At 42.8% G+C, this 144179-nt stretch overlaps 1 protein-coding gene, 1 long non-coding RNA gene and 1 other non-coding gene across 3 annotated transcripts; 2 read left to right on the top strand and 1 right to left on the bottom strand.

The window, feature by feature from the left end:
• Nucleotides 1-1134: 1134 nt before the first annotated feature.
• LOC144504977 (U2 spliceosomal RNA) lies at nucleotides 1135-1330 on the top strand. Its single transcript, XR_013499747.1, has one exon. It is a non-coding gene; the product is annotated as a U2 spliceosomal RNA (small nuclear RNA).
• Nucleotides 1331-28271: 26941 nt separating this feature from the next.
• LOC144504730 (NADPH oxidase 3-like) lies at nucleotides 28272-88855 on the bottom strand. The gene is made up of 12 exons (XM_078230476.1): nucleotides 88751-88855; nucleotides 88549-88659; nucleotides 82257-82341; nucleotides 77304-77449; nucleotides 76110-76291; nucleotides 69845-69974; nucleotides 61171-61263; nucleotides 59552-59805; nucleotides 56059-56221; nucleotides 52318-52464; nucleotides 40716-40840; nucleotides 28272-28398 (listed from the first exon to the last, which is right to left on the bottom strand). The coding sequence occupies exons 1-12, from the start codon at nucleotides 88853-88855 to the stop codon at nucleotides 28272-28274; spliced, it is 1668 nt and encodes a 555-aa protein (XP_078086602.1).
• Nucleotides 88856-111486: 22631 nt separating this feature from the next.
• On the top strand, nucleotides 111487-113259 carry LOC144504828 (uncharacterized). The gene is made up of 2 exons (XR_013499705.1): nucleotides 111487-112357; nucleotides 112410-113259. It is a non-coding gene; the product is annotated as an uncharacterized LOC144504828 (long non-coding RNA).
• The last annotated feature ends 30920 nt before the right edge of the window (nucleotides 113260-144179 follow it).

The raw sequence follows: 144179 nt of genomic DNA on the forward strand, positions 1-144179 counted from the left end.
CTGAAGTACACTGACCCAGAGAGGCAGTGGTGTAGTGGTAATGGACTTTACGTAATAGCCATCCAGAGGCAAGGTGGAATTCAAATTCAATTAATAAATCTAAAATTAACAAAGCTAGGCTCAGTAATAATGGCTATGACACCATGTCAATTGTTATAAAAATCCATCTGGTTCACTAATGCCCAATTGGATAGGAAATTTTCCATCCTTACCTGGACATATTTGATTTATTATTGTCACATTTATTGGGATACAGTGTATTGTTTCTTGCGTGCTATACAGACAAAGCATACCATTCATAGAGTACATAGGGGAGAAGGAAAGGAGAAGGTGCAGAATATTGTGTTACAGTCATAGCTAGGGATGGAGAGAAAGATCTACCTAGTAATATAAGGTACGTCCATTCAAAAGTCTTATAGCAGCAGGATGAAGCTGTTCTTGAGTTGGTTGATACGTGATCTCAGACTTCTATAGCTTTTTCCTGACGGACAAAGAAGGACGAGAGTATGCCCGTGGGATCCTTGATTATGCTGGCTGCTTTTCCGAGGCAGCAGGAAATGTAGACAGAGTCAATGGTTGGGAGGCTGGTTTGTGTGATGGATTGGGCTACGTTCATAACCCTTTGTAGTTTCTTGTGGTGTTGGACAGAACAGGAGCCACACCAAACTGTGATACATCCAGAAATGATGCTTTCTATAGTGTTTCTGTAAAAATTGGTAGCAGACATGCCGTATTTCCTTAGCCTTCTGAGAAAGTAGAGATGTTGGTGGGGTACCCGAGGTGACCAGTACTGCCTAAACTTCAGACAATACACATTCTCATATGCTGGAGGAGCGTTTGGTAATAAAGACATCTCTTTGTCCATTTGGATTGATGCGACTGCTGCTGCACCCCCCATGGACTTTGCGGCGAACGAACAGCAGCATTGAAACATTTGCAAAATTACAATAAACATTAAGATTCCCTTTAAGAACACTATCCCTTGCATTATGTTTGATCTCAGAGAACCCATCCAGCCAGTTGCCTAGTTCCACAAAGAAAAGGATGCTGGTTGTTTAAGTTTCTCGACCTCCTTTCAAATGTATGTGACCAAATTGGTTGTTCTCTGAAGTGTCAGGTATAGATGTGCAACACATCGCTTCTCGGCCTTTTGGCTAAGATCAAGTGTAGTATGGAGAGGATGCTGCACTTGGTTGAGGTCATTAGGTTACATTGAAGCTTCATATGTTTCATATGAAGCAATTTTTTAAAGCGGCATCTCGGCCTTTTGGCTAAGATGCAAATGAGCCCAAGTCTTGGAGGAGGAACCTCCCCCTTCTCCAATCAGCTTGGCTCATGTAGATCGGGCCCAGGACAGGGTGGTTTGGTCGCTTGCCCTGTCTTGTCAGCCTGGATCGGAAATGTCTCAACTTGTTGAGACTCTGAATTGGATTTGATTTGATTGAATTGGAAAAGCATTAAAAAAAAAGATGTACAACACTTTGATCCAATCAAAGCACATGTTCCACCCTTAGCTGCCAAAATGAAGTCCAGTGCCACAACAGTGCGCATTGCGACCATCTCATCACTGATCACAATGGGAGAGTAGCAGTATCATTGGCAACTATTCCAAAATTGAGAAAATGGCTTCAATCTCAATTGCCAACCTTGCCAAGGAAGTTGTCTATTCCCACAAGAGCATGTCGATTTCTCCCAGATGGAAGCTGGTAAGAATGATAAATATATGGGACTACATATCCAAGGTAACACAACCCCTTCCATTCAATTGATGGCCATGGATATGCCTTGCTTCCACAAGTCCAATATGTGCCATTAAGAGTTGGATATGTCTGTTTCCCCTTGAAACAATATGGAATATTGCAAGATCGATCATTACTGAATAGATTCATACACATCCAGCTGGTTAAATCTACTGAGTGTTGACACTTGCTTGTGCCCAAGTCTCCTCCAGGACCTTTTTTATTCTCAACACACAATATCCCTTTCGGTTTCGATTCTGCTTCATTTAAAATATGGCTGGGTGCTGGTCTGGATGTGTTGAAAATAGGTGAATATCTATTCATGTGGTCTGGCCCACCTGTACATGATCTACTTCTATAAAATTCTACTCTATCACAAGCTCTAGGAAAATCCGATGCTGCTGTCTTATGATCTCTAAAAGACTGAGTAAGCTGATCCCACACAATTAAATCTGACCATGACAAAGGCAGTGGATGCAAGGTATTCTCTCTCAGCATGTATACGAACGTGGGAGCAAACCCAACATTTAGATAAATTGGCAGTTCTAGCATAGGTGTATGCCATATACAGATAATCATTAGTATGCGATTCCCGATGGACTGTCTGTATCAAACATAGTAAATTCAACAATAAAAGAACAGAAAAGTTTATAATCATTTTGATAATTATCAACTGACAGTCTCAATATTCTCTTTTATACCTCCCAGCTGCGGTCAATATTAAGAAAGATAAAAATTCATTCACCACGCCACAATTATGATGTCTTAAGTTTCGAGCTTGACAGTCTGTCTTGGGACTTGATTCTTGGTTCTTATGTTCTGTTGACCGCGAAGGTATCTGGCGCAATTTCTGTAACAAACAAAGCGCCCTAAGGCACTTGAGTTAGTATCACATTAACTAATTCATTTCTATTTCTTCTACCCCAATATTACCCTGATTTCCCAGTGCCATAATCTGACCTAATCTAATAACTCATCTGCAAATCCAAATTCACCCTGTTATCAGTAATGCAGCTGCAATAACCATGATGATCCCCTGTTCTACTGGATCATCCACCCACCTGTACATTTTTGTTATTACTGGATTGTTCATTAGAATATGGTTTCAGTTACGTCCAGTGTCACCATCATGGCCTGTACTTCTCATCAATTACGGCACATGTTTGTCCTGTGACAACCACATTAAAAGGCTCCTCCCATCGGACCCCGAGCCCTTTTTTATCTGTCATGAGTTTCACCATCACCTTATGCCCTGGTGCAAGTAATTTACGAGTGTTCTCCTCTGCCAATTTCATCCATTTCTGTGCTGCTGTTGAATGATCACTTGCTTTTTGAGAGAATGTAAACAGTCTACTAAATCTCTCATACACTGAAACACCGCTTCTCAGCCAACTTCAAGTTCTCCTGCCCTGTTATTACATCCTCTGGGAGGCGCATTGCCATACCAATCATCAGTTCAAAAGGAGTTAATCCTGTCCCTCGGAATGGAGTAGCTCTCTGTCATTGCAAATTTGCAGGCAAGGCTTGTACCCAGTTGTTTCCTTCTTTTAAAATGGCCTTGGCTAAATTATCCCTTAGTGTTCAATTCATTCATTCTACCATTCCTGAGCTCTGTGGGTGGTTTGGTATGTGAAACCTTTGTTTTATCCCTAGCATTCAGCTGACTTCTCTTAAAACTTTTCTTGTGAAATGAGTTCCTTGGTCTGAGTCTAACTGAAGAGGCATTCCCCACCTAGGTATTATTCATTTGCCAATATCAAAGCCAGAGTGTGGTAGTGGAGGATTGCTTCTCTGAGTGGAGGCCTGTGACTAGTGGGGTGCCACAGGGATCAGTGCTGGGTCCATTGTTGTTTGTCATCTATATCAATGATCTGGATGATAATGTGGTAAATTGGATCAGCAAATTTGCTGATGATACAAAGATTGGAGGTGTAATGGACAGTGAGGAAGGTTTTCAAAGCTTGCAGAGGGATTTGGACCAGCTAGAAAAATGGGCTGAAAAATGGCAGATGGAGTTTAATGCAGACAAGTGTGAGGTATTGCACTTTGGAAGGACAAACCAAGGTAGAACATACAAGGTAAATGATAGGACACTGAAGAGTGCAGTAGAACAGAGGGATCTGGGAATACAGATACATAATTCCCTAAAAGTGGCGTCACAGATAGATAGGGTCGTAAAGAGTGCTTTTGGTACATTGGCCTTTATAAATCAAAGTATTGAGTATAAGAGTTGGAATGTTATGGTGAGGTTGTATAAGACATTGGTGAGGCCAAATTTAGAGTATTGTGTGCAGTTTTGGTCACCTAATTACAGGAAGGATATTAATGAGGTTGAAAGAGTGCAGAGAAGGTTTACAAGGATTTTGCCGGGACTTGAGAAACTGAGTTACAGAGAGAGATTGAATAGGTTGGGACTTTATTCCCTGGAGCGTAGAAGAATGAGGGGAGATTTGGTAGAGAAGTATAAAATTAAGATGGGTATAGATAGAGTGAATGCAAGCAGGCTTTTTCCACTGAGGCTAGGGGAGAAAAAAGCTAGAGGACATGGGTTAAGGGTGAAGGGGGAAAAGTTTAAAGGGAATATTAGGGGGGGCTTCTTCACACAGAGAGTGGTGGGAGTGTGGAATGCGCTGCCAGATGAAGTGGTGAATGCGGGCTCACTTTTAACATTTAAGAAAAACTTGGACAGGTACAAGGATGAGAGGGGTGTGGAGGGATATGGTCCAGGTGTAGGTCAGTGGGACTAGGCAGAAAAATGGTTCGGCACAGACAAGAAGGGCCAAAAGGCCTGTTTCTGTGCTGTTATGTTCTATGTTCTAAAGCTACAGTTTTGGCTGTGGCACCTTTTACATGGTTTACATCGAGTAAACTGATCAATAATTACTAAATAATAGGCTATTCCTTTTGCTTTAGGTAGTGGTCCTGTGAAATCCATCTGCAAATATTCCCATGGTCCTTTGGGTCTCGGCTGGTTCCCCATCTTAACCCTGCAGTGACGGCCTGATTCCACTAGAGCACACTGTAAGCTGACAGAATTTTTCTATCATTTCCCCCATGCCTTTCCAGCACCAACAATTTCCAACTAAATTGACTATCTTATCTCTGCTTGTATGAGCTAATCCATGGTACACCTTTAACAAAGTTTGCTGTACTGCTTCTGGTGCTATTATTTCCCCTTCTCTTCTCCATACGCCATCTTGACCCTTTTGCCCCCCCTTGTTTTCCCACTTCTGCTTCTCTTCCTCTGGCGCTTGTTCCTGTATTTGCTTCACATTTATGTCTGTGATATCACTAACTTGTAATGTTGCCACAGCTGCTGTTTGTGTCCCTTCACAATTTTGTTCTAACAAATCTTTCGCTGCCTTGTCAACTTGACTGTTTCCTTTCTGAGCTTGACTCTTGATTTTCTCTTGTGTCTGCACTTTGATTACAACTGTTTCTAAAGGATTACGTTATGCTTGGATTAGATCTTTGACCAACTTTTCATGCTGTACATGTCCACTCATGTCCTGAGGCAATGAAACCTTGTCTGTGCCAAGCTGTCATATAGTCATGAATTACCCCAAAGACAAATTGACTACCTGTATAGATAGTCAATCTAACTGTTTTCGTGTTCCCCATTTTAAAGCTTTAATTAAAGCGAACAACTCTGCTACTTGTGCTGAATTACTCCCTGGGCTTTGTCCTCCTACAATCACTGTTCCCTCATCATTTACCACTGCCCATGTAGTGCGGAGTTTGCCATTAACATATTTTCTAGCCCCATCTACAATTAGGCTAATCACCCCTTCACCTGTGAGTGGTTCTTCTGTTAAACCTTCACTTACTCCCTCATTCACTTCTGCAGCACATTCGTGCTCTATTCCTTGCACAGTCAATCCTGCAAGATTTTCCTTACATCTCTCCTGATTTCTATATGTCCATCTCCTGGCAAAAGATTTGCTTCCCATTTTGGACGTCTTCCATCAAAACCTCCTTTTAATCTCCCTGCTTCTAAAAGCTGGACGATTGTGCATGTGCTATAGAGAATTATTTTTCCATTCAGGGTGAGTGGTGCTGAAACACTTACTGCCCACGAGGCACATACTAGTGCCCTCACATATCAATGCATACTTCTGGCAACTGAATCTAGTTGGGCAGTCTTAATCTGTCTCCATGTTGTTGAGTTATCACTGCGGCTTGCATTCCATTATTTTCCTGACAACAAATGTGAAACGGTTTAGTGAGATCTGGTAATCCTAATGCAGGAGCTTTTACCATAGCTTGCTTTAAATCAGAGAAAGCCTATGTTTCTTTCTCTCCCCATTCTATTCTTTTGCTGTTTGTCCTTCCTCCTTTAATCAAATCCTGTAAGGGTTTTGCAAACACTGCATAATCTTCCACAAAATTCCCGCAATAGTTAAAAAACTCCAATACTTGTCTTACCCCTTTTTTGGTGACAAACCTTTGTACATAATGCATAACCTTCTTCTGATCCTCTGGAATTTCTTTTTTACTGAATTCTATAACATAATAACATGTTTGAAACAGAAATCAAACCTTTCAATTTGATTCCAGGCAGTAACTTATTCTGATTGCTCATTATCTTAAATAGCATTATTTTGTTAAGGTAACATTTTCTTATGTCAGAATTCTCCTAAATTCAGAAAACAGTGTTGTGGACTTTCAAATGTCCATTAGTGTCTATTTTATCTCTTCCTTTTAAAAAAATATTTTTCCCTCCATCCATAGCTATCACTTAAACTATATTTTACTTTTTCGAATCCCTTTAAATGTCGCTTTTTATCACCATCGTCATTCTCTGTATCCATCAAATGAATCCTGCCTTTAGTTCTGTCCTACTCTGTTCACTATCAGCTCTTCTATAATGTCTCTTTTACTACCCTGTTCACTTCCCCATATCTCATCTGTACATTGCATACCTGTTCCTCTCCTCTGGTGTTCATTTATTCCACTGAATTATTTCCCTCATCTCTAACTATAACAGTCTGTTTGTTTAGTGGTAGGAGTGGGCTTTCCCTTTGAGGCCGTCTGGCATCTAATACTGTTTTCAACCTTCCCATCTTCAAACATTTGCAACAGGGTGTGCTTTGTGTTCTGAATTACTTCTCCCAGTCTTGTGATTGATTCACTAACTTTGAACATCTAATCCTCACAGTCCAACTAAAATGCTGTTGGATCACTATCATTGTCGAACAGCCCTAAGTTGACCGGTGCTGTTACCACAAGTTATCCAATAGGGGCGGATTTAAACTTTGCACTCCCCCCACCCATTCTATCTTTTGTAACTCCTCACTGTCCCCATTTCTGCTATATTTTGATTTAAGCTAACAATTTCTACTATATTGAAAATCTGCAAATAAATGATTGAATGTCTTAAAGCTACTGCAAATCTTAAAACACACAGATCCATCCTGTCTGGGACAGAACGGGTTAATCCTCTGCTGGTTTCAGAAGGTTTCAGTACTTCTCAAATGGATGTCATTACATCATCACTTTTTCTTGGCAAGCATTCAAAAACCCCAGACTAATTGTCTTCTCAGAATCTAAATCTAAATTTATAATTTCGTTGCCAATTGTAGGACTTTCACACTTATTATCAGATCCCTCTGGCCTAAACTTTAAAATTTGCACGTTTAATTATTTCTACAATTCTGTTTCCATAAACTGATGCAGGCAACACGTCTTGGAACGATACAGAATCGAACCAACTGTTTGTTGAAATAGTTAACTCCCCTTACAATTATTCAGATGTAACGTATTGCCATTTTGGGATTGATGCAATTTATAAGTTTTCTTTTCCAAAATGGCAGAGCTCAAATCTCTGTCGAATTCCTATCCTTGAAAATGACCATGGCCATTGATAATTCTCAAGATTAAGGAATTTCAAGAATTTATATTCATTCCAATCTCTATTTGATTTTAATTCTGCATAAATCCCACTATTGTTAAAAACCTTTTGTTTTTCAAATTCTCTGATGCCATACTTTACAAGACCCACATGATGGCAGTGTAGACTATACAGTTACACTCTCTTTTTATTACCGGCTTCCTCTGTCCTGCTCGCCCACTCGCTCTCTCTGTCTGATTTATATCTGTTGTTACTACAATCTGCTCGCACTTTGCCTGTTTAACTTTTGAGTTTTAAAGTTCTCCCCCCTCCCGGGAATCATTATTTCGAAGCCCTCAGCCCCTGCTGAGAACAACTACCCCATAACCCTAACACTTCTTTACTGGGGACTTCTGGAATTTTCCTTTTTAAAATAACTCAAAAATGCCTCACTCTCTCGCCGCCCCCACAGGGCCTTCTAACGCCTAGGCTGACCATCGCCCCTTCCAATTGGTTCTAACCTCTTAGGCTACTGGTGCATGGCCTTCTTGGCTCCACTAAGTGAACAGTATCAGGAGTCTGTCTTTCGGATTAAGCACATCCACCAATTATTTTACATCTTATCTTACCGCTTTCTCTCAGCTCCGTTAAATTCCGTTATTACCCCCTTTAAGCACGTTTCTTTACTCAGCGACACTGCCTTCGTGGCCCCAAATGCTCATTCGGATAAGTCAATTTATGGATCCGACGACTTAACGCGTTACTCCTCAAACTTGGGTGGTAAAATAAAGATACTCACCCTCAGGAGGCACATCCTGCCATCAGACTCTGATGACTATCCAGTCACTTGTTTCCAAAAAGACTGAAGGGAGAGTATCCGAGATGACCAGTACTGCCTAAACTTCAGACAGTACAATACTCACAAAACCAGTGTCTCTATTTAAAGACGTAACTTTATGTAACCAGCAGCTGCTAGGAGACCATCAAAGGGTCAAGACAGCTCTCAGCTAGACCTCTCCAATGAAAATCTGATGTATACAATTCAAATCAGAGCTTGTTTTCTTATCAATTATTCCTGCCTATCATTAGCATAAAATCAATCATCTTCAATATACCCAATCAACAATAATACCTGTCATAAATCTTAGCCAACTGCACCTTACCCCCTGACATAATGGCATTTTATTAGTCCGTAAAATCTGGAAGCTATCTCCTGTCTTGGCTGGCACCACTTCCCGTGTTGCCTAGTAATCTCAGACGCTAGCCCAAAGTTCAAATGAATGTTCCCACAAGTTCCACTAACAGATTAACACATGACTCCATGTCTGGGCAATGAGTAAACCCATGTGCAATGTGGTTAAATGTTCTGAGTGTTCTTTTCATCCAAAACTTTACTGATAAATCTTGCATATTTCCAAGCTTTAAACATTCTCTTGGAATATGACTTTGCCCTAATGTCTTTTACCAAGATGCTTCGCAGCAAACTGGTGTTGACTAAAGTGAACAATGTACCTTAAAAATACATTGATATGTTCAAAAGATCAGCATATATGTTTTAAAATCATAATCACTTGTTTAAATCTCTTACTGCGTCTCATAGGTATAAACTGCTTTCTTGTTAGCTCATAAGCTTGTTTTAAAATTCATTTAACTTAATGCTGGTAGTTCTTAACTATTTAACTTCAAGTTTTTAGATGTCCGGATCACCAATAACCTGTCCTGGTCCCTCCATGTGAACATTATAGTTAAGAAAGCCCACCACTGCCTCTACTTTCTTATAAGACTAAGGAATTTTGGCATGTCTACTACAACTCTTCACCAACTTCTACAGATGCACCATAGAAATAATTCTTTCCGGTTGTATCACAGCTTGGTATGGCTCCTGGTCTGTCCAAGACAGCAAGAAACTATAAAGGATTGCGAATGAAGCCCAGTCCATCACTCGAACCAGCCTCCCATCCATTGACACTGTCGATACATCCCACTGCCTTGGAACAGCAGCCAGCATAATCAAAGACCCCATACTCTCTTCCATTTTCTTCCGTCGGGAGAAAGATATGTGTCTGAGGACACGTACCAACCGACTCAAGAACAACTTCTTCCCTGCTGCCATCAAATTTTCGAATGGACCTATCTCGCATTAAGTTGATCTCTCTCTACACCCTAGCTATGACTGTAACACTACATTCTGCACTCTCTCCTTTCCTTCTCTATGTACGGTCTACTTTGTCTGAATAGCGCGCAAGAAACAATACTTTTCACGGTATACTAATACATGTGACAATAATAAATCAAATCAAATCTATTAACATATGACTCCAGATCCACACCATTGTGTGACCGACTGTTAAATGTCCTAGGTAATGACCCTGCATCAATTCAGTTGTATCCATCTGCTATAGAAATGTCAAAAAGGAAATCAGATGGATCACCTGACGTCAACCTAGTCATCAAAAATGACACATACATCTAGCTCTGTCTGCAAAGGCCCCCTTACTAGCGTCTGGGGGCTTACGCCAAACTTGGGAGAGCTGTCAACAGATTACTCAAACAATAGCCTGACATAGTGATGCTCACAGAATCATACTTGACGGATGATGTCCCAAACACGATCATCCTCACTCCCTGGGTATATCCTGTCTAATAGGCAAGGCAAACCAGCAGAGGTGGGAGTGAGTCAGGAGGGAGGACCCTGTGTGTCTTCAACATTGATTCTGGACCCAACAGATGTTGGCAAGGAAACCTGCTAATGACCACCACAACCCCTCAGCTGATGAATCAGTTTTCTCAATGTTGAACACCCCTTGGAATAAGCAGTGAGGGTGGCAAGAGCACAGAGTGTATTCCGGGTGGGATTTTCTGTCTTCACCAAGAGTGGCTTGGTAGCATCACTATATGACTGAGCTGGACAAAGCCTAATGGGCATAGCTGCAACACTGGGTCTGTGGCAGCTGGTGAGTGGAATCAACATGAGGGAAAAACCTACTTGACTTCATTCTCATCAATCTACTTGTTGCAGAAGCATTGTTCCACGGCAGTGTTAGTAGGACTGACCACTGCACAGTACTTGTGGAAACAAAGTCCTGGGTCAGATTGAGGATACGTTCTATCCTGTATGTGTAGCACTATCACCGTGCTAAATGGGAGCGATTTCAAACAGATTTAGCAACTCATAACTGAGCATCCATGAAGTGCTGTGGGCCATCAGCAGCAACAGAATTGTATTCAGCCACAAAACCTCATGACCTGACATACTCTCCACTGTACTATTAGCATCAAGCTGGAGAATCCTCCCTGGTTTAATGAAGAGTGCAGGAGGGTATGCTGGGAGTAGCACCAGGCATAGGTAAACATTATGAGTCAACCTGGTGAAGCTAAAACACAGACTACTTGCATGACAGCAGAAGGAGCATGCAATAGACAAAGGTAAGCAACTAACTTACATGCCAGTACTGTGCCTTTAAGAAATGTATTTTTTTAATCATATTTTCTGCAGTTTATAAGCAAGCCTTTTGTTTTTGTTATGGCACTGGTTGCCTGATTAGATGTCCTTTTATTGCTGCCAAAATGGTTTAAATGAGGTTTTGTTTATTTTTAATCTGGGCCTAATAACTTTCTGGGAGTTTACAATCTTTTGAATTGCTGTGGGAAGAATGATTGACAGGTCAGATGGGACAGTTTTCTTCCTCTCCCAAGAGTTCTTTCACTTTCGGCTGGTTAGAAACTGTGTGGAATCCAGACTGACAAGTATGTTTCTTGCCTCTCTGGCATGAAAATTCTGCTGTCGGTGGTTTGCTAGCTTGTAACCAGAGGCAAGGATTGCCTCTGTCTTTTGCAGTGGTTTGCTGGCTAAAAACTAGAGGCCGGCCAGCAGTGGCATTATCTCTACCTCGAGGTCTGCTGGAAGTTACAAGGCTGGGAAGTCAGAGTTTCAATTCTCCAACTGAAGAACTAAGTTCCAAAATCGCATGAACATTCTTATTTTCTGTGCTGAACCTGTGGCAGGTGTATGTTTATAAGGAGGTTTGTTGTATTGGAACAATGCATTTAGTAGTTAAGGTGTATATAATATCATGGTTGTTTTTTTTCTTGTTTGTAATTGGTAAAAGTTATTGTTAATTTTCGTTCCATGTGTTAACTATTCTTAAGTTTTGTTTGATAAAAGCTTCCTGGTGGGTCATTTGAATCATACATGAGGTAAGCATGAGATGAAGTGAAACATCTCATGCTTACCCTAACCAAATTTAAGTGCAAAACATATGGTCTAGGTTGACTTCATAAAATACCTCGGAGTTTCTGAACTACGCACTACATTCCTACCACATCCAGTCTTGAATGGTGGTAGACAATTAACTAACTGGAGGAAGAGGCTCCACTAATATCCCTATCCTCAATAATAGAGGAGCCCAACACATCAGTGCTGCATTTACATCCATCTTCAGTTCTTCTTCGCTTATCTTCAGCGGTTATTTTGTTTGCTACAAAGAAGTAGATTCATAGAATCCCTTCGATACAGAAGAAGGCCATTAAGCCCATCGAATCTGCATCAACTCTCCGAAAGAGCATCTTACCCAGGCCCAACCCCCCCCCCACCCCACCCCACCGTATCCAAACAAGCCCACACCTTTAACATGGCTAATCCCCTTAAATTACAAATCAAACCTACAAAGTAATGTAGACTTATATATTGTCCCCAGTTGTCTACTTTGTGGTCAAATAGCTCAATTTTTCCAATTGTAGGTATTGTACTAAATAAACGTGCCTTACTTCCTACTTCTTTGCATATTTGACGCTCAAGTCTCTTCCCCTCTAGTTCGACACTGCGATCCCCACGACTTTGTTGTTTTGCCTCATTGCCAATGTAATAAATGGAGGGTGACTCAATATGGTTTTATTAATAAAAAGCTTTATTGTCAACAGCAGAAATAATTATATACAACACGGTCTAACTATATTACAAATGAGACAGCTCTGTTTGACTCCCTGGCTCCAACTGTGAGTCGTGCCTCGACCCATGATATGCGCCTTCCTGTCAATTGGCTCTATTTCCCACAGGGTCCTCACCAGTCACATGGGCCCTCAAGAAACGCCCACCCCTTCAAGGGTCACATTCCTATACTGGGGCACTGTGGGCCTGAGTATCTTACAGCAATTGGGAGATAAGATCATTGTGTGATTCAAGGAGGAATAATATTCAATTTGAGGTGGAGGTGGAGCAAGTCAAGGTACATCAGCCAAGGACATGCATGATAGGTGAATGTCATGGTACAGATAGAATATAGGCAGCAAAGGTTTGGGAAAGTTGACATTTAAAATGGGTAAAGAAGTGGAATGGATGTGTGAAGGAGACAAAGACTTGTAGCTTGGGGCAGCAGACGGGCTGAATATGGACAGTGACAGATGATGTCACAATCAGCAGCCTTTATGACAACAGTTTAAGGATATAAACTCAGGGTCACATAATTCGCAAACAATCTGCTTCAGAGCACGTGTGGCCAGGAAAGATAGAGTTGGTGGAAAGCGTACAAGTGCTAAAGATGATGGTTTCAGTCCAAATGTTTAACTGGAGAAAATTGGGATGCTTCAAGATTAAATGCCAGACAAGCATCTGAAAGTACAGAAACAGTGGAAGGATCATGAAAGATAATGGAGAAGCCGCACCCATCGCATGTATGCGGATGATGTCAGCGAGTGTTAGCATGTAAATGAGGGAGAGAGCAGAGGATGGACTTCAGGAACTCCCAAAGTAACCGTTGGGTTGTGAAGAGAAACCTAGAGATGCTCAAACTGCAATCAGATAAGTAACATGCACTCAAACTAGGATAGGGCCATTCCAACTGGGGATTGGGCTATTTCAGATTTAGTATTATGTGATGAGAATGGCCTAATTAATAACTTTGCTGCAAAGGAACCTTTAGGAAATAGTGTGCATAATGTGGTAGAATTTTACGTTACATTGAAAGCAATATAGTTCATTCTGAAATTAGGGTCTTAAATCTGAACAAAGAAAACTATGAAGGTAAGAAGAGCAAGTTGGCTAGAGTGGATTGGGAATGTACACATTAAAAAAATTGATGATGGGTAGGCAGTGGCTAGTATTTAAAGAGGTATCACATGGCTACAACAAATATAATTCCTCTTTGACACAAAATCCCAAGAATAGTAACTCAATCAATAGCTGGCCAAAGAAGTTAAATATTGTATTAGATAAAAGGAAATGGTTTATAAGGGTACCAAAAATGTGGTAAGCCCAAGGACTGGAAGCAATTTGAATCCAGCAAAAGAGGACCAAGAAATGATAAAGAATGGGGAAACAGAATATGGATGCAAGCTAGTGAGAAAAATAAATGTGGACTGTAAAAGCTTCTTTAGGTATGTGAAAAGAAAGAGATTAGCAAGGACAAATGTGGGTTCATTGCAGATGGAGACAGGAGAATTTATAATAAAAATAGGGAAATGGGCAGAAACTAAACAATTACTTTGTGTCAAGAGCTTCAAGTTTCTCGGTGTCCAGATCACCAACAACCTGTCTTGGTCCCTCCATGCTGATGTTATAGTTAAGAATGCCCACCAACGCCTCTACTTTCTCAGGAGGCTAAGGAAATTTGGCATGTCCACTACGACTCTTACCAACTTTTACTAACCATAGAAAAAATTCTTTCTGGTTGTATCACAGCTTGGCATGGCTCCTGCTCTGTCCAAGACTGCAAAAACTACAAAGGGTCGTGAACGAAGCCCAGTCTATCACTCAAACCAACCTCTCATCCATTGACGCTGTCTACACTTCCAGCTGCTTCGGAAAATCTGCCAGCATAATCAAGGATCACACGCACCCCGTACATACTCTCTTCCACCTTCTTCTGTCAGGAAAAAGATACAAAAGTCTGTGGACACATACCAACCGACTCAAGAACAGCTTCTTCCCTGCTGCCATCAGACTTTTGAATGGATCTGCTTTATATTCAGTTGATCTTTCTCTACACCCTACCTATGACTGTAACACTACATTCTGCACTCTGTCCTTCCCTTCTGTATATACAGTATGCTTTATCTGTATAGCTTGCAAGAAACAATACTTTTCGCTATATACTAATACATGTTTCTATAAGTGCAGGTCAGTGGGACTAGGCAAAAAATGGTTCAGCACAGACAAGATGGGCCAAAAGACCTGTTTCTGAGCTGTAATTTTCTATGATTTCTATGGTTTCTATGTGACAATAATAAATCAAAAATCAAATCAAACACATAAATCTCCCAGAAATACCAGGGAACCAAGGGACTTGTGAAAATGAGGAACTGAAACAAATTAATAAAGAGGCAGTATTCAAAAACATAATTAGGGAGGTGATGGATATGACATTGAAAGAAATGATGGTTGGAATGCATCGCTCACATCCTGATTTGAAACCATATGTGTCAGGAAAGCTTGAGTTGACCGTTCAAGCTGGCTGTCTATTGTGGGGAATCCAAATGATCATTCCTTCTAGTCTGGAAGAGTTCTTGAACAACTACATAAAGAACATCCTGGTTCGGATGAAGGAGTTAGCATTTAGTTATTTTTGGTGGCTGGGACTGAATGCTCAGATTGAAAAAAAAATGGGACAATGTCAATCCTATATATGAATAAGAAATACACCACCGCTGTCTCCTTTACATCCTTGGGAGTGGTCTAAAATGCCATGGCAATGATTGCATGTAGATTTTGCTGGTCTATTTGAGGGTTACATGTTTTTGGTCATAATTAATGCACACTCAAAGTGGCCAGAGGTTGTTATCATGAGATCTACTACAACTGAACAAACCATTGAAAAGTTGCTAAATGTTTTGCAAGATTTGGTAAATCAGAACAGATTGTTAGCAATAATGGTTCACTGTTTACTTCACAAGAGTTTGAGGATTATCTCAGAATAAATGGTATTCATATAAAATCTGCACCTTACTCTCCATTAACCAATGGATAGCTGAAAGATTCATAATCCTTGAAACATTCTTAAAGAGTCGCAGAAGAGCAAAGTTCATTCTCACATCATGTGAATAGCTTTTTGGCATCTTATAGAAACAACTACTCATGTGACTACCCAAAGGTCACCTGCATTAATACTCTAAAAGAGAGAGTTGAGAACTAGATTTGATTTGTTATTAACTCCAAAAACTTCAGAGATAGTAAAGCGTCAACAACAATCTCAAGTTGCTAGGTGAGAAGTCTAGAGGGCAAAACAACACATTTCAACAAGGAGATTGAGTATTATCATGTAATTATGTCACGAGTGAGAAATGGATATCAGTCATAGTTTCAGCAAAAACAGGTCCAATTTCCTGCACAGTTCAAACTGAAAATGAACTAGTTTGGCAATGCCATGCTGACCAATTCTTGTCATCTCGAAATGATTCCTCAGAATCATCACCAGAAGTACCAATTTCTTTCGTCCCTGGTGTTGTGAATACTACTACAGCAGACTTAGTTAAATCTGAGTTACCTGATGAATGTCTGAGTTACTATGTTGCACAAAAATGATGCAGCATTAGTTCCAAAAGAAGAAATGTCTACCAAAGTTCCAAATCATACTTCTAGGGTCACGGACAGCCAAATTCCAGAATGTTCTACACAACCTAAGAGGAATAAATGCCCCCCTGATCAATGTTCTTGTTGACTGTGCTCAATGATTGATAGTGCATAGTACTGTGAATAGAATATTATTGATCCTATGTATAGCATCGTAATAATTTTTTGTCACAACCATAGAAGTAAATGGGGGGTGGGGTTATATATTTAAGTAGTTGCATGATTGCTTTAAGAGCAAGTCACATGATTTGATGGAGATATCATTGTGCTTCAGAGGCTCCTGCTTTTAGCTTAAGATTGTACAGCAGCAGAATTGTACTCAATCACAATCTGTAACCTCATGGCCTGTCATATCCCCCACTCTACCATTACCCCAGTAGATAGTGGAATTTCAACTCAAGAAAACATCTGAATTAAAAGTCTAATGATGACAATTGTTGATTGTTGTAAAAATCCAACTGGTTCACTAATGGCCTTTAGGGAAGGAGATCTGTTGTCTTTATTTGGTCTGTCCTACATGAAACTCCACAGAAATGTGGTTGACTCTTAAATGTCCTGTGAAATGGCTTAGCAAGCCACTCAGTTGTATTCAACCATGACTAGGAAAACAAAAAGGAATGAAACTGGACAGACCACCTGGCATTCACATGGGCACCAGACAATGGCAAACCCAGCTCTGTCGACCCTGCAACGTCCTCCTTACTAACATCTGGGGGTTTGTCTGCCAAAATTGGGAGAGCTGTCTCACAGACTAGTTGTAAAACAGCCTGATGTAGTCATACTCATGGAATCATACCTTATAGCTAATGTCCTAGACACCACTATCACTATTCCTTGCTATGTCCTGCCCACTGGCAGGACAGACCCAAGCTGAGGTGGTAGCACAGTGGTAATCCACCAGGAGGGAGTTGCTTATGAGTCCTAAACATCAACTCTAGACCCCACGGAGTCTCATGGCACCAGGTCAAACATGGACAAAGAAACCTCCTGCTGATTACCACATACCATCGCCACTCGCCACTCAGGGCGGCACGGTAGCACAGTGGTTAGCACTGCTGCTTCACAGCTCCAGGGACCTGGGTTCGATTCCCGCTTGGGTCACTGTCTGTGTGGAGTTTGCACATTCTCCTCGTGTCTGCGTGGGTTTCCTCCGGGTGCTCCGGTTTCCTCCCACAGTCCAAAGATGTGTGGGTTAGGTTGATTGGCCATGCTTAAATTGCCCCTTAGTGTCCTGGGATGTGTAGATTAGAGGGATGAGCAGGTAGGATATGGGGGTAGGGCCTGGGTGTGATTGTGGTCGGTGCAGACTCGATGGGCCGAATGGCCTCTTTCTGTACTGTAGGGTTTCTATGAATCAGTACCATGTTGAAAACCATTTGGAGGAAGCACTGAGGGTGGTAAAGGATCAGAATGTATTCTGGGTGGGGGACCTAAGTGTCCACCACCAAGTGTGGCTTGATAATACCACCACAGATAAAGCTAGCCACGTTCTAAAGGATATAACAACTAGATTGGGGCTGCGGCAGGTGAAGGGAACCAACAGAGGGAAAACCATACTTGACCTCATCTTCACCAACCTGCCTGGATAGATGCATCTATCCATGACAGTGTTGGTAGGAGTGACCACCACAAAGTACTTGTGAAGATGAAATCCCATCTTCGCATTGAGGATACTCTCCCTCGTGTTGTGTGGCACCAAAGGCAAAATTGCCATGCATGCAGTGCAGCTGTGGCTAGTCAAGAGGAGGATGGAAGTACCTTGACCTCACTCCAAGTTTCTGCTCATGGAGTCAGGGAGGTGATATTGAGCACCCACAAGAGGAAGGAGTACCTGGTAGACAACCTGGGGACTTCATCGCAGCACACTCCAAGAGCGCCCTACTGCTTAACTCCCCCTATGCCAGTGACCACATTGTCTCCAGCAGGTCAGGTGCACTTGAACAGGAGACCATTAGCAGGCCAAGCCTCTCATGACCTCAGGACACCATAGGCCAAAGTCCTCACATTCAACAAAGTATATCATTCAGCAAGTCAGCATCTCAGCTATGGATATCGGTGCTTCAGCAACAGGTAGTAGTCGGAAAAGCAAGATAAAAAAATCTTAACGGCACACACACAGGTGGCAGTGGTGTACAATCATTGTATATAGTTTTGGCACTTGTAAATATAGGTTTCCTTGCAATATTTGGAAGTGTCCTGAATTCTCATCTTTTTGATTTGATTTGATTTATTATTGTCACATGTATTAGTATACAGTGAAAAGTATTGTTTCTTGTGCACTATACAGACAAAGCATATGTTTATAGAGATGGAAATGAGAGAGTGCAGAATGTAGTGTTACAGTCATAGCTAGGGTGTAGAGAAAGATCAACTTAGTGCGAGGTAGGTCCACTCAAAAGTCTGATGGCAGCAGGAAAGAAGAGTCGGTTTGTATGTGACCTCAGACTTTTGTATCTTTTCCCGACAGAAGAAGGTGGAAGGGAGAATGACTGACGTGCGTGGGGTTCGTTATTATGCTGACTGCTTTGCCAAGGCAGCGGGAAGTGTAGACAGAGTCAATGGATGGGATGCTGGTTTGTGTGATGGATTGGGCTACATTCTGGTCACGGGCATTTAGGGGTGTGTAATTTGAACCCCATCAGGGTCCAATAATGAACTCCTTTAGATTCACTTCTCTCAAGTTATCAACATATTGATTTTGCAATAATCCCACATGTACATACTTAAGCAACACATTGGTAATGAGTGTGTGGCCTAGGCACACATCATACGATCCGCCACTTGCAGCTCACCATGTTTTGAGTTCTGAAAATGATGTGCGTACAGTGTTCAGTGAGGTCATTGCTACTGTTGCCCTGATGTGAGCTGTGGATGATGCAAAGATTGCTCAAGGAGATTTAAACAGCTTACGTGAGAGGAAAGGAACACTGTAGATGCAGTTTTAGTGTTGAAAGAGTGAAGCTATACACAGTGTTCTTAACAGTAGAAAAGCAGAGGCTTCCCTACATGTTTGGAAAATGCTATTGTGGGCACGTTCAATCATAGAATCCCTGCAGTGCAGAAAGAGGCCTTCGGCCCATTGAGTCTGCAGCGACAACAATCCCACCCTATCCCCGTAATCCCAGGTATTTACCCTGATATTAAGGGGCAATGTTTTTAGGGCCAATCAGCTTAAACCGCACATCTTTGGAGTGTGGGAGGAAACCCACACAGACTCTGAGAGATGGTGCAAACTCCACACAGACAGTCAACCAAGGCTGGAATTGAACCTGGGTCCCTGGCGTTGTGAGACCGCAGTGATAACCACTGTGCCAGCATGCTGCCCACAATTGTTCTTGGTGCATTATAATTTTGAGCTAACATGCAGGTGAAGGCTGCAAGTATGGAGGCAGTGGGCAAGTTTGCCTTGACTGCAAGAGGGATTGAGTGTAGGATTAAAGTGGTGTGTATGTAGTTGATCGTTGCATTTGATGACCTCACATGGAGATTTATTTTGCCTGCTCGTCTCTTATCAAGGATTGCAATAGACTTTGCAGAAAGGAATTACAAACAAAGTGCACCAATGTGAAGGACTGGCACATTATTCCATGAGGTGAGAGGCGAAAGGCACTGGTGAGGCCGCAGCTGGAGTACTGTGTGCAGTTTTGGTCCCCTTATTTGTGAAAGGATATATTGGCCTTGGAGGGAGTGCAGAGAAGGTTCACCAGGTTGATACTGGAGATGAGGGGTGTAGCTTATGAGGAGAGATTGAACAGATTGGGCCTGTACTCGTTGGAGTTTAGAAGGCTGAGGGGTGATCTTATAAAGGCATATAAGATAATGAAGGGGCTGGATAGGGTAGAGGTAGAGAGATTCTTTCCACTTAGAAGGAAAACCAGAACTAGAGGACACAGCCTCAAAATAAGTGGGGGCCGGTTCAGAACAGAGTTGAGGGGGAACTTCTTCTCTCAGAGGGTAGTGAATCTCTGGAATTCTCTGCCCATTGAAGTGGTGGAGGCTACCTCGTTGAATATGTTTAAATCACGGGTAGATAGATTTCTGATCGATAAGGGAATTAAGGGATATGGGGAGCAGGCGGGTAAGTGGAACTGATTCGCCTCAGATCAGCCATGATCTTGTTGAATGGCAGGGCAGGCTCAAGGGGCTAGATGGCCTACTCCTGCTCCTATTTCTTATGTTCTTATGAGAGTGAAATTAGAACGAGCCTTTGTACTGAACTGTACTGAACTGTACATGGACTGTGAGGCTATCCACGTGAAGCATCAACAGTCTGTAAAAGGCTCTATAGGGTCCATGCAGGAAAGATCTTTTATTTGCTTGAGGTGTCTAGAATGACACATCACAGTCTCAAAGTAATTCTGAGGCTGTCTACGACTGAAACTTGTGCGAGTTTCTTCAATTGTAAGGTCCAAAATGGTTGATACTCAACAACCCAAACTGCAGGTGATACATAGTCATTGAGTGGACTTCAAAGTAATCTTAAAATATTTTGGATGATAAATATATCAAGAGATATGAGTTTACTATGGGCGAGTGACGACTTGGGGGCAGGTACACAACCTTCCCTGATCAATCTGCATGAAGGAGCAATCTCAAGAGGCCAAATGGTATTCTCATCGCACTCCTCCGTGTACATAGATGGTCTATACCTGGTTCTACCTGAAAGAGCTCTCTCCATGGTCAGCTGCCCATTGGGAGCAGGTGTGAGAGTGATATCAATGCACTTGTGAAAGGTACGATTTCCATTTTGCTTTGAAGATGCCAAACGCACAGATTTTGTGAGGGCATGGGAAATATCTCATTTCAACTTACAGGTGCCTGAGGTTGTGGGAGCATGGAGTGCTGTGTATTTTCTAATGTCTGCATTTAACACCAGGGCTCTGTATTTCAGTACAGTTTAATGCATGCAAAGGAACAAATCACCAGCAAGGCACGTGTTAAATAGTGCAGTTTAATTCAGCTATCATAAATCAAGATATTGTAGAGCAAAATGTAATGTCAGCTGCCAAAAAGGAGTTGTGGCCTGCCAGCCAGCAGATGACAGTAAACCAAATAGTAAGGGGAATGTCTCAGCAGCTTATTCTGCCTGGAATCTGTTAGCTGATTAGCAAGAGCATGTCTGCCACGTCATATCCTTGTAATGGCCTCTGCATGTGCCTCCATGACATCCTTGCCCTCATCAACACCATTCCCTTCACCATCCTTATCAGAGGAGGCATCTCGGTCCTTCATGTCTAACTCAGCCAAGTTGTGGAGATGCCGGCGTTGGACTGGGGTAAGCACAGTAAGAAGTCTCAACACCAGGTTAAAGTCCAACAGGTTTATTTGGCAGCACTAGCTTTTGGGGCCTCAAGCTCCTTCTTCAGGTGAGTGGAATTCTCACCTGAAGAAGGAGCTTGAGGCTCCGAAAGCTAGTGCTGCCAAATAAACCTGTTGGACTTTAACCTGGTGTTGTGAGATTTCTTACTGTAACTCAGCCAAGACGTGCCTTCTTTGTAGTGTGAGACTGTGCAGGATGCAGCAGACGATGATCAGAAGACAGTAAGGAGTATTGAGCCGTCTGAACTTCACCTTTAGAAAGCATATGGTCTGCTCAACTATAGCTCTGAAGAGGCATATGTAACATTGTAGCTCTCCTGGTGGCACTCACTCTATGGATTGCAAACTGGTGTCATCAAGGAGCCAGCCTTGCAATAGCCGAGCTTCTTCAAAAAATTGTGGCACCTGGGAGTGATTCAAAATGTAGGGGTCGTGTGAGCTCCCAGGAACCATGCACAAACATGCAGGATTTGACTTGTATGATCTCCTATGTGACTGGCCAATGCCAAGGAACTCTCAAGGTCAGGTGTGCAGTCAATAGTTCCTTGCATTTGTGGGAAACCAGTGATTAGTGCAAAACCCAATGCTCTGGCAGTTAGGCATTCCGGATCCAAGTTGAATTTGATAAATTGGTGCATGCTCCTGAAGAGGAAATCTGTCACCTCCTAGATACACTTGTCACTGACTGGGAGACGCCACACAGGCCCCCATTGGAGGCTGGATGGAATCACTGGCAGAGAAGTTCAGGGTGGCAGTGACATTGATCACCACCGGCATGGGATTGCCTCCAGGTCCTTGTGGCCACAAAGCAGCATGGAGAAGCTGGCAGATATAAGCAAGCACATTACAGAGCATCTTAAGGTGCCTCTGATATTGCCTTTCACTCATTTGTAGATAGGTGCACTCCCTAGGATATACTTGTGGTTGTGCCAATGCTCGCCATTGCATTAACCCCAGTATCCTGACCCCCTTGGTGTTGAGGCCTTTGCTCCGCCTAGCCCTGGGGCGGCACGGTAGCACAGTGGTTAGCACTGCTGCTTCACAGCTCCAGGGACCTGGGTTCGATTCCCGCCCTTGGGTCACTGTCTGTGTGGAGTTTGCACATTCTCCTCGTGTCTGCGTGGGTTTCCTCCGGGTGCTCCGGTTTCCTCCCACAGTCCAGAGATGTGCGGGTTAGGTTGATTGGCCATGCCAAAATTGCCCTTAGTGTCCTGGGATGCGTAGGTTAGAGGGATTAGTGGGTAAATATGTAGGGATTTGGGGGTAGGGCCTGGGTGGGATTGTGGTCGGTGCAGACTCGATGGGCTGAATGGCCTCTTTCTGTGCTGTAAGGCTTCTAAGTTTCTTCTAACCTGAGCTTCCTCCTCATTCAGATGAGAACGAGTAGAAAGTCAGGGTTGCCTGTAGCCTGCAATCTGTCTGTGTGGAGTTTGCATGTTCTCCCCGTGTCAGCGTGGGTTTCCTCCGGGTGCTCCGATTTCCTCCCATACTCCAAAGATGTGCGGGTTAGGTGCATTGGCCATGCTAAAGTGACTCTTAGTGTCAGGGGGACTAGCTAGGGTAAATGCATGGGGTTATGAGGATAGGGCCTGGGTGGGATTGTAGTCGATGCAGACTCGATGGGCGAAATGGCCTCCTTCTGCACTTTAGGGATTCTATGAACGTCCCCCCATGAGACCATCCCCTACCCACCCATGAATCTAGCACTTCCACTCTACCTGATCAAACATCCTTCTCTGGCTGTGAGTGTGCCCTCTGCCTTCCAGTACCCTCCTTCAAACATCAAGGACCAAATTCAAGAACTCACAGCCCATGTCATTTAAACATCTCTCTGTGATGTTCAATGCCAGAAAAGCCATCCACTCTCCTACAATGGGACCAAGACGTGTGACATGCTTATTTTTACCCTTCTCTGGACACTTCTAACATTCCCTGGAGAGTCTGTCTCCCTTCCCAGGCCAGCCCCCCACCTTTCCTCACTGGTGCTCCCTCCCCTATTGTTACAAAGGGGAGGGTGATGTCCTCTCAAAGAACTAACAGTCAACCATTCAAAGAGGAGGAGGTAGAGGTGGGTACAATTACAACATTTAAAAGACATTTTTGGATAGGAAAGGTTTAGAGGGATATGGGCCAAACGCAGGCAAATGGGACTAGTTCAGTTTAGGAAACCTGATCAGCATGGACAAGTTGGGCCGAAGGGCCTGTTTCTGTGCAGTCTATCTCTATGACTTTATAACCCTTTCCCCCAAAAAGCTGTTGAGGTTAATTCAATTGAAAAATTCAAAAATAAAATTGATAGCATTTTGTTAGACAAGGGTGTTAAGGGATATGGAGCCAAGGTTAAAAAATGGAATTAAGATTTAGGTCAGCCTGGATCTAATTGATTGTTGGAAAAAGTGCCTGAATGGCCTACTCCTATTCCTATTCCCATGTTTCTGTCAGCCACAGGAATACAAATCGTGGAAAGGTCACCAAAGTTAGCTCTGAGATTTCAGGACGATAGCTGAATCCTAATAAATGTCATCACCAATTCATTTTGATTCTTCAAAAGAAAGTCATCAAAGACCCTGTCTGGCAGAGATTTTTCAGGGCAATATATCCCCTAATACAATGTCAATTTACTTTACTGTCAAACAAAGTCTGCTATTCACCCCTATGGCTTGTTCATGAAAGCTGGAGAAATTGATACAGATAAATATATCACCTGCTTGCCAAAAGAGAAAATGCATTTGAGGAAATTCTTTCCTTTTCAAAACACAAGCCAAGTGTCACAGAACCATCCGGACAGCTGTTAGTCACATGTGTTGACACAAAAGGAGTACAGATCACACCGCTGCATGCAGATTAAATGTAAGGTTGTCTGGCAGTGATCTACCGTACTTGGTGCTGTTTCACCCTTAGTGTCTTCAGCACACATTGAATTTGGAATTTTATGCTCCCCCAGGGGTTGGGGAGGGAGTTGTGAAATGGGCTTCCATGCTAATGGCAAAATGCTCATCACCTCCCTGTCCACCCGACCCCTGTGGATAGTTTACCCATGGCAGAAAAGGCATCAGATGGCCCACCCATCCTGAGCCAATTGAGGTTCTTAAGTAGCCAATTAATGACCATTTAAAAGCCTCCTCCTACCACCACTGTGAGTTTTCCTGTTGTGGGCCCATGTCAGGTTTGCAGGCTGCCCAGCAATAGTTGTGACCTGATGAATGGGCTGGGTCGGGATGCCTCCTGGTTGGGCATTCTGTGACATTTCCCCCCCCCCCCTCACAAAGGTGTGAACTCCCCCTTCCTGCATGTCCCCCCCTTGACCTGTCAGCCCCTTCTTCCCCCCAACCCCCTTGCCATGCTCAAATGGGTCTACCAGCCTGGCAGAAGCTGATAATCTGCAACATCTAGGGCAGAATTTTCTCAAAAAATTCTAAACATTGAATGGGCAAGAAAATGGTAGGTTTTGTCACCGATTTTTTCAGTCAGCTAAGTAACGTGAATATCCGGCACTCTGTGCATAACAGGAGCCATCATGTGACTCTTGCCAGCACAGTGTACACAGTATACTGGGAGATCTCCTGTATACTGGACAGGAGTACCCCACCACCCCCACAGACATCGCACCCCATCCCCCCTTCGGATCGCCGCACCGGACATTGCCCCCCCCCCCTCCAATCGCCATCCCAGTGATAGCTCCCCCCCCACACGCTCAATTGTCGCTCCCCCCCAACCGATCAACAACGCACCCCCCCACACTCTGCAGAGTTCCCCCTTCCCTCCTCCCTGCCACCCTCCTGGTCAGGCCCCAATCCTCAGGTGCTGCCCCTCAGGCCCTACCCCCATGGCACTGCCAGGGTGCCCATTGGGCAGTGCCAAGGTTTCAGGCTGGCAGTGCCAGGGTGCCAGGCTGGCAGTGACAAGCAGCAACCCCAACTGCTCCATTCAGCTCCCTCTCCCCAACCTTCTCTTGTAGTGTGGTTACTGGGGTTAATCTCATCAATCTCCTTTCCATTCCAGTCACCCCTTTGAGTATTTATCTCATGGACAATCCAAGGTGGATTAACTATCTTCGCCCCTCCCTGAAGCTTCATCTTGAACTACTCTCAAGATGTTTGCCTCCATAGTCAGAGTGCTTCATGGCAGAGTCACATAACTATGGCAAGCCAGTTAGTCAGGCAGTACAGGATTGTATTTCCAAAACCCAGACAGTACACCCGGCTGACGCCATGTGCCGGTGGTGGAAGGATTGAATGTTTAAGATGGTGGATGAGTTGACAATCAAGTTGGTTACATTGTGCTGGATGTTGCTGAGTTCCTGAGTGTTGTTGCAGCTGAACCCATTCAGGCAGGTATTACAACATACTATTGGCTTGTGCCTTGTAGATGGTGGACAGGCTTTGAGGATTCAGGAGGAGAGTGACTCACCACAGAATATCCAACCTCTAACCTGCTATTGTAGTCACAGTATTTATATAACTGGTTTCGTTAAATTTCTGGTTAATGGTGCTCCCAGGATGTTGATGATGGCAGATCAAATCCAATTGAATGACAAGTGAAGGTGGTTGAATTTTAAATAAATGGTCAGTACCTGACACTTTTATAGCATGAATGTTACTTGCCAGCTATCAACCCAAGCCTATCTAGGTCTTGCTGCATGCGGGCATGGACTGCTTCATTATCTGAGAAATCACAAATGAAACAGAACATTGTGCAATCATCAGCAAACATCCCCACTTCTGACCTAACGATGAAGGGAAGATTATTGATGAAGCAGCACTACTGTGAGAAAGTCCTGCACTGATATCCTGGGACTGGGCTGATTAACCTCCAACAAGCACAACCATCTTCCTTTGTGTTAACTATGACACAAGCTATATATGCTCTTGATACAATAATTTTTAATACAGCCATACACATTAAAATGTATAGATTGATTTGTCAGGTAAATTATAACCTGGTCATTTATTTTATTTATTTTACAAGAATGGTTCCAGGGACGAGGAACTTCAGTCATGAGGAGAAATTGGAAGGGTTGGGACTGTTCCCCATGGAGAGAAAAGGGCTAATAGGATATTTTATAGAGATGATCAAAATCATGAGGGGACTGGACAGAGTAGATAGGGAGAAACTGTTCATGTTTGTAAAAGGATCAAGAACGAGAGGGCACAGATTTAAAGTCATTTGCAAAAGAAGCAAATGTGATGGGAGAAAATCTTTTCACACAACAAGTTGTTTGGGTTTGGAATGTACTGCCTGGAAGCGTGTCGGAGCAAATTCAATATAGGCAATCAAGAGGGCATTAGATGATTATTTAAATAGAAACAATGTGCAGGGATACAGGGAAAAAGGAATGGCAGTAAGTTATAATGCTCATTTGGAGAGTCAGTGGCAGCCATGATGGACTGAATGACCTCTTTCTGCACCATAACAATTCTGTGATTCTGGTTGATACATCTCAGGCATTTGGAGGCTTGAGTTAATTATGGAGAACCTGAATGGACATAGGTAGACTAGCAAAATGGTCAGATGAGTGGTAGATGGTATTTAATACAGAGATTGTGAAGTAATTCATTTTAGCAGAAGGGAAAGGAAGAGACAATACAAAGTTAATGGCATAATTCTAAAGAATATGCACAGACATAAGGATCTGGGGGGTCCAAATGATTTGATCTTTGAAGGTGGCAAGTCATGTTGGAGAGTAGTGAGCAAAGTATATGTGATCTTGGGCTTAACAAGAAATATTGTGTATAAAAGGAGGCAAGTTATGTGAACTTTTATAAAGCTTTGGTTAAGCCACAAATAGAATATTGCATCCAATTCTGATCACCATGCTTTAGGAAGAATGTGAAGGTCTTTGAGCAGATAGTGAGGAGATTGGTTTCAGAGTGGTTCTAGGGATGAGAGAATTTGGCTACAAGACTAGGTTGGTGAAGTTGGGGTTGTTCTACCTGGAGCAAAGGAGATTGCGGGTACATCTGATTGAGGTGTACAGATTATGACTGGCTTAGATAAGATAGACAAAAAACAACTGCTCCCATCAGCTGATTGAACAAGGGCTAAGGGACACAGATTTAATGTTTTGGACAAGTATATAGGGGAGGAGGTTCATGAGGAAGAATTATTTTGCACAGCAAGTGGTGATGAACTGGAACTCACTGCCTGCGAGAGTGGTGGGAGTGGAAATGATTTCAAAAGGAAATTGGATAGGCAATTGTGGGAAATAAACTCGCAGGGTTATGGGGATTGAACAGGGAAATAAGACTGACTAGATTGCTCTACAAATTGCACAGATTCCTAGATGGGTCTAATTGCCCTCTTCTATTTCCGTAATGACTCTATGACTTATGTAAAGGACATCCCCTATTATATCATTGCAGTGCTGGGGCAGTACTTGTAGACATAGAGCAGCCGCTATATCTCATGTGTATCAATAACTTCTGGCATTATTGAAATAATATGAAGTCAGGTATGAACTCTAACATCAACAGAATGTTTCTAAATAAACAACAGTATTAACATTTCAGGAAAAAAGAATATCCCATGGCTAATTTATATAGTGTAATCAGGCATGAGATATAATTATTGCATGCTCATTTGTATACAGGCATTTTCATTTTAATAAACTGAGTGAAAAATGTAAAGAAGGACACGTTATATTTCTAAATAACAATTACATATTGTTAATTTTGTTATCTGATGTTTCAAATTATAGAACTATGGGAGTAAAATGATCAAACTGTTTATGTTACATCCGAATCCTTCCCCTCCCCCAATCTCCACCACAATCCCGAAACTCCACCTTGAGAATAATCACTGTGTAAAAGTTGCATCAAGATTAGATATTCTCTTTGTTGTAGTGAAACTGAACACCTTGGGGATCAGCAGATGAGTAACTATTACACATTGAATGAAGAACGCTTGAAAGGTCCTTGGGCCCACAGAAGAACACACCGACATTGGCCCTGTAGAAGATGCAAAGTTAGAGACAATTTAGAACAAGACATCTTGTACTTGCCAGGCTGTTGGCTATTTTTTATGCTCATACTATTGGAGGTCGGCTGTTGAAACATTGGCACAAAATTGCAAAAAGGAATCAAGTAGTTAATAGGATTACAGGTATGTAAGTAGATAATTGGATTACAGGTATATAAGTAGATAATTGAACACAGCTGCCATCAGAATGTAGTAATTTGTTTGATACAAAATAGCACCACTTATCATTTAGGTTTCTGAAGTCACACAAATGAACATTATTTGGTTGTTTTTTTGCTACATTAAACTTGGGAACGTAGTCAGTGCTGAGTGAAATTCAGTTGCAGCACAGGAAACATGCTGTGAATGAATTATATGACTGAATGTATCACATTCTATTTATTTTTCTGACAACTCGCGTTAACACTTCTGATGATACATATCAGTTGCAGGTGGAGTGTATGGCTGCTAATACTAGGTCATTGTTACCAAAGAGGGAATAAAGCAAAGTGTATCATATTACATAAGCTACTTATTGTATAAGTTGAAATAAACTTGGATTTTTCGCTGTGCAAAACTTTGATGTAACAATCATTTCCTTTTTGCTATTACATCAAGTGTACAGCAGAGAAAAGAGGCCATTTGGCTCAACTGATGTATGTTAGTGTTTATGTCTCACGTGAGCCTCCTCCCACCTGACTTTATCCAAAATGATGAGCATATCCTTCTTTTGATTTGATTTGATTTATAATTGTCATGTGTATTACTGTACAGTGAAAAGTATTGTCCCTTGAGGGCTATACAGACAAAGCATACAGTAATAGAGAAGGAAAGGAGAGGGTGCAGAATGCAGTTTTACAGTCATAGCTAGGGTGTAGAGAAAGATCAACTTAATACTTCTCATTCAAAAGTCTGATGGCAACAGGAAAGAAGCAGTTCTTGAGTTCTAGTCCTTTCTCCCTCACCTCTATGACTCTATGGGGGCAATCTCCCAAAAGTGCTGAATTGGTGGGAAAACTGTTCTAGATCACGACTGTTTTTTCAGTGCAGCTTTAGACCTGAATCTCCCCACTCTGTGCACTGCATAGGTCACAATCATGAATATAATTAAAAACCCAGGGGTGGGGCCTATTCATGCCAGAGGCTGTCAGCTTCGGAACTTGCGCATGCGCAGTGGTCCTGATCCGTCAGTCTCCCCATTTGCTGGCCAGCGATTGAGCTGGCCAGCCCAGGACCACCGCAGTGCTGCCCCTCCAGCCCCCTCACGGCCTGATCACAGCCCCCACAACAACCGGGCCAGCCCTGACCCCCCGCCATCCGATTGCCCCCCTTTCATTCCGGCGGGGTCTCCCACTAGTTCCCCGAACGTGGGGAGCTACTCTAAACCCCGCCGGAATGAAGTACTCCTGGCGGGATGGGAGATGCTATCAGGCCTGGCAAGTTCTGTGCCGGGCCCAATAATAACATGCAAAATATATTTAAACTACATTTTAAAAAAAGATTCAAATGACTTACCTCTCTTCCCGCCGGTTTCCAGTGCGACTGTTCTCCGGCTCTGGGAGACGCGCATGCGTTCCTAGCACATGCGCGAATCCTGCGAAATGGCTGACACGCAATTCTCCCAACCGGACCCTCCAGAAAAGTTGCGGGTCGCAATGGGAGAATCAGGCCCTATGTTATGTAGTTTCCCCTTAAATGCATCCAAATTCCTCAACCACTCCATGTGCTGGAGTAAAGTAGAATACTGTGGATTTTGATGTGGAGATGCTGGCATTGGACTGGGGTGGGCACAGTAAAAAGTCTCACAACACCAGGTTAAAGTCCAACAGGTTTATTTAGAATCACGGACTTTCAGAACATTGCTCCTTCATCAAGTGAGTGGGTTTTGGCAATCCAAAGCAAAAACAGAAAATGCTGGAAATACCCAGCAGTCAAGAACCACTTCTTCCCTGCTGCCATCAGACTTTTGAATGATCCTATCGCTTATTAAGCTAATCTTTCTCTTCACCTTATCAATAACTGCAACACTAAATTCTGCACCCTATTCTTTTCTTCTCCCCTATGTACTCTATGAATGGTATGTTTTGTCTGTATAGCACACAAGAAACAATACTTTTCACTGTATCCCAATACATGTGACAATAATAAATCAAATCAATTCAATTCAATTTAATTCAGTCCAGGCAGCATCTGTGGAAAGTGAAACAACATTAAGGTTTCAGGCCAATGACCCTTCATCAGAACCCATGTGGTGACATGTTCTATGTTCTTATCACTTATTTGGGTAAAGATGTTTCTCCTGAATATTGGAGTTATTAGTGACCATCAAATATTTACAACATTTAGTTTTGAACTATGCTGAAAGGAAACAAGGGGTCGGGGCGGGGAGGTGAATGGCTGGAGAATCCTGGCCTTTGATTATCTTAAAGACATCTATATGGTCACCCTTCAGCTTTCTCTTTTCTAGAAAAAAGAGCTTCAAAGTTTCTTGCTTTGTAGGTTCTTTTAATGCTAGACTTATCCCTGTGAACCCTTTTTACATTTTTTCCAATGCGTCTCTATCTTTTTTATAATGGGACTAAACTTCCAGAGCATTTAGAAATACATAATATAGTCAAACAGAATCATGGCTTCATGAAGTGTAAGTTATGTCTAACAAATTTATTCGAATTCTTCTTTGAGGCGGTAACGAGCAGGATAGATAAAGGGGATATGAAGTATTATACTTGGATTTCCAAAAAGCATTCCATAATGGGGAGAGTTTAAACTAGATAGGTTGGGGGGAGGGGATCAAAGCGACGTGACTGAGAGTGAGGAAGGTAGCTCGCAAACAGAGAAGGGTTATAGGCAGTGCAAGAGGGCAGGTGGACTGGGAACAGAGAAGGGGAGAGGTCAGACCATAGGATTGAGAGGTGTCTACTCTAATGCCAGGAGTATAGTGAATAAACAACTAGCTAAAGGAGGAGAGGGCTTGGGAGATGTTAGTAGCGCTTCAACAAACCGGGTCCAAATAAAGGCTGGCATAAAGACACTTTGCCTGAATGCACGAAGCATTCGAAACAAAGTAAATGAGTTGATGGCACAAATCCATACAAATGAATATGATCTAGTGTCCATCACAGAAACGTGGTTGCAGGGTGACCGGGACTGGGAACTGAATATACAGGGTTATCAGGCATTTAGGAAGGATGACAGGTAGAAAAAGGAGATGGGGTAGCTTTGTTAATAAAGGATAATATCAGGACGGTAGTGAGAGACGACATAGGCTCTAAGGAGCAAAACGTGGAATCGTTGTGGGTGGAGATAAGGAATAGTAGGGGGAGAAAGACACTGGTAGGCGTGGTCTATAGGCCCCCAAATAATAACTTAGAGGTGGGGAGGGCTATAAACAAGCAAATAATGGATGCGTGCAAAAGTGGAACGGCAATAATCATGGGGGTTTTAACCTACATATTGATTGGTCGACTCAAATTGGACGTGGAGGGCTTGAGGAAGAGTTCTTGGAATGCTGTCGGGATTGTTTCATTGAACAGTATGTTACAGAACCTACGAGAGAGCGAGCTATCTTGGATCTGGGTCTGTGCAAAGAGACAGGTAGGATTAAGGATCTTCTTGTGAAGGATCCTCTTGGGATGAGTGATCATAATATGGTGGAATTTCTGATACAGATGGAGGGTGAGAAAGTAGGGTCCCAAACCAGTGTCCTCTGCTTGAACAGAGGGGAGTACGATAGGATGAGGGTGGAATTGACTAATGTAGACTGGGCGAGCAGACTGGTAGGTAGGACAGCTGAGGAACAGTGGAGGATTTTTAAGGAGATTTTTTTAAGTACTCAGCAAAAATATATTCCGGTGATAAAGAAGGACTGTAAGAAAAAGGATAACCGGACGTGGATAACGAAGGAAATAAAGGAGAGTATTAAAATAAAATCAGATGCGTACAGAGTGGCCAAAAATAGTGGAGAATTAGTGGATTGGGAAAGCTTTAAAGAAAAACAAAGAACGACTAAGAAAGCGATTAAGAAAGGAAAGATAGATTATGAAACTAAACTAGCTCAAAATATAAAAAATGATAGTAAAAGTTTTTACAAGTATATAAAAAGGAATAGAGTGGCTAGAGTGAATGTTGGACCCTTGGAAGATGAGAGGGGGGATTTAATAGTGGAAAACGAGGAAATGGCTGAGACTTTAAATAAGTTCTTTGTGTCGGTCTTCACGGTGGAAGACACAAATAGTTTGCCGAATATTAGAGATCGAGAGTTGGTGGGAGGGGAGGTCCTTAATACAATTACTGTTACTAAGGAGGTGGTGCTTGGTAGACTAATAGGACTGAAGGTAGACAAGTCCCCAGGCCCAGATGGAATGCATCCCAGGGTACTGAAAGAAATAGCTGAGGTAATAGCAGATGCGTTAGTAGTAATTTATCAAAATTCGCTGGACTCTGGGGTAGTGCCGGCTGACTGGAAAACAGCTACTGTTACGCCGCTGTTTAAAAAAGGAAGTAGACAAAAGGCGGGTAACTACAGGCCGGTTAGCTTAACGTCCGTAGTTGGGAAGATGCTAGAGTCCATTATTAAAGAGGAAATAACAGAGCACCTGAATAAGAATGGTTCGATCAAGCAGACGCAGCATGGATTCATGAAGGGAAAGTCGTGTTTGACGAATCTACTGGACTTTTATGAAGATGTCACTAGTGCGGTTGACAGAGGGGAACCGGTGGATGTGGTGTTTTTAGATTCCCAGAAGGCGTTCGATAAGGTGCCTCACAAAAGGTTGCTGCAGAAGATTGGGGTACACGGAGTTGGGGTAAGGTGTTGGCGTGGATTGGGGATTGGCTATCTAACAGGAAGCAGAGAGTTGGGATAAATGGGTGCTTTTCTGGTTGGCAGTTGGTGACCAGTGGCGTGCCGCAGGGATCGGTGCTGGGGCCTCAATTGTTTACCATTTACATAGATGATCTGGAGGAGGGGACTGAATCTAGGGTATTCAAGTTTGCTGATGACACGAAGGTGAGTGGGAAAGCGAATTGTGTTGAGGACGCGGAAAGTCTGCAGAGAGATTTGGATAGGCTGAGCGAGTGGGCGAGGATCTGGCAGATGGAATATAACGTTGCGGATAGCGAAGAGCATTGTCGGGCAATACAGCAGGATATAGATAGGCTGGAAAATTGGGCGGAGAGGTGGCAGATGGAGTTTAATCCGGATAAATGCGAAGTGATGCATTTTGGAAGAAATAATGTAGGGAGGAGTTATACAATAAATGGCAGAGTCATCAGGAGTATAGAAACACAGAGGGACCTAGGTGTGCGTCCACAAATCCTTGAAGGTGGCAACACAGGTGGAGAAGGTAGTGAAGAAGGCATATGGTATGCTTGCCTTTATAGGACGGGGTATAGAGTATAAAAGCTGGAGTCTGATGATGCAGCTGTATAGAACGCTGGTTAGGCCACATTTGGAGTACTGCGTCCAGTTCTGGTCGCCGCACTACCAGAAGGACGTGGAGGCATTGGAGAGAGTGCAGAGAAGGTTTACCAGGATGTTGCCTGGTATGGAGGGTCTTAGCTATGAGGAGAGATTGGGTAGACTGGGGTTGTTCTCCTTGGAAAGACGGAGAATGAGGGGAGATCTAATAGAGGTATACAAGATTATGAAGGGTATAGATAGGGTGAACAGTGGGAAGCTTTTTCCCAGGTCGGAGGTGACGATCACGAGGGGTCACGGGCTCAAGCTGAGAGGGGCGAGGTATAACTCAGACATCAGAGGGACGTTTTTTTACACAGAGGGTGGTGGGGGCCTGGAATGCGCTGCCAAGTAGGGTGGTGGAGGCAGGCACGCTGACATCGTTTAAGACTTACCTGGATAGTCACATGAGCAGCCTGGGAATGGAGGGATACAAACGATTGGTCTGGTTGGACCAAGGAGCGGCACAGGCTTGGAGGGCCGAAGGGCCTGTTTCCTGTGCTGTACTGTTCTTTGTTCTTTGTTAGCAAATGTGAGGTTATCCACTTTGGAAGAAATAATAGTAAATTGGAATATTATTTAAATGGAGAAAAATTACATCGTGCGACTGTGCAGAGGGACCTGGGGGTCCTTGTGCATGCATCGCAAAAACTCAGTCTGCAGGTGCAGCAGGTGATCAAGAAGGCGAATGGAATGTTGGCCTTTATCGCGAGGGGGATAGAATATAAAAGCAGGGAGGTCTTGCTGCAACTGTACAAGGCACTGGTGAGGCCGCAACTGGAGTACTGTGTGCAGTTTTGGTCCCCTTATTTGCGAAAGGATATATTGGCCTTGGAGGGAGTGCAGAGAAGGTTCACCAGGTTGATACCGGAGATGAGGGGTGTAGCTTATGAGGAGAGATTAAACAGATTGGGTCTGTACTCGTTGGAGTTTAGAAGGATGAGGGGTGATCTTATAGAGACATATAAGATAATGAAGGGGCTGGATAGGGGAGAGGTGGAGAGATTCTTTCCACTTAGAAGGGAAACCAGAACTAGAGGGCACAGCCTCAAAATAAGGGGGGGCCGGTTCAGAACAGAGTTGAGGGGGAACTTCTTCTCTCAGAGGGTAGTGAATCTCTGGAATTCTCTGCCCATTGAAGTGGTGGAGGCTTCCCCGTTGAATATGTTTAAATCACGGGTAGATAGTTTTCTGATTGATAAGGGAATTAGGGGATATGGGGAGCAGACGGGTAAGTGGAACTGATTCGCTTCAGATCAGCCATGATCTTGTTGAATGGCGGGGCAGGCTCGAAGGGCCAGATGGCCTACTCCTGCTCCTATTTCTTATGTTCTTATGTTCTTATAAGGTATCACGCAAAAGGCTAGTTAATAAGCTAAGAGCCCACATTGTTGGGGTAGTATATTAGGATGGATCGAGGATTGGCTAACTAATGGAAGACAAAGAGTTGGGATTAGAGGAATATTTTCAGGATGGCAACTTGTAACTAGTGGAGTGCCACAGGGATTAGTACTGGAGCCATAATTATTTACAATATATATTAATGACTGGGACAAGGGAAGTAAATGTACTATTGCCAAGTTTGCGGAAGATACAAAAATAGGTGGGAATGTAAGTGGTGAGGATTGGATATAGAGTTTACAGAGGGCTATAGATAAGTTAAGTGAGTGAGCAAAAACTTGGCAGATGGAACATAATGTGGGAAAATGTGAAGTTATGCACTTTGGTAGGCAGCAGAAAGGAGCTGAATATTCTTTAAATGGAGAAAGACTGCAGAAAGCTGCAGCACAGAGGGATTTGGGGGTCCTCATGTATAGAACATAGAACACAAAATATAAATCACAAAAAGCTAGTATACAAATTCAGCAGATAATAGGGAAGGCAAATGACATGTTGGCCTTTATTTCAAAGGGAATGGTGTATAAAAATAGGGAAGTCTTGCTAAAACTATACAACGTACTAGTTAGCCCAGACTTGGAATACTATGAACAGTTTTGGTCCCCTTTTCTACTGGCATTGGAAGCCGTCCATTAAAGGTTCACTAGGTTGATTCTGGGTGTGGAGCGATTTTCTCATGAAAAGAGGTTAAGTAGCTTGGGACTGTACTCATTGGAGTTTAGAAAAATGAAAAGCGACCTTATTGAGACATATGGGATTCTCAGAGGGCTTGATGGTAAGAGACTGAGAGATTGGTTCCCCTTGTGGGAGAGTTTAGGACCAGAGGGCATAATCTCTGAGTAAGGTGTGTCCATTTAAGACAGAGATTAGGAGAAATTTCTTCTCTCAGAGAGTAGTGAATCTGTGGAATTCTTTACTGCTGTGGTTTGCACAGGCTTGACCGTTAGGTATATTGAAGGGTGAGATAGACAGGTTTTTAATCAGTAAGGGAGTCAAGTTTTATGGGGATAAAGCGGGAAAGTGGAGTTGAGGATTATCATATCATATCAAGTCTGCTCCATCATTCAATGATGGAGCAGACTTAATGGGCTGAATAGCCTGCTTCTGCTCCTATGTCATATTGTCTTATAGATATCAGCTGGTGCTTGTAATGAGGAATGGTGCACTTTGGTTGCAAACCCTTTATATGAGGTCTATTTCAATCATTAATAATGAAATGGGCATGTGAGGTCCATGTGAGTTCTGACAAAGGCAACTGCATACACACCTCTTTAATCCTATACTTAATCTCTCTTACAGTCAATGGGCTAACTTGCCCATTGCCTTCATACTTGCCGCCATCAGCTACATATCAGCTCAAAACTACAATGCACGAAGGATGGCCAGAATGATTGGACATGCCCACAACAGCATTCTCCAAATATGCAGGGAAGCCTCTGCTTTTCTATTGTTAAAAGCATGGTGTAGAGTTTCACTCTTTCAACACTAAAACTGCATCTACAGTGATCCTTTCCTCTTGCGTAACCTGTTTAAATCCCCTTGAGCAATCTTTGCATCCATCCACATCACACGTCAGGGCAACAGCAGCAATGACTTCACTGAACACCCTGTACATGGATCATTTTCAGAACCCAGAACATGTTGAGCTGCAAGTGATGGATTGCATGATGTGTGTCAGGCTGCATGCTCATGACTAATGCATTGCTTAAGCATGCACATGTGGGATTATTGAGTATTCACTATGTTGATAATGTGACAGATGGGACTCCATAGGTGGACATTATCGGACTCTGATGGATTCTTGACCATTGAAGAAACTAATAGCAAAATAAAAATCCAGGACAATTCCAAACTGCTTATTTTTACAAGTTCCAAAACTGTATCCAATGGTTGCACACCCATGCAATCTGTGTGCCTTCAAACTTCTTTATTTCTTTTCCTATGTGCAGTACCAACATCCACAGCTGAGGTGGCGTCAGCCTTCTGACTGCTATGCCCAGTTGACTGCGATAATTTTGACAGGTGACTTTGGTGGCTCGAGGCCTTGACAGCCTTGGCCTGCTAAGGGTGTTTCCTGTTCTGGTGTAGGCGCATCTTCTTCGGCTTCACCTTCTGGAGGGATTGGTGTTACTGGCAGAGGGTAGGCTGAGCAGTAGTAGATCATTGGAGTGTGCTGGGATGAATCCCACAAGGTGCCTGACTGGTGCTCCTCCACTCCAGTGGGTGCCTGATGGCACCTGCCTGACTGCTGGAAGGAGGTTGAGTACCCTGCCTTCTCTCACTTAGCCACTGTGGCACTGCAACCATGGCTAGAGTGACAGAGTGCAGATCCAAACACACTGGATGGACAGCCATTGTGTGTTCTGCTAGACCTGGGTCTCGGCTGCCACCTTTTCCATTGAGGTAGCCATGTGCACGCATGCTGGAGTCAAGACAGCAAACAGATGTGGTTGGATTCCTTCAACTTTCAGTGTAATCAGCACATGGCTACTGGCATCTTTCCCTGACGGTTCCCCTGCCTGCCCCTGCATCTCCATCATTTCTCTTAAGGCTGAGTCCAGAGTGTGTCATATGCATGAGTCTGAGCAGTTCTCCAAGTGTCAGGAGCATAAACTGTCACCTCCTCCACCAACTGTGGACCCATGTCTGTGATGCGCTCACCAGATTGTGACCCTGATCAAGAATGTGTACCCCATGATGTGAATGGCTCTGCACTGATAGAGGGTGCAGATGAATGCTGTGAAGATGAATCACCAGAGGCCTGTGAGGCATCCACCTCAGAGGTGGTACTGGAACTGGTTTGGTGGCTGCTTCCCTTCTTTGGAACTTTCTGGTAGCTGGAATGGAGAAAAGATTTATTGGATGCCTAAGCAGGCTCCCTTATTAAAGCAATGTCTCACACTGTGGTGCACCTGCCAACTGAAGACTGGAGACATCCTCACTGGCTTTCTTGGGGAATCCTAGCTCATCTTCTGTGCAAACACAGTCCTGCTCATTCCCAGCTAGCTCAGTGGCCTCCTCCTAGAAGTTAGTTAGCAGTCTAATATCAAGCATGCTGCCAGTGCTCTTGGCCCATTCAGTCAACAACTAATTGTGCTCTTGATTGCAGCATGTTGCTGCATTGTAGCTCAAACAGTGTACACTTTCTATTTCATTCTGCACCTAATAGAACTACAGTCTCCACTTAGCACTGCTTTAGACAGATTGGCTAAATAAGACTGGGATCTCAGGAGTTAGAAAAACAACTTTCTCAGGTTGTGCACATTCTTGTCCTGCAGAAAGACAGAAGGGGATTGAGTATCATTCCAATAGGTGGTAGAGCAGTTCAGGAGCATGCATGCCTCTGCCATCTCCTGAACCATCCCCAGTAATGATTAACAAGCAGGATGTTCTGCAACTGATAGGACATTGAGAGTATGATGTGGCTGCCACGCAGATGTCCTATCCACTGCTGAGTCCTACGACACGAACTCCTGTCTGACAACTCCTGTGTAGTTGTACACATACACTATCTGATGCCCTGATGAGTGTCACTTTGCAGTGGGTAGACTATGCCATTTACCCTGATAGAGCACAGCAGATTGTTCATTCTTTACCTCCTCTGCTGAGCTGCTCTCCTCTGGGCCCCATGGGTTCTAACCTCCGCTGTGACCTCGGCCCAGGCTACTGTGACCTCGGCCCAGGCCACTGTGCTCAGACAGGAGGACCTCCAGCTGCCATCCTTGAGAAAGAACACCTTTCTTCTTTCTTGGACAGCCTGGAGGAGAACCTGCAAGGAGCTTCGCCAAACCATGAGGCCACAAATTGTCTGCTCTGTCACATTCTGGTTGATGCAGATTCTGGAGCTCCCAGCCTGCAGTGTGTGAATGGCTGCCCTGGTGTGCTTTACACATGGTGCCTGGACCTTTTGATGGCCCCACAAGGAAATGGTGGGATGGTGACTACCTGCCTGCCCTGCTGCAGGATTAATTTTGCTCTTTATTGATGCATATTTAATGAACTGAACAGCATGAGATTGTGCTTGGTTAGCTGTCACAACCAGAATCACATTCATTTCCACTACCGCCAACAACCTTATACTCCAGAATGGAATATCCCATCCATGGTCAACCTGATCTCAGTCAACAACCAATTGTGCTCTTGGTTACAGCATTGTACCTCAGACAGTACACTTTCTATTTCATTCTGCATCTAATGAACTGCAGTCTCCACTTAGCACTGCTTCAGACAGTTTGGCTAAGTAAGACTGAGGTCTCACAGGAGTTAGCAAAGGTATATATGTTTCATGTCACTCTACTGATAACAGTGCAGATTACTTAATACTTTACTCCAATTTTGAGCCCCAATCTCTCTGAAATAGAGTCATAGAGGTTTACAGCATGGAAACAGGCCCTTTTTAAAAAAAATCCCTAAGCTAATCCCAATTGCCCACATTTGGCCCATATCCCTCTATACCCATCGTACCCATGTAACTATCTAAATGCTTTTTAAAAGATAAAATTGTACCCGCCTCCACTACTACCTCTGGCAGCTTGTTCCAGGCACTCACACCCTCTGTGTGAAAAAATTGCCCCTCTGGACACTTTTGTATCTCTCCCCTCTCACCTTAAACCTATGCCCTCTAGTTTTAAACTCCCCTACCTTTGGGAAAAGATATTGACTATCTACCTTGTCTTTGCCCCTCATTATTTTATTGACCTCTATAAGGTCACCCCTCAGCCTCCTACGCTCCAGAGAAAAAAGTCCCAGTCTATTCAGCCTCTCCTTATAACTCAATCCATCAAGTCCCAGTAGCATCCTAGTAAATCTTTTCTGCACTCTTTCTAGTTTAATAATATCTTTTCTATAATAGGGTGACCAGAATTGCACACAGTATTCCATGTGTGGCCTTACCAATGTCTTGTACAACTTCAACAAGACGTCCCAACTCCTGTATTCAATGTTCTGACCGATGAAACCAAGCATGCTAAATGCCTTCTTCGCCACTCTGTCCACCTGTGACTCCACTTTCAAGGAGCTATGAACATGTACCCCATGATCTCTTTGTTCTGTAACTCTCCCCGATGCCCTACCATTAACTGAGTAAGTCCTGCCCTGGTTCAATCTACCAAAATGCATCACCTCACATTTGTTTAAATTAAACTCCATCTGCCATTCGTCAGCCCATTGGCCCAATTGATCAAGATCCCGTTGCAATTGGAGATAACTTTCTTCACTGTCCACTATGCCACCAATCTTGATGTCATTTGCAAACTTACTAACCATGCCCCCTCTATTCTCATCCAAATCATTAATATAAATGACAAATAACAGTGGGTCCAGCACTGATCCTTGAAGCACAAATATTATTTGTTTGTTATAAGGTAAATTATGGATTCTAGTCCAAACCTTTTATAAACATGCATTAATGTCTGATGACTCAACCACTATTTAAAGCATCAAAGGCCTTACCCAGGATGATGCTCAGCTATGCGTTTGAACTCCTTGTTCCAATTTGGCCTGCCATAGAAAGTCTTCTGTTTCAGTCCAGTGATAACATCTTCATTCTTTTCATAATGCAAGGCAATGTGAGCAGCCTACAGAAAAACAAGTGCCAGTCTATCATCAGAGCAATTGCTAAAGGTCTTTAATGTTGCAAATTGTGTCTCAAACTATTTAACTCCTTCATTGGCAAAAAAAAAGCTTAGACAGCACTAAGCAATACAATGTACTGTTATGTAGTAGGTAGTGAATTAATATAAACTCAGCTCCATCAGTAGTATTTTTTACATATTTGTTTCTGGGCTGAGAGTGTTGCTAGCAAGGTCTGCATTAGTTGACCACCATAATTGTCCTTGAGAAAGTGGTGGTGAGCTGTCTTTTTGAACCATTCAGTCCATATGATGTCGGTGCACCCATAGTGCTGCAGGAAACAAAGCTCCATTGTTAATCTTCTTGAGTATTGTTGGAGCTGCACTCAACCAGGCAAATGGAGAGCATTCCTTTACATTCTTGACTTATGCTTTGTACATGGTGGATAGGCTTTGGGGAGTCAGAAGATAAGTTACTCGCTGCACCATTTCCAGCCTCTGACCTTGTGTTGTAGCCATAAGCAGGTCTAGTTGAATTTCAGGTTCATGGTAGTCCCCAGGATGTTCGTGGTGGGGGATTTAATGATGGTAATGTTATTGAATGTCAAGGGCAGATAGTTCGATTCTCTCTTGTTGGGGTTGGTCATTGCCTGGCACTTGTGTGGTGTGAACGTTACTTGCTAATTATCAGCCCAGTCCTGAAGATTGTCCAGGTCTTGCTGCATGCTAGTACAGCCCACTTCTGTAGCTGGAAAACCACAATGAAAATCCCCACTTCTGACTTTATGATTAAGGGAAGATCATTGATGAAGTAGGTGGACCTAGGACACTGGGGCTGAAATAAATGAAACCACACGCATCTTCCTTTGTACTAGATATGAACTCCAATCACTGAATAGTTTTCCCCTTGACTTCTTTTGACTTCAATTTTGCCAGGGCTCCTTGATGCCACACCTGCTTAAATACTGCCTTGTTGTAAAGGACCGTCACTCTAACCTCACCTCTGGATTTCAGCTTTTTTGTCCATGTTTAGATCATACCTGCAATGAAGTCTGGCCATGGTTGAACCCAAGCTGGGCATCAGTGAGCAGGTTGTTGCTGGGAAAGTGATGCTTGATGGCCCTCTCGCTGACACCTTTCATCACTTGGTTCATGATTGAGAATAGACAGTCAGGGCAGTACTATCATATTGGATTTGTCCCGTTTTTTGTGGATATTTGTTAGTTTTGTAGCTGGACTGGGACAGCATGGTGAAGGGTGCGGCTAGTTCTGAAGCACAAGCCTTCAGTATTTGTTGTATTCAATTCCTTCAGCCATTTCGTGATGTCTCGTGGAGTAAGTCAAACTGGTTGATGACTGGCATCTGTGATAGCGAGGCCCTCAGGGGGATGTCACAATGGATCATCCATTCAGCAGTTTCGGCTGAAGAAAGTTACAAATATATTTTGCACTGATATGCTGGGCTCCACCATCATTGTGGATAAGGATGTTTGTGGAGCTTCCTCCTCTGGTTTCATGACTCATGAGGAGTAGATGATTGAGCTTTGCAGCCATTATGATTTCAGATTCCAGTATTGCTGACTTTAGTTGATGAATAGACAGTTTTGAGATTCCACTGTTCTGCAGTTTGGTGGAGAAGCTTCCCTGTTTCCATTTCAACTGTGATCTTTGCTGACTTGGCTTATTTCAACAATCACAGAGAGAGAGAGAGAGATAGAGATATGCCTGAAAATAGATTTTGCATGGTTGTTGCTGCTGCTGACTTCTTCTTTGGTATCACACATTTTCTGTTATCTCAGCACTGGTTCACACAGACACACACACCTGGGACAGCTTATCAGCTAGCTTTTATCCCAGTCTTTGTATATTCCTGAAAGGCAAGATCCACAAATTCATCTGGACATCACGCAGTAAATGGAGGGAATTTTCTTGTCCCACCCGCCATGGGAATCATAGCGGGTGGCGGCAGACCACACAAACATCCTTGGGCAGGAGTTTCCAGTTTTTGGGCGAGCGCAGCCGGAAAATCCGGCCCCATATCTCTTGATGAGATGACAGTCATTTCCCATAATGTCCCATTGTCTCCAGCGGAAATGGAATTCATTTCTGTATGCTTTCGAAGTACCTTGTCCAGAAACAGAGTGGGGTTCCATTGTCGCCCAGAGTATCACCTTCAAGCAATTACATCCTCAGCCATCTTAAATATGTCAATTTAAATAAATAATTCACAGGTCATACTTAAGGTTTAATTTTTCCTGGATGTAATTCAGTGTTTTGTTTTCTTTATTATGACACCAAACTAGTTTGAGAACGTTCCAATGGAGGCAACTAATTCTTCAGATGGAGAGAAAATTGATGGTAGATTCATCTTAATCAGCTCGAATGGACCAAGGATCAGTTGCACATGCAATAGAGGTCTGTGATAAATTCACCCATCAGCATTCTGAGCTGGGGATATAACAACATTCACAAAGCCAAGCATAGGGAAATGAGAAAAATAGATCTTCAAAAGAGGGTGTATCATCCTTTTGAAAACATTGTGGATTAAGGATATTAAATTGGACTGGGTAAGTGATATAGCACCATCTGCAATGTATTAAAAATGGTGAACATGCAGTTTCATACTGCAGTTGAGACACTCTGTTAAAAATGTAAATAATCTTCATATGGAGTGTGCTTCTGAGAAGAAGTCTGAAAACAAAAAGCATACTCTAATTTACAAAGTCTGCAAGCCAAACAGCTGTGTGCTGGGAAGGAACATCTTCGCTAATTATTTGAATATGCCTGCAGTTGTGCCGGTATATTTGGTTGTTCACTTCCACTGCATACGATTGAGGTGACAATCTCCCTACACAGTTTCATGTGAGTTGACTCCTGTTGAGAGCACAGATGGTTTGCACTTCAACATGTTGGTGGGTGACTTTATCCCATGCCTCTATTGCACTCTGGCTCTCCATTGCTGAGCTCTAGAAATGGTTTGGGAGACTTATCAAACTGAAATTTGATTTTCTGTAGTTTCACCTTGGTCTTTTTACTCACACTTGTTACTATTTCTAATTTCAGTAGCTTTTTTGCTGTTGAAGAGTAATTTGCATACAGCGTGACATTAGTCTTTGGACTGAACTACTTTCCATGCCTTCAGTTGATGTGTTTCCCCATTCAAGAATTGCCATGTATATATGGTGCTAGACTTGCTTGATTTCTTGATGAGTCATTTGGTGATTTTTACTGCCATCTCAGCCTTTTCATTTGACTGGTTATAGTGTAGAGGTGATATGTTAAATTTCCCAATCCTTTGTGACTTGTGATTCTTCACTCTTGAACTGAGGGCCATTGTCACTCATCATAATATCTGGAGTGCTGTACCGATTGAAGTGTGCTTTCAGGCATTTTACTATTTATTTCATCATCATTGAAGTCAGTTGGTCTAACTCCCAGTAGTTAGAAAAGTAATCTACCATAACAAGATCATCAATTTCTGCCAAAGTGATAAAGTTCACCCCCAGCAATATCTATGGACTGTCTGGGATGTCATGTGTCATCAAAGGCACTCTAGTTTGTTTAGCTTGATACACATTGTATACAGCACCTTAGCCAATGTGATCTTTAATTTCATTGCTCATGCTTAGCTAATAGAACACTTCTCATGCCTTTCTCAGAGTTGATTCAATTCCCTGATAGCTTGCATGGATGCTCTTCTGCATCTCTTCATTCATCTCCTTAGGGATGATGACTCTATTTCCTTTGTACAAGATGCCATCTTGGGCTCTTCATTTCAGTATGCCCAGTACGCTGTTGTGACTATGGGTATGTCCATGATGCTCTCAGACCATCCTTTCATCAGTACTTCCTATCGCGCTTGTTGTTAGAGGACTTCAAAATACTCTGGGATTTAAAGTACTAATTAAGACTAATTAGAACAGAGTGGATTAGCTTAAGAAAAGAATCAGAGACTGCCTTATACATTTTACAGAGGTACTGTCTACATAGAAACACTTATAACCACAGTTAGAGAATTTAAACATGTATTTCTGCAAAGTGCATTATTGAAGAAGCATACAGCTTGGCTAACAGTGCAGAGTTCTGAGGCATTATGGGAAAATAGGCTGATAAAATGAACCACATTCCTTATAACAATACACTTATAGAAGCATAACTCTTATCAGCATGAGTACCAGACAGCTAGTGAACGAGACGTTCATTGAACAAAGACACCAGACAGCTAATGAATAGGCCAAGTATATACCAGATAGGTGTTTAGGCCAGGTGGCCATGGGAAAGTCAGACAGAAACCGCTGGAATTTATTGTTCCCATCCTATCAGAGAATATCTATAATTGGCCAAGGATTATGACATTTACTATTGATGACTGACTTGTGTTAAAAAGCAGAGGTTGATCCCTCCATTCTGAGAACTAACACCGAAACATCCAAAGAGGAATACCTCACCCTATAATCTGTAAAAAGTGTGTGAAATGGTGTGACCTACTCTTCAGTAACTTCTTGTGGTTAAATAAGAATGAATCCCTGACACTCTGTAAAATCAACACGTAACAATTTATTTATCTAACAGTGAGCAAATTAACTAAACTATTAACAAACTGAATAAATCCCTTCTAACTATTCTTGAATAAAACAAGATTCTAATGCTATGCTGTTCAAATAAATACAATTCCTACTCATTACAACCAGGTTTTGTGTCTTCCGGAATATTCTGGGCCTTCTCTGTTGATTCTTCTGTCTGGAACTTCTTTCTTCTTTGGTACCTTTGCTATCTAGATGCTGCTTTCTCTGAGACATAGATGAAGCTATGAGAGCCAGCGATTCTCTGTGAGAGAGAGAGTTGAGAGCTGAGAGCTGTTAGCTCTGGCAGGTAGCAATTGCTCTTTTCTCTTTGTCCCACTGCCCCCTTCTTTTATACCTGTGATCACATATCAATATTTCCCAAAGTAGGATTCATCCTAGGTTGTCAAAACCATCAGATTTAAATTTAATAGGTTTTTGGTAATCTAGGTGCCTGATCAAACTGATTGGCTAAATTCAAAAAATTCAAACCCTGTTTGTTGTCTTGGTAAAACTGCTGCTTGGCCTTTTGATACTAATGTTTCAGTTTGGGTTCTCTATGTACTTGCATTTTTAAATTTCTAAGCACAGAAAAAGCACCACCTTTTAACAGGACCATGCAATGCTTTGCCCCTAGCATTTTACAATTTTATAATTTTACAATTTTACAAACATCAAATTCTAACTTCTTTCCTCCCAATCTACAATTACTCTGCCCAACTTTGCAACACTTGTACTAATGATGATTGGTTCATTCCTGACTGGGATGAGTTAGTGGGTATGTAAAATTACTTTTGGAAATTATATAATTATATTGCCGATGTGATGTCACTTCAGAGAAGAGTTGGACTGCCCAGTCCTTCTCTCCCAGCATGCATTGGTTAATAAAGAAACTTTCTTGCTTTCACCAGGATACTGTGTTGCGAGTCTTTGTATTAGCTAAAGTTATGCTCAATACATAGTCTCTGAAAAAAACCTCTACACTTGTAGAGTTGTATCTTGTTGCGTGGTGCTCTTGATTTGAGCAAGGTGCTTGTCTGTCAGACTGTGCTGTATTAATGACTTAAACAACATGTCAAGCTGTTGCTTTCCATTGAATCTAGAAGATGCTGCATTCTGTTGTAGCATCCTTAATTTTCTTCATAGGAGCGCTGTTCTCGACAACATGTCAGCAACATATGTCTGTTTCCTTTGCACATCCAGATGAAACCTTTGTAAAGGAAGTAAATTCCTTTGCAGTCGCTTTGGAGCAAATAGTAGAGGTTCATGAAAAATGCTTCAAAGTGGCTTGTTGTCAGACTCCACTGTTACTTTGCCTCTTCTCAGCAGGTACTGATGAAAATGCTGACACACAAAAACAACAGCCAGGCACACTTTCTTAATCTGAACATAGCGTCATTCTGTTTGTGTTTGTGCCCTGGATGCACATGTGACTGGTTGTCCTTGTGCATTGGAGTTTCTCACCAACCAGTCACACTGACATCACATTGCACGAAGACTTCCTCATTGATAGTACTTCAGCACTGGCATTGGCGTCATTAGTTATTTGATTTCACTGAATGCTGCTTCTTATTCTGTTCCCTACACCACTGCACTTCCTTGGCACTGAACTTGCATAATGGTTCACACCCTGCTGACACATTTGGCAAAGATTTTGCTAAATAGCTCACAAATCCAACAAATTGTTGCATTGCTTTTACGTCCGTTGACTGCTTCATTGCTGCTACAGCTGTCATCTTGTCAGGACCCAGGAGGTGCCCTTTGCCATCAATATATGACCTTTTCTTTCTTGTACAGCTTCAGATTCATTTGGTGAGCTCTCTCCAGTAATCGTATTAAATTCTGATCTTGGTCAACTATAGCTTCTTCCATTGTGTCTCCACATCCATAAATAGTAGATCATCCACTGTGGCTTCCACTCCAGGAAGATCACTGACTACCTCGTGCTGATTGGAGCGAGGGAAAAGCCAAATGGCATGCAGAATCATCTACGTTTCCTGATCAGCGTCCAGAATGCTGCTTTCATCCAGTTTCACTTGCCAGTAACCTCCTTCACATTCAGGGTAGTGAATATCTTTGCCTTGGCAAATTGTGGAAAAATCCCTTCAATGAGTAGTGAGATCTCTTCAGCGTTTTACGTAGATCCTTTGGATCTCAACATATTCTCAATTACCAGGTTGTTTCACTGCTACCATGCTACTAATCCAGTGTGTTGGAATTGTCACTATTTTGATCACTCTTCTCTTTTTCAGCCTTTCTATCATGTTCTTTAGATTTGAGGGCAGCTGGTACTCTACTTGACAGATGCTGAATTGGACTTACACTCTCATATACTTCTGGATGGTATTCTCCAAATAGAGTTCCAACCCTGTAAACACATCTATGTACTCCTCTAAGATCTGTTCTGCAGCATCATCAGCTCCGCGCCGGAAATTGGTGGGGTGGGTCACTCTGCATTCAGGACTGGTGGCAGAGGGAGGGCTGGTCATCCGTGGGGTTGGGGGGGGAATGTCAGGGTTGGCGAGGATCGGGACTGTCGGTGTGGGGGGGTAATTGGGGGATCAGGGCTGGCTGAGGGGGTGGGGGGGGGTCGTCGAGGAGATCAGGGCTGCCAGGGGGATTGAGGAGATCGCGCTCTTGTGGGGTAGGTTGAGGAGATCGGGGCTGAAGGAGGCAGGAGATTCGGGCTGGTCAGCGGAATCTGGGGGGTCAGGACTGTCTGGGGGGGAGAGTTGGGAATGTCGGGGGGAGGATTGGGGCGATCGAGGCTGGCTGTGGTTGGGGACATTGGGGCTGGCCCGGGGAGGTCCAGGAGGAGGCCAGCGATTGGGTGGTGGGAGAGTTTGGAAGGCCAGCAAAGTGGGGTTGCGGGGTTAACCAGCAATTCGGCTAGCCAGCGATTTGGCTGGCCAGCGATCGGGCTGGCCAGCGATCGGGCTGGCCAGCGATCTGGAGGCTGGCAATGCAGGGCCACTGCACATGTGCCGATCTTTGCTCTGACAGATCGGCGCATGCACGGTGGCCCACTCAGCGCTGTACTGCCGGCCTTTCTGGCTGGAATAGGCCCTGCTCCCTGATTTTCAGAGTGAATCCTGCTGGGGCACTCTGTGATGCACAGAGTGTCGGAGATTCATTCTGGAAATCATGCTAAAGAAAATCGGCAGGTGTTACTTCCGTTTTCACGTGAATTGGGGACTTTGAATTTTTTTGGGGGAATCCGGCCATGCTCTAACTGATGTTTCACAACTTCTGCATTTCTACATATCTATCGCATACTTTAATGTCTGTTTCTCATCTTTCTGCAGACATGCTCTCATTGAGGAGTCACTCATGCCTAAGACAAGTCTATTTTTATGCAGGCCCTGTCGGTGTTTCCTTTGCCTTTTTTCTCTGTAGCCAGTAACTTCACTTGCAGCCTGTCTGTATTCTTTTGTCTTTTCTTTTCAGCAGCTTTTTTGCTGATTTGTATTTTTCTATGTGTCTTTCTGAGCTTTCTTGCTCACAGCCTTTATCTGTTTTCTTTTGTTCTTTTAACCTGTATTCCTGAGTTCTCAGTTCTTTTCTGTATCATTCCAGAGTTTTAAAAAATCTCTATTTTTTCTTCTCTCTTCATTTCTGTACATCATTGGCAAGGTTTTCCAGCCCTTCCTGCCGGAGGGATTTTATGGCCCTGTTGATGGTAAGCCCTGTGGTGGAACGGGTGAGCCAAGCAAAATGCTGTAGACATTGGCAGGGCGAGAAGATCTCGCCGGCAGCCAATCGTAAGCTGCCTCTGCTGGCGGAAAACACACAACATGCTGCAAGAGTGGGTGGGGCGGGGGAGTGATCCCATCCCATGTTTCAATTATAAGGACAGCAATCTTCTTCAGTGTATTCAGCAAGGGGTTTTTATTGAACTGATCTTAAAATGGCTTCCTCATGGAATAGTCATGTGACTATGGAATGCTAGATGTGTCAATCAACGAGCTACATTTCAAAACTCAACATTCAGCATTTGCAGTGTTTTGCTTTTATTTGAGTCTTGTTGAGAATTTGAAATGAAAGGAGACTGGAAGCAGCTTCACATGAATCTTTTGAAGCAAATTCAAGATGGTTTGAGTACAGGAGATAGGATTTGCATAATCTGAAGTTTACTGGTGAGGGAGTAAGTGCTGACTCAAGTGTCACAGATGCATAACCTGAAACCTTAAAGGATATTATTGAGAAGGGAGATTATTTACCCTGTCAAGTCTGCAATTTTGACAAGTTAAGTCTCTACTGTAAATTACCAAATAGAACTCATAGGCTGGAGTTTATGCTGAGAATGGGATCTCCACGCCCCAGTGTAAATGCCAGGACTGTGTTCACCTCCATTTAGCTGGATCACCCCTCTTTAGTTTGTTGGGCCAATGACCCTTTAATTGGAACAAGGAGGGATTTCTGTCCAACTCCAGGAGAAAATCCTGCCTCATAAAAGCCAGCAGCTCTGCACCACGCCAGGATCGGTGGCTACTGCCAGGTTCGCAGAAGGCCTGGGTGGAAGAGAAACCATGGATACCCTGAAATGCAGATAAGTTCAGGTTCTTAGTAAAGCCAGATTGGCAGGCCCTAGCTGGGCATATTGGACAGGGCAGGGAAGAGGGTACATGCAAGAAGGCAAAACTGTGTGATGGAGCTGCAATTGGCAGAAGCTGCCTGGGAAGGAGGCACTCTCCCTTTAATTGACCAGAAACCTGCAGGATTAAACAGTCCGGCTACATCTCTCCTGCTGCCTGTTTAATCACAGCGGCAGTGGAATGAGGCCCTTAATGTGGACTGCAGCGATTCAAGAAGCTCACCACCACCTTCTCAAGGGCAACTAGAGATGGGCAATAAATGCTGGCCAGTCAGCGACCCCCATGTCCCACAAATGAATAAATACAAAAATGGGTATGAATTGTCCACCTGAGGGCATAATTTGGCTCAGCTGCTGCCTCCCCCACCACCAGTAAAATAGTGGCAGGGTGAGGGTAGGTGGGCCAGCAACACCGTTGTTGGCACCTGCTTTATTTTTCAGGTCCACCTGTCAGTTTTCCTGTCAGTGGCCAGTAAAATTAAGCCCTACATTTCTGCAGAAGAAGCCTACGCTTCTGTGTTTAAGACTGCAAAAGATAGGTTAACAGGTTTTCTTGTGTCGAATGCTGAGGGAGGTTTTAGCTTGAAACCTGTGATTGTGTACCACACTGAAAATCCGAGGGCTGGAAAGAGGTACGTTAAGGCTTCTCTCCCTGTTATATGGCACTAACACGAGAAAACATGGATAACCAGGAAGATTTTTGTTGACCTCATATTTCTGCAAAGCTAAGAACTTTACCTGTAAAGCATTCTAGACAATGCACCTGGTCATCCCATCAACTTGACTGAATTATCTGATAACATCAGGGTAACACCTCCCAAAGAATACTACAGCCTATGGATCAAGGTGGATCACTACATTCAAGTACCTAAGGCAGCCCAGCTGATTCATGAAACTTATGGAGAGGATAAGCCACTTGTTTGTGAGTTTTGGTGAAATTTCAGCATCATGTATGCCATTAAGTTCATTAATGAGTCTTGGGATGAATTCCAACCATCAACATGAAATGCAGCTTGTTGCAAGATTTGGCCAGATTGTGAATGTGATTTTCATGGGTTTACTTCATGTGAAAATGCAGCCAATTTGACTGTGATTATTAATCTTTCACACAAAATGGGTTTTGAAGAAATTAATGCAGGTGATGTGGAGAAATTGTTGGAATCTCAATGCAAAATTATCAGATGAACATCTGATGAAGTTGGAGAAGATGAAACAAGTTTGGGGGAAGATGATGATGGTGGTAAGATAATGAACAAATTGAAGTAATTTGTGAAATTACAATGAAAAAATTAAACAAGTTATGCAGTCTATCATTAATAATATGGATCCCATGGTAAATCACAGCTCCAATGTTTGCCTTGACTTGGATAATTCCATTCCATGTTGCAGAGCAATCTACAGGGAAAGGTAGACATTTTCCAAACAGTTTAGGCTGGACTAGTTTCAAGAAAAGTCAACCATGAGTTCCAAGCACGTAAGCCTTTGCATCAGCTCTCCCTCTATCAGTTCTACTAGTTATGGCTATCCTGTCAGATAGTAATGAGTCTTCTATGAATTCATTCAACTAGAAAGGTCAACCATCACCTTCAAGCACCATAGCCTGTCCATCAGCTCTCCCTCCATCTGCTCCTCCAGTTGTTGAAAGAGTCAAATAGACATGAATCCTCTTTAGTTTCAGTAACTAATCTTCAATCTCCAACATACTGTACAATGCTACTAAAACATTTCATAACTATTTTTCTATATATTTCTGTGTTTCGATGTTTAATCAATTGCATTAAATACTTACAATAAATTCATAAAGTAGGTCTTAAATCTAAAAATTGCAGGTTTGGACTGTAACACACTTATTTGCTTTCTTATGGGAAAGTGATTTAGCATGTTTTCATTGAGCACACTATTTTTCAGGAACACAATAGGAAGGCTAAATGAGGGATAACTATATTCTGATTAGATTGGCATGGAATTTCAGGGTATCTTGATCAGGAGAGGAAGTGTGAGAATTAGTTCATTTTTGAGAGTCATCTTAGAGCGCTTCATAATGATGAATAAAAGTTTGTGATGAACACAGCACATATTGAAAGAAACATTAAGGCTAGGATGGAGAACTGAAAGCATATCAAAAAGAGCAAAATTTAGAGGAGATTTTTGAAAGCATGGAGGGAGGTGGAAAGGTGAATATAATTGGGCATCCTGACATCCCATGTAAAGCTTGAAGGGAAATGATTTGCATAACTATGGTCAGTTTAATTTTTAGCATAAGCAAACTTTAATTTTTGAAGGAGAACACAAGTAATATTAAGGACGAGAGTGCAGTTCTCACTCACTTGGTATTCATCCCAGCCAGTGAGGAAGATGTGATAGCTCAGAAGATGGCTCTTTCCTTTCTCCATTAATTGTATTTCCAGAGAATGTAAGACATCAGCAAACCACTCAAAAGAATGGGTGTCCCGGCAGATCCAATAGAAATAAACCTTTATATGCAAAAGAAAATGTATTAGAAATTTCACCATATTCAAGAAACCTAGGAAAAGGGAAAGAAATTAAAATGGGAATGGAACGAAACAGTCAGTTAATAATATCACATTTGTTGGCAATTAAAGGAAACCAAAAGGCTCACTGAAATTGTTTGATACATAGAAACATAGAAAACTACAGCACAAAACAGGCCCTTCGGCCCCACAAGTTGTGCCGAACATATCCCTACCTTTTAGGCCTACCTATAACCCTCCATCCTATTAAGTCCCATGTATTCATCCAGGAGTCTCTTAAAAGACCCTATTGAGTTTGCCTCCACCACCACTGACGGCAGCCGATTCCACTCGGCCACCACCCTCTGTGTGAAAAACTTCCCCCTAACATTTCCCCTGTACCTCCACCCCAGCACCTTTAACCTGTGTCCTCTCGTAGCAGCCATTTTCACCCTGGGAAAAAGCCTCTGAAAGTCCACCTGATCTATGCCCCTCAACATCTTATATACCTCTATTAGGTCTCCTCTCATCCTACATCTCTCCAAGGAGAAAAGACAGAGCTCCCTCAGCCTATCCTCATAAGGCATGCCACTCAATCCAGGCAACATCCTTGTAAATCTCCTCTGCACCCTTTGAATCTTTTCCACATCCTTCCTGTAATGAGGTGACCAGAACTGAGCGCAGTACTCCAAGTGGGGTCTGACGAGGGTCTTATATAGCTGCATCATTATCTCATACATATGAGAAAAAGCTACCATTCTGACTTTGTCTTTGCATTTTATTTTTTTCCTTCTCTCAATCCACCCTGGAAGCCGTTTCCTAATCAAAAGGTTGAGCAAATGCACCAAGTTTCTCTTTACTGAATTATGTATCTAATCCATTCCGTTCCTCATGTGGTAGCACCTGGTCTAGCAATGCAACATATTTTACAACTGGTGAAGCTCACTCAAAAACACTCACTGTGTTAGCAAAATGTTCCTCTGGATACAATGCTTATATGGGAATTAACCCATTTATCCAAGTCAGGATAGTGTGTGACTTGGAGGAGAAGTTGGGGGTGGGGGTATTCCCATGCAACAGCTCCCCTGTCCTTCATGATGATCAAGAAGGAGGAAATAGATGTTTGGAGGGAGGATGTCCTGGCAGTTTTGAATAAACTGAAGGTCGATAAGTTCCCTGGGCCTGATGAAATGTATCCTAGGATTCTTTGGGAGGCAAGGGATGAGATTGCAGAGCCTTTGGCTTTGATCTTTGGGTCCTCGCTGTCCACGGGGATGGTGCCAGAAGACTGGAGAATGGCGAATGTTGTTCCTCTGTTTAAGAAAGGGAATAGAAATGACCCTGGTAATTATAGACCGGTTAGTCTTACTTCGGTGGTTGGTAAATTGATGGAAAAGGTCCTTAGAGATGGGATTTACGACCATTTAGAAAGATGCGGATTAATCTGGGATAGTCAGCACGGATTCGTGAAGGGCAAGTCGTGCCTCACAAATTTGATAGAATTTTTTGAGGAGGTAACTAAGTGTGTTGATGAAGGTAGGGCAGTTGATGTCATATACATGGATTTTAGTAAGGCGTTTGATAAGGTCCCCCATGGTCGGCTTATGATGAAAGTGAGGAGGTGTGGGATAGAGGGAAAGTTGGCCGATTGGATAGGTAACTGGCTGTCTGATCGAAGACAGAGGGTGGTGGTCGATGGAAAATTTTCGGATTGGAGGCAGGTTGCTAGCGGAGTGCCACAGGGATCAGTGCTTGGTCCTCTGCTCTTTGTGATTTTTATTAATGACTTAGAGGAGGGGGCTGAAGGGTGGATCAGTAAATTTGCTGATGACACCAAGATTGGTGGAGTAGTGGATGAGGTGGAGGGCTGTTCTAGGCTGCAAAGAGACATAGATAGGATGCAAAGCTGGGCTGCAAAATGGCAAATGGAGTTTAACCCTGATAATTGTGAGGTGATTCATTTTGGTAGGACTAATTTAAATGTGGATTACAGGGTCAAAGGTAGGGTTCTGAAGACTGTGGAGGAACAGAGAGATCTTGGGGTCCATCTCCACAGATCTCTGAAGGTTGCCACTCAAGTGGATAGAGCTGTGAAGAAGGCCTATAGTGTGCTAGCTTTTATTAACAGAGGGTTGGAGTTTAAGAGCCGTGGGGTTATGCTGCAACTGTACAGGACCTTGGTGAGACCACATTTGGAATATTGTGTGCAGTTCTGGTCACCTCACTATAAGAAGGATGTGGAAGCGCTGGAAAGAGTGCAGAGGAGATTTACCAGGATGCTGCCTGGTTTGGAGGGTAGGTCTTATGAGGAAAGGTTGAGGGAGCTAGGGCTGTTCTCTCTGGAGCGGAGGAGGCTGAGGGGAGACTTAATAGAGGTTTATAAAATGATGAAGGGGATAGATAGAGTGAACGTTCAAAGATTATTTCCTCGGGTGGATGGAGCTATTACAAGGGGGCATAACTATAGGGTTCGTAGTGGGAGATACAGGAAGGATATCAGAGGTAGGTTCTTTACGCACAGAGTGGTTGGGGTGTGGAATGGACTGCCTGCAGTGATAGTGGAGTCAGACACTTTAGGAACATTTAAGCGGTTATTGGATAGGCACATGGAGCACACCAGGATGATAGGGAGTGGGATAGCTTGATCTTGGTTTCAGATAAAGCTCGGCACAACATCGTGGGCCGAAGGGCCTGTTCTGTGCTGTACTGTTCTATATTCTATGTTAAGACTTCAGATTTGGGGGGTGCTGCTTTTGAAGATGCACGTTCCTGCAGTGCATCTTGTAGATAGTACATAGTGTAGCCATGGTGCATGGATAATGAAGGGGTTTAAGGTGCTAATTGGGGTGTGACCCAAATGGGCTACTTTATACTGGATGGTATTGAGATTCTTGAGCATTTTTGGAGCTGTACTTGCCCAGGCAAATGGAGCTTATCTGATCACTTATACATTGTAGATGACAAAAAGCTTTTGGGGAGTCTTTAGATGAGTCCCTCACTGCAAAATACTCAACCTTTGACATGCTCTCGTAGCCGAAGAGTCGCTGGTCTTTCCTGCTACAGGAGAAGAAACTAGTTATTTGGTGAGTATTTGCGAAGTGATTAAGGTTTATTCTATTCCCAAGGGTCAAAATAATCTAGCAACTGGTGTTAAAGTTAATAAAACATATAAAAGCAAAATATGTAATTGAATAAAATAATTTAAACAGTTAATTGGAATATATTAAGGATGTCAGGACAGGTGATCTGTCACAGCTGCAGCACGTGGGAGCTCCTGGATGCCAGTTTGATCCAGGGCAAACACATCTGCAGTAAATACAAACAATAAAGAAAAGTACAGCACAGGAATAGGCCTTTCAGTCCTCCAAGCCTGTTTGAAGTTTGAGCAGCTTCAAATCAGAATTTATCAACTGGAGCCTGAACTACAGACACTGCGATGCATCAAGGAGGGAGAAAGTTATGTGGATTCTTTGAGTTCACTCATACAAGCTGTGTTCAATCAGGTGACTTCTTGTTTAAATGTCTCATCATGGTGACTTGTGTGACATCCTTTGCCTGCTTTCAGGATAAAACAATATTAGATTTTAAATTACTTACCCTTTCCACTTTCATTGTCATTATTGGTTGACTGCACTTGTACCAAATGGATTTCAATACAGAAGCAAAGGGGGTGACTCCAATCCCTGTAGCAATCAACACACTCACTTTGTAATAGAATACATCTATACAGGCAGTTCCAAAAGGACCGTCAATTGCAACTCTGAAACACAGGAAAATACACTCAGTGGTTTGATACATAAGTACATAAAGTATCCATTATTTATCATTACTATAAGTGCCACATTTCAGTTATTTGCAGTTTTCAGTTACTTTTAAGTAACTGAGGTTTAACAGATATATCATTACATATTCCTAAAAAATTCAGACTGCGTTATTATATTTATATTAATAGAGGCAGACTTGATATTCCAACATTCTGGGAAGACGGTGGCATTGTCACTGGGCTAGTAATCCAAAGATCCAATGTAATGCTCTCGGGATAGGGGTTCGAATCTCACCATGGCAGATGGTGGAATATAAATTACATCAATTAAAAATCTAGAATTAAAAATTCAATGATGACCTTGAAACCTTTGTCGATTGGCATAAAAAGAAATCCCATTTGGTTCACTAATGTCCTTTAGGGAAAGAAACGAATGGATGATTCCATCCTGTCCAAAGATGTGCGGGTTAGGTTGATTGGCCGGGTTAAAAATTGCCCCTTAGAGTCCTGAGATGCGTAGGTTAGAGGGATTAGTGGGTAAATATGTGGGGGTAGGGCCTGGGTGGGATTGTGGTCGGTGCAGACTTGATGGGCCGAATGGCCTCCTTCTGCACTGTAGGGTTTCTATGATTTCTATGATCCATTTTGGCCTCCTCCAGAAGTCCCAGCATCACAAATGTCTGTCTTCAATCAATTCAATTCAGGCCATGTGATATCAAGAAAAATGGCTGAAAGCATTGGATACTGCAAAGGCAATGGGCCTTGACAATATTCCAGCATTAGTACTGAAGACTTGTTCTCCACAAAGTCCCTAGCAAACTGTTCCAGTACATTTACAATACTGGCATCTACCTGGCAATGTGGAAAATTGCCCAGATATGTCCTGTACCCAAAAAGCAGGACAAATCCAATGCAGTCAGTTACCGTCCCATCAGTCTACATTTGATCATCAATAAAGTGGTAGAAGGGATCATCAACAGTGCTATTGTTTATTTGCTTAACAATAACCTGCTCACAGACACTCAGTTTGGGTTTTGCCAGGGTCATTCAGCTCCTGATCTCATTACAACCTTGATTCAAACATGGACAAAAGAGCTGAATTCCAGAGGTGAGCTGAGATGACTGCCCTTGCCTTCAATGCAGATATATTAAGGAACCCAGCAAAACTGCAGCCAATGGGTAAAAAAACACTCCGCAGATTAGAGTCAAAACTGGCACAAAGGAGAATGATTGTGATGGTTGGATCTCAATTACCTCAGCTCCAGGACATCACTACGGGAGTTCCTCAGGGAGCTGTCCTCGACCCAACCATCTTCAGCTGCTTCATAAATGACCTTGCTTCCATCATATGGTCAGAAGCGAGGACGTTCTCTGATGACTGCACAATGTTCAGCACCATTTGCCACACCTCAGATGCTGAAGCAGTCCATGTCCAAATACAGAAAAACCTGAACAATATCCAGGCTTGGATTGACAAGTGACAACATTTGTGCCTCTCGTTTCCTTCTCTATGAATGGTATGCTTTGTCTGTATAGCGTGCAAGAAACAATATTTTCACTGTATACTAATACATGTGACAATAATAAATCAAATCAAATCAAGTGCCGAGCAATGACCTTCTCCAACAAGAAGGAATTTAAACATCACCCCTGGACGTTCAGTGACATTGCGATTGCTGAATCCTCCAGTACCATTGACTAGAAAGTGAGGTGGACAAGCCATATAAATACTGTGGCTAAAAGAGTAGGTCAGAGACTAGGAATTCTCTGTTGAGTAACAACGCACCTCCTACAGGCTCCAAAGCCCGTCCACCACCTGCAAGGCACTTGTCAGGATGTAATGAAATATTCTCCACTTGACGTGGAGATGCCGGTGTTGGACTGGGGTGGACAAGATGAGAGGTTACACGACACCAGGTTATAGTCCAACAGGCTTATTTGAAATCACAAGCTTTTGGAGTGCTGCTCCTTCATCAGGTTCATCACTTCACCTGTGACCTGTCATCTTGAACACTCAAGATGCTTGACACCATCCAGGACAAAGCAGTCCACTTGATTGGCACCCCACCCACAAACATTCACTCCCTCCACCACCAATGCCAGTGACAACCATGTGTACAATCTGCAAGATGCACTGCAGGAACTCACCAAGACTCCTATTGTCCAAGACAATAGCAACTTCCAAATCTACAACCTCTACCATCTTGAAGGACAATGACAGCAGACATGAGAATATTACACCACCTCCAAGCCACTCACCATTCTGCCTTGAAAATATATTGCCATTCCTTCACTGTCTCAGAGTTAAAGTCCTGGAACTTCCTCCCTAACAGCACTATGGATGTACCTACACCACATGGACAGCTGCAGTTCAGGAAGGCAATGCACTACCATGTTATCAAGGGCAATTAGGGATGGGCAACGGCTTAGCCAGCAAAGCCCTCACCCATGAATGAATAAAACAAGCATGGAATAATTCTGAATCTCAATCTTTCCTTCAGCCCAACTATATTGGAATATTATTCTGCACTTCAAAGTGTTATACAGCAGAAGACATATTTGCAGGGAAGAGTGTTTAGCATTTGTCAGTTTATGCCTTTCTTCCAGGTAGCATTGGCATGGTTCCACCTTTGCTTAAAATTTCATTCTTCATGTTTTAGGTTAGAAAATGAGCGTCAGCAAGCGATTTCTCCATGGAGAATATCATAGTTTAACCCAAATCTTCATATACCTGACATCAAGTCTCATGCACTTTTTAGTAAATTTTACCAGATAGCAATTTGGAGGAGGAATTTTCTGTTGTCCAAGGACATTGAGACCAGGCGAGCTGAGGGAGTATTTTATATGTTTTATTTATCAGGGATCAACAGGCAACATGCATGATATCACTGAGTGATATAAAACCTTGCTGGGACTTGTCCACAAATTGGAGTATTGGACACAGAGATATGCCATCCAATTCATGACATGCCCCTACCCACCCGGCCTGCTCTATCCCCATAAACCCACGCATTTACCATGGCTAATCCACCTAACCTATACATGTTTGTAACACTAAGGGTCAATTTAGCATGGCCAATTCACCTAACCTGTACATCTTTGGAATGTGGGAGGAAACCCACACAGACATGGGGAGAACGTGCAAACTTCACACAGTCATCCAAGGTTGGAATCAAATCTGGGTCCTTGGTGCTGTGTGGCAGCAGTACTAACCACTGTGCCACCATTCTGCCCCAAAGAAACAGCCAAAGTACTTGTACTTCCATTACTTACAATTAATTTCACAAAACTAGCAAGGTAGGTATACAGAAATATCAATTAATAAACCTTGGCATCTTCCAAGCTTCCTGAAATCCTCTTAAAGTAGCTCCACAGGCCTCATAAAGAGCACTTGTCCAGTCTCCCAGTGCTCTCACGTGGATACTAAAGTGGTCTTCTTCAGAAGCAGAGGTTAATGTGAATGGATGCCATTCAAAGCGAGATATTGAAGGACAATGCAGGAAGATATACTGACCGGGTTTCATTTTAAAGCCATGCTTTTTCATCTGAAGCTCAAGAACCCTGGAGGGATGTACAATCACCTGCCCATCAAAAAATGAGTAACAGAAGTTATGTTTTTGACATGAATAGTCATGGAAGATGTTGTGTATATGTTTTACATTTAAAGCAAAGTCAAAGGTCCATCAACTTTTAGAGATGTTACTGTTGAATCTCGGTTTAGGGAAAATATGACAATAAATGTTCACTTTTCGCGTGATTATAAATTTGTAACATACCGAACATCTGACAAACGAATCAGGAGCAGTAGGCCACTCAGTCATTTCGGCCTGCTCCACTATTCAATAAGATCATGGCTGATCCGATTTCAACCTCAACTCTGATTTCCTGCCAACCCCCCGATAACCTTCCATCCCTTGCTTATCAAGAATCTATCCACCTCTACCTTAAAAATATTCAAGGATCTGTTTCCACGACCTTTTGAGGAAGGGTGTTCCAAGGATGTTCCTAAGACTCATGACACTCAGAGAGAAAAAAAATTCTCCTCATCTCTGCCCTGAATGGGTGACTCCTTATTTTTAAACAGTGGCCCCCAGTACTAGATTCTCACATAAGAGGAAACATCTTCTCCACGTTGACCCTGTTGCGACCCCTCAGGATCTTATATGTTTCAATCAAATTACCTCTTACTCTTCTAAACGCCAGTAGATACAAACCTAGTTTGTCCTTTCCTCATAAGACAACCTACCCATTTCAGGTATTCTGTTATAATAAGTCTTTAAGATACAAGCTTAGTATCGGCTAATCACTACTTCCTGATTTACTACATAGTGATAGTGACTTCCTTATCATCCATGTTATCGATATAAAACTATTTTGTTTATTGTGTTAACTATACTATGGCTGGAACTTTCCGGCCATTTGCACCGCCGGGATCTTCTGGTCCCGCCAACATTGCACCCCTGTCATGGGTTTCCCGGTGGCGAGGGGTGCATTTAATGGGAAACCCCATTGATAAGGGTGGGACCAGGAGATCCCACTGCTGGCTAATGGTCGGTTGCCACCCTTTGTGGCGGATTGCACAGAAAATCCTGCCCCAAAATTCTGCTCTGTTCATCAGGGTAAAGGGGAAGCCAGTTAACCAAACATGTCACTATCAATGACTTCTTTTGTAAAATTTGGTACAATAGCAGCAAGTTCATTGATTAGAGAATCCAGAGATCTCACACACCAGTGATGGGAATATCTGACACCCTATGTCAGCATTAGTTGCAATGAGGTTTATCACTTGTTGTCTGGCTGTTGGGCCATGTAAAAAAATGTAGTGGTCCATCACAAAGGAGGAGGAACGCTAAACCGTCACGACGAGATTATTTCTGAGTACGAAAGAAATGATAATATGTCAACAAGTACTCCAGAAAAAACTGTAACAAAGATGTAATTTTTACCTTTGTAATCACAACTTTTTGTAGAGATCTACAAAACCGAATCAATCTTTCAGAAATGTACAGAACGATAGGGCCCAAAACCCATTTCCAGGTCTGGAAAGGAAAATACATAAGAATTTCTCAAGCAAGCTCGATAAAAAGCTCTTTATTATCACTAGAGAGAATTGGCTGGAATTTTACCATCCTGCCCGCCACGGGAATTGGAGCGGACGAGGGGCAAGGGATTGGAAAGTCCGTTGCTCTTGGGTGGGATTTTTGCAGTCTCAGGATGAGCGAGGGTGTAACATTCCACCCTATGTCTCACTTTTGGCTGATTCACTGAGGTCCCTTCCAAGCTATATTAATTTTTGTGATTTTAATGAAATGGAATATAATGAATTATATAGCAGCCACACTGTGCAACTTACAATGTAGATATTAGACTGGAAGTTGGTGGCTAGTAATGATAATTAAATTTATAGTATGGTGTGACATCACACGATACATCAGCCATGAATTGCAGGACTGTTAGTATAATAATGTGAGACTGATTTCAGTGTCGTGCCTGGGATCTCATGAGCATTGTGCCCTATTGTCTATCTTCACAACCAATTTTTCACCAAAGAAGTATGGAACCAACAGCCCCATTCGTATGGTCAAGAATAGTGCAATACCCAGTGAATATCCCATTGCGCTGCTTTCATAGGAATATAGGAATTGCTAGATAAAAAAAGACCACAATCAATCTGGTTAGTCTTCAACCATCTGGTAATCAGATGATAAAATGATTATGAATTTGGTGACTAATTATCGCAATCAACCTCAATCAATTAATCTATACCGGCAAGTAGATGAGGCATGAGGCATGGAAAGTCTCGGTGGTGGAGAACTTTGGGAACCATAGGTCCAAAGTCATCTTCATTTGCCATGTGATAATCAAATTTCTCATAAACTATTTCCCAAAATGTTATCTTCTGAAATAAATTTATTCAATTTGCATTTCCAAGTGTTGAACTGACTTTGCATCCTTAAACTGACTGCCCCCTGACACCAATGGGAACGTTAATGGCAATACTGGCACAAAGATATTGCCAAACAGATAAAAATAATTTTAAAAATGCCGAGAAACTGTTTGCTACCTATTGGAATGAAGCTGTACAGTTTTGTGGGCCTCCCAGATTGCGTCTGGACCATGTATCGAATAGTACTCAGATGCTCTGTGACATTAATTACCAGCACTAAATGGCTGTAGTTAAAACATGCATTTTGTATCACGGCAGGAAAATACTTTTATCAGCTTTGGGAATACTAAAGGAGGTGAATTCATAGAGAAACCTTTTTTTTTGCCTACAAATTGCCGGATTTTTATGAATTATTGTCATTATCATTGCAGAAATTTGAGACAAAAGTGTGATTGAAAGTTGTGACAAGAGGAAGTAAGGCACATCCTAATGATTTTTAAATAATAAGTGACTGTCACTTGTAGTTTCACAATTGTTTAATTCTAAACATTATTCAACAACTAGAAAGGAAGCCAGACAAGTCGCAGATAGTTCCAACACATTAAAACTGCTATAAGATTCTATGGGGGGGGTAATTTTAACCAAAACAAATGGGCAGATTTACATTGGGAGGAGGTGGGGGGATTAAAGTCTGAAAGAAAGGTTCCTGACCTTAACCCATGTCCAAGCCACCACTTTAGGCTTTAACGGAGCCAATGTGGTGCACAGGAGGACAATCTGCTTCGGAGAAGTATGTTGTTACTTTAAATATGGTAATGAAGCTATGAGCCTGATCATCATTCAGCTTTCTGAATTTAATTGTTATTGACTGGGCTCCCCCCCCGCCTGATGACTCAGCTCTCATTCTGGGATCAAAGCCCCTCCACCTGGATTGGCCTCCCTGTCATCACTTTAAGAGTGCCTGCCTGCCTTATTCCCAGCATGGATCCACTTACTCCTAGAGCCTCCAATGAGTAGCCTTCTTCAGTTCCAAAGAAGAGTCATATTGAACTCGAAACATTAACTCTGTTTCTCTCTCTCCACACATGGTGCCAGACCTGCTGAGTTTTTCCAGCATTTTCTTTTTTTTATCCCACTGACTGGATTCCATCCCAAGTGGAAACCCAACCTGATTTGCAGGCATGGAACCAATTTTAAAACTCCATGACATACAAGGAAAAGCTGACTTCCAGGTTCCCTGCACCTTTCTGACCCACCTGTCCCATGTGATGGGTAAAATGGCAACTTCATAATATGTCTTTATTTATATAGGGCAGCACGGTGGCACAGTGGTTAGCACTGCTGCCTCACAGCGCCAAGGACCCGGGTTCAATGTCTGCGTGGAATTTGTACATTCTCCCCTTGTCTGTGTTGGTTTCCTCCCACTGTCCAAAGATGTGCGGGTTAGGTGGATTGGCCATGCTAAATTGACCCTTCGTATCAGGGGGACTATCTAGGGTAAATGTATGGGGTTATGGGGATAAGGCCTAGGTGGGATTGTGGCTGGTGCACACTCGATGGGCCGAATGGCCTCCTTCTGCACTATGTGATTCTATGATTCTATATATCATGCAAGCCACAGTGCACAAAGGTATTTATTTAAACATTACCCTTTACATTAAAAATGTGAATTACTCTGCATACATGGTGCATAAAGAAAATTATCTCAATGAACAAAAATCTGATCGTTTTCTTTCCAATGTGTTCCAATTATGTCAATTCCGACATATGTATTGCACAAATAACCTTTAAGGTGTTTCAATCTTTTTATGCTATGTGTGTGAGTTGTGAATGTCTGTTCGTCTGGTGCCCACTGCTTTCTTCTCTGGGGAACATTGTTGCCTTGGCAAATGTTATTGCTGTGGTAATTGTTGCTGCTGATTTGTTGTATTTGTTGGGGAACAGTTGGCCTCTGGGACTAATAGTTATTCAGTTCGTTGTTTTGTTGACAAAAACCACATGCACCATCAGTTGTCTGCTTTCAAGGTGCAGCTTCTTCAATTGCACAGAGAGTCTGTGGCTGCAAGAATAGATCTGGATGTTCACTTTTACTTTGTATGATTTGTATGATTTCTGCACAGGTCCAAAGTTGTCAATTGGGCTGATTTAATTGAGTGTGTTGAGTGTTTGCACTCTGGCCAGCTCTCCAACTTTCAACTCTGGCTTTGATTTGGCAGCTTTATCAAAGTGAAATTTGGCTTTCTGTCATTTCACATTAATCTTGGCACCCACTCTGTTACTACTTCTGGTCTCAGTAGCTTTGTCCTGATGTTGAAAGAGTTGTGGCTGCATCATGGAATTTTGATACTGGACTGGATTACTTTCCAAACTTTCAGTTGGTGTGCTTCTCCATTCTATTATTGCCCTTTACACATTTGCACTGAATCTAGTCAATTTTTGATAAATCCTTTGAAATTTCAGAGAGCATTTAAGAATCAACCACATTGTTGTGGATTTGGAGTAACATATAGGCCAGACCAGGTAAGCACAGCAGATTTCTTTCCCTAAAGGACATCAGGGAACCAGCTGGGTTTTTATGACAATCGAAAATGGTTTCGTAGTCATCATTAGACTTTTGATTCAATATTTTTTATTGAATTCAAATTTCACCATCTGCCATGGCGTGATTTGAACCAGAATCCCCAGATCTTGCTCCGGGTGCCTGGATTACTAGCCCAGTGATAATACCACTATGCCATTGCTTCCTTAAAGTCAAACTTGGCTAGACAATGGAAGATACAAGTCACATCTCAGTACTTGAATCTCTGACCATTGGAATCTTATGTGATTCAAACCTCCAAATCATTACAAATCCAGCTGACAATCTTAATCCTCTTAATGGAACATTGAGATGGATCTCAGCATGCTGCCCTCATTATTACTAGTATGAACTGTGCCTTCATAATTTTACCATTCTTTTTGAGTTGTCTAGTCTACAAACACACACCAAGTCATGTACGAGTGTGAGTAAATATATTAAAGTGTTCAAATGTGCTATATACAATGTCAAATATGTAACCACAGTGAACCCATTAGTGTTCTAGGTGTGACGGCACCCTTTACTCTTGCACAGTCCTACTAATTGCCATGTTGCCTTGGAGAAGTGGACGTAGGCTGCTCACTACTCCTCTGTCTAAATGACAATGAGAGCATGGTGGCCAGCCTTGTTGTGCAGGCACCTTTTGTGTAACCTCCTTCAGACTGTGGCCTCTAAATATCTTCATGGGCATCCTCAACCACTGGCCCATATGCAACAGACGAGGGCTGGCAGAAGGGCTGGGCTGGAGGAGAAAGATGAGTTTGCTGAGGAGATCTTGGTATCTTCATTCCCCTCAGTGATTTGGACAGCCCTGGGTTGGCCTTCAGGTGAGATTGATGAGGCTGGATGCTGGTACAAGGCCATTCATTCCAGTAGTGCCAACTCTGCGACCACCCTGTTAACGATGCACAACTCTCATGCATTGCATGGATGTCAATGCTCATACTCTGAGTAGACTGATCCAAGTGACTGATGGAGGCTTCGACCCTTTTCTGGCTGTAGTGCTGCTCCTGCATCCGCTTTGTTGCTGCATGTGTCTCCCCATGGGATTGGTCAATCTCTCATGGTCAGAGCTCACGCAGTTGAGTCCCTGGGACAATGTGGAGCTCATGACGATCATGAACTTCATTCACAATCAAAGAGCTCCCACTGCCTTAGGGACCTCCGACAGATGTCCACACATCTGATTATCTAAATACTGTTCCCCAAAAGGTACATCCTCAGGTTCCATGTTCCTGGCCACTGGAGCATCGCAGCGACTTTCCTCCCTCCTCCAGGAGAAACTGTACACAAATATCCCTAACACCTTCTCCTGCAGTCTGGTGCCCTGGCTTTCACCCTCTGCCATTGACTCTACTCTTGTGCTACATCATCCAAAGTGCTTGAATCTATTGGAGATGTGTGGGCTAGTCAAATGTGACCCTGCCTCCTTGGATATCTCTTCCTCCTCTTGGTGCCGAAGGATGATGTGGCCCAGTGTCTTGATGAAGCAGAACTGGGACCTGTGAGATCACACTCTGATGTACATTACTGCTTAACCATCTGTGTGCTGCTATATGACGTAACCCTATTTCACTCCTCATGTTAATATCCCATTGTGCTTAGCCAAGTTACAGCATGTCTTCTACTATTACCACCAGCTGCCAAGGCGATTTTGCTAGCTGCCGGTGATTTACCATCATTAGCAGAGAGCTGTTCAGGCACCCTGGCAAGTTCCATGGCCAACTGTTCCATGGGACAGGTACGTCTCAGTCAGATTGACCCAGCCTCCAGTCTGGGCCATTTCTGTGGTGCTCTTCATCCTTTTTGACTGCAATGGTAACATGATTTTAAGTTAGCCTGATATATAGTGCATGAAAGATATTGCCCTTTACTGCACTTATGCATCATCCACGTGTGTTCTGTGTGCACATACATGAGCTGTGTGCCATATTTCACACCTTAGCTGCAGGCTTCAAATATGGGGAAGAATTGTTCCCTCTCACCATGCCTGGCGCAAATGGCGGCAAGCTGGGAAAATAGCACGTGAGGCTAAAAATCCAATTCACGCCCAGCACCAAACGGTTTGCCACCTTTCTAGCCCCTTTAGATTGACACAAACCACATTGTGCCCAGAGTGTGTGTGAAGCTTATTAGCAAGAAATTGGCTGGATTTCAGTATGATTAGGAAGTTTGGCTCCCAAATGCTTCCCACCTCTCTGGTGTGATGTCACACCAGCACCAATTAGAACAGGTCTTTAAAAGTGTGGCTCAGGCGAAGGAGAGCTAGGAGGTGAGTACTGCTGAGCACCAACCTCCGGGGTGCAGGGGAGGGGGGGATCAACTGTTGCCATGGTGCAGGATGGGGTGGGGGGCTTGCATGGGTGCAGGGGATTGGGGGGTCTTGGGCATATCTGGGGATCCATGGGGTGGGAGTCACCACTGGCTTGGGGCTCATGTTAAGCCCATTCCCCAAGGCTGCTAAATGATCCCTGAGGGGTTACTTATGAAGTCCAGTCCCTACCCACTAATGTTGCACTGGTTACCCTGCCATCTGTCCGCTCGCTCTTTATTGCAGACATTTGATCTCAGGCCCCACTAGCACCAGGTCCGGCAACTGTTACCCCAATCATGGGAGGTCTGCAGGTGTTAACACGGCTCCTCATGCTGCATGGACTCTGCAGTGCTGCCTACAATGACCATTCATCGCATGGAAGTCAGGAGGATGCATCTCCACCATCTGTCTGAACTGCAAGCCAGACATCCAGGTTTATGTTTCAAAGGTTCTCAATGGGAACCTCGTCCCAGCCACAGTATACTCTACGTGAGCACCAGAACCTGAGCCCAGTCTGCCACATACTGCCGCCAATGGCCTGCGGTCTTGGGGCTCCGTACCTGGGGCAGCTGGCCATCCACAGGGGCAGCTTCACGCTGCACACCAGCAACCACACATCTGTACTGGGGGTGCTGAATGCATCATGCTGCACCATAAGCTTCGTGCCCTTCGAAATGGTTCACACCATCAAAAGGGGGTCATGAAGATAGCAATCCGTTTTGCATCAGGTGCAAATTGGATTTTTAGCATCGCACGCTATTTTTCCAGTTCATCATGCTGATCACCGGGTGTCGTGAGGTAAAACCATGCCCCATGGCTCCTTAGAGGTAAAGACAAGAAAGTATAATGGCAATAAGGAAATGATAGAGATGCTTCACAATATATTATAAGCAGAATTTTATCAAAAGGTTCAGGGTCCCAACAGCATGTCAGCTCGATTTTGCCTGTGGCAGCTCATGAATAAACTGCTGCCTGACTCTCTATTCTGTGCAGAATGTCTGTCCAGCCAATCCAGTCGGGGGAGTCCTGCAGCCTGCATGAGGTAGGCCAAAGAAAGGTTAAAGAAAACTTTAAAATGATTTTGATTCAGGGGACCGTCTGAGTTAACCGTTCGGGCTCCAGGCACTGTCTTCCCTGCCCATGGCCTCCCCTTAATTCCAGGGCTTCTGCTGGGAGGACACCTCCCTATAATCTGGTGGCTTCCCCAACCAGAAGGGTTTGATTTGCCAATGGCAAAATGCTAACAGTTTGGTAAAATGGCCATTTTGGGCCAATGGACTATTGAATATTTAAATTTGCTTCCCACCTAGTTGTGGCAGGTAGCCTGTTTAAAACTGGTCCGGCTTGTGACACAATTGCCTAAATGTCTATCAGCCATGGCTCCTTCTGATTTTACCATCTCCTTCCCACCTGCCATGAACTGTACTGAACATTGTGCAATCATCATTGTGATGACATCACAGTTGACTCTGATCCTATCCTCATGCAGAAGATTTCCAGCAGAAGTGATAAACCTTGCTGAGATTCTTGTCCCTCCACATTCCTGTAATCCTTTGTGTGAAGGGATGTTTCTTAGATTCTAACACCAGTTTTAGTGTCACAATTGTTGCCCTGGCAACGGTTAGCTAACTTAGAACAGGCAATGGGTCAAATCTGCAATCACCCTGACTTAGTGTAGCTCAGTAAAATAAGTTATGGTAGTGAACAGATAATCTGGAGTTTATGAATTCAAGTAGTCATGTTGTAAAATTGAATTCAATGATAACATTTTAATTAAAATTTTTAATAAAATTCTAAAATTTATGACCAGCAACAAGTGATTGTGAAATTTTGTGATTGTGAAATATTGTGATTGTGAAATATTGTTGTAAAAATGTAATTGTTTCACAAGTACTCTTCAGGGGAAAGGCAAACTACCAGCTCCACATTCAATCCCAGATCATGCTACATAGTTGATTTTTCATACCCTTTGAAGGGAGTTTCTTTTCTTTTTTAAAGTTTCTTTTTTGAAGTAGGCTTACAATAACACTGCAATGAAGTTACTGTGAAAATCCCCTAGTCACCACATTCAGGTGCCTGTTTGGGTTCACTGAGGGAGAATTTAGCCCGGTCAATAAGACCATAAGACAGAGGAGCGGAATTAGGCCACTCGGCCCATCGAGTCTGCTCCGCCATTCAATCACGGATGATATTTTTCTCATCCCCATTCTCCTGCCTTTTCCCCATAACCCCTAATCCCCTTATTAATCAAGAACCTATCTATCTCTGTCTTAAAGACACTCAATGACCTGGCCTCCACAGTCTTCTGCGGCAAAGAGTCCCACAGATTCACTATTCTCTCATCTCTGTTTTAAAGGATCGTCCCTTTATCCTGAGGTTGTGCCCTCTGGTTCTAGTTTTTCCTACTAGTGGAAACATCCTCTCCACATTCACTCTATCTAGGCCTCGCAGTATCCTGTAAGTTTCAATAAGGTCCCCCTTCATCCTTCTAAACTCCAATGTGTACAGACCCAATGCACCTAACCAGCATATCTTTTGGACTGTGGGAGGAAACCGGAGCACCTGGAGGAAGCCAATGCAGACACAGGGAGAACGTGCAGACTCTGCACAGACTGTGATCCGAGCCAGGAATCGAATCCAGGTTCCTGGCACTGTGAGGCAGCAGTGCTGGCCACTGTGTCACCATGCTGCTCCTTGATCTTGCAAACTACTCAGATTTATGAGGCAAATAATTTGGCTTTACCAATGTCATAGAAATTGATGGTGTTATTACCCAACAAGTGCTTCATAAAATGGCAATTAATATACATGTAAAGATGTTTGATTTATCTTCTGACTTACTACTGGTTCATTTCCAGCAAATTGTGGTAAAGGGCATTCTGGGATGTCTCCCCATTCTTCATAGTGATCTTTGCAGTATGTAACATTGTGGTCCTGAAGACTCTGAGGTGTCTGTCCTCGAACAATGCGCCTGCAAGACAGGATCACTTAATCAACTGTCTACATTTTATGAATTCTGGAAAGAACAATTACAATATTTAAAAATGCTGTTAATGGTTCTATAATTTTCAGAATAGATCTGTTGCATTATTTCTATCACCGAAAATGGAATAATTTTTCTTTAACACAGTTTGTCATTATTGATTTTAATTTAAAATATATTCAGTATCAAATTATTTCAACAGTTTTTCATACATCTTATTTATCAGGTAAAATGTTTGGAAAGACAACACATTGACTACAATCTTGCTAAGATCACCAATATTACAAAAGTGCAATTTGTTCTTGGCTAATGATGGAGCAGCCAGAAAGATGTCCATTGTGATAACTTTGCTCTCCCCTCCCTCAAAGGGAAAAAAATCTGAAGTTATTGAATTATATTTTCATCATTTATATTAAAACAGAGAACTCCCCCATGAGCAGGATAATGCTGTTTTGGGTGGCCCAATAATTTTAATATCACTTACAATGGAAAACCCTTTATATCAAAATTGTTTCCATGTACAGATTTCTTTATTGGGAAAAAAATGGATTCAGTTCAGCCAAAATATTGTCAATTAAAAACCAACTGACTTGATTAAAAGAGATCACCCTTGTGCCCTGGCAGCTTTTCTGTTCCAAGAGACATTGGTAGTGCCTGTTTGAAATTCCAGTAGGTAACCATAAATTCAAAGAAGGCCTACTGTTACTGCCAGCCCTTTGAGATAGCCATTCTCCCCTACTCTCTTCTCATAGCCCTGAACCCAACCTTTCTCAAATCTGCCCACTTTGATAGCATTGTGAGTGTGAGCAACCAACCCATTTCCAGAAGGAGTTGGATATTTCATTTAAAGTATTTTAATGAGGCTGCATGGATGAAGGGGAGGTCATGTCTCACTAACTTGATCAAGTTTTTCGAGGAAGTGACGAAGATGATCGATGAGGATAGGGCAGTGGATGTTGTCTACATGGACTTCAGTAAGGCCTTTGACAAGGTCCCTCATGACAGACTGGTACAGAGGTGAGGTCGCATGGAATCAGAGGTGAGCTGGCAAGGTGGATACAGAACTGACTTGGTCATAGAAGAAAGAGGGTAGCAATGAAAGGGTGCATTTCTGAATGGAGGGCTATGACTAGTGGTGTTCCTCAGGGATCCGTGCTGGACCTTTGCTGTTTGTAATATATATAAATGATTTGGAGGAAAATGTAGCTGGTTTGATTAGTAAGTTTGCGCACAACACAAAGGTTGGTGGAATTGCAGATAGCGATGAGGACCGTTGGGGGATACAGCAGGATATAGATCGGTTCCCAGGGTGGAAGAGTCAATTACTAGGGGGCATAGGTTTAAGGTGCGAGGGGCAAGTTTTAAAGGAGATGTACAAGGCAAATGTTTTACACAGAGGATGGTGGGTGCTTGGAACTCGCTGCCAAGGCATTAGCTCTATTCTCTCAAAGATGCTGTCAGATCTGCTGAGATTTTCCAGCATTTTCCGTTTTTGTGTCAGACACCAGCATCCGCCATGTTTTGCCTTTATCTTTGATATGTGTCTGTAATGCAGCCAAACAGGTTGAATTTTGACCTACAATCCTTCCAATGCATGCCAATGGCAGATGGTATAAGTGGGAGAGATTCCTGGTCAGCTATCTGATGGAGACCATCCTGGAGCCTCTACCATCACTGTCCAGAGCTCCAGACTAAAACAGACATGTGAAAATTGCATGCTGCAATCGCAACTTTGACTCCCTCAGTGAACTGTAACACACCACAACCTTATAATTGAATGTAGGGGATCAAATAGGCAAAGAGGGCTATGTTGTGAAGATGTGCAGGAGTTTGAGGCACATCATCGATGTGTCATCGACTTTCAACTTCAGGAAGCATGGAGGAGAACATGCCCCTGTCTACATCAACAGGGACGAAATAGAAAGGGTCAATCAAGAGCTTCAAGTTTTCAGGCGTCCAGATCATCAACAACCTGTCCTGGTCCCCCCATGCAGACACTATAGTTAAGAAACCCACCAACACCTCTACTTTCTCAGAAGACTAAGGAAATTTGGCATGTCAGCTACAACTCTCACCAACTTTTACAGATGCACCATAGAAAGCATTCTTCCTTGTTGTATCACAGCTTGGTATGGCTCCTGCTCTGCCTAAGACCGCAAGAAACTACAAAAGGTCGTGAATGTAGCTCAATCCATCACGCAAACCAGCCTCCCATCCATTGACTCTGTCTGCACTTCCCGCTGCCTCGGCAAAGTAGCCAGCATAATTAAGGACCCCACACACCCCGGACATTCTCTCTTCCACCTTCTTCCGTCGGGAAAAAGATACAAAAGTCTGAGGTCACGTACCAACCGACTCAAGAACAGCTTCTTCCCCACTGCCGTCAGACTTTTGAATGGACCTACCATGCATTAAGTTGATCTTTCTCTACATCCTAGCTATGACTGTAACATTACATTCTCCACTCTCTCGTTTCCTTCTCTATGAACAGTATGCTTTGTCTGTATAGCGCGCAAGAAACAATACTTTTCACTGTATGCTAATACATGTGACAATAATAAATCAAAGCAAATCAAAAGTCCACTCTTTGCATTGGATGCACACAACATTTCAAAATGGTATCCACCCATGCTGGCATTTCACTCTTACACTCAGAATATATGTTGAGCCCTGTTGTTGGAGGGATTTTTTGAGGCTTCAAAGGTTCAACTGATAGGCCAACATCTACAGAAAGTCTAGGCATTTAGATACTGAAAAAAGTACACATACTGAGCTTTTCTCAATGTTAACTACCCTAAAGGAAAAGATCATCTTTGTGTAGTATTAATAGCAAAATGACAATTATGTTTGTAAAAGTATGTGTTTAGAATTTAGTACAAGAGGTGAATAGATTAAATTTTTTTCATTTACATTCAGAATGAGATTTTGTTATATTATAGTCAGGCCTCTGGTTCCACATGAAGAACGTTTACATTTGACCCCTTCTTCACTAGTTCCTTTAAATTTTGATTAGGTTTTCACTATGTTCTCATCAGCTGTAGGAAAACCCACAGTGCTGTTAGGTGGGGAATTCCAGGATGTTGACCCAGTGACAGTGAAGGAAGGTGATATATTTCCAAGTCAGGTTAGTGAGTGACTTGGAAGGGAACCTCCAACTGATGGTGTTCCAGGTATCTGCTTTTCTTGTCCTTTTAGATGGTAGAGAAATGGGTTTGGAAGATGCTGGGCCCTATTTTACCATTTTGATTCTAAGTGCTGGCGACTTGAAACTGGGAGTTTTTCAGGTCTGACTTTTAGACCCGTTCTCAGGTGCCTCCATACGTACTCTGCCTGAAAAAATATCAGCGATTCCGAATCGCGCTGTAGAAGCCTGTGGGCAGGGCTTAACGTGCCCGAACTTCTGCAGCCCCGATCTGCACCTCCAACTGCGCATGCACAGAAAAAAAAAGATAGAATGCGGCTCCCCTGCCACATTGCCGGATACTGCCTCCCCCTGGCCCCCACAGACATTGCCCCTCCCCCACAACTTTACTGACCCCCTTATCCCCCCATCCACCCGCTACCCAGACCGATCGCGGCCCCCTCCCTCCTTCCTCCCACCGATCTCAGGCAGAGTGGTAGTGGACCCCCCCTTCCCCCTCCCTTCCACTGATCTCAAGCAGACAGCCATCGGACGCTTGGCACTTACCTCCTCACGAGCTGGAGCACCTGACTTGGACTTTTGTAGAGCATATCTGTTTCACGCCGAATCTGGATGAGTGAATGCACTGGTAAAGGACGAAGTGCCAGCAAGGTTGGGCGTGCAGCCTCTTAAGTCAATTTAAATACATTTAAATGGCCATTGCGCCCGTTTTAGGCGCGGTCCCGATCGCGGCTATTTTTGGGCCTCGATAAAGGGGGAACCGGATCGCGCTACCCGTCTCACGCCTGACTTTACCAATTTTTCACGCCCAAAAAAGGGCGCAACTTGATGGTAAAATTGGGCCCGTGTCCATGGAACCTTGGTGAGTTCCTGCAGTGCATCTTGTAGATGGTACACATGGCTACCGCTGTTTGTTGGTGGTGGAGGGTTGAATATTTTTGGATCAATCAAGTGGGCTGCTTTGTTCTAGATGGTGTCAAGCTTCTTGAGTGTTGTTGGAATTGCACTCATCCAGGCAAGTGAGAGTATTCCATCACACTCCTGACTTATGCCTTGTAGATGGTGGATAGGTTTTAGGGAGTCAGGAAGTGAGTCTCTCACCGCAGGATTCCCAACCTCTGACCTGCTCTTGTAGCCACAAATTAATATGGCTAGTCAAATTCGGTTTCTGGTCAATGGTAACCCCCTGGATATTGATAGTGAGGGATTCCCTTAAGTATTTTTCATATGTCTGAAATAAGGATTTTGAGTTTAAATTTACAGCATGGATTTTGTTGTTAAAGATTAAATCATTGAAATGAGATTCTGAGCAATATAAATATGCTTGCACCGGCAGGATGTTCCTTTTGGCAAAGTCATTGGCGATTTGTGTTGCTCGCCTGCCCCACTGTTGGGGAACCTGCCATTGGGGCATAGCCTTTGATGGGACTGGAAGATACCCTTGGCAGGAAAGGCCGGAAAATTCCATCCAATGGGCAGGATTCTCTGGGCTCATCAGTGGCGGGACCCAATGCAAGTATAAGACCATAAGAAATAAGAACAGGAGTAGGCCGTTTGACCCATTATGCCTGCTCCACCATTAAATAAGATCATGGCTGATCGGACATTCCTTACGTTCATTTTCCTGCCCTTTCCCTGTAACCCTTGATTTTCTTACTGATCAAAAGTCTGCCCTCACAGCTCTCTGTGGCAAGGAGTTACAAACATAGGAACATCGGAATTAGGAGCAGAAGTAGGCAAGTTCAGCCCTTCGAGTCTGCTTCGCCATTCAGTCAGAACATGAATGATCTCTCCTGGTCTCAAATCCACCTCCCTACCTGTTCCCCGTATCCTCCTTTCCCTCTTTTAAAATTAGAAATATGTCTCTCTCCCTCTTGAAACCATTTAACGATTCAGACTCCACCGCGCTATGGGGCAGTGAGCTCCACAAATTCACCAGCCTCTGCGAGAAGTAGTACCTCCTCATCTCAGTTTTAAATCTACCGCCTCGTAACCTATACCTGTGACCTTTTGTTCTAGATTGCCCCATAAGAGGAAACATTTACTTTATCAATCCCTTTTAAAATTTTATAAAGTTCGATCAGATCCCCTCTCGTCCTTCTAAACTCCAGCAAATAGAAGCCCAAACTGTTTAATCTCTCCTCATACATCAACCCCTTCATCCCCGGAATCAATCTGGTGAACTTCCTCTGAACTGCTTCCAATGCCACCACATCCTTTCTCAAATAAGGAGACCAAAACTGGACACAATACTCTAGGTGTGGTCACACCAATACCCTTTACAATTGCAACAACAAACACAAAAGCCTCTGAGAGAAATTCCTCTTCATCTCAGACTTAAATTATTCTGAAACTAAGCTCTCTGGTCCGAGACTGTCCCATGAGGGGAAATATCATCTCAGCATTTACCCTGTCAAACCCCTTAAGAATCCTATATGTTTCAATGAGATCACCTCTCATTTTTTAAAATTCCAATGAGTAGAGCCACAACCTGTTTAATCGTCCCTCATAAGACAATCCCTCCATACCAGAGATCAAAAATTAAGGTAGATAGCAAGAATGGAAAATTTAACATCCCAGCCAAAACTCCATTTACTTTCTCACCTGAGAAAGGAGCAGCGCTCCGAAAGCTCGTGCTACTTTAACCTGGTGTTGTGAGACTTCTTACTGCGCCCATTCACTTTCAGCAGCACGAGGAAAATCCCAGCCATGACATGGGGAGAGGTTTTAGCCATAAACTTTTAATTTGAATTGCTTGGTTGTATAATTAGAATACTTTATGACTATGTTATCCGTTTTTTTAAATTTCAGCATTGTAAATAATACTCACAACTTTCTCATTATTTATAAATATGTTAATAATGCTAATGCCACATGTTTTGTCCCTTACACAAGGTGAAAACTCATTGACAGGAATGCTCTCATTCATCATTTCAATATTGCATTAATATTATACTCTAACAAACAAAACACATGCTTACCCTGAACCATGAACGATGAGACCAATGAAGAATATGATGAAGAGATGGTGAGTGAACCAAAACACCTCATAAAATGACTTCATAATAGCCTCTGTAGATGAAGTCACCATCAAAACGAAAGCCACAGTAATAATGATGCCAGTCACTCCTGCTGTGCTACTTAATAGCTCTTTCATTGTGTTCTAGAAGTATAGATAACATCACATAAATAAAGACAGAATCACCAGCTGTAAATAATTATTTTATCTATTTCAGAATCAAATCATGATGAACACCTCATGTGTAAATATGTATTTAAGATCCCATTTTCTGGATGTAACGATGGAAGTAAGGCGTTTTATAAACATAACTTAACAGTCTATAGATTCACACCATCAGTCTTGTGCTTACTTCAAGCTTAATTCAAAAAAAGAACCAAGGAGCAAATAAGTTATTGCCCTACATTTTAAATTAAAGGTTATATTTTATCATTAATGCTGCTTTAATTATGGAACATGTTAAACTTTGTACCACTTTAATTTCAATTTTGACTAAATATATCAGTGCAGACTTGATGGGCTGAATGGTCTCTTCTCCACTGTAGGGATTCTATGATTCTATGAAGTGCAATTTCCACACAGAAAGTGATTCCCTGTGTCTTTGCCACTTCACAAATAGGACCTTTGCTTCTAGTCGCCCTTTTGATATTGGGGAGAAAATACTGAAACATTAAGGTAGCTAGTAACTGCTAAAACAATGTGCTTTCTAGTATGCTTTTGTTTTACTTTGCTGAAGCTTAACAACTGATGATTTGCAGACATATTATTGAAATAGTTCAAAAGACATTCAATATCCTAAACAAAAGAATATAACAACTCTATTCATTAACTCATTATCTTCATTCCTCACTTTAATCAGCGGATAATCCAGTTTGTTAAGAAAACCAAGCACTAGCAACTTTAACTAAAACTAATAATACAAAACAGAAAATCATAACATTAATAAGTAATTTAAAATATTAAAAAAATTAGCTTTAACAATTGTGTGGATTTAAATGTTGCACAGAGAGCTTCAATTCTACAATCTGCATCTCATGAATAATACCTAATGCTCAGTAAATTGAAATGAAACATGTCAGTAACTTTAGTGAGTTTTAAAGTTGCAATGATTTGTAATTTCTCTTCTTTGTCACAATTGGATTAAAAGACAACGTACCGTATTGTATGTTCTGATGGGGTTGAGGTAGCTTTCACTGGTATTCTTCCCAATGCTGGAAAGTCTGATCAGTAAGTCTTTGGCAGCAGGTGAATAACTCGTGTGGTATCGCTCAATATTGAACAAATGTGCAATTACATGGATCACTACATGTTAACAAACAAATATTTTATTTTCTACATTAGTGTTAGTTTTACTTAATGAAATGAACATTGACAATGACTTGCAAATAGAGGATCTTGGGGGCATGCTGGGAGGCAGGAGGTCTAGCAAAATGCAATGGGAAGATGGCAGATAACATGTCTGTTGTCTTCCTGCCGCCATGGCATCTTACCAGCAGCAGGAAGGCTTGCAGAAGGGCTGCCTAATTGAGCCACTTAGAGTCAGAGAGGTTCACAGCATGGAAACAGGCCCTTCAGCCCAACTTGTCCATGCTGTCCTTTTTTTTAAACCCCTAAGCTAATCCCAAATGCCCGCATTTGGCCCATATCCCTCTATACCCATCTTACCCATGTAACTGTCTAAATGCTTTTTAAAAGACAAAATTGTACCCGCCTCTACTACTACCTCTGGCAGCTTGTTCCAGACACTCACCACCCTCTGTATGAAAAAATTGCCCCTCTGGACACCTTTGTATCTCTCCCCTCTCACCTTAAACCTAGCCCTCTAGTTTTAGACTCCCCTACCTTTGGGAAAAGATATTGACTATCTAGCTGATCTGTGCCCCTCATTTTATAGACCTCTATAGAATCACCCCTCAGCCTTCCACGCTCCAAAGAAAAAAGTCCCAGCCTATCCAGCCTATCCTTAAAATTCAAATCATCAAGTCCCGGTAGCATCCTAGTAAATCTTTTCTGCACTCTTTCTAGTTTAATAATATCCTTTCCATAATAGGGTGACCAGAACTGTACACAGTTCTCCAAATTGGACCAAATTGGCCACTTAAGTGGCCAATTCAGGATAGCTTCCCACCTCCACTACCATTTTAACATCATTTGGGGGCCCAACACCTTATGGGAGATCATAAGGTAAACCTTGGCAGTCTCCTTGCAGATTCCTGGGGCACCCTCTTTTTTAGCCAATCCTTGGAGCTTGGAGGCTCCCCAGGCAGCAAGGAGTGCAATATCGGCAATGGTTCTGCCTGCTTTCAGTGACCACTTTGCCAGAGACTGCCTGGCCCTAGCACTGGAAAGAATACAGAAATAGAAATTAGGTGAATCTAGTAACGGCTTGGAATGATTACCGCTATGGCAAAGGTTGGTGGAATTGCGGGTAGTGAAGAGGATTGTTAGAAGATACAGCAAGATAGAGACTGGTTGGAGACTTGGGTGGAGAAATGGCAGATGGAGTTTAATCCGGACGAATGTGAGGTAATGCATTTTGGAAGGTCCAATGCATCTAGGAATTATACAGTGAATGGTAGAATCCTTAGGAGTATTGACAGGCTGAGAGATTTGGGCGTACATGTCCACCAATCACTGAAAGTGGCAACGCAGGTGGATAAGGTAGTTAAGAAGGCATACGGCATGCATGCCTTCATCGGTCGGGGCATTGAGTATAAAGTTGGCAGGTCAAGCTGCAGCTGTACAGGACCTTAGTTAGGCCTCATTTAGAATATTGTGTACAATTCTGGTCGCCACACTACCAGAAGGATGTGGATGCTTTAGAGAGGGTACAGAAGAGGTTTACCAGGATGTTGCCTGGTCTGGAGGGTATGAGCTATGAGGAGAGGTTGGATAAACTCGGTTTGTTCTCACTGGAATGACGGAGGTTGAGGGGTCCTGATAGAGCTTTACAAGATAATGAGTGGCATGGACAGAGTGGATAGTAAGATGCTCTTTCCTAGGGTAGAAAAGTCAAGTACCAGGGAACATAGGTTTCAGGTGCGTGGAGAGAAGTTTATAGAGGACATGTGCGAGGCAAGTGTTTTACACATAGGGTGGCGAATGTCTGGAATGCGCTACCCGGGGAGGTGGTGGGAGCAGGTATGATAGAGGCATTTAAGGGGCATCTAGCCAAATACATGAATAGGATGGCAATGGAAGGATATGGACTCCGTAAGTGCAAACGGATTTAGTTTAGCAGGCATCATGATTGGTGCAGGCTTGGAGAGCCGAAAGGCTTGTTCCTCTGCTGTACTGTTCCTTGTTCTTTATTCTGCCAATCTTCACAGTCAAAGAACAGCCACTTAAGTGATGTATCAGGTATGTACATAACATAAAACCTTTGCATGAGTCAGCACTTTCAAAAGAGGGGAAAATTGGAGAAAATGAATAAATAAACTGAACCTGCAACATTCCCAAATCTTATCCCACACCCCGTGAAACCCAGCAGCTGAAGAGATGTGAGAACAAATGGATTCAACAGATGAAATCATTCTCAACACTGCTTGTGAGTCAGGTGAAACATGAGTGTGATGATGGGTTCAGAGATGTTCAAAATCATGAGGGGGCTGGAAAGAGTAGATGGGGAGAAAGTGTTCCCACTCATGAAAGAATTGAGAATGAGAAGACAAAGATTTAAAGTAATAGGTAAAAGATGCAAAAGTGACCTGGTTTATTCCTTCTAATTTGTATGTTTGTATGTATGAAAAGCTCTTTCATAAGGTTAAGGACTGGAATGCACTACCTGAAAGTGTGGTGGAGGCAGGTTCAATTGTAGGATTCAAAAGGGAATTAGACAGTTATCTAAAAATGAAGAAAGTGCAGGGTTACAGGGAGAAGGGGGAGAATAGCACTGTGAGTTGTTCATTCAAAGAGCCAGCGCAAATGCCGGCCGAATGATCTCCTACACTGTTAACAATTCTGTGATATTGGGAGGTTTGAACACATCGGGTGGGTAACAAGAGGCACATTGGAGAGGTTGGTGGGGAATTGGAGACGTAAGAGGGGGTGAAGACAGAAAGAATGTGTTGGAGACACATTGGGTGGCTGGTGTTATAAGAGGACTAGAGTCACATCAGAAGTAAAGAAGATGTTGGTGTTTTTGTCACAGTGGAGTTAGAGGTTAAGTGCAGGCATGTGTCTGTGGTATTGGGGAGTGGAGGTCCTATCAATTGCTCACAAACTCTGACCATGGAGATATTAACAGATTTGTTTTGATGTATCTTTGGCCCTTCTGATGTCTCTGATTCCCTGATGATTTTCCAGCCATGTCAGTGTGTCATCAGCCACCCTCTCAAAGTATCTCTAGTGCCCTGATATCTTCAACCACCATCCCCCCTCCCCCCACCCTGTGTCTGCAACCACCTGCTGAACCCTATGATATGTCTCCCTCCCCTCCAAAGTTACTCCAGGTCCCTTGATGTGTCTCCAATCCCGCTGAAGTGTCTCCAACCTCCCATGATGGATTTCCAAACCTCAATGTATCTACTGCCCTTTAGTGTGTCTCTGGCTGCTCTAAAGTGTCTCTGGTTTCTCTGATATCTTTGGCTGTTCTGTTTGATTCAAGGCTCCCAACCAATGTCTCCCTCATCTCCACTTGCCAGCTATGGCCTGGGACCGAAGGCCTTCCCATCCCCTCACTGGAGCTGGAAAACAAAGTCTAAAAGCTTAAAGCACATTCTGTTGTTAAGTTTGGCAAGTCCTTCTTATTTCCAGGTTTCTTGGTTGCTACATGCTCTCCTCACTTCCCACTCCATGGCCACTTCTGTACAGGGCCATTGAATCTGTTTGTAATATATATAAATGATTTGAAGGAAAATGTAACTGGTTTGATTAGTAAGTTTGCAGATGACACAAAGGTTGGTGGAATTGCGGATAGCGATGAAAACCGTCAGAGGATACAGCAGGATTTAAATCGGCTGGAGACTTGGGTGGAGAGATGGCAGATGGAGTTTAATCCGGACAAATGTGAGGTCATGCATTTTGGAAGGTCTAATACAGATGGGAAATATACAGTAAATGGCAGAACCCTTAAGAGTATTGATAGGCAGAGGGATCTGGGTGCACAGGACACTGAAAGTGGCAATGCAGGTGGAGAAGGTAGTCAAGAAAGCATACTTGCCTTCATTGGTCAGGGCATTGAGTTTAAGAATTGGCAAGTCATGTTGCAGCTTTGTAGAACCTTAGTTAGGCCACACTTGGAATATAGTGTTCAATTCTGGTTACCATACTACCAAAAGGATGCGGAGGCTTCGGAGAGTGTACAGAAAAGATTTACTAGGATGTTACTTGGTATGGAGGGCATTAGCTATGAGGAGAGTTTAGAGAAACTTGATTTGTTCTCACTGAAACGGCGGAGGTTGAGGGGCGACCTGATAGAAGTCTACAAGATTATGAGGGGCATGGACACAGTGGATAGTCAGAAGCTTTTTCCCAGGGTGGAAGAGTCAATTACTCGGGGGCATCGGTTTAAGGTGGGAGGGGCAAGGTTTAAAGGAGATGTACAAGGCAAGTTTTTTATATAGAGGGTGGTGGATGCCTGGAACTTGCTGCCGGGGGAGGTAGTGGAAGCAGATACGATAGTTACTTTTAAGAGACGTCTGGACAAATACATGAATAGATGGGAATAGAGAGATATGGTCCCCGGAATGATAGGCGGTTTTAGTTCAGACGGGCAGCATGGTTGATGCAGGCTTGGAGAGCCGGAGGGTCTGTTCCTGTGCTGTAATTTTCTTCGTTCTTGTTCTTTGAGTCAATGCCATTGTTATTTTTATAACATATAATTGACTAGATTGATAAACATATGTCAGCTATTGCATCAAGAAATAAATAGTTCCCTATTAGAACAATTTGATGTGAAGAGACGAGTTATGAAAGTGTGGGGAAAGATAGATAGAGATAAATAGATAAATGCAATTAGACAAATCCTTGTGGAAGGAAGTTTAAGAAAACAAAGGAATCAATATGGGAAAATCTTTATAATGTATGTTTTAACAATTATTTTTAATAATTAAAATTCAAACTTTACACACAACTTAATGATTGGGGGATTTACCAGCAAATATCTCACCTGTGTGTAGGAGTATCATGTAGGCAACCATCTGATGAAATCTGATGTTTTTATCCAGTTGCCTTCTGATATTGCTTCGGCAACACTGATTAAAAAAATCAACACTTGATAGATTAAATGATTCATTTGGTGGAATATATTCTTACACTTATTACACAAAGGAGAAAGCTAAATGATTGTCAGTCAGTTTATGGTTGAAGTGAGATCATTAATCAAGTGATGGAAGTTCAGTCTGTGCTGCCAGACCTGCTGAGTTTTCCCAGCACTTTCTGTTTTGATTTTACAAATCCATGCTGGCTTTCTCTGATCAGCTTTGAATTTTCAGGGTGTTCATTCATCCTTAGCTATAGACTCTAATATTTTCCTGACAACAGATCTATAATTGTCTATAAACCTGTCCATAATTTCCTGGTTTTCCTTTCTCATCTTTATTAAATAGTGAAGTGATGTGCACAATTTTACAATCTATGGGAATGGTTCCTGAATCAGTCTTCTTACCTACCTCTATTTCTGCCTCATCTCTTCAAAGTCTGCCTGACTGTGTAGTACTCCAGGGAAGTACTTTATTGTTTTCTTGTCTAAGTGTCAAGATGTCTATGTTTGACACTTTCCCATGACATCATGCTGGCGGGGCAGGCTCTGAGTGAACCCCCTGCCCCGCCAACAACCTCGACTTTCAAGAGATCAGGGTGCACTTTTTAAAGCATGCCCCTATCTAGAAAAATTAAAACAAGTAAAAGATTCTACTTCCAAGGACATGGGAACACAATGAGCCCCGACCCCCAGGGAATCCTGGGGCAGTGCCAGGGGCAGTGCAAGAGGGAAGTGCCAGGCAGCAGTGATCAGGCACTGTACATACCTGTGTGCCGCTGGCACATTCTCTTCACCAGGTCCCCAGGTCAAAAGCTGTTGCAATTCCCACCGACGTTGGCAGGGGGAGGGGGAATACTAATGTGGGAGGATAATAGAGTGGGGAAACCCGCTAATGATATTAAAATGTATGGCAATGGGGTTCCTGACCTTTCATAGCGTAAAAGTCATTTGGGGATGCCCATTGGGATTCTCTACCCCACCACCATTCTGCCACCAGGTGTAATCTTATCAATGTCCTATAGCTGTAGCAAGACTTTCCTAGTTTTATATTCTATTCCTTTTGCAATAAAGGGCAACATTGATTTGCCTCCAGAATTCATTGCTGTACTGGCATGTTGACTTTTTGTGATTTATAAACAAGGACATCCAGATTCCTCTGTATCACAGTCTCCCTTCACTTAAATTATATTCCGTTTTCTATTCTTCCTGCCAATGTGAAAATCTGATATTTTCTCACATTATACTCCATCTGCTGATTTTTCCCCACTCACTTAACCTTTCTGTATTCCTTTGCAGATTCACAACTTGCTTTCTTGCCTATCTTTGTATTATCAGAAAATTTGGCTACAATACAGTTTGTCCCTTCTTCCAGGCCATGAATATAAATTGTAAATAGTTAAGGCTGCAGCATTGATTACTGTGGCACTCCACTAGTTATGATTTGCTAACGTGATAATGGCTCATTTATCCTGAATCTCTGGCCTGTTTACAGCCCCCTGTTGGCTGTATTTGAAGGTGGAGTGCTTGTAAATTAAAGAGGATGGGTGGCCTTTCCATTGCCTTCCCGTCCACCCCACCCTGTCTCTTACATTATAGTGGGCAGGAAGGCATTAGGGTGCCAATCCACCTTTATCCCTATTGAGGCTCTTAGGTGGTAAATTAACAGCGCTATTATAGGTGCAGCTGGGAAAGGTGAAAGCAAAGCAGGTAGCTTGGTGGCTTTTAATGTGCAGGCAGGCTCCTGTCCAACAGTCAGGATGCCTCTTTTGGACAGTCTCCTATAGCATTGAAGGCAACCTTCTCTCAAGATCATATTTTTTTAATTATCCTCTCCTCTGGCCTTTCAAACCTGGCTCCTCACCTTGCTGGGGACTACCCGTGAAGTCCATCCAAAATCCCAGACTGATGTCCAGCTGACGCCAGTCTTCTTCCTTGGGGACTGCCTGTATTCCCGACAATGGCCACAACTCGATCCTAGCACTGCTGGGATTACAGACCAATCAGATTGGCTGGCAGCTGTCTGGGGCTGGAGTTCCACCCCAACTGAGATCTAAGTGACACTGTGAAGCGATTAAGGTTGCTCCCAGCGTAATATCACTGCAGGACAGCCGGTTTTTCTCCCACCAGTGACTTCTTCACTTTTTCCCTTTAGTATTTCTTATCTCCAATCTAACAGATTCTACACTGTGATTCTCTGAACCGAAATAATTTCTTGCTACTGTAGTGATCTCATCCTTTATTAACAGAGCTACCCCGTCTCCTTTTCCCTGTTTCTTGTTCTTCTGACATGTCAAATACTCAGGAATATTCATATTCCAGCAGTATTCATTTCACAATCATGTCTCTGCATAATAGCTATATCATTCTCGTTTATTTCTATTTGTGCTATCAATTCATTTTTCTTTTTATGAATGCTGAGCCTTTAATTTAAAAAAAAATCATTTTTCCCACTCTGTCCTTTTGTGTTGTGCACTCTTATGTTTGTCCCCTCTTGTCACACACTGTTTGCCATTGCCTGTATTGTCACTGCAATACTGCCATGTCTTTCGTCTTCAGTTTTTCAGATCTCCTCTTATGTGAACCCTATCCCTCAAAATTTAGTTTAAACCCCTCTCTACAGCCCTATTTATTCAGTTTGTCAATCTGATCCCACTGATCCCAGCACAGTTCACATGAAGGCAGTCCCAATGATACAACTCCCTCTTTCCCCAGTTCTGGTGGCCCATGAATCAAAGTCCATTTGTCCTTCATCAGTCTTTGAGCCACGCATTCTACTCTCTGATCTTCTTTTCCCAATGCCAATTTGCTTCATGGTAGTAATCCAGACATTATTAACTTTGTGGTTCTGCTCTTTAATTTAGCCCCTCGCTGATCATACTACCTTAGCTGAACCTCTCTGCTAGTCCTGCCTATGTCCCTGGAACCACATGGATTATGAAACATGGATCCTTCCCCTCCCATTACAGTTTCCTCTCCAGACCCAAGGAGATGTCCTTAACTGTGGCATTGGTCTGGCAACACAGCCTTTGGCACTACTCTTGCTACAGAGAACAGTATCTATTTCCGTAACTATACAGCCCCCTACTACAATTACATACCTATTTATTTTCCCCAATTGAATGGCAACCTGCACCATGGTACCACATCAGTTTGCTCATCCTTCCTGCAGTCCCTGCTCTCATCCTCACAAGCTTCGGGAACCTTGAATCTGTTGGAAAATTGCAAGGGCTAAGGATCCTCCATTGCTACCTTTTGGTTCCCCACACCTACCTTACTTGCAGTCACAGTGCCTTGTCCCTGACTAAGGACCAAATCTGAAGCGCCCAGGCTAAAAAATCTGACTGTCTCCTGGAATAAAGTGTCCAGGTATTTATTTCCTTGATGCTCGAACTCCATCTCATCAACTCTGAGCCGAAGATCATGAAATTGCAGACACATACACCAGAACACTACCACCTCGCCTGCCATGGAATTGGAGCGGGCGAGGATCCGACAACAGGAATCTCCATTCAGCGTGGGTGGGAATTTTCGGTCTCACTTGAGCGAGGCCGTAAAATCACACCCATACTGTGGCTGTGGTTGGTGCAGATCACACTGTGGTCCACGTGCTATAGCTGCAACACCACCTCAAATCACTGTTACATGCTAATTGATGTGAGGATCTGTATACTCTACATACACCTGGTGAATGCTTCCTGTATACATGTTAATGCCCTCGTCCGATTGACCTCTGGTGCAGTTGGTTCCAGAAATATGTGCTTGTGCTGCAAGTGCCATTTGAAAGCAAAAACAACACTTAGAACACCAAAAGAAAACACTACTTTGGTGCTGAATTTCATGGCCTATGTCTTTAGTAGGCATTGCATCCAGGAACAATCAATGTTTCTCTTTAGAGTTTACCAAGCTGGCTATACTATTCAGATCTGCCTGGTTAAAGCATTTGAAGATTTTGAGGTGATAAATTTCATCATTATAGGGAAGGATTGTGGTCAACAGTTGCTGTCTACTTATATTGAAGTTGGGGAGGGGGGGATTTTATGGCCCCATCATGCAGGTATATTTGAGGGTGGTGGGAGGAGCACATGTAAAATAGGACAGATGGCTAGTCCACCACTTTCGTGCCCAACCCCAAGCTGTCCCCTATAATACACTGGGAAGGTAAGCCATCAACCAGCCTGCCACCCTGAAGACTATTGAGATCCTTAATGGGCTAATAAATGGCCAGTTAAGAGCCTGTTTCTGTCCCCACCACAATAGTATGGCAGGGGAAGGCAGAATAAAGGAGGACAGCTTGATGCCTCACCCCCTCAGGCATAAAGTTAGGAAGGTGGAGGGGTTGTACTTCCTGTGGATGGTGCCCTGTGCCCATCGGTGTACTGCCTTCTCAAGATGTTACATCTTCTTTGTGACTCCCCTCCAGTCTCTGTAACCTGACTACTACTCTGCCCAGGGATCCTGATTCCTCCTCAACCAAGAACCCCAGACTTACCTCTAAGTCAGGTTGCCATTGATCTTCTCCGTGAGACTACAGGTAATCCCATCAACAGCCACTCCTGAGTTCAGGTGCTCCTGGGACAGCTGTTAGTCAATTGGACTTGCAGGAAGCTCTCAAGAGCGGGACTTCCTTTTCCACAATTATCTCTATATGGTCATCACCAATGTGTTATTGTTACGGGCAGTGCCGGATTTAGACTTGGTGAGGCCCTAAGCTATATAAAGCTTGGAGGCCCCTTGTTAAGAAGTTACACCAAAAGGTCTCACAAAGGTGCGTACCAAAACAGGACCTTGGGTCGCCACATTTGCATCACTTCCACATTTGCAACGCTCACATTTGCATCACTTCCAGTGTTTTCCTCAGCTGAGATTCCAGACTCTGTTGTCTCAGTAGCAGAGGCACTAGGCTGTGGTTGTTTTGGACTTTGCTGATCACCTTGCGTTTGTGGATCCTTATCTGTTTCTGGAATAAAGTAACTGTCAACATTTGGTAATTTTTTGAGTTGCTCTTCAAGCTGGTGCTTTCTTTTTCTTTTCTGGTATCCGCTCTTAAATGTTCTCTTCATTGTAAACCTTCTGAAATGTGAGGCCCTAAGCTGTAGCTTGTTTAGCTTATGCCTAAATCCGGCACTGGTTACGGGGCAGTCTTTTTTAATGTCAGTCATCTAGCGACCAACTTTTCTACCGAGGGGATGAGTAGAGGGAACAATACGCCACCTGTAACATTCAGCCCTAGGTTTATCAAAATCTAAGACTGAATAAATTTATGAAAGTTTGAAGCAATCTAATATCATCACTGTTAGCTTGACTTACTTATTTCTCAAGGCTGAAGGATGTTTATTCAAGCACTGCCCCAGCTATTTGAACACATAATCCAAGAAGATACATCTGAGGGAGTATTGTTGGAAGAGATCTCTTTTAGAAGAAATGTTAAATCAAAACTTTGCTTGTTCAGATACAAGATCACAAGAAAACACAATAGATGGGTACAGAAGGAGACCTTATGGCCTGTTGAGCCTGCTGTCCTGTTCAGTATAATCATGGCTAATTGTGGAGTTCAAATCCACTTTCCTGCCTGCTCCCCATACTTCTTGATTCCTTAAGAGACCAAACATTTGTCTATCCAGCCTTAACTAAAGTCAACAATAGAGCATCCACAACCCTCTGGGATAGAGAATTCTAAAAGAATTAGATATAAATGATCACTCATCAATAAAAGCAGCAGGGCATTCCTGGGCTCCTGGTCGGCATTTATCCCTTAACTAAAGAACATAAAGTAAAGTAAAAGTAAAGTTTATTTATTAGTTACAAGTAGGCTTACATTAACACTGCAAGTAAATTACTGTGAAATTTCCCTACAGCATGAAGATAATTTTGACTTTGGGTGAATAATGGCCATGTTTCCCTACGTGAAACATTTACACCACTTTCAATGTAATTCAACTGTTTTACAACATAAAATATATTATATAAATGCAGCAACTTTCTTCTTTTTCTGTCATAATACAAAAACTCTTGCTAACTTATAAATTCCATCTTACACTCTGACTGATTTACTTTAGGGCTTTAACATTTCTATCATTACTGTAAAACCTAAATCTCAATTTAACATAACATTTTCTAACCTTTCTGTCATGCGGAATATCATTTATATATGTACCAAGTGGTGTAAACATTAAGGTACCTTGGAAGAAATAATACATACACTGCACGATCCTCTCAAAAATGAAATCAGATTCCGACTCATGGGCAGCAGGATTAGGAGACAGTTTAAGTTGAGACACATCGCAGATGCTCTTGACCAAGCCAGTGCTGACTAATAGGAAAAATCAGACACACGTCTCTAGTTTACAAGAGCAGATTAATGGTGTAAAAATATGCGTAAGTAACAATAATAAAGCACTTACTCCAAGCAGTGCACGAGTATAAATATATGCTTCCTCTTGCTCATATCGGAAGAAAGTATGGCCAAAAAGAAAAGTATTGATTCCCAACCACAACAACTGTAACATAAAAAGCTTTTATTTCACAAACTAGACATCAAATCGTTTATTGTGGGGTCGCAATATTTAGAATGAAAAAAATACTTCAAAATCCATAATGCATAACATTTCAAATGTTTTAAAAGTGTCAATGTTAAGAATAAGCTTCAAATTAAACTAAATAAACTGATACAAATTAAAAACTTGTGCGTCTAATACGCAACATGATGTGAGACCTGTAACTTTCAATTTACAATAATTTATCTAGATATCTCAACAAATGCAGTTAATTCTTTTTCTTTGTAAACTACAAAAAATATATTTTCCTAAACAGGCCTGTAAAAATAGTTAATTAACATTAAAAGTTGTGCACGATAATTAAAGCTTATTACTTGTAATAGCAGGCTTAAACACTGAAGGACATAACACTCACTTTGTACTAAGAAAACATTTGACAAATGAACAATTGAAATATAAGACTTACTAATATGATGAGCTTGGGAGCATCATTCACAAACCAGTTTGCCATTGAACTGTTACTTTAATCTGTTTTCTGCTCCTTTACAACTGGTGTTCTGTTTTCTACCAACCGAGCCCCGTCAGTTGTTGCTGAGGTGTAGCATCACTGGGAATGTACTCTGGGAATTGTAGTTCAGTCTTTGACTATCTAGTATTCAAAAACTTGTTAAGCTGTAGTTCTAAAATTTCCAATAATCCCATGAGGTTGACAGTTTAAAAAAGAACATGTCTGGGGACTGGGTCCCAGTGAGTTAGCTGATCTATATTTTTCTCGTGAAAGGAAAGAATCTTCCATAAAATGAGATTGAATAGTCAACATAGTTCCGCTTGGGTGCAGCAAAACTGTTAAATATCATTTAGACAGCACACATGAATGGATGGCATTTGAATACATTGGTATAATTTTCTTAAGAGAGCTGAAGGCTAAATAAGCATTCATGGACAGCCCATTCACAGTAGACAAGGCATGTTGGGTAAACTGTGCTACTCTTCTTGAGCTGATATTCTTACCTTAAGTTAGAAGGTTATTGATCTGAGCCCATCAACAACAACAGCTTATATTTATATAGCACCTGCAATTTAATAAAACATTCCAAGATACATTACAGCAGCATTATAAAGCAAAATTTCATATTGCATTGTATGAGGCTATATTAGAGTAGACAGCCAGTTTTAGGGCTGGGGAAAATTACAGAGATAGGGAAGAGGCGAGGTCATGGAGAGAGTTGAAAACAAGGATGAGAATTTGAAAATGGAGGTATTGCTTGGCTGTGGACCAATGTAGGTCATCTAGCACAGGGATGATGGGTGAATGGATTTGGTGCAAGTAAAGACATGAGCTGTAGTTTTTTGAATGGCCTTCGGGCATGGATTATATTCTAAGCCAGTGCCGTGAAGACCCCCCAGGTTTGCCGCAAAAAAAGATTCAAAATGATTCATAATTCATGTAATTAATTCATGTAATTAAACTAAAACTAACCAGCATTTCAAACTCTGTGGTTGCATCTCCAAGACTCCGTGAATCTTGGGCCTCCCACTCATTTGCAAGCTGGGAAAGAGCCACACGTGAGTGGTTTAGATGTTTTATGTTGGTCAGGCTCATGACCAACAGGACTTGGAGCTGAAGGCAAATGCCTCCTGCACTTGCACAAAGAGTGAAAACTCAAAAAAGGCACTAAAAACCAGGGAGAAGTGAGACAGACAGCGAGAGGTAAAAGAAAAGGACAGGGAGAAGTTAAAAACGAAGTTCCCAGTGAGGAAGGAAGACAGAGAATATAGGAGGTCTGCCTCAATTTTTTTTACAGTATAGAGGTGTGGCATGACATATAAAAGATTGGGAACCACTGTTCTAGGCTGATACTCCAGTTTAGTACTGAGACAGTGATGCACTTTTGTAAGCTGGTTTGTTAACAAAGTACATCATAACAAAACCTTGTTGCTGCAACATTGATCGTTAAATGCAAGTTAAAATTAATGCCTTTTGTTCCAATGTTATAAGTGTGCAGCCCTCTCCAGCAGGCATATGGAGGTCAATGCAGGGGGAGCAGGAATGGACGGCACGGTGGCACAGTGGTTAGCACTGCTGCCTCACAGCACCAAGGACATGGGTTCAATTCCAGCCTTGGGTGACTGTCTGTGTGGAGTTTGCAAGTTCTCCCCGTGTCTGTGTGGGTTTCCTCCAGTGCTCTGGTTTCCTCCTACAGTCTAATGGTGTGCAGGTTAGGTTGATTGGTCATGCTAATTAATTGGTCATCTAATTAATTATTCTAAAAACTTTTAAGAGGCAGGATAGGCTGTCCTTGAATCCTTATTTAAGGCCCTATTTTACCATTTTGATTCTAAGTGCTGGGTGGACTTGGAGCTGGGAGTGTTTTAGATCGGACCTTTATACCCATTCTCAGGCATCCCCATACGCACTCTGCCTGCAAAAATATCAGTGATTCCGAATTGCGCTGTAGAAGCCTATGGGTGGGGCTTAATGCGCCCGAAATCCTGCAGCTCCAATCGGCACCTCCAACTGCGCATGCCCAGAAATAAAATTGATAGAATGCTGCGCTCTCCTGCCACATCCCTCCCAGGCCGGATAATGCCTTCCCCTAGCCCCACAGACATTATCCCAACCCCCTAACATTACTGACCCCCTTATCCACCCACCCTCCCGCCACCCAGACCGATCGCAGGCCCCTCCCCCACTTCCCTCCCACTGATCTCAGGCAGAGTGATCCCCCTTTTCCCTCCCCCCCCCCCCCCCCCCCCCCACTGATCTCAGGCAGAGTGGCAATGGACCCATAAGACCATAAGACATAGGAGCAGAATTAGGCCACTCACCCCATCGAGTCTGCTCCGCCGTTCAATCATGGCTGATATTTTTCTCATCCCCATTCTCCCACCTTTTCCCCATAACCCCTGATCCCCTTATTAATCAAGAACCTATCTATCTCTGCCGTAAAGACACTTAGTGACCTGGCCTCCACAGCCTTCTGTGGCAAAGAGTTCCACAGATTCACCACTCTCTGGCTGAAGAAATTTATCTTCATCTCAGTTTTAAAGGATCATCCCTTTAGCCTGAGGTTGTGCCCCCTGGTTCTAGTTTTCCCTACTAGTGGAAACATCCTCTCCACGTCCACTCTATCCAGGCCTCGCAGTATCCTGTAAGTTTCAATAAGATCCCCCCCCTCATCCTTCTAAACTCCAACAAGTACAGACCCAGAGTCCTCAATTGTTCCTCATACGGCAAGCTCTTCATTCCAGGGATCATTCTTGTGAACCTCCTCTGGACCCTTTCCAAAGCCAGCACATCCTTCCTTAGATATGGGGCCCAAAACTGCTCACAATACTCCAAATGGGGTCTGACCAGAGACTTATACAACCTCAGAAGTACATTCCTGCTCTTGTATTCTAGCCCTCTTTACATGAATGCTAACATTGCATTTGCCTTCCTAACTGCTGACTGAACCTGCACGTTAACCTTAAGAGAATTTTGAACAATGACTCCCAAGTCCCTTTGTGTTTCTGATTTCCTAAGCATTTTCCCATTTAGAAAATAGTCCATGCCTCCATTCCCCCTTCCAAAATGCATAACCTCACATTTCCGCGCCCCCTTCCCCTCCAATGATCTCAGGTAGAGTGGCAGCGGACCCTCCCGCACCCCCCCCCCGATCTCAAGCAGAGAGCCATTGGATGCTCAGCACTTACCTCCTCATGAACTGGATCGCCTGAATCAGACTTCTATGGAACATGTCTGTTTTGCGCCGATTCTGGATGGGTCTACGCGGTGGTAAAGGGGGAAGTGCCGGTAAAGTTGGGCCTGCAGCCCATTAAGTCAATTTGAATGCATGCAAATGCATTTAAATGACCATCACGCCCGTTTTGGGTGCGGTCCTGATCACAGCCATTTTTGGGCGTTGGTAAAGGGGGACCGGCGCGGAGGCGGGCGCGGATCGCGCTACTCACCTCAGGCCTGACTTTACCAAGTTTTTGCGCCCAAAAACAGGTGCAACCTCATGGTAAAATTGGGCCCTTAGTCTTCAATTCCCCTAAGATGTTATCTCATCACCACCATTGCTTCACAATACCCTACCTCATGATCCATCACAGCATCTCATTGGCCAAAATCCTGCAATAAATATCACCAATAAAAATCCTTTCTATAATAGCTTAATCCAAAAACATTTGCTGTGATAAATAGATAACTTTTCACCCTTGTACTCCCACTTAGTGTCTGAGTTTCAAGTGCCCCAGTGCTCCTAAACAGTTATATCCAATTACTGCAGCAGGATTTGTGGAAGGCTGCTAAGCTTTACTTGGGGAGACTGCAAATAGCCTCACGAGATGACAAGCAACTCTGAGGGTCCTGCTTATGACTGCACTACCTCAGCATGGACAGCATCAAGACTGACTGGGGGGCAACAGCAAGGACATAGACACATCAATGGTAGGAGCAGGGATGCTGTCATCCTGAGAGAGGAAAGGTTTGTGCTCCATGGATCCAGTGACACTGAGGGTGATGCCTCAGAACATCTAGTGAGTGTTGGAGGGCCTGCATGCACCCTTTGAACACTGAAATCTACAGCCATGATGACAGCAGTGTGAGTTGTATGGCAACAGGCATGGATCTCATGACTTCCACCTGAGTTTCCACTACAGCATTGAGATTCTGCTTTCAGTTTGTGCTGCATAGAACCCTAGAATCCCTACAGTGAAGTAGGAAGCCATTTGGCCCATTGTGTCTGCGCTGACTCTCCAAAAGAGCATTTACCCAGGCCTACGCCCTGCCATATCCTTGTAAGCCCACACATTTACCATAGCCAATCCACCGAACATTCACATCTTTGGACTGTGGGAGGAAACCGAAGCATCCGGAGGAAACCCACGCAGACACAGGGAGAACGTGCAAACTCCACACAGGCAGTCACCCAAGGCTGGAGTCGAACCCCGGGTCCCTGCCACTGTGAGACAGCAGTGCTACCCACTGTGCCACTGTGCAATAGAAGCTGAGACAGTGTCCATCAGTCACAGCATCATGCTAGTCTGCCGGTGCAATCATAGAGCTAGTCACCACTTCAACACTGGAAAGGGTGGTTCCAAGTCTTGTGGGAAATCCTGTGCCACATTGGAGCTGGACTCTTCCATGCTCCTGGACATGACAGTCGGCTGTCTGGTAGGCTTGACAAGCATATCTGTGTGTGTGATCATCTGCATTCTCCTGCTTCATCACAATCCTCATACAAAACCTCAGTAGTGAAGTCATTTGCAACTGGCTCATGAATTGACTATTCTCCCGAACAGGCTGCCCACTAATGCCCGGTCATAAATCACCTCCAGATCTTGACTCTATGCAACTGTCTAATATACTAACTGTGACAGTATCTGAACTGGTGGCTGAGTGTTGGATAAAGTGACAGTGCTTCTTCCCCAGCGATCTGTAGCAAATACTTATCATTCCTCATGATTGGTCAGGAGTGTAGGTAGATGAACTCTCACTTCACCTCTTACATTCCTAACCCTAATCTTTGGCATGAACCTGTCCTAGTGGAGAAAATGGTCAATGCTCATATCTCTTTTTAATAGTTTTTTCGTAACATCAATAAACTTACAAAAGTCAAGTTCCAGCTTCCCTTTTAAGTTAAATCAGTGTCACATGCACAAATACCACTCCCGTAACTTCTGACCAGCACTCACGCTGTTTACTCTTGAATTACTGTCCCTTTAGCTTAGTTGACCCATTTTAGTTCACCCAATCCTCTCATTAAACTTATTTTCTGAGAAGCTCTAAACTGTGCAGTGCTGCCAGTGCTGTCTGCTGTTTTTGCTGTTATCTACTTTGGCTGTTACTGTTACTGCTATCTGCTACTACTGCTAAATATAAGTTTCTTAAAACTACCAGGAAGATCATGCCTGTGCCTCGCAGCACAGGTGGTTTTGTTCAGTGCAACCTGATATCCAAAAACAGGGCAATATAAATTTTAGCTCTCATTTAAATCCTTCATTGCTTTGTCCCTTCCTATCTCTATAACTTTCACCAACCTTAAAACTTCCCACACCCCAGAATTCTGTTTTTTTCTGACACTGTTTTCTTAAGCCTACCTCCCTCCCTTTGCTCTGTAATTAGTGGCTGTACCTGAAGCCACCTCGGTCCCACCCTCTGGATGGCTACCTAAGGCCACCTCTTCCCTGCTCTTCCTTCCTTCCATTCCTCCATAAAACCCAATTTTGTGACACTGGTTTGTGTCATCGCTCCTTCTTTGGCTTGACATTAAAGTTTTTGTTCATGACAGCTCCGTGGAGTTCTTGGGATTTTTTGAAGGTGGTAACGGAAAACAATTGTTTTTTTTTAATACATTAGCAGTCCAGAGATGTGCAGGTTAGGTGGATTGGCCATGCTAAAAAATTGCTCCTTAGGATCGGGGGATAAGCAGGGTATATACTTGGGGTTACAGTGATAGGGCCTGTTGGGATTGTTGTTAGTGTAGGCTCGATAGGCCGAATGGTCTCTGTACTACTGTGGGAATTTTATGATTCTGTAGATCATGGAGTTTAAGCAGTTTAACTGTAACAAATACATATTTCAAAATCATGTTTGTGTTATTTTTCAAAGATTTGGGATTGTTGCAAGAACCCAATGTCGGAATGAAGGAAAATTTATTGATAGTGCATGGCATTGCAGTTGTGAAATGTACTAGTGCCCTCTCCTGGTATAATGTTGTATGGCGATTTCACATTAGTCCAAGTGACTTAGACATATGGCCAGCCTGCTATGTTGGGAATGATAGAATAAAGGTTGTGTTGGTAAACTAGCAACCCACCATCTTCAACTGTCCATGTGGTGAAGGTACACCCACTTTCTCCATATATCTTGAATCTCTAAAAGATCAAAAATCTGTCTAATCCAACCTTAAAAATATTCAATGATGGAGCATCCACAACTTTTTATGTTAGATAACAAAGAAGCCGCTTCATCGGTACTAGAAGCACCACCTGAAACATTTGCTGTCCCCATCACTGATGTACAGGGCAGAATTTTCCAGTTCTGCCACCGGCAGGCATCATAGTTCTATGTTACCCAGGGCTTTTACCCAGGGCTGAAATGGTTGTCACGAGAGGCCACAGGTTTCGGGTGCTGGGGAGTAGGTATAGAGGAGATGTTAGGGGTAAGGTTTTCACTCAGAGGGTGGTGGGTGCGTGGAATCAGCTGCCGGTGGTGGTGGTGGAAGCGGATTCGATTGAGTCTTTTAAGATACTTTTGGATAGGTTCATGGAGGTTAGTAAGATAGAGGGTTATAGATGAGCCTAGAAGGTAAGGAAATTGTTCGGCGCAACTTGTGGGCCGAAGGGCCTGTTTGTGCTGTAGCTTTTCTATGTTCTATGGTGGGTGGGACCAGAAAATGTGAGAGTGGCCGAAAGTCGGTTTCCTGTTGGTATGAAGATGGATTGCAATTTTCCGCTCATGACTTTCTTGCGGGATTGGGTTGCCTGCCGTGTCATGTTAGGAACCACATTTACATGCTTTTGTATCTCATGCCCCCATTCCAAATCTACACTGGTGGCTAATTAGATCGGCATGAATCACAGCTGGATGTAACTGATGTGCACCTTGAGAACTACACTTCACTCGCAACTTCCATTTGCCAACTCTCACTGCTCTGTGAATTCAGTACATCCAAAAAGCTTTACCATCCCAGATATTAATGGGCTGGTAAATACCCATTGGGCATTAAGTAAACATAAAAATTCACAGAAATAGCCACAAAAATTTCAAGACAGTAGAGCTGAGTAAAACCATGTTCAGATAGATCAAAGGTAGTATCCCCTCATCATCTGGAAGTGTTAAGACTGTTGACTCAATTAAAAACACTTAACTTTATTACTAAAAAAAGGATTAAAATAATAACAAGATAAAATTAACTAAAAAATTGCTAAAACCATTAAAAGGAAAGATATAAAGTGAAAAGGTGAAATCAATTGTCCATAAAATGTTGTGATATCTTGATCATAGAATCCCTACGGTACAGAAGGAGGCCATTCGGCCCATCGGGTTTGCACCAACCATAGTCCCACCCAGGCTCTATTCCCGTAACCCCACACATTTACCCTGCTAATCCCCCTGACACTAGGTTCAATTTAGCATGGCCAATCAACCTAACCCGCACATCTTTGCACTGTGGGAGGAAACTGGAGCACCCGGAGGAAACCTACGCAGACACAGGGAGAAAGTGCAAACTCCACACAGACAGTGACTCGAGGCTGGAATTGAATCTCAGTCCCTGGTGCTGTGAGGCAGCAGTGCTAACTGCTGTGCCAACTGTGCCCTTGTGCTGCCCTGATCTGGTGTAACACAATTCGCAAAGTTCTTAAAATTAGATATCTTAAGAAACTCCATTCATGAATGATTTGTTCAAAGCATTTTCCTCCCGATCCCACAACATGTGTAAGTTTAATAATCTAATCTGTTAAATGTTCATATTTGCTCAATTTTTCATTCCAGGCCTTCAGCAAAGAATTATTGTTATCTTCAAATCTTATGGTCAGCATCTTTGCAAACCACATAATCTGGCTTGAAAAACTGGTTATTTTTGGTTCTGACGCAAGGTTCAATATCCACTGTGAAGCCATGATCTTTTAGCAGATTTAAAATCTTGTTATGCCTAAAGATGCATGCGTTTTAATGCAAGGACAATATCCAGTTGTATGGAAGATTGTTTCATAAACTGATTTGCACCATCTGCATTTGGAATTAAAAACAGTTCTACCAAAAGATAGTTGAAAAAGCATTGCTTCTAAGTAAAAGAACAAAGATAAAATTAGATTCTTTAAAACAATTAAAATGTAGCCCATGATTAGAAATTGGGTCATCATTAACACAGGAAGTCCCAATACCCTAGTATCTAAGCCTGGCCCATTTTTAAAATTCCCATTTTGCCAATTTAACTCAACATCGGGGGAGGGGGAAAGAGATTCTCTGCACCTCCCATGGCGTGTTTCACAGCAGTCCACCATTGGCTGGTGACAGGATCTTCTGGTCCCACCACTATCAATGGGATTTCCCATTGAATCCAACCCCCACTGCTGGTTTCCCAGCGGCGGGGCATTTACCATCAGCAGGACTAGCGAGAATGCCCAGAAAATTCTGGCCGTTTTCTGGGTTCCCTCTATTAGCAATAGCACTTTGGGGGTTATGGGTAGTTATTTCCTTAAGAACAACAAAATTAAACCGACACCTAGGGCCTGATTTTACCATTTTCATTCTAAGTGCTGAATCTGGGCGCAATTCAGATCTGACTTGGAAATCTGCTTTCAGGTGCCCCCATACGCACTTAGCCTGAAGAAAAAAATCGCGGGTCTGAATTACGTTGTGGGCGGGGCTTAGCACACCCGAAACGATCAGAGCTCTGAACTGCGCATGCGCAGTTAGAAAACTATTTGAAAAAGCGCGCCCATGTCAGATCGCTCCCGAGCCGCAGAAAGCGGAGAAAGTGGCCCGGGAGCGAAAAGCGGGAACGATGGCCCCCATAGACATCACCCCCACAACATAACTGTCTCCCATATCCACCCACCCCTCCACTACCCAGACCAATCGCGACCCCCTGCCCCCTACCAATCACCCACAAAGTGGCAGCGGATCCCCCTGCCCCACCCCCATCCCTCCCACCAGTGATCCATCTGGCCTCCCCCCCACCACCCCCCCCAACCAGAGAGCGATCGGGCCTTCCCCCCCCCCCCCCCCACCAGAGATACATCATACCTGCCTCCCTCCTCCCCCCCCACCCTTCCCCAAACTAGAGAATGATCTGGCCTCCCTCCCCCTGCCCCCCAGAGAATTATCCGGCCTCACTCTCCCTCCCCCAGAGAATGATCTGGCCTCACCCCTCCCCCCCCCCCCCAAAAGAGAATGATCTGGCCTCCCTCCCCCCGCCCCCCCAGAGAATGATCTGGCCTCACTCCCCCCCCCGCCACCCCAGAGGTACATCTGATGCGCCTCCTCCTCCCCCCCCCCCCCCCCTCCCCCCCCTCCCCACCAGACAATGATCGGGCCTCCCTTTTCCCGCGCCCCTCTCACCAGAGAATGTTCTGACCCGCCTCCTCCCCCACCAGAGAATGTTCTGACCTGCCTCCTCCTCCTCCCCCACCAGAGAATGATCTGACCCACCTCCTCCTCCCCCCACCCCCCACCGGCCACCGATCTGAGTCAGAGAGCCGTTGGAAGCTCTGAACTCACCTCTTCAGCAGCTGGAGCACCCGAATCAGACTTTTATTCTGCATGTCCATTTCGGCACGATTCCGGATTGATGAACGCAGTGGTAAAGGGGGAAATGCTGATGAAGTTGGGCGGGCAGTTCATTAATTCAATTGAAATGCATGCAAATGCATTTAAATCGCCGTTGCGCCTGTTTCGGGCACGAATTGGATTGCGGCCATTTCCTGGGCATCTATAAAGTGTCCATCTGCGTGGACGCTGGCGCGATCGTGTTAATGGCCTCACACCCAATTTTACCACGTTTTTGCGCCCGAAAACAGGCGTGACGCAATGGTAAAATCGAGCCCCTAGACCGGAATTTCCCTGTCCTGCCCGCCAAGGGAATCGTAGGTGTGTGTGGGGAGTGGGGGGGCTGGGGGTTGGGGGGGCGGGGGGGGGGGGGGGGGGGGAAGCGGACCATGCAAAGGTTCCTTGACCTCAGGCAGGTAGGATTTTCCGGTTTCGGGGCGAGTGCGGCCAGAAAATCCCACCCTGAGTATCAATATCAATTTGACAGTATGGAAAGGAATAAGAAATCACTGGGTTTTTGTTAGTTCTAAGAGAATTATATTTCTTCAAAATAGCAATAGCTGTAGTCTGGTGACACATGACCTCCAGGATTGTTACAGAAATATTGATATTTTTTCATGAGCATGGATAAAAACTAGAAATGTGGAAGCCAAATTTAAATCAGCCAGACTCTTGAATTTACAAATTGCAGGGCGAGAACCGAGAGTTTTCATAAAGCCAGGTCTTGGACAATCAACTTCGCATCAAAACCAACCAGTCCTGGAACTGCTTGGCCAGGTGCTATCGGCCTCATTTTTTCAGAATGAACTATTGTTTACATCTCCAGTGAACCTGCTTTGTTAGAAGAATGCTACACAGACTTAGTGGCACCCAGCTAAGTAGAAAGCCAGAGGCATAATGTGACAAGGATTGGACACAGGACACAAGATCTTGGAGAAGGGTGTGAAGAAAGCTACCTGGCACCCTAGTGCTCTCTCTCTCTCTGCCTTTTTGTACTTTCTTCAATGACATCTCCAGAGAGCACTTTTGACTGGCAGCCAAGCAGCACAGCATCTCCATCTCCTTGTATCTCGTGATGAGTATTATCAGACCAACTGGACCCAGAAGACTACCCTGTTGAGATGACTTGAAGACCAGCATCAGCCCTAGATGAGAGGGGAATCCCAAATCGATGACTACAGGCCGTGAAACATCAACCAATGCTCAAAGACTGAAGAATGACCTGTCCCAGCTGTATTGAATGGGTATTACAAGTCTTTTCAAACAGTTCAGATATAGTGATAGTGTGTGGATAGGGTGCAGCAAATCCTCGGAAGCACGTGTTAGAATTAGTAAAATCAATTAATAATAAAAACGAGGAATAAAATAAAATTTAAGAATGTTAAACATTAAAATGATTTTAAAGGACTAAGCATCAGACTATCTAAGCCTAATTTCAGTTTACATGTCCAATATTCGTCCTTATGGGCTACCCATGGGTCAATCTTAGCTCCAAGATATTTTTCCCAATTTTTGATTCCTTATAAAATCCCACTGTCCTTTTTGTGTTTATTTCCAATCCTGTTCGTCTGCAACATTTCTCGAAATATTTTGATTTTTTTGCATACCAGCAACCAATCACTAAGCAGGACAATGTCATTGGCAAAGGGCAAACATGTTGAGGATTCTTTACACCATGTGTGCACATTGTGTGAAGAAAGTCTCTCTTATAATTAATTCAACCATGGTCCTTGACTGTTACCTTTGGCTGAGGCAAACGGTTTTGCATCAGAAGTTTCTCTGTCTTTGAGAATTATAATTACAATTATGATACAATAATTACATTTTGAGAATTATAGCAGCTAGCAGCTTCTGTGATTTTTAAGCTTGTATGATTTTTAATCCTTTCAGTCCACCTGCTCCCCCCCCCCCCCCCCCCTTGGCCTTTTGTGACCACCCAAAATAGGTCAACATAATGTTGAGAACACCTCTCTCTTATCCACTTTCTTCTGAACAGCGGGCATGACAAATGGACTTCCGTTCCATACACAATGTGCAATTTGGGCAGAGAAAGCTGCTGCTTATTAACTAATTGTAAGCCACACCCCATAGTATGGTAAATTGTGCTATTAGTCTCGGTGCGCATGATCGATTTCTAATTTGTTAATTATGGGTAGTCCCCTATTTCGTGCAAAACCAGGTAAACTAAATCAAATAAACTCAAGGATCCCATTGGCCTCTCGACTAGCCTTCTAAAGTGTCAATTACTTGTGGGACCATCCCGCTCATTAAAGTTTGTTTCTGATACTTCTTGCTAAGATAAAAAGAACGCTTTGATATCTCCCTTGCCCATTTATTCAGGATGGGGAAAATATGCTGTCTATATTTTGAACAGGTTATTTGAAGGTTGCTATTACTCCTCACTGGTTAGTTGGAATGGGTTACTTTTCTTTCTTTATAATCTTAAAATACAAATCAATACTTGAACGTGATTGGTCTGCTTAATGGAACACAATACATTCAACTAATACATATAAATTTAAAAGAACTAGAATTACAAAAGCTAATTACAGAACTTCATTCTAAACTTAAAAATTCAAAGATGGTTACAGTGTGAAATAAAGTGACGTTTCAGGGCGGCACCGTGGCGCAGTGGTTAGCACTGCTGCCTTAAAGTGCTAGGAACCCAGGTTCGATTCCCGGCTTGGGTCACTGTGTGTGCAGATTTTGCACGTTCTCCCTGTGTCTGTGTGGGTTTCCTCTGGGTGCTCCGGTTTCCTCCCATAGTCTGAAAGATGTGCTGGTTAGGTGCATTGACCCGAACAGGCGCTGGAATGTGGCGACTAGGGGAATTTCACAGTAACTTCATTGCAGTGTTAATGTAAGTCTTACTTGTGATTAATAAATAAACTTTACTTGACTTTTCTTGAACATCATACATTAAATTGCACTAATATAGTGCACATGGTTGAATGTTTTAATATTTGTTTTTCTTAATACAGCAGACTTTGAATTTAGATAACATAACTGATTGTTTTAATTTTGAGGGTGGTCATATGTTTTTTCTCCCTTGTAAATTTTGAGTATAGTGCTAAGACCAAGCCAGGTGATGAGTTTGTGCCCCAGGACTCAGTATAAAATCATATTGCGGTGACATATGTAGATTGTGTGTAAACTGAAAAAAAATTAATCATTTAACATTGGTTTCTCTACCTCGAGGCAGAGATTGCCTGGGCATTTGGTGCTCCACACAATAATTCCACTGCTATGTGTCAAGTATCTCACATATTTTCTCCTGTAAGTATGGGAACAAAACTGTCTTCACCAGCATCATTGTAACTGAAAGATAAAATTTGAACTTTTGCTATGTTATTAATTTTATTCATTGGTTCCTATGTGGATTAAATGTCATTCCAACTTGATTTTCACAGGGTGAGATCTTATTCCTTCACATCTTCTTATTCTTGATCACTTTCTTTGTTTTCTCTAGCACTTGAGTGGGATGATCTGCGCAACAAGAAAATCCACTTGTCTTTTTTTTAAGATTTCAGTTTCCTCTTCACATAATTTGAGTTAAATTCCATAATCTTTGTAATTTGAATGTCATTTCTGAATAATTAGATTGATGCTCCTTTCTCTCTGACATACCCACCTGCAGATCACCTCATTCAATATCATTCAGAATTACATCATGAATAGAATATTCTCCATTTATTTGTATTCATCTTATGGATATTCCTTACCAAGTTTATTTGCTGCTCAGTCCTTAATTGTTCCCATCCAAATTATTTACCTTTTCACTTTAATTTTGCTCATTTTGACTGGTACCAGTTTGTTTAATTCTATCCCAATTGTTTTGAAATCAGTCTCTCTGTGTCAGTGCCTTGATCATTTAGTAGTGTGATTCACTCTATTGGCCCCATTAACCATTTCATGCCATGTTGTATGTCAAGTAGAGTGCATGTTTGAGACCTGCTCCTCAATGTATAATTGCAAGCTCTTCCAAACCTTGAATGGGTTTATTTTGAACTGGTTTCCTGCATATTAGTTACTTGCCACATAACTTATCTGCACACTTATGCAGTATCTCAATATCATGCCAACACCTTCTTGACTCTCAGGTAATCATATCAAAAGATCTTGAAGTCCTTGCTCATCTCTTCCCTTATGGTCCAGATGCCTTGGATGGCGGCCAGAGTATCAAATTTTGTTATCTTTAAAAAAAATAGATAAGGACACAATTATCACCAAGAGAAAGCTACCAATTTACTAGCCTCACCTATACTTTCTTTTCACTAGACTATACATCAGTGCTAGATTGAAATATTCCATTGAATTGAATTGCACCCAATATCCCAATTCCCAGGTGCTGTTTGATCTCCGGTCTCTATCTTCTACCCTCAATTACTTAATTCAATCCAGTTTGATGCATGCCACTAGCTACCTTCCTATACAAATCACAAGCTCTGGGGAAATTTTGCAGTCCAACAAAATGTCTTTGTAACGTCTTTAAAACAGAAATCAAACATTTCTATTTGATTGCAGGCACTAACATATTTTGATTGCTTGTTCTTTGTCTTAAATGACATTTAAAAAAAAAAAATAGCTTGCTAACAGCACATTTTCCACTTCACAGGATTGAATTTGGGACAATTCTGTGAAGTGGAAAGTGTGCTGTTAGCAACTTATTTTAACAAACAATCTCCCAGCTGCTGGTCAGTATTAAGAAAGTGAAAATTTATTTACAAATTTGCATAACAATCATGACACATTCAATCCCAGGCCAGTTACTTGATAATCAATCTTGCGGGTTGTCTACCGATGTTGTCTTCTACTGTGGCTTGATGCTGTGAATGTCTGGAGATCTTCGTGCAAATATTCTATAAATATAAACAAAATGTCTTTTGGCACTTAATTTAGCAACACAGTAACTAAATCATTTCTATTTTCTCCCTTCTAACATCCCTCTGATTTCCTAGTGCCATGATTTGGCCTAATCTAGTAGTTCGTCTGCAAATCCAAATTATCGCTATTGTCAGAAATGCGGCTACAAGACCAATGATGATCCCTTGTTTGACAGGATCATCCATCCACTGGGGCAATTTCATTATTACTGATTACTCATTAGGATATGGTTTTGACTGCGTCCAGTGCTGCCATCGTGGACTGTACTTTTAATCAATTAGGGCACATATTTGTCTTGTGACAATCACGCTGTAACATCCAAAGGACTCCTAGCCTTTTTTAAAATCTGTCATGAGTTTCACCATGACCTTATCCCCTGGTATGGGTAATTTAGGAATGTTCTCCTCTGCCAGTTTCATCCAGTCTCTGTGCTGCTGTTGAGTGATTGCCTGCTTTATGAGAGAATGTAAACGATCTGCTAAAATCACTCATTCATTGAAATACTGCTCCTCGGCTAATTTCAAGTTCTCCTCCACCTATTATCACATTCTGTTGGAGGTGCATTGCTCTTCCTGTCATTTGTTCAAAAGGGATCAATCCTGTTCCTCGAGAACGAGAAGCTCTCTGTCATAGCAATATTGCAGGCAAAGCCTGTACCTGATTGTTTCCTTCTTCTAAAATAGCTTTAGCTAAACTAATCTTCAGTGTTTGGTTCATTCGTTCTACCATTCCTGAACTCTGGGGTGATATAGTATATGAAACCTTTGTCTTATCCCTAACATCCAGCAAATTTCTCTTAAACCTCTTCCTGTAAAGTGAGTTCCCTGTAAAGTGACTCTAACTGAAGAGGCATTCCCCATCTAGGTATTATTTTATTCACCAATATCAAAGCTACAGTTTTGGCTGTGGCATCTTTACACGGGAATGCTTCAACCCATCGAGTAAACTGATCAATAATTACTAAACAATAGGTCTTCCCTTTCGCTCTAGGCAGTGATCCTGTAAAATCCATCTGCAAGTATTCCCAGGGTCCTTTGGGTTGCAGCTGATTCCTCATTTCAATCCTGCAGGGATGGCCTGGTTCCACCAAGGCACACTGCAGGCATCTGTGACAGAATTTCACTACATCTTTTCCCATGCCTCTCCAATACCAGCATTCTCCGATTAATCTGACCATCTTATCTCTTCCTGTATGAGCTAGTCCTTGGTATACTTCTAACAAAGTCTACTGTACTACTTCTGGGGCTATTATTTTTCCCTCCCATCTACATGCCTTTCTGTCCTCTGTATTTCTCCAACTTCTGCTTCTCCTCTCCTGGTGCTTGCTCCTGTACCTGCTTCGCATCAATATCTGTATTATCACGAACTTGTAATGCTGCTACACCTGCAGTTTGTGTCCATACCCAATCCTGTTCTAATAAATCTTTTGTGACTTTATCGGCACAGCTGTTTCCTCTTTATGCTTGACTTTCAATCTTTTTATGACTTGTGCTTTTATTACAGCTGCTTCTAAGGGACTGCGGGCTGCTTGGATCAAATCTTTAATCAAATTCTCATGCTGCACGTGTCCCCCGTTATGTTATAAAACCACGCCTACTCCAAGCTATCATGTAATCATGGACTACTCCAAAAGTGTACCTGCTGTCAGGATAGACGTTAACTTGCTTCCCTTTGCTCCATTCTAAGGCTCTAGCTAAAGCTAACAATTCTGCTACTTGTGCTGAATTATTCCCTGGGATTTGTTCTCCTGCAATCACTGTTCCCTCATCATTTACCACCAGCCATGCAGTGCGGGGTTCACTCTTAACATATTTTCTAGCTCTGTCTACATATGGGTTAATTACCTCTTCTGCAAGTGGTTCTTCTGCTAAACCCCCACTTGCTCCCTCAATCACTTAAGAACATAAGAAATAGGAGCAGGAGTAGGCCATCTAGCCCCTCGAGCCTGCCCCGCCATTCAATAAGATCATGGCTGATCTGACGTGGATCAGTACCACTTACCCGCCTGATCCCCATAACCCTTAATTCCCTTACCGATCAGGAATCCATCCATCCGCGCTTTAAACATATTCAGCGAGGTAGCCTCCACCACCTCAGTGGGCAGAGAATTCCAGAGATTCACCACCCTCTGGGAGAAGAAGTTCCTCTGCAACACATTCATGCTCCGTTCTTTGCACTGTCCGTCCTCCTGTGGGATTTTCCCCTAATATTTCTACTGATTTCTATGTGCCTGTCCCCTGGCAAGAGGTTTCCTTCCCATTTTGAACGTTTTCCATCAGAAACTCCTTTTAGCCTCCCAGCTTCTAAGAGCTGAATAATTGTGTGAGGACTGTGGAGGATTACTTTTCCCATCAGAGTGGCTCAGAAACACTGACTGCCCACGAGTCACATGCTAGTGCTCTCACACATTGATGCATACCTCTGGCAACCTTATCTAGTTGGGTGGAGTAGTACTCTACTGGTCTTAACATGTCCCCATGCTGTTGGGTACTACGGCTGCTTGCATTCCGTCATTTTCTTGACAGAAAATATGGAATGGCTTGTGAGATCTGGTATTCCTAACACAGAAACCTTTGTCGTAGCTTGCTTTAAATTTGCTCCAATTTAAAACAAGAGTAATCAAATCCTGCAAGGGTTTTGCAAGTACCGCATAATCTTCCACAAAATTCCTGCAGTAATTAAGAAGTCCCTTTTATGGTGAGAGGCCTTTGCACCCAAAGCATAACCTTCTTCAGGTCCTCCGGAATTCCTTTTTTACTGAATTCAATTCAGTTTGCTTCATAACATTTTTGAAACAGTAATCAAACCTTTCTAATTGATTCCAGGCAGTAACTTATTTTGATTGCTCGTTCTTTATCTTAAACTGTTAAGGTAGCTGTCTATACGAAGTCTGCATGTTCTCCCTGTGTCTCCGTTGGTTTCCTCCGGGTGCTCCAGTTTCTTCCCACATTCCAAAAGACACGCTGGTTAGGTTGCATTGGCCATGCTAAATTCTCCCTCAGTGTACCCACACAGGCGCCAGAGTGTGGTGATTAGGGGATTTTCACAGTAACTTCATTACAGTGTTAATGTAAGAATACTTGTGACAATTATAAACATTAAACTTTAAACTTATATTCTTTGGCAATTAACTTACAACTAGCTACAAGCAATTAACATTTGCTAAAGGTGTACATTTGTTTAAAAAATTATCTATGCCAATTTATAACTAGTAATTAGGATTAATGTATAACATATGAGTATAGTTGTCCAATTACAATTTGAACAAGTCTACTTAAGCACATATTGTGTTCCATTTATCTACTAATTATAAGAATAATAAAAATATATTTGACCAGTGATGTATCAACTCTTTTACTCATTGTCCCTTGTTTTGAGTGGACGCATGAGCTGTAGTTGTTCAATTGGATTATTGTGTGTGCATTGTGTGAAGAAAGCCTCTCTTATCATTAAGATAAAGCAAAATACTGCAGATGCTGGAATCTGAAACAAAAACAGAAAATGCTGATCTCAGCAGGTCTGATAGCATCTGTGGAGATAGAATAGAGTCAACATTTTGAATCTGGATACAGACTCGTGGGCGGCAAGGTAGCACAGTTCCTGGCACTGCTGCCTCACAGCGCCAGGGACCTGGGTTCGATTCCCAGCTTGGGTCATTGTCTGTGTGGAGTTTGCACATTCTCCCCGTGTCTGCGTGTGTTTTCTCCGGGTGCTCTGGTTTCCTCCCACAGTCCAAAGATGTGCAGGTTAGGTGGATTGGCCATGCTAAATTGACGCATAGTGTCAGGGGAAATAGCTAGGGTAAATGCCTGGGGTTACAAGGATAGGGCCTGGGTAGGATTGTGGTAGGTGCAGACTCGATGGGCCGAATGGCCTCCTTCTGCCCTGCAAGATTCTATGAAAAGCCTGAGGTCACGTACAACTGGCTCAAGAACAGCTTCTTCCCTGCTGCCATCAGACTTTTGCACTAAGTTGATCTTTCTCTACACTTTAGCTATGTCTGTAACACTACTTTCTGCAATCTCTCCTTCCATTCTCTATGAATAGTATGCCTTGTCTGTAGTGTGTGCAAGAAACAATACTTATCACTGTATACTAATACATGTGACAATAATCAATCAAATCAAATTGAATCGAATGACCCTTCGTCAGAGCTAAGAGCAAAGAAAATTAGAAAAGATTTATACTATGTGAGGGGGGAGGGGCTGTAAGTGGACAATGGACCATCTGACACTTCTCTTCCCTTCCTTGACCTCTCTGTCTCCATTTCTGGTGATAAACCGTCCACCAGTAACCATTACAAGCTCACCGACTCCCACAACTATCTTTACTCCAGCTCTTCACACTTCACATCCTGTAAGGACTCCATCTGATATTCTCAGTTCCTTCACCTCATCAGTTCTGATGTTGCCACTTTCCAAAATAGCGCTGCTGATATGTCTTCCTTCTTCATCAATCATGGTTCTCCACCCACTGTGGTTGACTGGGCTCTCGACCACATCTGACCCATCCCCTGGGCCACTGTTCTCAACTCCTTCCAAAACCAGGATAGGGTCCCCCATGTCCTCACTTTTCACTCACCAGCCTCTGCATTCAAATGACCATGCTCCGCCATTTCCACTAACTCCAGCATGATGCCACTACTCAACAAATCTCCTCCTCACTCCCCCATCAGCATTCCGCAGGGACCGTTCTCTCCAGGACACCCTGGTCCACTGCTCCAACACACCCAACACATCACCCTCCCGCCCACAGCACCTTCCCACACAATTGTACAAGGTGCAACACCTGCCCCTTTATTTCCTTCCTGCTCACCATCCTAGGTCCCAAATATCCCTTTCAGGTGAAGCAGCGCTTCACATGCACCTCCTTCAATCTGGTCTATTGCATTTGCTGCTCCCAATGTGATCTACTCTACATCGAAGAGACCAAACACAGACTGGGTGACTGCTTTGCTGAACACCTTCGGTCCGTCCACAAGCAGGACCCAGACCTTCTTGCCACTTCAGTACAACACCCTGCTCTCCTGTCCGCATGGCCATCCTTGGCCTTTTGCAATGTTCCAGTGAACCCCAGTGGAAACTGGAGGAACAGCACCTCATCTTCCAATTGGGCATTTTACATTTCAGAGCATCTCTCCTCCGACTTCACCCATTTCCATTTATTTTATTAGAACATAGAACAGTACAGCACAGAACAGGCCCTTCGGCCCACGATGTTGTGCCGAGCTTTATCTGAAACCAAGATCAAGCTATCCCACTCCCTATCATCCTGGTGAGCTCCATGTGCCTATCCAATAACCGCTTAAATGTTCCTAAAGTGTCTGACTCCACTATCACTGCAGGCAGTCCATTCCACACCCCAACCACTCTCTGCGTAAAGAACCTACCTCTGATATCCTTCCTATATCTCCCACCACGAACCCTATAGTTATGCCCCCTTGTAATAGCTCCACCCACCCGAGGAAATAGTCTTTGAACGTTCACTCTACCTATCCCCTTCATCATTTTATAAACCTCTATTAAGTCTCCCCTCAGCCTTCTCCGCTCCAGAGAGAACAGCCCCAGCTCCCTCAACCTTTCCTCATAAGACCTACCCTCCAAACCAGGCAGCATCCTGATAAATCTCCTCTGCACTCTTTCCAGCGCTTCCACATCCTTCTTATAGTGAGGTGACCAGAACTGCACACAATATTCCAAATGTGGTCTCACCAAGGTCCTGTACAGTTGCAGCATAACCCCACGGCTCTTAAACTCCAACCCTCTGTTAATAAAAGCTAACACACTATAGGTCTTCTTCACAGCTCTATCCACTTGAGTGGCAACCTTTAGAGATCTGTGGATATGGACCCCAAGATCTCTCTGTTCCTCCACAGTCTTCAGAACCCTACCTTTGACCCTGTAATCCACATTTAAATTAGTCCTACCAAAATGAATCACCTCACATTTATCAGGGTTAAACTCCATTTGCCATTTTTCAGCCCAGCTTTGCATCCTATCTATGTCTCTTTGCAGCCTACAACAGCCCTCCACCTCATCCACTACTCCACCAATCTTGGTGTCATCAGCAAATTTACTGATCCACCCTTCAGCCTCCTCCTCTAAGTCATTAATAAAAATCACAAAGAGCAGAGGACCAAGCACTGATCCCTGCGGCACTCCGCTAGCAACCTGCCTCCAATCTGAACATTTTCCATCGACCACCACCCTCTGTCTTCGATCAGACAGCCAGTTACCTATTCAATCGGCCAACTTTCCCTTTATCCCACACCTCCTCACTTTCATCATAAGCCGACCATGGGGGACCTTATCAAACGCCTTACTAAAATCCATGTATATGACATCAACTGACCTACCTTCATCAACACACTTAGTTACCTCCTCAAAAAATTCTATCAAATTTGTGAGGCACGACTTGCCCTTCACGAATCCGTGCTGACTATCCCGGATTAATCCGCATCTTTCTAAATGGTCATAAATCCCATCTCTAAGGACCTTTTCCATCAATTTACCAACCACCGAAGTAAGTCTAACCGGTCTATAATTACCAGGGTCATTTCTATTCCCTTTCTTAAACAGAGGAACAACATTCGCCATTCTCCAGTCCTCTGGCACCATCCCCGCGGACAGCGAGGACCCAAAGATCAAAGCCAAAGGCTCTGCAATCTCATCCCTTGCCTCCCAAAGAATCCTAGGATACATTTCATCAGGCCCAGGGGACTTATCGACCTTCAGTTTTTTCAAAACTGCCAGGACATCCTCCCTCCGAACATCTATTCTTATTCTGTTACTTATTTTCATCTTATTCATCTATTTTTATCATACTTCTTTCTCACTTCCATTTTTCCACTTCTCCATTCCCACTCCCCATCTTGCCCATTCCACCCGCCCCACTTCAGGGCAACTGCTTTAACAATCTGTACCTCTGTTCTGCCAATCACACATTCTGATCACTTGAAGGTCACTTTTAGCACCTTCTCAGCCTTCCTCATCCCCATTTACATTCCCTTTGTCCAATTACAGCCCCCCCATAGTAAAAATCTTTTCTGATTTTCTTTGCTCTTAGTGCTGACAAAGGGTCATCCAGACTCAAAATGTTGGCTCTAATCTCTCTCTACAGAGGCTGTCAGACCTGCTGAGATTTTCCAGTATTTTCTGTTTCATGTAAAAAGCTTTGACAAAACGTCATCTGGACCCGAAACGTCAACTCTTTTCTCTCCTTACAGAAGCTGCCAGACCTGCTGAGAATTCCCAACATTTTCTCTCTTGGTTTTAGATTCCAGCATCAATAGTAGTTTGCTTTTCTCCAGTGAGTCAATGAGCCTGCGCAGGACCGGCAGTGAGTCAATGAGCCTGTGCAGGACCGGCAGTGAGTCAATGAACCTGCACAGGACCGGCGGTGAGTCAATGAGCCTGCGCAGAATTGGCAGTGAGTCAATGAGCCTGTGCAGAATTGGTAGTGAGTCAATGAGCCTGCGCAGAATTGGCAGTGAGTCGGTGCAGGACCGGAAGTGAGGAGTTGTCTACTCCAGTTGGATGATTCTTATTTGGGAGGGTGAAAGGAGATTTTGAATTTTGTTCCTCCTCGTGGAAAGGTCTTTGAGTTTGGAATAGTTGAGCAGCCGGCATTTGTCCCGATGAAGGGGGCATCGAGTAATGTTCCTATAAAAAATAAAATGGCGCCTAATGAGCAGACTTTTCAGCTGAAAGGACCGAGCCTGGGAAAGGCCCGGCAGGCCCTATCAGCCACTTCGTTTCGCCCTGGCCTACGCACTGGATCTGCCGGCTTTCACGGTAGCAAGGCGGCCATGCACAAAGATTATTTGAAAGTAATCCAGACGGAAGAATTTGCTATTCACCCTTACAGCACGTTTAGGTAAGAGTCTTAAGACGAGTCAAAGTGCTCACCTTAAGGCTCGATAATTCTAGGAAGAATTGCAGTCCAGAATGGATCATTATTTTGCCAACATGGAATTGGACAAGAGCCTTTCTCATGAGAAGAATTTAAATTTGGACTTGAAACATTATTTTTCTCGCCATGAATGCCAGACCAGCTGAATATTTCCAGCACTTAATGTTTTAATTTTAGATTTTTAACATCTTGCAGCATTTTGCTTTTATTTTGGACGTTTTTTGCCATTCTCTAACTTGTGAAAATGCATGCAGAATTGTGCTGTACCTTCCATATATTGACAACAACAGGAAGCTTATGTGACTTGTAAACTCACCCAACTTGGAGGGGCTGGCACAGTGGTTAGCATTGCTACCTCACAGTGCCAGGTTCAATTCCAGTCTTGGGTGACTGTAGAGTTTGCACATTCTCCCTGTGTCTGTGTAGGTTTCCTCCCTCAGTCCAAAGATGTGCAGGTTCGGTGGATTGGCCATGCTAAATTTCCCCTTGGTGTCCCAAGATGTGTAGGTTAGGTGGATTAGTGGGGTAAATGCATGGGATTACAGGCATATGGGGGGTGGGCCTGTGTATGATGCTCTGTTGGAGAGTTGGTGCAGACAAGCTGGGCCAAATGGCCTGATTCTGTTCTGTACATTTCACTTATCCTACACTCAGACTCAGTTTCCTGGGAGAGGGGGGGAAGATCAATTTAGGAAAAATAGTAATGGGTTTTCTTGTTTTTATCTTAGTTCTGTAACCTGTATGTCTTCACCTCCATCCAATTTCTTTAAGTCACATACCTTTTGGACCTTTTGAATGCCAGTAGTGAATCTGCATTTACTGCAGGTGCCTGTGACGCTCCAATAAGTTAACAATTATCTGAAAAGAAGTACCTTCTGACATCAAACCCATTTCTATGCTTGTGCTCTACTGTCTATGCTATGCTCTAATGTCATTTCTCTGGTTCTCCAACTCAATTAACTCAAAAAATGTATCTTGAGAATGCTGAGATGTAATGACATTCAAAAAACACTAGGTCAAAGCAGTCTGCTTGAATGGTATCCATCTGCAAACTTAAATAATCACTCCTACCACAGTGGGAACTGTGACTGTAGCATATGCCATTTATAAAATTCATTCTGTTCAACCTAGGTTCAACATTTTCATTTGAGATCCTAACACCCATATGTCTTTTGAGCAATCATGAACTTGCAGTTAGTTCCCTGATGCTTCACCCAGAAAAATCCTGCTATGTTGGCCATTGATGTTTTTAGGCATTCTTGGAGGCTATGTGAAATCAATGTTGTATTAATTTAAATATGAAAAAAAGAGTTGTTTGCATTTTTCAGAATTCAATTTAAAATGTATTAGAAAACTAGGTGGAGCATGTGCTGTGCAGTCCTCGTCTTTTTTCAGTTTTACAGTGGCCTAAACATTCTTTAAAGGGGCGCTGAAGAAATAAGGAAGCATGTTTTTCCCAGCACTGGAGCACCATCATGGACTGATGCTGGCCTGTATTTCACTCTTCTGCATTTTCCTCTGCTGGCCAGATTAAACTGCACTTATTTCAATGCAAGAGGCCTGACAGGCAAGGAAGATGAACTTGGCATAGATGAGTACATGGGACTGGGATAGTATAGCAATTACTGAAACATGGCTAAGGGAGGGACAGAACTGGCAGCTCAATGTTCCAGGATACAGATGTTACAGGGAAGAATGAACAGAAGGTAAGAGAGGAGGGGGAGTTGCACTTTTGATTAGGGAAAACATCACGGCAGTATTGAGAGGGAATATATCCGAGGGTTCAGCCACTGAGTCTATATGGTAGAACTGAGAAATAAGGGGGAAATCACTTTGATAGGGTTGTACTATAGGCCCCCAAATAGTCAGCGGGAAATTGAGGAGCAAATATGTAAGGGTGTTACAGATAGCTCCAAGAAAAAATAGGGTGGTAATAGGGGATTTTAGCTTTCCCAACATTGACTGGGACAGCCATAGTATTAGAGGCTTAGATGGAGAGAAATTTGTTGTGTATTCAGGAGGAATTTTTCATTCAGTATGTGGATGGCCCGACTAGAGAGGGGGCAAAACTTGACCTCCTCTTGGGAAATAAGGAAGGGCAGCTGACAGAAGTGTCAATGAGGAATCACTTTGGGACCAGTGACCATAATTCCATTAGTTTTAAGATAGCTATGGAGAATGATAGGTCTGGCCCAAAAGTTAAAATTCTAAATTGGGGCAAGGCCAATTTTGATGGTATCAGGCAGGAACTTTCAATAGTTAATTGGGGGAGTCTGTGGGAAGGCAAAGGGATGTCTGGTAAGTGGGAGGCTTTCAAAAGTGTGTTAACCAGGGTTCAGGGTAAGCACATTCCTCTGAGAGTGAAGGGCAAGGCTGGTAGAAGGAGGGAACCCTGGATGACTCGGGGATATTGAGGCCCTGGTCAGGAAGAAGGAGGAGGTACATGACATGCATAGGCAGCTGGCATCAAGTGGATCCCTTGAAGAGTAGAGTTAATAGAGAAATCAGGAGGGCAAAAAGGGGACATGAGATTGTTTTGGCAGATAAGGAGAATCTAAAGAGTTTCTACAAATACATAAAGGGCAAAAGAGTAACTAATGCAGAGTAGGGCCCCTTAAGGATCAACAAGGCCATCTACACAATATGTAAACATGTAACAGAGGAGGTGGTGCTGGAAGTCTTAAAGCACATCAAGGTAGATAAATCCCCAGGACTTGATGAAGTGTATCCCAGGACATTGTGGGAGGTTAGGGAGGAAATTACGGGTCCCCTAGCAGAGATATTTGGATCATCGATAGTCATGGGTGAGGTGCCTGAAGATTGGAGGGTGGCAAATGTTGTGCCTTTGTTTAAGAAGGGCTGCAGGAAAAAGCCTGGGAATTACAGACAGGTGAGCATAACGTCTTTAGTGGGTATGTTGTCAGAAGGTATTTTGAGAGACAGGATCTACAGGCATTTAGAGACATAATGACTGATTAGGGACAGCCAGCATAGCTTTGTGAGTGGAAAATCATATCTCTCAAATTTGATTGAGTTTTTTGAAGGGGTAACCAAGAAGGTAGATGAGGGCAGTGCAGTTGATGTTGTCTACATGGACTTTAGCAAGGCCTTTGACAAGGTACTGCATGGTAGATTGTTGCATAAGGTTAAATCTCATGAGATCCAGGGTGAGGTAGCCAAATGGATACAAAATTGGCTTGATGACAGAAGCCAGATGGTGGTTGTAAAGGGTTGTTTTTCAAACTGGAGACCTGTGACCAGTGGTGTGCCTCAGGGATCAGTGCTGGGTCCACTGTTATTTGTCATTTATATTAATGATTTGGATGAGAATATAGGAGGCATGGTTAGTAAGTTTTCAGATGACACAAAGATTGGTGGCATAGGGGATAGAGAAGAAGGTTATCTCGATTGCAACAGGATCATGATCAATTGGGCCAGTGGTCTGACGAATGGCAGATGGAGTTTAATTTAGATAAATGTGAGGTGATACATTTTGGTAGATCGAGCCAGGGCAGCAGTTACTCAGTTAATGGTAGAACAAAGAGATCTAGGGGTACAGTTTCATAGCTCCTTGAAAGTGGAGTCACAGGTGGACAGAGTGGTGAAGAAGGCATTCAGCATGCTTGGTTTCATTAGTCAGCACATTGAATACAGGAGTTGGGACTTCTTGTTGAAGTTGTACAAGACGTTGGTAAGGCCACACTTGGAATACTGTGTACAGTTCTGGTCACCCTGTTGTACAAAGGATATTATTAAACCAGAAAGAGGGCAGAAAAGGTTTACTAGGATGCTACCGGGACTTGATGGTTTGAGTTATAAGGAGAGGCTGGATAGACTGGGACTTTTTTCTCTAGGGCGTAGGAAGCTTCGGGGTGATCTTATAGAGGTCTTATAGAGGATGATTGATGAGGGTAGGGCAGTGAATGTTGTCTACATGGACTTTAGTAAGGCCTTTGACAAGGTCCCTCATGGCAGACTGGTGCAGAAGGTGAAGTCGCATGGGATCAGAGGTGAGCTGGCAAGGTGGATACAAAACTGGCTCGGTCAAAGAAGACAGAGGGTAGCAGTGGAAGGGTGCGTTTCTGAATGGAGGGCTGTGACAAGTGGTGTTCCTCAGGGATCGGTGCTGGGACCGTTGCTGTTTGTAATATATATAAATAATTTGGAGGAAAATGTAACTATATTGATTCGTAAGTTTGCGGCCGACACAAAGGCTGGTGGATTTGCGGATAGCGATGAGGACCATTAGAGGATACAGCAAGATATAGGTCAGTTGGAGACTTGGGTGGAGAGATGGCAGATGGAGTTTAATCCGGACAAATGTGAGGTAATGCATTTTGGAAGGTCTAATACAGATAGGAAATATACAGTAAATGGCAGAACCCTTAGGAGTATTGATAGGCAAGGGGATCTGGGTGTACAGGTATACAGGTCACTGAAAGTGGCATTGCAGGTGGAGAAGGTAGTCAAGAAGGCATACGGCATGCTTGCCTTCATCAGCCGGGGTATTGAGTTTAAAAATTGGCAAGTCACGTTGACGCTTTATAGAACCTTAGTGAGGCCGCACTTGGAATATAGTGTTCAATTCTGGTCGCCACACTACCAGAAGGATGTGGAGGCTTTGGAGAGGGTACAGAAAAGATTTACCAGGATGTTGCCTGGTATGGAGGGCATCAGCTATGAGGAGAGGTTGGAGAAACTTGGTTTGTTCTCACTGGAGCGATGGAGGTTGAGGGGAGACCTGATAGAAGTGTACAAGATTATGAGAGGCATGGACAGAGTGGATAGTCAGAAGCTTTTTCCCAGGATGGAAGAGTCAATTACTAGGGGGCATAGGGTTAAGGTGCAAGGGGCAAGTTTTAAAAGAGATGTACGAGGCAGATTTTTTACACACAGAGTGGTGGGTGCCTGGAACTCGTTGCCAGGGGAGGTAGTGGAAGCGGACACGGTAGTGACTTTTAAGGGACGTCTTGACAAGTACATGAATGAGATGGGAATAGAGGGATATGGTCCCCGGAAGGGTAGAGGTTTTTAGTTAAGTCAGGCAGCATGGTCGGTGCAGCCTTGGAGGGCCGAAGGGCCTGTTCCTGTGCTGTAATTTTCTTTGTTCTTTGTCTATAAAATAATGAGGGGCATAGATCAGCTATATGTTTTCCCATAGGTAGGGGAGTCTAAAACTAAAGGGCATAGGTTTAAGGTGAGAGGGGGGAGATACAAAAGTGTCCAGATGGGCAATTTTTTCACACACAGGGTGATGAGTGTCTGGAACAAGCTGCCAGAGGTAGTAGTAGAGGCGTTTTAAAATGCTTTTAAAAAGCATTTAGATAGTTACATGGGTAAGATGGGTATCGAGGGATATGGGCTAAACGCGGGCAATTGGGACGAGCTTAGGGGTTTAAAAAAAAAGTGGCGGCATGGACAAGTTGGGCCGAAGGGCCTGTTTCCATGCGGTTAACCTCTATGACTATGATGACTCTGTGGCTGCTGTGATGCAGCAGACCTAAAGTGCCTTACAGGACCCCATTAAAAAAAAATTATATCCTGTCCTACAGTGTAGCTACTATAAGGGAGCTGAAAACTACTCCCACCAGCAATTTCTTTCCTTTGCTATTTCTTATCACCACCCAAACTGATTCTACATTTTAAACTTCTGAACCAAGATCATTCTTACTGTGGTATTGATCTCATTCTTTATTAACAGCTACCCCATCATATTTTCCTTTGTTCCTGTTCTTCTGAAATGTCAAATCCAGTTGAATATTCAGGTTCTGGCCTTGGACACCTTGCAACTATGTCTCTGAAATCGTTATCATTATTTCTATTAATTTATCCATCTTGTAACAAACACTGTGCACTCAGAAAAGAGCCTTCAATTTTGTTTCTATCAATTTTACCTGCCCTGATCTTATTTGTTCCGACACACTCATGTTTGCACGCTCTCGCCTATCACACCCTGGTCATTGCCATATCTACCCTGCATGATTGCCTTAGCCTTTTCCTTTAAGTTTCAAAATTACCCTGTGATTTCCACCCCCCCCTCCCCCAACCTCCAACACATTTAGTTTAAGGCCTTCTCTACACCCATGTCAAGTGCCTCTTAGAAATCATCCATTCAACAACCAACAGTCCCCTATTCTCCATTTCTGTGACATCAAAATTGTTTCAACTGAATTAGACATAACTTGACCTTCTCAAATTTGGTCAAACGTTTTTAATTAATTCATGGGATGTGGGTGTTGCTGGCAGGGCAGCATTTATTGCCCATCCTAGTTGCCCTTGGAGGTCAGTTGCAAGTCAACCACATTGCTGTGGCTCTGGCGTCACATATAGGCCAGACCAGGAAAGGAGGGCAGATTTCCTTCCCTAAAGGACATTAGTGAACATTAATGTGCAGGAAGTGTCAGCTGAAGGAGCTCATGCTCTGGGTTAAGAGTTTTATGGATAACACATTTCTGGATCTGCCCACCCAGCACCTTAATGATGTGCAAGCAAAGAGGGAATATGGATGATTAGACCATAAGCTACAGGAACAGAATTAGACCTTTTGGCCCATCGAGTCTGTTCTGCCATTCAATCATGGCTGATAAGTTTCTCAACTCCATTTTCCCATCTTTTCCCCATAAATTTTGATCCCCTTACCAATCAAGAACCTATATCTAGTTCTATCTTAGATACACTCAATTGATCTGGCCTCCACAGCCTTCCGTGGCAATGAATTCCATAGATTCACCACCTCTGAGTGAAGAAATTCCTCCTCATCTCAGTTCTAAAGGGCCATCCTTTTACTCTGAGGCTGTGCCCTTGGATCCGAGTCTCTCCTATTAATGGAAACATCTTCCCCATGTCCACTCCATCCAGGCCTTTTCAGTATTCTGTACGTTTCGATGAGATCCCCCTGCATCCTTCTGAGCTCCGTTGAGTACAGACCCAGAGTCCTCAAACGATTGTGGATTGACAGGCAATCACCATCTCCAACGAGAGAGAATCTGACCAAGCCCTCCATGACATTCAATAACATTATCACACTCCACCACCATCAATTTCCTGGGTTTACCATTGACCAGCAACTTAACTGGACCAGCCGTATAAATACAGTGGTTAACAAAAAAGTAATTAATCTCATGACTTCCCAAAGCCTATCCATCAAATAAATACAAGGTACAATTCAGGAGTGACGGATTACTCTCCACTTCCTTAGATGGGTGCAGCTCTCTCAACACTCAAAGTTGCACACATCATCTAAGTCAAATCAGATCACTTGATTGGCACCCTATCCACCATCTTAAACAGTCACTGCCTCCACCATTGGTACTTAGTGGCAGCTGTATATCCCACATATACAACACTCTAAGACTCCTTCACCAGTACCTTCCAAACCTGTGACCTCTGTCACCTGTAAGGACAAGGCTAGCAGATGTATGGGAACATCACCACTTGCAAGTTCCCCTCCAAGCTATCCAGAATTGTAACTATATTGCTGTGCCTTCATTGTTGCTGGGTCAAAATCTGGAATACCTTTTTAGCACTGAAGGTGTTCCCACACCAGATAGACTGCAATGGTTCAGAAAGTGGCTCATCACCACCTTAAGGGTAATTAGGGATGAGTAACATATATTGGTCTTGTCAGTGACTCTGACGTTTCATGAAGGAAAATAAATAAATAGAAAATATGTAAATCTATAAAGGTATATTACTTCCCTGTGATAAGTTCATGGATGCCACTGAGTGGCTGCAGATCACTCTGGAGGAGGATGAACAGCCTGAAGTTGTGGTCCATATTGGTACCAATTACATAGTTAGAAAGGCTTTGAATCCAGATTTTAGGAAGCTACGAATAAAATAGCAAGCAAGGCCGTAACGGTAGTAATCTCTGGATTCTTCCTTATGGCATGTGCTAGTGAGTAAAGAATTTGGAACATAGATGGCTGGTGGAATAAGTTTTAAGTTTTTAAAAAAGTTTATTAGTGTCACAAGTAGGCTTATATTAACATTGCAATGAAGTTACTGTGAAAATCCCCCAGCCGCCGCACACTGGTGTCTGAATAGGTGGTCAAGTGGTAGATAAAATCAGGTGGTGCAGGAGGGAGGGCTTGAGATTTAGGCAGAGGGATGTGAATGAAGAGGTAACAAGAAAAGCAAGACACAGATAATTGAGGAGCGACGTGGCACTAAGGTGAGAATTACTTAAGTATTAGGTGGGATCAGACTTCAGACAAAATGAAATAATCTCTGAATTGAGTTTACTCTGCATGTACAGAAATGTACAGAATGTGCTAAATAAGGTTGGTGAACTGGAAGTGCACAACACATAAGATGATTGGCAGTTAAGCTAATTGAATGGGTTGTCTTTCAAGAAGAGGTAGTTTGGGTTCAGTTGAAATATGTTCTACAAGAGGGGAAAGTAGACAACGAAGCCAGGACGCCCTGGATGACGAAAGAGACAAAGATGAAGCAGAAAAAGGATATGTTATCAGCGATATCAGATTGGTAATAGCAGTGAGAAACGGGTGGAATATGTTATGTTCGGAGAGGAAGTAAAAGAAGAAATGAGAGCAGCAAATAGGGAGTATGAGAGAGACTGGCAGCCAATATACGGATGGCATGGTGGCACAGTGGTTAGCACCGATGCCTCATAGCGCCAGGGATGAGGGTTCAATTCTGGCCTTGGGTGACTGGAGTTTGCATGTTTTCCCTTTGTGTGTGTGCGTGTTCCCTCTGGGTGCTCCAGTTTCCTCTCTCAGTCCAAAGATGTGCAGGTTAGGTAGATTGACCATGCTAAATTGCCCCTTAGTGTCAGAGAGATTAGCTGGATAAATACGCCAGGTTAGGGGCATGGGACCTAAGTGAGATTGTTGCCGGGCAGCCTCAATGGGCTGAATGACCTCCTTTTGCACTGTAGGGATTCTATGGTAATTGGGAAGTTTAAAAGTCTTCTATAGAGATATAAAGTTGGCTGAATGCAGTTATTTTTCGGACTAGCGATGTGTTGAAGTTCCCAGGGACAGTATTAAGACTACTACTTTTCTTGAATTATATTTTGACCTAGAATTATGTGTAAAGGGCAAAATTGCAGATATAAAATTTGGAAGTATTGTGACTGTGAGGAAGATAGTGATAGATGACTGGTGGAATAAGTTTTAAAATTTCTTTAAGTTTATTAGTGTCATAAGTAGGCTTACATTAACACTGCAATGAAGTTACTGTGAAAATCCCCCAACTGTCACACACTGGTGCCTGAATAGGTGGTCAAGTGGTAGATAAAATCTAGTGCAGAGAAATGTGAGGTGATAGAATGAGGAGAGGCATTATAAAATAAAGGATATAATCCTGAAGGCACAGAAGGATACACTAGGGGTATATGTGCAGAAATTGGCTGGACGGGTTGAGGGAGACATTAATATGGTAAATTGGATTCTGAGCTTTATAAATAAAAGCATGGAGTATATAAACAAGGAGGTTACGGTGAATCTTAAAAGAAGATTATTTCAGCATCAGCTGGAATATTGCATCTAAGTTTGGCTACCACACTAAGATGATTGTAAAGGCATTGGAAAGAATGCATAAAAAGTTTTCAAGAATGGTTCCACTTCATAGAGTGTATGAGGGATTGTTTCTTAGAACAATATGTTATGGAACCAACCAGGGAGCAGGCTATTTTAGATTCAGTATTATGTAATGAAGAAGGGTTGATAAATAGTCTTATTGTCAAAAATTGCTAAAGCACTTTACAGCCTGGAAAAGTGATTTGTTTTTAAATGTAGTCACTTTTATAATTTAAAAATGCAATGACAACTAGTGCAGATATTTCCCAGAATAGAATGCAGATGACAATCTGTTTTTTAATGTTGGTTGAGGGATAAATATTGGACAGGACCCCAGTGGTAACTCCCCTGCTGCTCTTCAAAATAATTCTCAAACAAAAATGCATTGAAGTTGATGGCCTTTGACTCAGAATCACTAATAGTGAGTTAAATTTGTAATAACTAAAATGTTTGGAAATCCATAATTTTTAAAAATGAAAAGAACTTTTAAGAGTTTGTATCACTTGTAAAGGATCGATTAAAATTTTTGGATAATAAAGAAATATTGGTCTTTCAATACAGATTTTTACCTTTTGCAGGCATGATTGGCTTATCATGATGATGGTTATGATGTTTGTCAATTTCATCGTAATTCCACTCGGGGTTAGTTTCTTCACTGAAACAATTTATACAGGAGGTGTCTGGGTCTCATACATTCTGTTAACTGATCTTATAAGTATAACCGATCTGGTGTTAAATTTCTACATTGGATACGTAGACGAAAAGGAGGAGGTATGAATGAATTTATTTCTTAAAAAATTCATAGAAAAGTACAAATATAGGCAAATAGTGATAAAGTATTTCAAGTAACATTTTTGTCTTTTTAATATTATTGTCCAACTGAGTCGTCACCTGTTTGCCATACATGTCTGGAAATGCCTCTTACCAAATAATTAATACATTGCAAATTATAATTTAAATCCAATCTGCAAATTACTTCAGGGGAATTTTAGTTGGCAAACTCAGCAAATGCAATTGGAGGTGTGGGGTGTTCAACATCATCATGTGAATGAAGTAATTAAAATCATAGGGTCATTTCAAAAGGCACTGATGAGGGCATGTTCCTCACAATAGACCTGGAGACATAAATGAACCATTGGTACAATTATATTCTGGTGCAAGAAAGGGAAAATTTATGTATGAATCAAATGTTTGATGAGAGCGGCCCTGACGATCAGAATGCAGAAAATAAGGTAAACTTCGAGTGGTACTCTAGGGAGTTTCATGTCTAACACAGTTTACAACAGTAAGAAGTCTCTCAACACCAGGTTAAAGTCCAATAGGTTTATTTGGAATCACAAGCTTTCAGAGCTCTGCTCCTTCATCAGGTGAGCAGTGAGGTAGGTTTCTCAAACACAGCATATATAGACAAAGTCACAATTGCAAAATAATGATTGGAATGCAAGTCTTGAGCCACTACAGTGATTTCTTCTTCACTTTATGATCACAGAATAAAATGAGGGTGGTAATCAGCCAATTTTCATCCATCTGGAGAAATCTTAATACCCTCCCCCCACCTCACCTCCCCCACTTCATTTTAGCATCTAGTTGTTTCTTGCTTTATTCTACTGGAAATTAATTTGTTCTGTGCATTCCCCTGGTGTGTAAAAAAAGATTTCCTAATATCAGTTCTAAAATTATTTTTCTTTAAAATTAGTTTCAACATAGAGCCCTTCTGCCCGTCCATTGTGTCCGCACCGGCCATCAAGCACCTATCCTAATCCCATTTTTGAGCAGTTGATCTGTAGCCTTGTATAGTAAAGCATTTCAAGACTTCATCTAAATGCTTCTTAAATGTTGTGAAGGTTCCCGCCTCTATCACCCTTTCAGGCAGAGTTCCAGATTCCCTCCACTCTCTGGATGTAAAAGTTTTTCCTCATCTCCTATGAACCTCCTGCCCCTTAACTTAAATCTATGCCCTTGGTTATTGACTCCTCTGTTAAGAGTAAAAGTTCCTTCCTATCCATCCTATCTAAACCCCTCATAATTTTATGCACCTCAATCAGGTCCCCACTTAGCCTTTTCTGCTCTAAGGAAAACAACCCTATCCTATCCAGTCTCTCTTGATAACAGAAATGCTCCAACCCAGGCAACATCCTGGTGAATCATCTCTGCATCTTCTCGTGCAATCACATCGTTCCTATAGTATGGTGACCAGAATTGCACACCGTCCGGCAGCTGTGGCTTAACCAGTGTTTTATACAGCTCCAACATAACCTCCCTGCTCTTATAATCAATGCCTCAGTTGATAAATGCAAATATCCCACGTCCCTTCTTAACCACCTTATCTACCAGTCCTGCTGTCTTCAGAGATCTATGGACATGCGCACCAAGGCCCCTTTGACCCTCTGTACTTCTGAGGATCCAACCATTCATTGTACATTTTCTTTTGGGAGGTGTTAGTCCTCCCAAAATTCATTACCTCACACTTTTCAGGGTTAAATTTCACTGTTCTGCCCACCTAACTAGCCTGTCTATATCGTCCTGTAACCTATGGCTTTGCTTCTCACTATTTACCACAAAACCTGTTCTCACCCACCCGCCCCCAGTTCTATAGCTGTGGTTTAAATTAAAGTAATATTCTAGAATGAAGATTTTCTGTACCTTCTAACAATCTTGTACATCTCTCTAGTCAGACACTCTTTCCATGCAGAAAAATCTAAGCCTATCCTTTTCTTTCCCATAACCTAGACCCCTGATACTGGGGATCACTTTGTGGCTTTCTTTTGTACTGCCTTTCTGGGGAAAGCCTTGTTCATTTTGCTTTTCAAGTTGTTGGAGGTGATATTCAGTGTTGTTTGACCCAGAGCACTTAGCAGTTTCACCATAACCTTTATACTCTACTGATGGACATTTTTAGTGTTGAATCTATTAAGGTGCTTAAATCTCTCTGTTGCAACAATGCCATTCATGCAGTGTCACTTATTTTTCTTTCTGTTGTTGAGCACTTTACACTTACTTGCATCAACGTTTATCTGCCATTGTTATACTGGCTAGCATATTTTGTTCAAATTATTGTAATTTCCAAATTGCTAAAGCACTTTACAACCTGGAAAAGTGATCTGTTTTTAAATGTAGTAATTTTTGTAATTTTAAAATGCAACAGACAATTAGTGCAGATATTTCTCACGGACAGCAATAGAATGCAGATGACATAATCTGTTTTTTAATGTTGGTTGAGGGATAAATATTGGACAGGACGCCAGTGGTAACTCCCCTGCTGCTCTTCAAAATAATTCTCAAACAAAAACGCGTTGAAGTTGATGGCCTTTGACTCAGAATCACTAATAGTGAGTTAAATTTGTAATTACTTAGGTGTTTGGAAATCCATAATTGTTTCTAAAAATTAAAAGGACTTTTAAGTGTTTGTATCACTTGTAAAGGGATCGATTACATTTTTGGATAATCAAGAAATATTGGTCTTTGTGGCTTCAAGACCTTTGACTTGGAAACTGTACTAACAGGAAGGAATCTGAAATACACAAGCCACATGGCAGGCAGTAAAGAAGAAAGGAGAGAGCTCAAGAGCAGTTGGAAAGTAGTTTAAGACTGCTGCTGCTATTTCACTCTTTGGGTGATTGAATGTGCAGAATTAGCCATTTTGTGCAAAGGCAAACGTGGTTCTAGTAGATCCACGCTATCATGGCTAATGGGAGCTGAGATTTGAGAAGGTTCCAGAAAGAAGTGTGCCATATAGGGAAACTACAGGTGGAACCCCGTTTACATGAAAGTTCCTTCCTGCAAAGTATGGACCTTGAAGGAAAGGGAAGGAATTCTGCTTAGGTTGAAGAACTATGTGGCTCAATCATACCAATCATACCAACTGCCTCCTAACTCCATGAGATAGTCCCTGTTGTATTTGCTATGTATGTATATATGCCAGTTGTTTGTACCAATTGATTTGCTTGTTAATTTATGTTTAATTTAAATTGATTCTTACTCGCGTTAAAATAAAAGTTGCAAAAAGTGAAATCTTGTTTGATAATTTCTTAATTTGGGAGTTGTTCAGTAAACTTGATTGCTTTGGTTTACAGATCCCCTTGGAGATTATAAAACTATATAGTCCTGCATGTCTGTAATTTTCCTGCAAATTTGCCTCTCCATATCTTTCCTATTTGTGAGTGGCCTATAGAATACATTCATTAGTGTAATGGCACGTCTGTTGTTCCCTAATTTTAACAAAATTGATGTTTTCCTTGACCCTTCTAGGACACACTCTCCAGCACTGCAATATTCATCCTTGTCAATATACCCACTCAGTGCCATTATACAAAATTGTGAGTTATTAGGTGTTCTGTATTGTCTCACAAAACGTTTGTTCATTTGGATCTCTAGGTATTTTGTTCACATGCAAGATCAATCTAACCATAATTGTATATAACTTTGGCAAAAAATCCTTTAATTCCACAACACTTTATTTAATTGGAAATCTAATTCTAAATCAGTAGCAGCTTTAGTTTGGTGTAATTTGGCCAAAATTAGAGGAAGCTTGAAGACCCAGGGGAGAAACAGCAGACAAGGTTAAAAAGCAATCCAGAAATTCCCACGGTGAAGGAAACAGACAAAAACAAGCATTTCCAGAACAGCTGCAACACTGGCATCTACCTGGCAATGTGGAAAATTCCCCAGAAAATGTACACAAAAAAAGGACAAATCCAAGCCGGCCAATTACCACCCCATCAGTCTACTGTTGATCATCAGTAAAGTGATGGCAGGGATCATCAGCAGTGCTATCAAGCAGCACTCGCTTTGCAATGACCTGCTCACTGATGCTCTGTTTGGGTCATTCAGCTGCTAACCTTATTACAGACTTGGAAAAAGAGCTGAACTCCTGGAGGTTACATTGACCAGAAACAAGAGGACTAGTCATGTAAATACTGTAGCTCCACGAGCAGGTCAGCGGCTAGGAATCATACAGTGAGTAACTCACTCCTTGACTTCCAAAGGCTGAACACCATCTACTAGGCACAAGTCAGGAGTGTAATGGAATACTTTCACCTTGCCTGTACGAGTGCAGCTCCTTCAACACTTTTCACACCATCCAGGACAAAGCAACTTGCTTGATTCACTCCCTTCACCACTGATGAACAGTGGCAGCAATGTGTACCATCTGCAAAATGTACTCCAGAATCTCACCAAGGCTCCTTAGGCTGCACATACCAAACTTTCAACTGCTATCATCCGGACAAGGTCAGCAGACATGTGGGAACACAACTTGGAAGTTCCCCCGAAGTCATTTACCAGCCTGAAATGGAAATAGATCACTGCTTCTTCACTGTCAAAATCCTGGAATTCCCTCACTAACATTACTGCGGGTGTACTTACATCACTGGGACTGCAGCTGTTCAAGAAGGCAGCTCATTACCACCTTCTCGAGGGTAATTGGGAATGGGCAATATATAGAACATAGAACATAGAAAAGCTACAGCACAAACAGGCCCTTCGGCCCACAAGTTGCGCCGAACATGTCCCTACCTACTAGGCTTACCTATAACCCTCTATCTTACTAACTTCCATGAACTTATCCAAAAGTCTCTTAAAAGACCCTATCGAATCCGCCTCCACCACCACTACTGGCAGCCGATTCCACACACCCACCACCCTCTGAGTGAAAAATTTACCCTGAACATCTCCTCTGTACCTACTCCCCAGCATCCTAAACCTGAGACCTCTTGTGGCAACCATTTCAGCCCTGGGTAAAAGCCTCTGAGAATTCACTCTATCAATACCCCTCAACATCTTATACACCTCTATCAGGTCACCTCTCATCCTTCGCCTCTCCAAGGAGAAAAGACCTAGCTCTCTCAACCTATCCTCATAAGGCATGCCACCTAATCCACGCAAAATCCTTGTAAATCTCCTCTGCACCCTTTCTATGGCTTGCACATCCTTTCTGTAATGAGGCGACCAGAACTGGGCACAGTACTCCAGTTGGGGTCTGACCAGGGTCCTATACAGCTGCAGCAGCATCTCCCGATTTCTAAACTCAATTCCTCTATTGATGAAGGCCAGTATTCCATACACCTTCTTAACCACAGCCTCTACCTGCGACGCTGCTTTGAGCGTCTTATGAACCCGGACCCCAAGATCCTTCTGATCTTCCACACTGCCAAGCGTCTTACCCGTAATATTATATTCTTTCATCCTATTCGACCTGCCAAAATGAACCACCACACACTTATCTGGGTTGAAGTCCATCTGCCACTTCTCCGCCCAGTCTTGCATCTTATCTATGTCTTGTTGCAACTGCTGACATCCCTCTACACTATCCGCAACACCACCAACCTTTGTGTCATCAGCAAACTTGCTAACGCATCTGTCCACTTCCTCGTCCAGGTCATTTATAAAAAGCACAAAGAGCAAAGGTCCCAGGACAGATCCCTGGGGCACTCCACTGGTGACCGACCTCCATGCTGCAAAAGACCCATCTACAACCACTCTTTGCCTTCTGTGGGCAAGCCAGTTCTGAATCCACAAAGTAATGTCCCCTCGTATCCCATGCCCCTTCACTTTCTCAATGAGCCTTGCATGGGGCACCTTATCAAATGCCTTGCTGAAATCCATATAAACTACATTTACTGCTTTTCCCTCGTCTATGTGTCTAGTTACATCTTCAAAAAATTCAATTAGGCTCGCAAGGCATGATCTGCCTTGGACAAAGCTATGCTGGCTATTTCTGATCATACTATTCCTCTCCAGGTGTTCATAAATCCTGCCTCTCAGGATCTTCTCCATCAACTTACCAACCACTGAGGCTAGACGTCTATAATTTCCCGGGCTATCTCTTCTCCCTTTCTTGAATAACGGAACCACATCCGCAATCCTCCAATCCTCCGGAACCTCTCCATTCTCCATTGATGATGCAAAGATCATCGCCAGAGGCTCAGCAATCTCTTCCCTCGCCTCCCACAGTAACCTGGGGTACATCCCATCCGGTCCCGGCGATTTATCTAACTTGATGCTTTTCAAAAGCTCCAACACATCCTCTTTCCTAATGTCCACATGCTCCATGTTCTCAGATTGCAAGTCTGCACTGCAACTACCAAGATCCTTTTCCACTGTGAATACTGAAGCAAAGTATTCATTGAGTACCTCTGCCATTTCTTCCAGTTCTGTACAGACTTTCCCACCGTCACATTTGATAGGTCCTAGTCCTTCACATCTTATCCTCTTGCTCTTAACATACTTGTAGAATGCCTTGGGGTTTTCCTTTATCCTGTCTGCCAAGGCCTTCTCATGACCCCTTCTTGCTCTTCAAATTTCCCTCTTAAGTTCCTTCCCACTAGTCGTATACTCTTCTAGATTTCTAACATTACCTAGCTCTCTGAACCTTTTGTAGGCTTTTCTTTTCTTCTTGACTAAATTCGTTACAGCTTTCGTGCACCATGGTTCCTGTGACCTACCATAACTCCCCTGTCTCATTGGAACGTTGCTGTGTAGAGCTCCAGACAAATTTTCCTTGAAAATTTGCCACATTTCTTCTGTACATTTCCCTGAGAAAACCTCCTTCCAGTTTATGCCTCTAATTTCCTGCCTAATAGCCTCATAATTGCCCTTACTCCAAATAAACACTTTCCTAGCTTGACTGATCCTATCTCTCTCCAATGCTAATGTAAAGGAGATAGAGTTATGATCACTATCCCAAAAATGCTCTCCCACTGAGAGATCTGACACCTGCCCAGGTTCATTCCCTAATACCAAATCAAGTACAGCCTCTCCTCTTGCAGGCTTATCCACATACTGTGTCAGGAAGCCCTCCTGAACACATCTAACAAACTCCTCCCCATCTAAACCCCTTACCCTAGGGATATTCCAATCGATATTTGGGAAATTAAAATCTCCCATCACGACCACTCTGTTATTATCACATCTCTCCAGGATCTGCTTCCCAATCTGCTCCTCCACGTCCCTGCTACTATTGCGCGGCCTATAGAAAACACCCTGTAAAGTTATTGACCCCTTCCTGTTGTGAACCTCCACCCACAGAGATTCCGTAGACAATCCCTCTGTGGCATCCATCTTTTCTACAGCCGTGACACTATCCCTGATCAACAGTGCCACTCCCCCACCTTTTTTGCCTCCTTCCCTGTCCCTCCTGAAACATCTGAAACCCAGCACTTGAAGTATCCAGTCCTGCCCCTGAGATAACCAAGTCTCTGTAATGGTCACCACATCACACTTCCAAGTGGTGATCCACGCTCTAAGCTCATCCATTTTGTTCACTACACTCCTTGCGTTAAAATACACACATCTCAACCCTTCGGTCTGAGCGCTCCCCTTGCTTGTGATGCCCACATCCCATAAATGATTAGAACAAATACAGTGCTGAGGGCACATTAGGAATGGACAAAGCAGGTTTTAATAGGAGAAAAAGCAGAGAGTACAGCAAGGAACACTGTTGATTGCATGTTAAACATTCCTGCACATCAATCGTGCAAAACTACAAAAGGACAGCAGAAGAACATTTCTGTATACTATAATGATACAAGTGCAATTAATACAAATGCATATATGTTTTTCTTGTTTAAGGGGAATATTTAAAATGTCAAAGTTATTCTGCTGGCAGCTGGAATGTCTGGATAAACATTTAGCTCAAGGGTGTGAATGCACGTTAATAACTCATTTTCAGATCGGAATTTGTTACTTAAATAGAGCTAATAGAATTTTGTTTGTACAAGAAGTTCCCCTGGGATTTCAGGTTAAAGTTGATTGATAGGATCACGTGATAAATTGGGTTTGTAGCAGAGAGGAGGTTTTGCAGTTTGAGTTGCAGCTCTAGCTGGGAGTCTTTTCAGAGGTCTGCAAGCTGCTCTAAAACTAATTTTCTCTCTGAAAGCTTCAAGGCTGTTAACACAATTTATAGCAAGTATATCTATCGTTGTTAACTGTATTTAAAGCAACATTTAAGTCTTTAAGAGGAATGTTGCTCATTTGGAACAGTCATAAGCTAGAAAGTACAGTTCCTTCCTTTCAATGTTAAATATTGTTCAACTGTTAATAGTTAAGCTGCTTTATTTATTATATTTAAACTGTGCTATTAAATAAAGTTTGTTTTACTGTAAAAGATCTCTAATTTATCAGTGGAATCATTCCTGGAAGAAAATATCCTTTTCTCACATTTGTGCCAAAATCAAAAAAATTGTTGGGGTCTAATCTAGCATTCCAATTTAACTTGAGGCTCTGGTCCAGGACCCTAACAATACCAATAGTGTCTGCAAAAGGCTAAAGCAGAACAATGGATACTAACCCCCCACTTGTTTACCTGTCTTTGTATCATCAACAAATTTGGCTGCAATGCACTTGATCTCTTCATCCAAGACTGTAAATCGCTGAGGTCCTAGCTAACTCCTGTGGCACCGTACTAATTAACTTTTTCCAAGCTGAAAATGATGTGTTTATACCAACCCTCTGGTTTCTGTTAGTTAGCCAAACCTCTATCCATGTTAATATATTTCCTCCAATACCATGAAGTCTCATTTTGTGTTGAAAACTTACTTGTGGCACTTTATTGAATGTCTTTTTGAAAATTCAAAGACACTACATCTGCTGGATCCCATTTATCCATCCAGCTCATTACATCCTCAAAGAACTGGAATATATTTGTCAAACTTGTCTTCCCTTTCATAAAACCTGTTGACAATGCTTGATTATATTATAATTTTGTAATTGTTCCACTACTACTTCCTCAATGCTTGATTCCTGAATTTTCCCAATAATAGATGTTAGGCTAACTGATTTACAGTTCCTTGCTTTTCGTCTCCCTCCTATCTTCAATAGAGGCATTGCATTTGCAGTTTTCTAATCTGAGAATCTAGGGACTTTGGAAGGTTGCAATCAAAACAATAACATAAAGTCTTTAACATTGCGAGATGCTTTACAGGAGCATTATAAAACACATTCAACATTGAGACATGGAACAAGATATGAGGTGTGGGGAGGGGAGGGAATCCCAGAATGTGGAGCCTAGACACCTGAAGGCAAGGTCACCAATAGCGCAGTAATTATAACTGGGAATGCACAAGACGCCAGGACACATCTAATATCACTATAGGCCACTTCCTTTAAGGCCCCAGAAGTAAGCCTGAGTTGAAAGGAAGGTGGTCAGATGTCAAGTCTGGCAGGTCCACTTATGTACACTGGGACATTGGCCAGTTTTGTGGATAAGTGTGAGGCCTTCTAATCCTCAGCTCCTTACCCTGCATAATCCCTCACTCTCCAAGATCCCTATGCTCTCCATGCCCACTATCTCCCACCCACCTCTATGCCCACCATATCCCCACTCCCCTCCTCCATGCCCCACCATCTCCCACCCCATCCAAACTTCCTATATCCTCACATATCCCCTATCCCCATACTCTCTCAACCCACATGTCCAACCGCCTATTATCTATTATGTAGATAACTCTTGAGCCCTATTAAAAACATTGGGAAGTCTTTGACATGCTCATAAAGCTGTCACAATAACCAAACAGTCATTCAAAAACCACATCAAAAAAACCAGTGTCCTGTTAAGTGGTTATAAAACTGTCAAGATATACAACCTCTCACTCCTGTTGGCAGCTGTATCAACTCTTGCTGCACTTAATCCATTAGTGGAGTTTGGAACTCAATGAAGCATTCTTAATGAGATTTCATTTCAACAAAATGTCCAGAGCTGACCAACCTTAAAGTCTTTGAAGTCATTGAAAGATCCTGTTCATCTGTTCAAGCTTTGAAGTAAGGAAACAGATGGCTGAACTGTCATTTAATGAAAAGATTAAATCACAGAGGATAACTGACAGTCAGATCTGAATATCGATACCATTCAATGCAGAAGAGCATTTTATTCAGTGGATAAAGCACTCTAATGAATCTGAAGGCTTTTCCACTTTCACAATGCTGGTCAATTTAAAGGTCACATGCTTTTTAAGAACAAAGTTCTATTGTCGATCACTGCATTATCATCATATTTAACTTGCAATATAAAATGTAATTATAACACATGAAGTTGGCAACACCTTTTGAACTTGCCTATTAAATGGTTCCGAACTTCAGATTAGGGTTTTCCCAGAGTTCAAACCACCTCCGAGCTGGTGTGAACCTCAGAAGCTAGTCCAATTCCATCAAAATTGTGGGTGGTCTGACATGCCCAATTTTGCAATGGAGTCTGCAGGACTGCTGCTTGTAGACTTGCTACCTGCAGCCTTATCCTGCACTGCTGAACATTTCCCGTGATGGGAAGGGGGACAAGAAATATTTTGCTGGCCTGCCTCCATTCCAACACAGACCGAAGCATGAAAATCCTGTCCTTAGACTTTGGAGTATAGGGCAGATGACACAAGACCTGAAAGTCACCCTTATCTTGAGACCTGTGATTAAATTACCCATAACCTTCTAAATTCCACAGAATACACCCTTAGTTTGTACTTGGAGGCCAGATAAAATTCTAGTAAATCTATGTTGCTCCCCCCATCAGAGTCAATATATCCTTCTTAAGATGTGGTACCAGAACTCACCACCATATTCCCGGTGTGCTCTAACCAAGGGGAAATAATCCCTCCCACCGTTGTGGCCTGTTTCCCGGCAGAGGCAGCCCGCCATTGGCTGCTGGCAGGATCTTCTGGTGCCATCAATGTCTATGGCATTTTGCTTGGCTCGGACCCTCTGTCTTACATTAGTGGTAGGGAAATTATTGGAGAGGATTCTTCGAGACAGGATTTATTCCCACTTGGAAATAAGTGGACGTGAGAGGCAGCATGGTTTTGTGAAGGGGAGGTCGTGTCTCAGGAACTTGATCGAGTTTTTCAAGGAAGTGACGAAGATGATTGATGAGGGTAGGGCAGTGGATGTTGTCTACATGGACTTCAGTAAGGCTTTTGACAACGTCCCTCATGGCAGACTGGTGCAGAAGGTGAAGTTGCATGGGATCAGAGGTGAGCTGGCAAGGTGGATACAAAACTGGCTCGGTCAGAGAAGACAGAGGGTAGCAGTGGAAGGGTGATTTCTGAATGGAGGGCTGTGACAAGTGGCGTTCCTCAGAGATCAGTGCTGGGACCTTTGCTGTTTGTAATATATATAAATGATTTGGAGGAAAATGTAACTGGTTTGATTAGTAAGTTTGCGAATGACACAGAGGTTGGTGGATTTGTGGATAGCGATGAGGACCATCAGAAGATACAGCAGGATATAGATCAGTTGGAGACTTGGGCGGAGAGATGGCAGATGGACTTTAATCTGGACAAATGTGAGGTAATGCATTTTGGAAGGTCTAATACAGATAGGAAATATACAGTAAATGGCAGAACCCTTAAGAGTATTGATAGGCAAAGGGATCTGGGTGTACAGGTACACAGGTCACTGGAAGTGGCAATGCAGCTGGGGAAGGTAGTCAAGAAGGCATACGGCATGCTTGCCTTCATCGGCTGGGGCATTGAGTTTAAAAATTGACAAGTCATGTTGCAGCTTTATAGAACCTTAGTTAGGCCACACTTGGAATATAGTGTTCAATTCTGGTCGCCACACTATCAGAAGGATGTGGAGGCTTTGGAGAGGGTCCAGAAAAGATTTACCAGGATATTGCCTGGTATGGAGGGCATTAGCTATGAGGAGAGGTTGGAGAAACTTGGTTTGTTCTCACTGGAACGACGGAGGTTGAGGGCGACCTGATAGAAGTGTACAAGATTATGAGAGGCATGGACAGAGTGGATAGTCAGAAGCTTTTTCCCAGGGTGGAAGAATCAATTACTCGGAGGTACAGGTTTAAGGTGCGAGGGGCAAGGTTTAAAGGAGATGTACGAGGCAGATTTTTTACACAAAGAGTAGTGGGTGCCTGGAACTCGTTGCCGGGGGAGGTAGTGGAAGCGGACGGGAGTGACTTTTAAGGGGCGTCTTGACAAATACATGAATAGGATGGGAATAGAGGGATATGGTCCCCGGAAGGGTAGGGGGTTTTAGTTCAGTTGGGCAGCATGGTCGCTGCAGGCTTGGAGGGCCGAAGGGCCTGTTCCTGTGCTGTAATTTTCTTTGTTCTTTGACTGGAAGATCGTGCTGGTGAGAAGGGCCGGAAAATTTGGCCAAGGGGTTTGTATATCTGAAACACGACTTCAAACCCCTTGATTTCTAGCCCTCTACAGCCTAACATTCCATTAGTTTTTCAATTTTTTTGTTTGTACCTATTCTCAGCATTTTAATGATCTATGTAACTAGAACCTTCAGTCTCTTTGGACTTCCAGTGCCTGTAGCTTTTTACCATTTGGAAAGTACTCTAATCTATTCTTTTAAGTCCAAGTGGATCATCTCACCCTTGCCTGTAGTGAAATCCAGTTCCTACAATTTTGTTCATCCACTTAAGCTGTCAAGGCTGATTGGGAATCATTTCCTCACAGATACATCTGCTTTGCCATTCAATCAGATCAGGACTGATCTGACATGAAAATCCTCAACTCCACTTTCCCACTTTGTCTCCATAATCCCGATTCTCTTACTGATTGAAAATCAGTATAACAAATAGTACAATTAACAGCCAGTCTCTACAGCTCTCTCCGGTAAAGAATTCCACAGATTCACTACCCTCTGAGAGAAGAAATTCTTTCTCTTCTGGTTATTGTGCTTTGCTATCACAGCAAGGTGTAACTGTCTGTTGAACATTCCTTTTGTATTCTTGGCTTGATCAAGCCAACCATTTAGTGGTGCTGAATGCAACTCTCCATGAATTGATTTAGTTTAAACCTGCTGGTGCCCAAATCATTCGTCACCATCAGAGACTGTAAGGTTAAATATCCTGGTGTTATGGGTTTGCTTTGCGTGATTATTGAAGTACCAAGTTACCCACAGATGATTTACTTTGTTCCCTTCCCTTTTTGTCAGCAGCACCATTTTGAAGCTAACGCAACTCCAATGTGAAAATATACTGTGAAAACTTTACCAAGTTGAAGTTTGTGAGGAACCTGTCTTTGTTTCCACTGCCTCATATTATTTAATGTCCAAAAAAAGGCATAATTTGAAAATTAGCATGCACTAATATGTTGCAGTTTATGGTAATAAATAAAGGTGTACAGTTCTTTTTCCTATCAACAGATTATTATAATGGATCGAAAGAAAATCAAAAACCATTATCTAAAAACCTGGTTTACTGTGGATCTGATTGGTATCATGCCTGTTGACTACATTTTTCTATGTGCAAAAGTAAGTCATAAATAATTGTAAATAATTGCTTTGTCCTATGAATTTGTGGTATTCTTGAGTAACCTGATATAATTTTCACTTTGGCCCTCTCTATTAGTAATTTCCTGATCTTCACTTTTGCACCCTGATGCAGATTGGTACTTCTGGTACAATGGTGAAGTCCAAAACCAGAAACAACAGAGGATGGGGTAAAAACTTGAGTGCTGACTTTGCTTTCTGATGAAAACTCATTGTAAATATTGGTAAAAAGTTACCAATTGATGCTTCATCATAACGCTTGAGTAATTAGGGGAATAAACAGCAAATGTTGGAAATACTCAGATAAGTCAGCATCTGTTGGAGCGAGAAACCAAGTTTGTGTTTCAATGACCTTTCATTAGAACTGGGAAAAGTTAGAAATGTAATAGGCATCAAGCAATAATTTAAATCCTTCATTTTAACTATGCTATAACTCATGCACCTCTATATAATTTCCTTGAAAATGAGTTTCCCACTAATTGGTGATCTATAGACTGCATTAGGCAATTACACCACATTTGTTCCTTTGCCCTAGTCAAATAGATTTGTCCTTGGCTCCTCTGGAGACCAGACATATGACCCAAGATGTGCATTGGGACCCCATGAATGTACCAACATGCTGACTCCATAAGAATTGACTGAGAAGTTTGAACTTCCAATGGGCAATTTTGCTTTTCCCCAGAACCCTCCAAAAAAGTCTGCAACTCTTTGAGTTAAGAATCAAGACTTCAGACAGTTCCAATTTACTTACCTGGATAGTTAGCCAGGAAATGTTAGACATAGATTCCTGGCCTAACTCCTGAGTAGCTATACAGAATCATTATGGTGCACAAGGGGGACATTTGACCCATACAACCCCTCCCCTACTTGTGAATCTCCCTTACACACCTTCCCTGACTGGATTATCCTTTGACCCACCTACCCAAATTATCCATCTACCAGCCTACCTACCTGCCATACCATTAGCTTCTCCAGCTGCCATCCTGCTACCCTACCCACCTACCACCTTGAATGACAGAATCTTTACAGTGCTGAAGGAGGCCATTTGGCCCATTAAATCAGCACTGGCTCACTGAAAGAGCATTGTGCCTAATCCCACTATCTTGAATTCTCCCTGTAACCTTGCACATTCTTTTCAGAAATCAATCCAATTCCCTTTTGAATACCTTAATGAACCTGCCTCCACCACCCTCTCAGGAAATTTATTCCAGACACCAAAAGAAATTCCTCAAAGCACTTCTACTCCTTTTACCCATTATTTTGAATCTGTGCCCTCAAGTTCTTGAGGTACCTTTGAGATGGAGCAGTTTCTCACTATTCTACCCTTATGCATCAGGATCTTGAATACTTCTATCAAATTTCCTCTCAGCCTACTTTTCTCTAAGGAAAGCAGACTCAACCTCTCCAATCTAACCTCATAGCTAAAGTTGTTTTTCGCTGGAATCAGCCTTGTGAATCTCCACTGTACTCTCCAAAACTCCGACTGACATTAGGCCCAAAAATGGACCCAGTCCTCCAGATGAAGCCTAAAGGTTCTGGGGAGAAAGCAGGATTAAGCTGTTGAGTTGGACGATCAGCCATGATCATGATGAATGGCGGAGCAGGCTCAAAGGGCCAAGTGGCCTCCTCCTGCTCCTATCTTCTATGTTTCTAAATACTGTCTTATAGAAGCTCAACATGACCTCCTTAATTACTCTTGGTACTCAACGCCCCTAAAAGTAAAGCAAAGTTTATTTATTAGTCACAAGTAAGCTCACATTAACACTGCAATGAAGTTACTGTGATATTCCCCTAGTCGCCACACTTTGGCACCTGTTTGGATCAATGCACCTAACCAGCACAGTCTTTCAGACTGTGGGAGGAAACTGGAGCACCCAGAGGAAACCCACGCAGACATGGGGAGAATGTGCAAAGTCCACACAGATGGTGACCCAAGCCAGAAATCAAACCCGGATCCCTGGCGCTGTGAGGCAGCAATGCTAACCACTGTGCCACCCCACATGAAATGTCCTTCGGGCCGGAATTGAACCAATGACCTAAGGATTTCTTGAGTTAATCTTCAGTCCTCTGCTCTACCAGCTGAGCTATCAAAGGTGCTATTAATAAAACCTAGTATAAAATGTGTTCTCTCAGCATGTCCTTCCACCTGCAGTTTCTTAATGCACATATACTTAGCAGTCCCTTTTGCTTCTATACCTCTTTAATAATTTATTCCTTTATTTAGTACTGTTTCTTCGCACTCTTCCTGACAAAATAAGTCGGCTCACACTTCCCAATATTGAACTTTATCTACCACATGTCCGCCTAATTTACCAATATGTCTATGTCCTTTTGAAATTCAAGACTATCCTCACCACAGTTGACAATGTTTCCAATCTTCGAGACTCCTGCTGCAACTGGTGCTTTGGTGGAGCAGAACATTAAAATGCTGAAGATGCAGTTCTGGTGTCTGGGTTGGGAGCCACAGAGAGGTTGCAATAAATGAGCTTTATTTTATTGACAAAGGTAGTTGCTAACTTAAATAGGTGGTCATTATCTATAAGTGCCTAACACCCATGTCCATGCTGTGCAACTAGACTTTCTAGACATTGCTATGCATTAGTGTCTGCCCAGGATTCACAGCAGAGGTGAAGGCAGATGTGCTTTCTGCCACACCTTGTTGTCTTGTGATGACCTTGGTGGACATCCTCTGGAGAGCCCCACCCTTCTTTTGGAGTGTTGTAGTGTGGTGGTACCATCCTCCTTGGCCTGTGGGATTGGAGTTGATTCAGTCACAGGAAGACTGGGGTCAGTTGGGCTGGACATTCACAGAGTCTCCTGGGTGGAAGATGGCAGGCTATGCACTACCCTCTCCTCCCTTTGGGTGCTTGAGGGCCCCTGGCTTCATCCTTGGAATGGAGGGGCCATCCCCTGGTGTTGCCACTTGAGGATGCCAAAAGTGTCTGCACCACAGAGTTCATGCCCCGCACCATGGAGTACACATCCTACGCCATGGAATGAACGTCATACACCTTGGATTTCATACCCTTCACCAGTGCAGGCAGAGTTCTCGCACCTAAGTCTCCACTCTTTCTGCCACTCTATCAGTGTTGACCTGGCTGCCTCAAAGTGTCGGCATGAGCTCTTGGACTGAAGTCATTGGGACTCTTCCATTCGGACTTTCAGTGTAGCTGACATCCCTCCCTGATGTTGTCAATTTTGCCTTTGGAGCTTCAGCAACTAAGACATGATCATGTCTGGGGGCATGTCATCTGACTGGGGCTCAGCTGAGTCCTGACCTCCAGCAATCCTCTTAAGTGCCTGGGACATCCCTGTCTTGCCTGGTGTGGATCAGACATTGAGATGCTCACCAGATTGTGACCCCAAGACGCCTCTCATATTAAGTCCCACCAGTGTGTGTCTCTGCAATGGTGGAGGGTATGGGAGAAAGCTGTAATGCCTCTTCAACAAACACTTTGGAGAATTCATCGGAACTGGTATCTAGCGTAGACTCCTGTGGCTGGTCTGTGGAGGTAGTGGGCTACTCTCATGATGTGCCTTAGGAGAAGGGAGATATCATTAATACATGGCAGAGACATAACAATAAAAGAGACAGGACTCGTGTCTAGAACAAGAGGTCATAGTTTTAGAATAAGGGGTGTCAGATTTAAAACAGATGAGGAGAAATTACTTCTCTCAAAGGATCGTGAGTCTGTGGAATTCACTACTCCAGAACGTGGTGGATGTTGGGGGATTGAGTAAATTTAAGGAAGAGGTGCACAGATTTTTAATTAGTAAAGGTTTGAAGGGCCATGGTGAATGGGCAGGGAAGTGGAGCTGAGGCTGAGATGAGATCAGCCTTGATCATATTAAATGGCAGAGAAGGCTCGAAGAGCTAAATTGCCTATTCCCTTTCCTAGTTATGTTCTTAATGCAACCTTTCATTCCTTTTTCTGTGCCTGATTTGATATTGAATTTGCCCAACTTAATTTACATCCGTTACAGTCCTTGTGCTGTTAATTTCACAAGTCTTGAATCTGTTTAATTAAGGAGATATATACTTATTCTCTCACTGTGGTGCTATCAGCTTGCACTTCTAGCAACTTTCTAAGCAAAAATTAAAAAAAACATAAAATGCTAGGGCAAATCTAGCTGTGGGTATTATGGAAACCTAAGGCCTAATATGCTCTTTGTGCACTATATAATGTTCAATGTTATTCTCATAAGATTATTTTTAAAAATGTTTCAGTTCACTATTAAAATGTCCTTGTCTTTAAAGTATGCAGGTGGTGTTGATGTCTCTCATGTAGGATATGCCACTTCTCGATTAGTCCGCCTCATTAAACTAACTAGAATAATGACCTTACTACGTTTATTGCGTTTCTCAAGCCTTATGAGATATGTGCGGGACTGGAAAGAGGTAAGAGCCATTTTATATTAAATGGTTCAGAATAGTGTCTTCCATGTACCCATATTATGTCTAGCTAGTATTTCTTATACACCCATGAGCTATTAAATCACATGGAGATGTATTTAATTTTTGAAATAGGTGTTTGAAATAGAACAATACACGTTTACAGCACAAAAGGAGTTCATGTTGTCTGTGTCACTAGAGTGATTCAAAATTAATGGCATTATACACCATATCCTATCATGCTCCAAATAGTTATCTGATTTTCCTTTAAAAGAAGCCAGTGCTGCTAATGTGATCACTGTAACTCAAAGCAGTACACATTCCATATAAAGCATCTGTATAAATTTCTCCCCCACCTGACCTCACTTTGTGACTATTTTAATTTGATGGCGCCTTGTAAATATGGAAAAAGCAGTTCCTGGTGAATTACTTTTTGGATTAAAAATACTATAAATGCCAATAAAGCATCGTGTTACCTGGAACGCAAGGTCCCCTTGCTGCATTTTTGTCACGACCAATCCTGAGCTGCCAAAAGTGAAAGATATGCGCGGGTGGGCTGCAAATATAATGAAAGATGATCCAATGAGGACATGATGAGGCGGAGGAATCCCAAGCCACCCCATCACAAGATACGACGTAGAATAGAATTATAAAATCCCTACAGTGCAGAATAGGCATCCTGCCCATCGATTCTGCACCGACTCTCCGACAGAGTATCTTACCCTGCCCTATCCCTGTAACCCTGCATATTTCCCATAGCTAATCCATCTAACCTACACATTTTTGGACACTAAGGGGGAATTTAGCATGGCGAACCTACCTAACCTTCACATCTTTGGGCTGTGGGAAAAAACCGCAACACCTGGAGTAAATCCATGCAGGCATAGGAAGAATGTGCAAACTCCACACATCAGTCACCCAAGGCTGGAATTGAACCAGGGAGATGTGAGGCAGCAGTGCTAACCACTGTGCCACCATGCTTAATGTTCATGCATAAATAATAAGCTGAAAAGTGGGTGATCTGAAATGGAAACCCACCATGCTGGCAGGCAGAAAACATGTTGCTTATCCCCTTTCTACCTCACTTCGACTCTGGAGTGGAAAATCCTGCCTTGTGATCTATCTTGGATAGAAGATGGATGATCTCACACTTGCCCAGATCAAACTCTGTCAAAGTTTTGTCCTTTTGCAACTTCCTACACTCTTTACAATGCCACCTTACTGTGATCAGTAAACTGAGATACACTGGTCTCTATTCCTTGAGCTAATTGAATTTGTAAATATAGTGAAAAGCTAAGGCCTCAGTACACATCCCGGATTTGGCACTAGTCACATCCTGCCCATTTGTACCCATTATCCCTTCTTTCCATCTTCTATGTCCTAACTTAGTACCTATCCACACCGATAGACAAACTCCAAATCTATTTGCTCTCATTTGTTTTCACATTTCATGTGGACATTTATATAGGCATTCCAAGTGCCTATATAAATGATATCTGTAGATACTCATTGATCTATAATGTTAGGTCTCCGCTTTAAAAAAAAGTTTTATTATTTATTTATTAGACATGATTTAGCTGTAACAAATCCCTGCTGGCTCTTTATGATCAGCTCATATTTGTCCAAGTTTTCAGTCACTCTGTCACTAATGACAGATCCTGGTAACTTCTCTACAACGGATGTTGGACTAATATGCCTATAATCCTGGTTTATATCTCCAACTTGAATTGATGGAATGAAATTGTCAGTTTCCTAACCCAAGGAGAGAATTACTGAATCAAGAGAGTTTTGGTGGGGTCTGCTTCCTAATCAACACCTCGTGGTGCCTAGATGTAGCAACACTGGCAACTTTCTGCTCATGATGTGGAGATGCCGGTGTTGGACTGGGGTAAACACAGTAAGAGTTTTAACAACACCAGGTTAAAGTCCAACAGGTTTATTTGGTAGCAAATACCATTAGCTTTCGGAGCGCTGCTCCTTCGTCAGATGGAGTGGAAATCTGCTCTCAAACAGGGCACAGAGACACAAAATCAAGTTACAGAATACTGATTAGAATGCGAGTCTCTACATCCAACCAGGTCTTAAAGATACAGACAATGTGAATGGAGGGAGCATTAAGCACAGGTTAAAGAGCACAGGTATTGTCTCCAGACAGGACAGCCAGTGAGATTCTGCAAGTCCAGAAGGCAAGCTGTGGGGGTTACTGATAGTGTGACATAAACCCAACATCCCGGTTTAGGCCGTCCTCATGTGTGCGGAACTTGGCTATCAGTTTCTGCTCAGCGACTCTGCGCCATCGTGTGTCGTGAAGGCCATCTTGGAGAACGCTTACCCAAAGATCAGAGGCCGAACGCCCGTGACCGCTCAAGTGCTCCCCGACAGGAAGAGAACAGTCTTGCCTGGTGATTGTTGAGCGGTTCATCCATTGTCGTTGCGTCTGCATGGTTTCCCCAATGTACCATGCCTCGGGACATCCTTTCCTGCAGCGTATCAGGTAGACAACGTTGGCCGAGTTGCAAGAGTATGTACCGTGTACCTGGTAGATGGTGTTCTCACGTGAGAGGATGGCATCTGTGCCAATGATCCGGCACGTCTTGCAGAGGTTGCTGTGGCAGGGTTGTGTGGTGTCGTGGTCACTGTTCTCTTGATTCAGTAATTCTCTCCTTAGGTCAGAAAACTGACAATTTCATTCCATCGATTCAGGTCCACAGCAGATGCCATTTCCCTGGCCCTGCACTCAACCCTGGAACACCTAGATAACAAGGACACCTATGTCAGACTCCTATTTATTATCTACAGCTCAGCCTTCAACACTATTATTCCCACGAAACTCATCTCCAAACTCCGTGGCCTGGGCCTCGGCACCTCCCTCTGCGACTGGATCCTGAACTTCCAAACTCGCAGATCACAATCAATAAGGATTGGCAACAGCACCTCCTCCATGATAATCCTCAACACCGGTGCCCCACAAGGCTGTGTTCTCAGCCCCCTACGATACTCCTTGTACACCTATGACTATGTGGCCAAATTCCCCTCCAATTCGATTTTCAAGTTTGCTGATGACATCACCGTAGTGGGTCAGATCTCAAACAATGATGAGACAGAGTACAGGAATGAGATAGAGAATCTGGTGAACTGTTGTGGCAACAATAATCTCTCCTTCAATGTCAACAAAATGAAGGAGATTATCATTGACTTCAGGAAGTGTAAAGAAGAACATGCCCCTGTCTACATCAATGGGGACAAAGTAGAAAGGTTCGAGAGCTTCATGTTTTTAGGTGTCTAGATCACCAACAACCTGTCCTGGTTCCCCCCATGTCGACATTATAGATAAGAAAGCCCACCAACGCCTTTACTTTCTCAGAAGACTAAGGAAATTTGGCATGTCAGCTATGACTCTCACCAACTTTTACAGATGGATCATAGAAAGCATTCTTTCTGGTTGTATCACAGCTTGGTATGGCCCCTGCTCTGCTCAAGACCGCAGAAACTACAAAAGGTCCTGAATGTAGCCCAGTCCATCATGCAAACCAGCTTTCCATCCATTGACTCTGTCTACACTTCCCGCTGCCTCAGCAAAGCAGCCAACATAATTAAGGACCCCACGCACCCCGGACATTCTCTCTTCCACTTTCTTCCTTTGGGAAAAAGATACAAAAGTCTGAGGTCACATACCAACCGACTCAAGAACAGCTTCTTCCCTGCTGTTGTCAGACTTTTGAATGGACTTACCTTATATTAAGTTGATCTTTCTCTACACGCTAGCTATGACTGTAATGCTACATTCTGTACTCTCTCATTTCCTTCTCTATGAACAGTATGTTTTGTCTGTGTAGCACGCAAGAAACAATACTTTTCACTGTATGTTAATACATGTGACAATAATAAATCAAATCAAGAACTCAAGCATCAATAATTTCTTTATCTTCTTTTAATGCCCTAATGCCCTAAAGGGTGGCATGGTAGCACAGTGGTTAGCACTGCTGCCTCACAGGCACCAGGGACCCGGGTTTGATTCCCGGTTTGGGTCACTGTCTGTGTGGAATTTGCACATTCTCCCCGTGTCTGCGTGGGTTTCCTTCGGATGCTCTGGTTTCCTCACACATTCTGAAAGATGTGCTG

Source organism: Mustelus asterias, chromosome 15 (assembly GCF_964213995.1).
Source record: "Mustelus asterias chromosome 15, sMusAst1.hap1.1, whole genome shotgun sequence".
Lineage (NCBI taxonomy): Eukaryota > Metazoa > Chordata > Chondrichthyes > Carcharhiniformes > Triakidae > Mustelus > Mustelus asterias.

Coding starts and splice junctions, on each gene's coding strand:
- LOC144504730 (XM_078230476.1), bottom strand. CDS start 88,855: ATGTTACAGTTGTTGTGGTTGGGAATCAATACTTTTCTTTTTGGCCAT. Junction 61,264..69,844: donor TTGCTGGAAATGAACCAGTA/GTAAGTCAGAAG, acceptor TTTCCTTTCCAG/ACCTGGAAATGGGTTTTGGG. Junction 28,399..40,715: donor ATAGCTGAGCATCATCCTGG/GTAAGGCCTTTG, acceptor CATCTTCTACAG/GGCCAATGTCGGTGTGTTCT.